This window comes from Lampetra planeri, chromosome 31 (assembly GCF_965212315.1).
Source record: "Lampetra planeri chromosome 31, kcLamPlan1.2.h2, whole genome shotgun sequence".
Lineage (NCBI taxonomy): Eukaryota > Metazoa > Chordata > Hyperoartia > Petromyzontiformes > Petromyzontidae > Lampetra > Lampetra planeri.
In genome coordinates, this window is record NC_136137.1 from 8386127 (window position 1) to 8506958 (window position 120832).

The 120832-nt window shown below is 52.2% G+C and overlaps 3 protein-coding genes across 8 annotated transcripts; all 3 read left to right on the plus strand.

The window, feature by feature from the left end:
* Positions 1 to 12171: 12171 nt before the first annotated feature.
* On the plus strand, positions 12172 to 59154 carry LOC144729172 (mitogen-activated protein kinase kinase kinase 3-like). Of its 5 annotated transcripts, none has more exons than XM_078609202.1 (19): positions 12172 to 12688; positions 15012 to 15087; positions 17431 to 17607; positions 24503 to 24582; positions 28724 to 28839; positions 30793 to 30833; positions 31677 to 31776; positions 32338 to 32454; positions 35994 to 36114; positions 37954 to 38090; positions 43983 to 44053; positions 45277 to 45344; positions 45990 to 46082; positions 46884 to 47090; positions 49532 to 49680; positions 50541 to 50672; positions 51420 to 51549; positions 52858 to 53035; positions 54992 to 59154. In XM_078609202.1, exons 4-19 carry the CDS (start codon positions 24579 to 24581, stop codon positions 55215 to 55217), a joined length of 1890 nt encoding a protein of 629 aa, XP_078465328.1. In that variant the 5' UTR covers positions 12172 to 12688; positions 15012 to 15087; positions 17431 to 17607; positions 24503 to 24578; the 3' UTR covers positions 55218 to 59154. The 5 variants fall into 5 exon arrangements, with proteins under 5 accessions (XP_078465328.1, XP_078465325.1, XP_078465329.1 ...); XM_078609201.1 differs by lacking the exon at positions 12172 to 12688 and adding an exon at positions 13345 to 13574 and having other exon boundaries at positions 13606 to 15087; XM_078609199.1 differs by lacking the exon at positions 15012 to 15087.
* A 16390-nt stretch (positions 59155 to 75544) lies between these two features.
* Positions 75545 to 93766, plus strand: CYP27C1 (cytochrome P450 family 27 subfamily C member 1). 2 transcript variants are annotated; one of them, XM_078609205.1, is made up of 10 exons: positions 75545 to 76677; positions 78576 to 78891; positions 84960 to 85150; positions 85724 to 85917; positions 86215 to 86424; positions 87382 to 87548; positions 88530 to 88699; positions 89686 to 89764; positions 90554 to 90862; positions 91881 to 93766. In XM_078609205.1, exons 2-10 carry the CDS (start codon positions 78580 to 78582, stop codon positions 91998 to 92000), a joined length of 1752 nt encoding a protein of 583 aa, XP_078465331.1. In that variant the 5' UTR covers positions 75545 to 76677; positions 78576 to 78579; the 3' UTR covers positions 92001 to 93766. The 2 variants fall into 2 exon arrangements, with proteins under 2 accessions (XP_078465331.1, XP_078465332.1); XM_078609206.1 differs by lacking the exon at positions 75545 to 76677 and having other exon boundaries at positions 76715 to 78891.
* A 12161-nt stretch (positions 93767 to 105927) lies between these two features.
* LOC144729174 (tubulin beta-4B chain-like) lies at positions 105928 to 116826 on the plus strand. The gene is made up of 6 exons (XM_078609207.1): positions 105928 to 106258; positions 107423 to 107534; positions 110084 to 110194; positions 111063 to 111307; positions 112584 to 113186; positions 115524 to 116826. Exons 1-6 carry the CDS (start codon positions 106202 to 106204, stop codon positions 115770 to 115772), a joined length of 1377 nt encoding a protein of 458 aa, XP_078465333.1. The 5' UTR covers positions 105928 to 106201; the 3' UTR covers positions 115773 to 116826.
* Positions 116827 to 120832: the final 4006 nt, after the last annotated feature.

The window sequence follows — 120832 nt, forward strand, 5'->3', positions numbered from 1 at the left end:
CCGGATTTCTCCCAATCTCAGATGATCGGGTTTAATATAAAAAGACAACTAAATCCGATTGTAAAAAACCCGACTGTGCCACCCTTGAAATTTAGACCGGTAGCGCCGGCACACAATGGCCCGCCCTCTTCGTATGGCGTCGGGGAATCTCTAACGTCCACTGTGAATGAGACGGCGCGTGATGTCTCGTTGTCACACACCCCAGCGTTAACCAGGGTGGCCTGCCGGATTCGACACGCGAACCCCTGCAAAAAGCAGCAAACATGTCACCACTCGGTCGCGTCTCTGCCCCACAGCCACCCTGACTTTGTCCCAAGTTTAAAATGTTTCGGCCTCATGCTCATATGCGCCACGGTGGCGAGACGTTTACTACCTCGACTGGTATGCAGGTTGTGGGTAAGATCCCACACCTGACGCCTGTATATTTGGAGTTCGCACGTCTCTTTTCCGTGGTTGTGTGGGATTTTTCTCCGGGCACTCCGGTTTTTCCCTCCACAATTCAGAAACACGCATTGAGAGTATTTGGCTGCTTTACATTTCCACACGATAAGCCACTTCGTTGAGTGATCATTTGTGGCCACGTTGATTCTGAAAAAGAGCTATATATCTCGATGGGCCTTACCTCACACCACAGTCAGATGTTTATCCAGTATCGGGCACTTGTTTGATGACGACGACAAACATGACGATGATGTGGACCGGTTTGTAGCCCTGACGAGGTCCTCCACGGTGCATGGCTCCTAGAGGAGTTGACAGACCAACAAACAGATGCTCCGTCGTCCACCACCACATGAGATGATCAACTTGTGAGACTTGCAAAGGGCGGGGCTACTTGAGTTAGTGGTCGGGGCTAATATGAGAGACAGCGAATCGGATTCCTCCGTGCGGGTTGGGATAGCGATGGAGTGGGCGTGGTTACAAAGTGGGTGGGGTTATAAAGCAGGCGGGGCTGACCGCAGGAACCTCCCGATAATATGGTAGCTTTACGCTAACCGCATTAAATTTTGATTTAAAGCTTCTGTGACTGCAGGGATTCATCTTCTTGGTTCTTTCGGTAAAGTCACGTAGAATGGATATAATAAAATTATAAAAATAAAACATAATAAAATAATTCTCACGACGTTTCGGCCACAACACAAGCAGCCGTCCTCAGGTGGAGAACAGGTCTGTCGAGAAGACAGGTATTTCCATTCTACGTGACTTTACGGAAAGAACCAAGAATGCTAACCGCATTGTTCGTGGAACACGGTGACGTGAGACCACTGCTGTGCTACTGTTCCTGGGCCATTCCTGGGCTGGTAGCGAACTGTTCTCCTGAAACCAAATCTGTAAATGACAGGGAAAAGCCCCGCATAGCGGAGACCGGCTCTCAGTGGTCGTGGAAATGAGTCACAGGGGGCTTTACCCACCCAAACGAGTTGGGCATGTGTGCCCAACCACGGCTGGATGACGAGGGCCTTCCTCACCACAGTACGCATCGTGGGGGTTGTTTGACCGCATCTCACGATGCTGCTCAGTGCGGGTTTTGTGAAGAGGGGAGGATATAACACATTCCTGCGGAGGGAGCTGGTAGGAACGTTGGGTTGCTCGGTCAATGGCCAGGGTCAACGGCGGCGTGGTGTATTCCGCAAATATGCCCGACTGTGAGGGTGGGCACAAGCCGGCGTGAGTAGGTTAAACGTTGAGTTTTATAAGGGCACCACGGGGTGACCAGCCCCTCCCCACCCAGCCCTACCCCTCCCATCCCCACCCAGCCCCACCCTCCCCACCCAGCCCCTCCCCACTCCCCACCCAGCCCTCCCCACCCAGCCCCTCCCTGCCCACCCAGCCCCTCCCTGCACGACGGACGGACACAATAATCCCCTGTGGGCTGGTGTAACCAGGAGGTTCCTACCAGTATAATGTATGTTACTGCACTGGGCCCTGCTGCCCACAGATATCGCCACGTGCTATACCGTGAGCAGGCAGCACGGGGCGCTGCCATGAAAGCAATAATACGAGGAAGTCTCCCATGGCCCCGTTAAGAGATCAAAAGTGAGGTTTGGGTCGGGGCTTAGGGTTACAAACGTGTTCATTGGGATGGACTATGCAACGTTTTTGCCTCATATCACCTGAATTCGTTTGTGTGAATTAATATGTATTACTCAATAATTTCCATCAAATAATAGCTTATGAATGGTCATCATTCCAAAAACGATGCCCCCCACCCCCACCCTCAGCAGAGAGATGTCGATATAGGAAAAGTCTAGGGTTCCCGAAATGAATACCCTCGCCAATAATTAGGTTCGGCAAGCAGCATCCGGACGCGGCTTCGATGTTTCCTCAAACTCGCAGAACACCCCAGTGGCCACAACAAATCAATTTGTCTTCAGATAATTTATGAAAGAAGTCGTGCAACACGGGAGGGCAGCGACTCGGTCATGGAGCTTGGCTCCGCGCCTCTGAGTTGCGGCCGTTACGTCCGCAAATGTGTGCGCGTTATAAATTGCATTATTATTATAAACCACAGGAGCACCGATTTTGATGAAAACAATAATTGTTCTGTGAGTGTTCAGAGGATCATTACCAGTCAAATATACCCCCAAGAAAATACTTAACACACTCGTCAGTATCACCGTGTGGGCCTTAAGATAAAAAAACACACATAATCGGCGACGTTTCAGGCAATGGCCCTTTTGCATTCGTAAATGACACAGCGGATGCAAGCAACAGAAATGGCACTTCAATAGAATCTACGATAATCCTGCAGTGACGTCAAACTAATCACGGCCACAAGATATATGTGTTCAATGATATATTAAATTGAAATAATGTACTCGTAATACCCTCGAATAATACGTACTAGTTCTCCTGCGTGGCAAGAGAGAACCGCTGCTCGCAGTATCTCTTTAGGGTGGAGTTAGGGCACCGAGGCTGCCACTTTTATGCCCCGGCTAAATTACTCAGGGAAGTGAGCAGAGCACGCCCTGTCCCCAGAGACTGGATGCTGATTGGCACTTAACAGAGTCCGAGTCTTTCACCCAACCTTACGCACGAATTTCAAAATACGTACGCAGTGCTTGAGTCCGCATGGGCGAGCGATGCTAATTCACGAGGCTTCACAATCCAGACCGACGTTAGATGTGTTACCCCCTTCCCTGTCGAGATATTTCTGCGATGTCCGTTTGTAGCGCAACAAGTGGCTGTGAGATGATAATTATAAATCCGTGGAAGCTCCACAAGTGTCTCTCCCTTTAATACTCATCAACCCACTGTTACAATTGTGTTACTTTTGAATATATCAGTGCCAGTGAGGAAGCCGTTGAGTTATCACATAACAGTGGTTGATTTTGATTTGCTTGATCAAGAGCTCAGAGGTGGTATAGCCCATTAGTTTCAATCCGGCTGCTGGTGTGGAGCTTTGGTTCATTGCTCTTTGCAAAACGATGCCCGGGTGCGGTCAAAGTGACGGCCCGGGGCACCAATTTCAGTCGAGTGAGCGCTGAGCGTTAACGTCGGTCTTAGGTATTTGCTGAGTGTACGCGAGCACAGTCTACTCATGACGTTATGAAGTAATAGCTGGGCAGGCGGGTGGGACAGACTCAGGTTGTAGATGATGACACCAGACAAAAGCAAAGACAAAGATCTCCCCTATAAATAGCCTTAACAGACTTTTGGGGCGAGTGCTGTGAGCGAGCACCTTTGAAGGCCGGGCACGGCGCACGATGGGATGGGTGGCCAACACAATCGTCTCCCCAGTGCTGATGTTTACACACCGCACTGGGTACTCATTTAAGGCTGAGTCTACCTAGGGGAGGCCCAGGACTGGTTCGGATAATCGTCACTGGCGTTGGTGGCCATGAGCGGGAATCGAACTGGGGTCGCCGGGTTTGTAGCGCAGTGTGCTAACTGTTGCGCCACCGCTCATAATGGAACGCACATGCACCAGCGGTCGTGATAAGCGCCATCATTACCATCGAGCGCTCGTGACACACAGGGCCCTGGAGGCAGCAGCTGTGAGTCGGTCAAGTCTGGCTACTCTCACAGATGCATTACTTTTAGATAAACCTGTTTTGCTCGTTGCATTATGAGAAAAGCAGGTTAATCTATAAGCGAATGCCAGCATTCCTCTCTGCAAGAGTTATGCATTCATACTTTTTATAAAGTGACGCCGTCAGACCAGCAAACACATGGCCCATAGGTTTTCACAGCCAATGTTATGATTCAGGACATATATATTTGGGTTGTACCATGTAAGGATTTGTCCAAATCCCTGCCATTAGGAATCCTCCAACACCCGACACAGCCTAATTATGTCATGAGTACAAGTACAAACGTTAAATGTGACAACAATCATCGCTACCAAATGTAGCAATTGTGTACCATATGTATGTATAGTATCAAATTGCTACATTTTGTTAAGAGGATTGTACATTTCTATATTGTCTCATTGATAAATCATCATTCTTAAACTTATTGCCAAAGCTAAAACAATAAATAAGTGGCGTGTTAAACGCTTGTACGCATGCTCATTAATTGATTTGGCCGTTTTGGGTGGTCGAGGGTTCCCCACAATAACATTTGGTCAGATCATTATGTAGCCTAAACCAAAACTCAAATATGAATCACCAGCATACACAATTTCAATACAATTGAAAAACTCAATTCAATATAAGGGAGAGTCTTTCATATATATACTGCATTTATTTGCTTTAAAAACATTGCCAAAACATTGAAAAGCATCATTATCAGCCATTAATTAATTATCCAGCGATGGGTGAAGGTCTCCCCGTGTTGTGGTCTCCCGATGCCAGGATCCACCTTACTCGTGTAAACCGATCTCATTGCCACCTCTGTCGTGGTCATCCTCTGAGCCACATTTTCAAACGGACATTTCTTTAGTTCATGCCCTGATGCCAAAAACAGTTGGAATAAAACTTGTGAAAGGTTCAATAAGGACGATGAGATCACAAAGAGTCTGCTCTATGTATTTCCCACCCACGTCCGGCAGGCCTCATTGTGCACGAGGGCCCGTCGGTACGTCGGGTGGTGCGCCGCTGGCTCGCCGTGAACCAGCACTGGCGTCTGCTCGACTACGACAAGGCACGTGCCGTGGAGGACGAGAACCCCATTACGGGACCCCCCGCCCGGCCTCCGGCCCTCCCGGGCCCGATCGGGGCGGTGCGAAGCCCCGAGGTCAGCGCGGTGGTCGGATCACCGTCCCGTGCGTCGCCGTGCGCTTGCGCTTGCGGTTGCCTCGGCGGACGCGTGTGCGGCCAGCACGGGCAGGAGGTGGAGGAGCGCGGTGCCACCACCACCACCTCGGATGTGTGATGGGACGGGCCCAGGGCCGCCGATTGTCGTCACTACTGTGACCGCAGCTGGAATGTATCTATGCAAATAATCATACACGTGGGACACGGAGCGGTGACAATCAAAAGAGAAAGCCAAGACAGAAACTGCTGGCTCACGCAGCAAATGGAACTTCACATGGTGAACAGGAGCACTGTAACACGACAGATGCGTTTTCGCAGAGGGGGCACGCGAACATTCTTTGTTTCGCCTGTGGCTTAAGGTATAAATGATGCATACATTCTTAATGATTGTCCAACACTTCCCCATTCCTCTGGACTCCCCATTGCGAAATGTACACTGCACCCATTGCATCTTCGTGGTGTTCACACGAGGAAGTGGCATTGGAATTTAGCAAGGTCAGACTTCTCATAAAACCCCAACAAATTCCTCGTGCTCGGGCTACACGCAGGAACGCGGGCCATTTTGGGTGATGGTGGAGACCAATTGCATCTGGCGAAACGCACTTGACAGACGGCCAGCGTTTCATTCGCCTGTAGACTGGTCCGTGTGCAGGGTGCTGTGAAGACCAACACTGACACACGAAACAACAAGTTGAAAAAGAACTGCATTGCTAATTGGTGAGTACAGCTCATAAGACAATCAAATGCTAATCCTCCCCTTAACCCTTACCAACTATCCAACCAAACATTAGAACCAGCCAGGGTTGGTTATTGACAGGCACTGCATCACCGATGCATAATAATCATTTGGTATTTTACCCTATATTCCTATAATTCTATACACAGGTTTATAAAAAAAATATATATATGAGGATAAAACAAGGCGAGATGGAGACAGCGCGCCAAAATAATTCCCGGAGCAGTTTTGCCGGCCTACTCCAGCTAAAATTGAGCACCCGTACCAGGACAACAGACGTGTACCCCACCCCAAAGCAACACGCAGCGAGTCTTCCTCTTGATTTCAATGACCTTACCCCACACATTTACCTCTGGCACTTCTCTAGGCTCGGGGGTTCCTCTTCAACTCTCTCGTTCGCTTTTCGGTTTCGTTGTTGACAGCGTCTTGGCCAGTAATGAGTTCGGCCCCTCGGAATGCCACTCACCCCTCCGACTCGACGCTTCTCACGAACGATTCATCTCGCCAGGAACCGGTGCTGTGACTTGTCAGGAGGGGTCTGATGCTGCTGCTGTGGTGAAATTCCAAAGTTTTGTTTAGGAGTCATCTTACATTTTTCAGCTTGAGCCAAATGATTTGTAATATTTTACCACCGATACAATGCTGCTGCTGCTACTCTTAAATGATAAATACAATAAAGCTGGGTTGCTATTTATTCCATGCATTTGTATTTTATTATGAGGTAGTAAAGATTCTGGTTTTTGCAGGTTGAGTTTTTTATCATCGACATAAATATATCTTTTTTTCATGGAGAAGGGAAAAATTAATCAGTAAGTTATTGAAGCAAATGTAAAGAGGCAGCCCTGCAATATCTTGCTCATGCCCCTGCTGGCAGAAGAGCCTCCACGAGATGGAAGCTTCTACATATCCTCTTAAAAGGCTAGTTGGCCTACTCTTCCACGCTAGGCAGACTTCTTTGGAAGAGGTGGGAGTACGGCCGAAGGTGACCTGCCTGTTGACTACGGTGTAACCATTATGCCACCGCAGAGGAATGCCGATTAAGTTAATGTTGAACGGGTCATTTACACAATTAGAATGTGGCTTTATAAGATGTGTAAATGCAAGATGTTTGCTCATAATATGATGTGTATCTTATGGGCTTGACATCATCAGTTCCCCCGTTCTCAATGTGTTGTTCAAAGTTTGTGTACCATTGACTGTCGTGCCGAACCATACACTCCAACGGGGTCACTGCGTTTATGTAAAATGTTAGCGGTGCGTCGTTCCATTTCAACCCGTGGGCGGCGTAAAGGGGGCCGCGTGGGGTCTGGTGGAGATCAGATGGAGTAAAGTGGCAGGCGGTTTGGGTAAAGTTAGGGTCAGGTCCGATCAAGCGGAGGTGAGTTGGGGTCAGGTTCGGGTAAGTTGGGGTCATGTGAAGTGAGGGTCATGTGGGGATCGGGTCGTGGCGGGGTGTTCTTGCCTTCGCCCCGGCCATCAGACGGATGGCGTGTACCTGGGGTGAGTGCACAGCACCCACACGACAAAGATCCCCCGTATAGCCTTAACAGACTGTAAGGGGCAATGCTGTTAGCGAGCACCTATGAAGGCTGGCACGGCACACGAGGGGGTGGGTGGCCAACACCACGCCCGGCCGCCTTTGTCTCCCCAGTGGTGATGTTTACACACCGCACCAGGTACTCATTTGAGGCTGAGTCGACCTAGGAGAGGCCCAGATAATCGTCACTAAATGTTGCCCGTGAGCGGGAATCGAATCCGGGTCGCCAAGTTCGTAGCGCAGCGCGTTAACTGCTACACTACCGCTCCCCACACACACAGACACACAACACACACACGACACTCACACACACACAGTGACACACACACAGACACAACAACCGCCATTCGCCACTAAGTGGCGGTGACGTCACCACGACGCTTGTGCCAGGCCTGGCACAGACACACACACACTCACACAGACACACACGACACACACATACAACACACGACACTCACACACACACAGACACACACACGCTGCCTGCCATCACAACCTCCCTGGCCTCCACAGATTCCTCGTTTGTTCCCCTCTTGCCGAACGGACGCGATCGGAGCCACGTGACTCGCATAAACAATGCTCGTGATTGGTCCAAATGCGGGTGCTTAGTAGGGGCGGGGCTGAGGGCTCGACCAATCAGTGTCAAAGACAATGTCAATATAATTATTCATTTTAATTTTATTTTTTCACCCACGTGACTTTACCGAAAGAACCAAAGGAGATTCCTCCTTGCAGTTACGAAACGTTCAAATCTAGAAAGAAATCAGTTTGCATGTTTATCACAAGCACTGTGTGTGGTTAGTGTAGTACTGGATTCCTTACAAAGGGTATCTCTTTGGTGTTGAACATCTTAACACCTCCTGTTTTATTGCCAGAAAGGGTTAAAAAAAACTTCTTATTTTTCATACAGCGAGTTTCCGGTCAAAGGGTCGGGGGCGAGGAGGGGGCGTTTCCGATTGATAGGGGGCGGAGTCGTTCACAGATCCCTCCCCTTGTGACCCCCCCCCCTGCCCCGTCGTGACCCCCACTCCCTGCGTGCAATCTGTTTTCTACGTTCATTCTATATGTGAAGCTTTCGTGACTGCAAGGATTCATACTCTTAGGTTTTTTCGGTAGGGGGAAATAAATAAATATATAAATACTTCTTGTAGAAATCAAATAATAAATCACGACGTTTCGGAGGCAACACAAGCTTCCTTCATCAGGTGTAAAAAGGCACAGCAAAATAACTACTAACTGATGTAGGAAGCTTGTGTTGCCTCCGAAACGTCGTTATTTATTATTTGATTTCTATTATTATTTATATTAGTAAAAATAATTTTTATTTATTTATTTTCCGCTACGTGACTTTACCGAAAAAAACCGAAGAGTATATTTCTACGTTCACTTTGTTGAACACGCGGTCGGCTTTCGCGACCAATATTATCCATAATAGAGGGGGGTTTGCGGTAGATCGCGTAAATATACGTGTGTCATAATTGTTTTTTTACCCTTCTATCTGGCAACAAAACTGACACCTTTTTACAAGGAGTCATGTTTGCATAGACCACAATACCTGCAGTCATAATGCAAACAAAAAACATAACTCTGATAATATATGCACTGTCCTTGAAGTTGATTGGTCCACACCCGAGACAGCTTTTTGGGTGTGGACCAATCAACTTCAAGGACAGTGCACATTATCAGAGTTATGTTTTTTGTTTACATTATGACTGCAGGTATTGTGGTCTATGCAAACATGACTCCTTGTAAAAAGGTGTCAGTTTTGTTGCCAGATAGAAGGGTAAAAAAACTATTATCATATTTTTACTGGCAAATGAGGTTCCCATAGTATATGTGTGTCGTTATACTCGCCCCACCAGTAAGGTTTGTCACGTTATACAAAACGTGCCAATTCGTTACTCGTTCTGCCGGCCGGTGTGTTGGAGAGCAAACTCACATTTACAATTTGAGTCCGACGTTTCATCGGTAATTACAACGAACCTCATTCGGCGACAACTCTGGCTGTCGCCTGATGAGGCTGGTTGTAATTGATAAACCTTACTAATTGGCTGTGTCGGGTGGTGGCGGGTTTAACGACACATTTATATGCGATCTAACCCAAAAAAAAAACCTCAGGATTAATTTTGTCCTTTCATAAATGAGATATGCCATTGTGAACATGCAACCCAAGCAATGGCTCGGATAGGACGGCCATAGAGACACATAGAGACGTTATAATAGATACGTAAGATCTTGATTTGAAGCTTTCGTGACTGCAGAAATCCATACTCTTTGGTTCTTTCGGTAAAGTCACGTAGGTAGAAAAATAATTATTTTTTATTACATTTTTCTACCTACGTGACTTTACAAATAATTTTAAAAAATTAAAAAAAAAATTCTACCTACGTGACTTTACCGAAAGAACTAAAGAGAAAATATACGTAAGATGCCTATAGATACATTCAAGATAAGCCACAGTGTAACCCAAACTATGGACCAGATAGTAAACCACTGAATCTGCACTCCTTTAGAGGAGGAACAGCATCACCAAACGAACTTTCTCCTGAAGCCTTCTCGTGACTTGCAGACCTCGACATTTGCCATACGCAAGAATGCAATAAATTGGCCATAACGTCTATCATAGTTTTTGCTTTAAAGGCAGTGTTGTAAACAATTGTGTAGGAACATTTTTAGGTTTTCTTTCGTTACAGTATCAAGTTTAGCTTTACAGAAGCACTATTTAATATTTTTTAGGGCCCAGTCCACCTTCAAAAATTGTCCTTGTAAGCATACCCACTGTACTCTGTTATGTGTTCCAGTTGTGTCCAGCCGATGCACAATGAATGACCACCATAACGATGTAGTAATGAATGAATAACGTAGCCGCACAAGTCGTAAAAATACAGCACCCGTGCCAATGTGTGGTGTTCCTTGTTTTCCTTGCCTGTCTCCCTCTATTAAATATGCCCACTGTGTCTGTGCGCGAGATGCGGTCGCATTTAGACGCCGTATAAACCGACGTTTAAGTAACCCATCTTCGCTCATTCTACGTGGTATCTAAAAAAAATGCTTCCCTGAAATGACTTGCTCAATCCACTGCGTATAAACCCACGTTTAAGTAACCATCTTCTCTCATTCTATGTGTGGTATCTAAAAAAAATTGCATCCCTGAAATGACTTGCTCAATCCACTGCTAATAGATGGGCTACCAACTGCAAGGGGAGCTCTGCAGAGCCCTCTCTGGTGGTTGTTTTTGTTGCAGATCCCTCCATGCGGCCAGACGCCCTGGACAAGCAGGCATGAGTGTCCCACACTTTACAACTCCACCACAGACGGAGACGGGAGACAGTCCACCCGGTCTGTCTCCACGAGTCCACCGTTTTGCCAGCGGTTCCCTCCTTTTATTGATTTATTTACACGCTTTTATTTAACTCACTGTTTGTTGTCGTATCCTCAAATCTTGTAACTCAATTTTAACCCACTTCCCAATGTGGTATCGACTGCAAACTTGGTATACATATGTCATACTGATGACAATACTATATTCTATCATAAAAAATAAAATATCTATCTTTAAACATTCTTTTTTATATGTTATGCTTTGGCTTGGGTCTAATTGTCCACGCTCAACTCACGTTGGCTGTAATTGGCCACGGCCCCGTACGTTATGGCAAGCCTCGGGGCCATTTCCTGGAGTCGTGGAGTTCTGCCATTACTCGTACGGTTCATTTCATTAAAGCGTGTTTAAAAAAAGTATTTTTAAATATTACTTATTTTTGTCTCCTTCATTCCCCGCCCCCACCCCACCTTCCGATCAACCGTGGGGTTATCATCCGTGTGTTTGTTACAGCACGTTACTGCTGCGTGGACAGGCAGGTGGGATTTGAGAACGTTGAATGTTGTTGTAACTACGGCGCCGCGAGATCGACGTAGCATCGAACGTCTCGCATTCTCTCTCCCCTGCCTCCTTGCGTCTCCTCTCCGTACAAAGTCTCCTGTCCCCTCGTCTGTCTCCACCTCCTTCTCAGTCACCTCCTGTCTCCTCCTCCATCTCCTCCCCTTCCTCCTCTCTCCCCTCCTCCTCCTGTTTCCACCCCCTCCTCTTCCCCAGTGTGTCTCCTCCTCCTCCTCCTGCTGCCCCCACCTCCTCTTCCCCCAGTGTGTCTCCTCCTCCTCCTGGCCCCCACCTCCTCCTGGCCCCCACCTCCTCCTGCCCCCACCTCCTCCTGCCCCCACCCCACCTCCTCCTGCCCCCACCTCCTCCTGGCCCCCACCTCCTCCTGCCCCCACCTCCTCTTGGCCCCCACCTCCTCCTCTTCCCCCAGTGTGTCTCCTCCTCCTCCTGCTGCCCCCACCTCCTCCTCCCCCAGTGTGTCTCCTCCTCCGCCTGGCCCCCACCTCCTGTCCCCACCTCCTCTTGGCCCCCACCTCCTCCTCTTCCCCCAGTGTGTCTCCTCCTCCTCCTGGCCCCACCTCCTCCTGCCCCCACCTCCTCCTGGCCCCCACCTCCACCTGCCCCCACCTCCTCTTGGCCCCCACCTCCTCCTCTTCCCCCAGTGTGTCTCCTCCTCCTCCTGGCCCCGTCGTCTACGTCACCGCCCCCTCCTGCCCCCCCGCCCCCCAGCCCGTTCCCAGCCCCGCCCCCACTTCTCGCGAGGCTCCTCCCCCCGGGTCCTGGGGGAGGAGCTCCGCGTGCCGCCCCCGGCTCCTCCCGTCTCCCCGAGCCCCTCCATTGGGGCACTTCGCCTCGCCCCGCACCCCCCACCCAGAGCCTCCTCCTGGCTCCCCTCGACCTCCGATGTCTCTACAAGGGTCCCCTCCCCGCTCGTCTTCACGAGCCCCCCTCTCTGCCTAGGACCTCCACGAGTTACCCCCCCGGTCCCCTCCTCCACCTCCTCTTCCTCCACCTACTCCCGACCCTGCAAGTCCTCATGTCTGCCCGCGCGGGCTCTCCTCTGCATCTCCATGCCTGTCTCGGCGTGTCTCCCTGTACCCACGCAGCCCCCGGTCTGTCCCCCGTCTCCGTGAGTCTCCCCGCCTGTCTCCACGAGAGCATCGTCTTCCAGCGGCCCCCCTATCTGTCTCCCTGATTGCTCCGCCGCACGCTGTCTGGGCCTCGTGGCCCTCCCTGGACCCCCCCTGACTTTCCTTGGATTGTACCCCCTGAGGTCCCCACGTATCCCGCGGGACCCCCCCCCCCCCACTGCCTGCCAAGAGAGAGAGGCCCTCTTCGTGGAGGTGAGTGTGGGGAGGAGGGCCCTGGTGCTCGGGGTTGTGTTCTCTTCTGTAGGATGGTGGCGGTGGTGATGGTGGTGTGTGCGTTGTATAAGAGGACGTGGAGCTGAGTGAACTTTGTCGATGACTGGTACCAGCGGTGTCAAGATCGGCCACTGTAGAGGAGGAGGCTCGTGAAGGACGCTACTGGAAAGTTGGAGGCAGTCGCCCTCCAGCAACAACGGAGGGCGGAGGAGCGACGCTCACAACAACGAGCGGAGTGCCGGGTGGCTAAAGCACAGCAAGTTGGTACAGTAGGGGGCACAGGTGGTGCATCAGCCACTCATCTCGGTCATCTCAGTCAGTCGACCCGTGGCACCAGCTGGGTCTGTCCCGTGACCTCCTGCCAGCGGGCGTTCGACACTTCACGTGGCCTCAAGGTGCACCTAGCCTGGCACAGGCGTCTTGGTGTCACGTCACCGCCACTTAGTGGCGAATGGCGGTGGTTGTTGTTGTGTGTGTTAGAGGACGATGGCCGGGTGGAAGCGTTTCTCCGTGTGGTGGTTTTGGTGGTGGTACTGTGTGTGTTTGTTCGGGGTGTGTTGTGTGTACCATAGAGGATGGCCCCGGTAAAGTGTTGTGTGTTGTGTCGAGGTGTGTTGTGTAGAGGTGTGGGTGTGGGGGTGTGTGTGTAGAGGTGCGTTGTGTAGAGGCGTGTTGTGTAGAGGTGTGTTGTGTAGAGGTGTGTGTATTGTGTAGAGGTGTGGGTGTGTGTGTGTAGAGGTGTGTCGTGTAGAGGTGTGTCGTGTAGAGGTGTGTCGTGTAGAGGTGTGTCGTGTAGAGGTGTGTCGTGTAGAGGTGTGTCGTGTAGAGGTGTGTCGTGTAGAGGTGTGTCGTGTAGAGGTGTGTCGTGTAGAGGTGTAGAGGTGTGTCGTGTAGAGGTGTAGAGGTGTGTCGTGTGTTGTGTAGAGGTGTGTCGTGTGTTGTGTAGAGGTGTGTTGTGTAGAGGTGTGTCGTGTGTTGTGTAGAGGTGTGTCGTGTGTTGTGTAGAGGTGTGTCGTGTGTTTATGGAGGATCGCCTTGCACAGTTGTGCTCGGTGTAGTGTTTTAGGTTGGGGTTTTGTTCTGGGTTCGAAATGATGGCCGGGTTGGTGTCGTGTTCCGCTGTGTATGGCTTCGGGTGTGCTGTGTATGGGTTTCGGTGCGCTGTGTATGGGGCGGGTGAGCTGTGTATGGGCTCGGGTGTGCTTTCTGAGTTAGGTAGCAGTGTTGGGGAGTGCTCTGTGTGTCGTATAGGATCTTTACTGTGCTATGTTTTAGTGGGTAGCTGGGCTATGGTGTTCTCAGTATTGTGGGGTTGGTAGTGTGGTGGTATCAGGGTGTGTTCTGTAAGATTCTGGTGCCGGTAATATTTTCGTGCGCTTTGTGGTGAGTCTTGGGTGGTCGTGTCAAGGTGTCCTCTCCCTCTCTGTTCTGCGCGATGGTGGGTTAGTGTGTGCAGTGCGTGTGTGTGTTTGTGCTCTCAGGATGGTGTGTTTTTGGAAGGGTTATCAGTAGAGGGGTGTCCTCTATTTTATGGAGTAGTCGGTTCATTGTGTTGTGCGCGGTAGTGGATTAGGTTGATCGCTGTGTTGTGTAGGGGAGGTAGTGTTTGTTTGTGGTACTGGTAATTCGGGTGTGCTCTGTGTTGTGATGGTATTTGTGCGCGCTGTGTGTAAGGTGGTGTGTTTTTGCGAAAGCTGGCCGAGGAGAGGTGTGGTCAGTGTGGCATGTAAGGTATATTGTTTTGTGTACTTTGTGTGTGGTGTGCCATCGGTTGCGCTTTGGTGTGTTGTGTAGGGACGGGTGTTTGTGGAGCCTGGCTGGGTGTCTGTCGAGTCTTCGTGATGAGTTTCTTGACAGCTTCAGGAGTTCCTTCATCCAGCCATGGAATTGGATCGTGGCTGATGACGATGATGACCTATTTAGGTGGAGGTTATGTTTGGAGAGGCTGACCAACGTGTCGGTCTGTTCAAGTGCAAGTGTGGTCAGGTGGAGGTGCATTGAGGTGAACGATGTGCAGGTGAGGGGTATGCAATTGTGGTGTTCCCAGATGGAGGTGTGTTTGGATGGACTTGCCACATGGGAGGTGTGTGCGGGTTGAAGTGTGCTCGGGTAGCTTTCGCTGACAATGGCTTTACAACGTACCTTTTGTGTTTCCATTGATAGTCTTGGTTCTTTCGGTAAAGTCACAGTGTTGATGACAACTGCGACAGTGTATTTTTCTCCTACCTTGTGATAGATTACGTTAAACCACAGTTTGCAATTACATGAGATTGCATCTCTCTGATGTGTTGTCGAGTTGTAGGAACCGAATTGTTTCGGAAGAGGCTCTCGGCACGTGGAGCAAAATCATCAGGCATCGTGTGGAACAACAAAACGCGGTACAATCCGAAAACGCATAGGATGGGGATATACAGCACAACCACAAAATACCTCCATGAGATTTTATTTGAGGCACCCAAACTGCCAGCTCAAGGGATTGCTGCCTGAGATTTGTGCCATGTGATGTTCCTTACCACCACAATTCTGCATCTTTCAAAGCACCGAAGGAAGAGCGATCGCAATTTCTAAATTGTATGAGAGTGTTTTTAACACAAATAATCAACTGGGGTTTATCAATAATGCCTGTGGCAAAGAGGCGTCAGCTTCCACTCCGTAGGTTTTCATGGTTGTGCTGCTGGATTAGCTCTCCGATATGTTTGGGTTTTTCGGCATAATGTCTGACGTTTCGCTTGATGTGCTGGGAGATTATTCAGCAACTGAAATCTGAAAAAAACTAGAAACTGTCGCCCTCCTTGAGCGACTCAGGAACCTTCCCCACAGCCCTCGCCCCCCCAGGTGAAGGAATCTCCCCAACCCCGTAGAACAGGTTCACTCTCAGAGTCTTCAGGTCCACTGAGTTGGCAACTCGGTTAGAGCTCTGCTGAGGAAATGAGTAACTCCCGTTGTGATTTTTGCTTGCGACCTTGAGGAGTTCTCACACTGGGGCATCACCACGTGGGGTCAGATCACCGTGCTTCGTCGCCGCTGAGAACCCCCCGCGGCTTCAGAGAAAAGAGACAACCCGAGTCGGCCGTTATGCGCCTCAAATAATAATAATGTCAGGAAAAGCGAGTTGGAGACTTAAGAGTGGAATATTCTACCACAGTTCGCCGCGGCACATGTTGCATGAATGAATATCTGTTTGTTTTAGTTGGGCTGTTTTGTTTTCGCCATTTTTTTCTGCTTCACCAGTCCGACGAAATATATATATTTTTTACAATATAATGTGGATTTATACAATGTCAGAACATAATATTTTGCAAGGAAGGCAGTCATATGGAGAGCAAACAATACATGTCTTGAGCCTGAACTTCAACAGCTGCTGGGAGTCGACAGCATGCATGGCTGGAGGAAGAGAACTCCAGATTATTGAGACAGCAGAGGAGAGCGACCTCCCACTGAGTGAAGGCTGACTGTTGGCTTCGACAGAAAGCCATGGTATCTGGACCAGAGAGTGCGTGGACGAGAGTGGATGGAGATGAGAGTGTAGAGGTTGCAGTGAGATGAGAGGGAAGAGTTAGGAGAGATGAGAGGGTAGAGGTAGGCAGAGGCAAGTCCATGACCTACAGGACGGTGAGTGCAAAACTGAAATCGATCCAGGATTTCATTGAGAGGAAGTTGAGGGATCGGAGGGTTCACTTGATGTGGTCTAATTTTCAGGTACGGCTGACAAGTCTGACAGCGGCACTGTGAGGCTTGTTCCAGGTTATAGTGCCCGATACATAAACATCGTTGATTATTATATAGGAAGGTTACTACTTTGGTCTGGGACTCTGGGTGAACCAGTGACCAACCCTTGAAGCCTGAAGGTGTCCATGTCTGCTTGTGAGCGAGGATCACAATGCTGTGTGTCGACACGTGTAGTTTACCCATCGTGTACATACACAAGAGTACACACGTGCTTACGTGCGAGAAGATCCGGTGGGCATGGAGCTGCGGGCACTACCTTGGCCTGCGGAAGAGATGTGGCTGGGCTTCAGGGCCTTGTGTTTTCTTTCACCCTCACTGTGATGGAGTGGGTGAAAGTCTAAAGTGGGAGGTAATTTGGTTGTCTAAACTGGGAATGAAGACACACACAGCATGTGCACTAGAAGTAGACACCACGCGTCCAGAGACGACATGCGCACAGCATGCACTACCTGCACTCTCATTTTGTCACCTGGGTAAACGTAGACACAGCATGCATTGTGAGTATAGTAAAGATACACACAGGGTAGACTACGAATTGACATGCACACGGCTTGCAATATCAATAAACACACAGCATGTGCATTGAGTGAGTATGCAACAAGCATGCACTATGGGCAAAAGATACACAGCGTACACTACAAAGACAAAGATCCCCCCTATACCCATAACAGACATGGGTCAAGTGCTGTTCACGTGCACCTGTGAAGGCCAGCACCATGCCCGGCCACCTTTGTCTCCTTAGTGGCGATATCTACACACCGCACGAGATCCTCATTTGAGGGTTGAGTCGACCAAGCGGAGGCCCAGGACCAGTTCAGATAATTGTCATGGGTGCTGGCCGTGAGCTGGAATCGAATTCGGGTAGTTGGGTTTGTGGCGCAGCGGCGATATAACCGCTGTACTCCTGCTCTCCTCCCGCTCCCCATTATGTAGTGTACATCTACACCACTGTCTCTCCTGGTGAGGACCCAGCATGCCCTGTGTGTTCACAGCAGTGGCCCCTAGTTCGCCGTGCAGTGGAGGAGGAGGACCCAGGCTCACGATTGAGGCTCCCGTTTGCGAATCGAGGCAGCAGCTGCTGGTTCCACCGGAGTCGCCTGCGCCACGTGACGCCGCGACGGTGCTCGCCCCCATGGGATAAACCGGCACGCGCCGGGGTCTGGACCCAGGTGAGGATCGTGGTGGGCAGCAACCCGTGCGGTTGCCACCTCCTGAAGTACCAAAAAAAGTGGCAAATATCGAAGGGAGAAGAATCTCAATATAGGGAGAGGGGAGAAGTACATATGAATACTTTGTTTTGATTTAGTGTATTATTTTGCAACTGACAAAATTCAGGACTTTGAATGTTCTGGGAACCCTTAGATATTTCCAAGGACAGCGACTTGTTTTTTGGGGGTTAGCTGTTGTCCTTCGTGTACTTTCTGTAGGTTGTTTTGTGGTGGTGACGACGGTTCAGGCGTGAGCTGTGTTGAGCGTATGTTGTTTGGGCTGTGCGATGTACTTATGTATGTTGAACTTCTTTTGGACCGCACTTAGCCAACCCGGCTAATCGGAGCGTACGTCCGATGCGTTTTGCGTGCTGTTAGTCAGTTCAGAATGTGCTGCGTGCCGTGTGAGTGAGCGTGTCACCGCGTTTTGCCCTGTGCGGTGGAAGGTGGCAGGGGCTCGCTACAGCGCCTGAGCTGGCGTCGTGGTGAAACGCGGCCGCGCTTGAGGAAGTGGCACGGAGTTAATGTTTGAGCGACTGCGGCGAGCGGGGCCTCGCGGAAGGAGTGACGTTCGCTGTGTTGATGTTGGGCAGGAGGGCGGCGGGAACAGTCGCTGCACCCCCCCTCCCCGTCCCTCCCCCCCACCATCTCGAGCTGCAAAGCACCAACTCTCTCTACCGCAGCCGCTCGCTGGCACAGGCTCACTGCTTTCAACGTGCGCCTACCCGCACGCTGGGTTGAAGCAAGTTGCAAAGCAAAAGACGAAGAGTTATTGAACATGCAATCTTTTTTTTTAGTTTTACACTGCAGAACTCAGGTTGACGCTTTAATGCATTAGGTCTGTCCTTCCTGTCTTCAGGTCACAGTAACTCGCGTGTAGATGTTCCAATTTAAATGACATTTTGTTTGTTTGTTTAAAGTTGCGTTGCTTTTAGGGACGTTCCCCTCTACAGAAAACCGACGTGTGAAAGGGTTACACAAAACGAGGCGATAAATGCGCAGCAAATAATAATACAATGCATCTTTACTGGGGAGACAAAGGTGGGCTGGGTTGGTGCCGTGGCCACACCACCACTTCCACGTGTCCTATCGGCCTATATAGGTGCTCGCTAACGGCACATGATTCTTCAAGTCTGTGAATGGCTTATTGGGGAGAAGATTCTTTCACTATGGGAGAAGTTGGGCATATGTGTACTTGTGTTAGTGTGTCGTTATGTTTGTATGTGGAGCGTGTGATGTTGTTGGTGCGTGTCTGGTTCTGTGGTTCTGTTTTTCTATGGCATGTTGGCGTGTTTATGTTGTTACGCATGTTTGCATATGTGTCTTTCTTGGGGGGAGCGGTAATGTAGAGGTTAGCGCGCTGCACTTATTAACCCGGCGACCTGAGTTTAATTCCCGCTCACGGCCAACACCAGTGACGATTATCTGAGCCGGTTCCGGGCCTCCTCAAGTTTGACTCAGCCCCAAATGAGTACTCTGTGCGGTGTGTAAACATCGCCACTAGGGAGACAAAGGTGGCCAGGCGTAACGCTGGCGACCTACCCCCTCGTGTGCTGTGCCGGCCTTGATAGGGGCTCGCTAATAGCACTTGCCCCAATAGTCTGTTAACACTATATGGGGATCTTTGTCTTTTGTACAGTTAACTGTAATGGTGTGTGTGTGTATAGGGTTGCGGTCTTGTGTGGTTAAGTGCGGTGGTGTGTGGACATGTGCGGTGGTGTGCGTGTGTGTGGTTATGTTTGTGTGTGACTATGCGTGTACGCATGTTGGTGTGCGCATGTGCGCTCGTGTTTCCTGTCTGCTTGTGGGGATCGTGCTGCTTGACTTCCTGCTGCTATTGTGTCTGTGGCACGGGGCCCAGCTCACAGGCAAGCCTCCCCCCACCAACCCACACCCCCCTACGCCCCCCCGCCAACCACCCAGGGCTCAACCACACTCCGCCATTACTCGAGGCCAGACCGTGTGAATGTGCTGCGCGCATTGAAATATCACGTGGTGATTGATAATTTTGCAGAAACGTCACACGCGTCAGTGCAGTCCTAGTTCCTGTACGGCACCCTGCAAGTAAATACTGTGGTATTGGATTTTACTTTCGAGAATTCACTTGTGATTTTTGGTCGTTACATTGGTGTGTTTTTTTGCACCTTTTAGTTTGATAAATTTCTACCTATATTCATAGACTACCAGATTATCAACGTGGGTGCTATGGCGTTTTGTTAGGTACGGTGAGTTACTTGTGGCCGATAATGACTGCAGGTGATGAACCAAGCAATTCTCTCGTGCGCTTACCGGATAAAGTTCCTCCGATTAAATTTTGACTTAAACTTTCGTGACTGCAGGAATTAATATTCTTTGGTTCTTTCGGTAAAGTCACGTAGATAGAAAAAAAATAAAGTGAATAAAAATACCACGACGTTTCGATCGCAACACAAGCGGTCATCATCAAGAAAAGGGGTTAGCCTCTAAAGGCACACTGTTTATAAAGGTTTGGAGATGGGCGTAGCCCAAGTGTATCAGCAGCACCAACAATGCCAATGCAGAAGCACCAGAATTGCTAATGCAGCAGCAATGCCAATGCAACAGCAATTCCAATTCAGCAGCAATGCCAATGCAGCAAAGGGACACCAGGAAATCATTGCACCCCGCTCCACACACCACACTGCTGACGGTGGAGGTTGATTGACAAGAAAACACAAGTCAAGTCTTTCCAATGATTGCTGAGTCTATAACCATCATCTCGGTTGAAATTGTGTCTGTGTCTTTATATATGGATGACTTCATGAACGAACCTCAATTGATAGCCAGTGGGCTTGCAAAGTACAATCGTCTTAGAGAAATATATTTTGTGTGAGCCATCCGCATTAAAATAATGATCAGCCACGGCAGAAGTATTGGTACTACCTTGTTTCAAATCTGGCTTATGCTCACGAACACGGTCCGAGACATGTCGCTTCGTTTCCTCAATGTAATTGCTGGCGCAGATACAGCTTAGTTTGTTGACGCCGGGATATTGCATGTCAGGAATTTTGTCCTTCACAGATGGGATCAGTATGGGAACCTCATTTGCCAGTAAAAATATGATAATTGGTTCTTTACCCTTCTATCTGGCAACAAAACTGACACCTCTTTACAAGGAGTCATGTTTGAATAGACCGCAATACCTGCAGTCATAATACAAACAAAAGAACATAACTCTGAAAGCTGTCTGAAAGCTGTCTCGGGTGTGGACAAATCAACTTCAAGGACAGTGCACATTATCAGAGTTATGTTCTTTTGTTTGTATTATGACTGCAGGTATTGCGGTCTATTCAAACATGACTCCTTGTAAAGAGGTGTCAGTTTTGTTGCCAGATAGAAGGGTAAAGAACCAATTATCAGATGGGATCAGATCACGAATTTTATGTATTGTGTTAAATCGGACCTGGTTCTTGTGTTTGTTCATGATTTTGGAAAAAAAATTGGTTACCCCTGCTATGTATGGCAGGGTGATGGTTTTGATTGGATCCTCAGATGGCTCCTTCCTCACGGTTGGGGTGATGGCTTTGCGGATTGTGTCGTCAGAATATCCATTCGCCTTGAGAGCCGGGTGTACGTGTTTGAGTTCACTGGTTCGGTGTTCATGGTCGGAGATACATTGAGCTCTATGGTGTAGCGTTTTGATGAGGGAATTCTTCTGGTGGTGGGAATCAGGTTTTAGGTAGGCATCGGTATGGGTTACTTTCCTGTCGACAGAATGGCTCATTGAACCATCTGGTCTCTTTTTGATTCGGACATCCAAGAAAGGTAGCATGCCATCCTTTTCTGCCTCCATGGTGAATCCTCCGGTTAGAAGCCGTTTTCAGCAATGTTGAGATCGGTGAGAAGGTCGATGGACCACGATTATGATTTGTTTCATTATCACCCAGGAAAATGGTCACTTATACTCATCACTTGTTTTCAAGAGGATCCTTCACAAGTTATCACAGTTGCGTCACGTTGATAGCCATTATAATAAAATGCAGTAATTTGCGGGTATTATTTTTTTAGGTGATAATGCCTACTATTGCGAATGATGTCTTAGGACCTTTAACATCCACTGTGAAGCAGACGGCGCCTACTTTTATGGTTAATATACACTCGGTATTAACCAGGGCGGCTGCTGGATTGAACTGTGAACCTCTGCAACAAGTGACGAACACGATACTGCCAGGCCGCCCCAATGTGAGTCAGGACCGTGCAGAGATGGGGCTCACGATCACAGAGGTGAACAGACTTGCTCGGGACAGACATACAAACTCACCAGAGTCAGATATAGAGCCTCACCAGATACGCACTCGCCAGAGATGCAGATTCGTAAGAGACGGACGGATAGACTCGCCAGAGATCAGACAGACTAACCAGAGATGGACAGACTCGCGATTGTCTTTCTGGTTGTGCTATGGCTGGTAGAGCTATGATTACCCAGGGTCTCACTATCCTGTAGCAAGTGCTGTTGTCTTACTGACAGTGCTAAGATGGGAAATCACCACGAGTCGCTTGCCCCCTGGCCGGAGCGTAGCGGTCCCCCCCCACAAGACGCCGCCAGGCGGGCCTCCTGCCCCGAGCGCGCCGTCACGCCGAGTGCAAGTCCAGGAGCCATGCGCCATTTGACGTCGGCCTCAACGGTAGCGAGGGTCCATGTCGACCGTGCTCTGCACCGACCACGATTGGCGTGGATGCTCAGATCTAGGATTCAAATTAAATGATGTCTTTGATATGATTGGGGTTTTGTGCAGTTATTGCCTGGTGACAGCTAAGCACGACGTGTACGCTTGATATCCCAGTTTAACCTGGTTTAATCACGGGCGACAGGAATCCAGATCTTAGAGGGGTGCCCACTCAGCGCTGTGACCCCTAGCCCGCCCCACCTCATGCATGCATCTCATTAAACAGGTACCTTTGAAAACATACCAAGTCAATAATGTAAACGTAATGTCAACGTAATTTAATAGGTGCAAGTTGCCGATTATCGTTTGCCGTAATTAAGTGTAAGGCGTTACATCGCCGCACACGTGTCCCCTGCGAGAGTTCTTGCCGTGCGTTTGGACCGCGAGGTTTGAAACACACTGTGGTCTCCACAGTGCAGCCGATTAGCCCATCAGGGGGCCGGGTTGTGGGTAGCCTCCGGGCTCATCCGTTGACCCTCGAGTGCTAGCGCTCGCTCGCGCTCCAACTGGCCGCGTGGCTCGGCGAGAGAACGAGCGGCTCGCCGTCGGGAGGTGTACGAGGTCAATTCCTGGTTGGGTGGTTAACTCGACCCATCATCTCTCCTCCCTCCGGGGTCGATAAAACACGTATCACTCTGTGGGGAAAGTCAACCTTGGTTGTTTTCTGGATAGACTCGCCCCCTCCATAGTTGTGTGAAGTTTCCACCGCTGGCTCATGGGCTGTCGTAAATAGGTGAGCTACTACCTTGTAGCTCATTCGAGCAGGAAATGGCCTCGACTTTAATGAGCCGCACTGACCAGCATGGTGAAGCAGAGGTCGCAAACGGGTTTTGATTCCTTACCCTACCCGGCCGCACCAGGGTCGCAAACGGGTACCCATACCCGTACCCGGCTGGGTACGGGTAGCCGGGTATTGGGTAGGGTACGGGTATCGGGTACCCGATTGCGACCTCTGTGGTGAAGGCGAATGGAGATGTCATTAGGTAAGCTATTTTTCACCATTAGAGGGTGGGTTGGTGAACATGCGATTGTGGATGCACTATGCTGCGGTCCATCTAAAGCACTTTCTCAAGCATATATAAGAATGGAGTGTTTTTTTCCCCGTTAAATGGAAGTACAGTCAAACATGGCCCACGATCACTGCGGGGGAACCCTTCAACCAGCAGTGGATTTACGAAGCCCTGCAGTGTTTAATATCATCATTCTTAGAAATTATTGAGATTATGTTTTCGAAGGGCCGCAGCACAATGCATTCGCAAGCACATGTTCATCAGCTCCCCCCCCCTCTCCAATGGTGCAAAACAGCTTACTTATTGACATCTCCATTTACTTCTGCACGTTTATGAATGACTAGTATACATGTCGTCATAAACGTAATTAAGAGCGCTCATTTGTTGATGTGATCTGTTGGTGTATTATGTCGGTGCTGTGTATTCTCTGTTAAATGCGGACAACCTGCGTGTGTTAATCCTACGGTGCTGTCCGGTGTTTATAAGTGCCATGGTTGAAGCGTGTGTGGCCCTCGGGGTCAGGCTGCGCCGTTGACAATTTCTGCTCCGAAACCTCCGCCACACTCGACCGCCGCCAGCACCTTCCAGAGGTCGATCGCACCCCGCATAGATGCCCGCCGCAGTAGTGTGTGTGGCAAAAGCTTGAGAGAAGAATCGCTCGGAACGCCGCCTAAACGGGACGACCGCACTCTGATTGCACGTGGTTGCGAAAGCCTGCGCGCACGCGCTAAAGTACCGTGGTTGGCACGAGTCGGGAGATTTTTATTTTTTAACTGATGTAAAATTATTACCTTGATGTAATTGTCTTTGCCCAGATCAGATATTTCACGCTTGTCAATGCCGCTTGAGGTGGCATCAATGCTGTGGTTGCAATTTCTTCTTCACGGCCAACAACAGCACATTATGTGATAACCATTTGAAATGAGTGGGGTTATTCAGGAAATTCTCTCTCACCAGCCGTATAAACTAGCGTTTTGATACCTTACGCAGTGCCGATTTCTGCCCTGCTACATGAACTACGAAGACCTGCCAACCCTGGCGAAACGCCTTAACTGCGAATAAAGGGTCGGGGTTCGGACGAAGAGTGACTTGTACAGTCGCTTCCTGCCGGTGAGCAAACGAGTGAAGGACGACGATGCGTCTGCGATTGTCTCCCCGCAGGGTCTGCTGCTGTTGGCGGCTTCCCCCGTGAGATTGGCTGAGTGATCTCAAGAGCAGCAAGGAGAAGACGGCCAAGATGGGTAAGTGAAGGGGCCGGGTGAGCGGGGGCGTGTATGTAGCACACTCAGTTGGCGTGCAGGTACACGCGTGTGTGTGTGTGTGGGAAGTGGTAGTGTAGTGGCCTGGCACAAGCGTCGTGGTGACGTCACCGCCACTTAGTGGCGAATGGCGGTTGTTGTTGTTGTGTAGTGGTTAGCGCGCTGCGCTAAGGACCCGGCGACCCGAGATCGATTCCCGTTCACGGCCACCAACAGCAGTGATGATTATCTGAATCGGTCTTGGGCCTCCCGTAGGTCGATTCAGCCTCAAATGAGTACTTGGTGCGGTGTGTGTAAACAACAGAATTAGGCAGACAAAGGCAGCTGAGCGTGGTGCCGGTCACCCACCCCCTCGTGCGCCACGCCGGCCTTCATCAGTGCTCACTAACAGCACTCTGCCCTGACGGTCTGTGAAGGCTACATGGGGGATCTTTGTGTGTGTGTGGAGGTGGTGTATCGGGTGTGCATCCAGCATTGCGTACGCGTGTGTATACCCACAGGTTTGTCATGATCTGAGACTCGGCTGCCCCGGCTGTCCCTGGGGCTCGTCGTCGTCGTCGTCGTCGTCGTTGTTGTTGTTTGTTGTTGTTTGTTTGTTGTTGATATTTGGTGTTGGTGTTGGGCCCCGGTTGCTTCATCTCGACTTGTGCCGCAGTGTTTCTCTCTCCCCTCTCCCACGTTTATCTTGCCCTGACCCCCTCTCCTCCCTCCTGCCCATGATTTTATTTTTGTAAAGCATCTTGAGGTTATTATCATTTATTATTTATACTGCAGCTCCCATGCAATTTATGTTGATGCGATTGCATGTAGACTCGATACAAATTGAAATGGTTTTGTGTGGAGTTGCTGTATCTAGTAAGCTTGTTCACTCGTGTGTGTAACCGTGTGTGTGTACTGTTGTTTGCATGAGTGTGTGTGTACCCATGTGTGTGCGAGTGTGCACTTGCGTATGCGAGTTTGTGTATCTGTGTGTGAGTGTGTACCCTTGTGTGTGAGTGTGCATCCTTGTGTGTGAGTGTGTACCCACCCATGTGAGTGTGTACCCGAGTGTGTGTACCCCAGTGTGTGTACCCGCGTGCGCGAGTGTGTGTACCCGCGTGCCTGAGTGTGTGTACCCACATGTGCGAATGCGGAGCTGCTGGGCTTGTTAGGTCTCCCCCATTGTCCATTGTTGAGTCAGCAGCCACAACATCTGGCAACAATTGGGTTGGGGGTACTGGGAAGAGGTGAGGGGGGGTAGAGAGGAGTAGCATACGGTAAGTAGAGGTGTGAGGGAGAGGTGTGTGAGGTCAAAGACATCTGGGAAAGGTGGTGGGGAGACAAACGTGGCCAGCCATGCTTCTGGCCACTTGCCACTCAAGCCACCGTGGCGGCCCTAATAGATGCTCATGAACAGCACTTGTAAAAGGCCATACAGGGAATATTTGTCTCTGTGGAAGTGAGTGAGCATACGGACGAGTTGGCAAGTGAGAGTGTGTGGGTGTATGTTCCTGAGTGATGGGGAGCAGTGGTGTAATGGTCAGCACGCCGCGCTACAAAGCCAGTGACCGGAGTTAGATTCCCGCTCGTGTGACGAATATCTTAACTGGTCCTGGGTTTCCCCTAGGACAACTCGGCCTCAAATGAGTACCTGGTGTGGTCTGTAAACATCGCCACTAGGGAGACAAAGGCGGCCGGGCGTGGGGCTGGCCACCCATCCACTCGTGTGCCGTGCCGGCCTTCATAGGTGCTCGCTAACAGCACTTGCCCCAACAGTCGCTTAAGTCTATACGGGGTGGTCTTTGTCCTTGTCCTCGGTGACATAATGAGTGAGAGAGAAGGTGAGTGAGTAAATCAGTTAGGGAATGAGTGAGTGAGTGAGGGATAGAACGAGTGTGTTGGGGGGGTGGGTGGGTAGGTGTGGGGGGGTGGGGTGGGTAGGTGTGCATGTGTGAGTGACGCGGTTCGCGGGCCTGCCTCCCCCGCCCTGCCGCCCTGTGCCGCCGTTGTGTTTCTTGTTTTAAGAGGCTATTTTCTCCGCTCCGTTATCTCCAAACGCAGGAAGCAGGTTTTCAGGGCAGCCGCTCCGCGATTGCATGCCGCCTTCAACCGGGCGAGCGTCTCTCGCTCTGCCCGGCTCCTCCTCGTCCGTCGCGCGTTGCCCCGCGAGCTCCTCCCCGCTGCCCACTCCTCCTTCCTCCACGCTCCTCCCTCACTCCGTCGCGGCTCCGCTCCTCCTCGCTCGCTCGCTCGCCATCCCTCCGGGCTCTGCCCGGGCTTGCTTCTCCTCGCTCCTCCCCTTGGCTCTGCGTCTCTCCCCACGGCCGTCCTCTCTGACACTTTCACTTGCACTGGCGGCGACGTTTGCGCGTGTGCGTGCATGCGTGTATGTGCGTTTGTTTGAGTGTTCGTCTGCATGTGTGCGCATGCGTGCGTGAACGCGTCTGCGTGTGCATGCCTACTAGTACATGTGTGTGCGTCTCTGCTTGTGCATGTGTGTATATGCGTGTGTCTGCAAGTGCGTTTGCCTGTGTACGTACGTGCGTGTGCGTGTTTGTGTGTGCTTCTGGATGTGCACGCGTGTGTGTGCGTGCACTTGTGCATCTGAGTGTGCGTGTAAGCACGTATGTGTCTGCATCTGCGTATGTGGCCAGTCTTTCGCGTTCATGTTTGTGCGTGTATGTGTGTGTGCGCATCTGTGTGTGTGTTCGTGTGTCTGCGTACATGTGTCGGTGTGCGTGGGCGCGCGCGCGTGTGTGTGTGCACGCGTGGGCGTGCGTATGTGTGGTGTCGGGCGGTTCCTGTGCACACGCGCAGCCATGCGAACTCCTTTCCTGTTCGGGGAGTCCGTCGTGAACAACCGCTGTGCCGAAGGACATGCGCCCACCCCCCCTGACCCCCCTCCTCTTTGCCCCTGCCCTGCCCCACCATCACTCACCGTTGGGGTGGAAGCGCTGCGGTGGTCTCCGTGATCACTGTGTGGAGGCTGAAGGAGGTGCTCACGCCCCTAGGTTCTACGTGTCCACGATGCGGGTGTAGCGGTGGGCACTGGTTAGCGCGCTGCGCTGTGAACCCGGCAACATGACTGCGATTCTAGGCCACGGTGAACGTCGTGCCCCCCCCCCCCACCCGTACCAAACTGCACTTACTAGCGTGGTGAAGTATGATCAAATAATGCCAATGACTGACTCGACAGATGCCATGACCGGCGAGCGGTGGTGGCGAATGCTAGCACCGTGGAACCGAGGTTTCGTGAATCACTGCACACTGCAAGACTGGACATCTTTGAAAAAAAGCTAGCTCATCGGAATCCTCCAGTCTAAATAAAGATTCTTATTCTCACAAATTTGGCAAAACTCTCTTCCCGTGGGTATCAGTGAGATGCTACACCCTGGCTTGCCAGGATAATGCAATACAGCAAAAATGTGGACTCCACCTGCTCCCTCCAAATGGGATAGAGTGTTTCCCCCTTGCATGTGTGGATTTACTCCACACATGCTCCGGTTTCCTCCCACAGGCAAATACTCAATAATTGACCGATAACACCCTGAGCATATGGAGAACTGCAAATCTTGGGCAATTGTTGGCGCCATCTCACCATGTCGTTGCTTTCTTCAAGAGTGAGAAAATACTGTGCACGTCACAAGTTGAACTATTCCATTATAAATATGATTATAATTGATGCCTGAGTGAAAACAGGAGATGGCTTCCGACTGATCACCCATGTGATTATGTGCACTGGTGATTGCTGTTCACTCTCTTCTGCTGAACATCAGCCTCACCATCAGCGCGACCAAAACAATGCACCTACCTGGGTAATTTATGTTTGTCAAACATTCCACCCTCTCATCTCTGCATGGCTCATTGGGGTGGTTGAGGAGAGAGAGGGGAGGGGATCCCGACACCTGGCCATTGTGCTCATGCTGCTGCACCAGAGCTGGTGTGAGTGTCGGCGCGAGTGTCAGTGTGGGTGTGTTTCGGTGCAGGTGTTGGTGAGTTTTCTGTGCAGGTGAATATCTGTGCGAATGAGTGTCAGTGCGAGCGTCGGTGTCGGTGAGTGGCGGTGCAGGTGCGTGTCGATGTTGGAGAGTGTTGTGTTAGCGAGTGTTAACTTTGTGCGGTGTGTGTTTTTGCCCATTTACAGACGAGCAACGGGCGCTCCACTCCATCATGAAGGACCTGGTGGCCCTCAAGATGTCCCAGCGGCAGAGGGCCCCAGGGGTCGACCCCAGTCGGCATAAGGGCCCCGCAGCACCCTCGGTACAAAGCACAGGCCCACCCCCACCCCTTCCTCCAGCCACCCTCAACCACCACAGCTGCCCTCACTACGACCCCTTCCTCCGCAGCATTTCATCTCGACAACCACTCTCACAACAGCCGCCCTCTCTAAAGCTACCCTCACTACAGTCACCCTTCCCTACAACCACCTCCCTACAGCTACGCTATATCTGCCTTATCCACAGCCACCACCTTTAGAAGCAGCCTCCTCCATACATTGGTCCCTTCACCATCGTCCACCAAGCAGCCTCGTCCATGGGCCTCGCACGGTAGTGTGGCCTGTGCCCCAAGCCAGTTCTTTGGAGGCGAGGGGCGGCCGATTGCGCAGAGAGAGATTTGTCAAACTCCCACACCCGCTGAGGCCATGAAGTGGCCAGGAGCTGGCAGCCACGGCGAGCCTGTTCTTGAACCCATCTGTGTTGGCCCTTAGATGCGTGGGGAGCAACACTATCCCATACAGATAGGACAGATGATATTAGTTGACACTGCTTTACCGTCTTCTCCCACACGAAAGGAGTTTCAAAATTATTGCCTCGCCTCCACAGTGCTGGATTACAGGCCACGAGCATGGTGACCAATGGTGACCACTTACCTGGGTTCAATTCCTGGAAATGGTTAACATCAACGACACATGGTATCAGAACCTGTCCTGGGCCTTTCCTAGGTCAGCTCAATGTCAAATGAATATACGTGGTGCGAAATTTAAACATCAGCACTGGGGAGACACAGACGGCGAGATTCAGTGCTGGCTACGCAACCCTGTGTGTGCTGTGTAGGCCCAAATAAGCGATCGCTAACATCACTTGCCCCAATAGTCTCTTAGAGGCTATGCAGGGGTTCTTTGTGTGTGTGGGTGTTGAGAGCGACTGGTTTAGCGTTGCACACACTGCATTATAATACCGGCGACCTGAGTTGAGTACCCATTTATGTCACAGCAGAATCTGTCCTTGGTCGATTAACTCGGCCTTACACGAATACTTGGGTAGACGAAGAGGATGGGACAAAGATAGCCGAAGTATGCATGTGTGGTCAACTTCTTTCGCACCGTACGTATCCAACCGTGCTAACCGGACGTGCGGGAAGATGGTGCTGGCCCATCTTGAACCCATCTGTGTTGGCCCTTAAGTGCGTGGGGAGCAACACTATCCCATACAGATAGGACAGATGATATTAGTTGACACTGTGCTTTACCGTCTTCTCCCACACGAAAGGAGTTTCAAAATTATTGTGTGATCCACCAACCCTCGCCTCCACAGTGCTGGATTACAGGCCACGAGCATGGTGACCAATGGTGACCACTTACCTGGGTTCAATTCCTGGAAATGGTTAACATCAACGACACATGGTATCAGAACCTGTCCTGGGCCTTTCCTAGGTCAGCTCAATGTCAAATGAATAAACGTGGTGCGAAATTTAAACATCAGCACTGGGGAGACACAGACGGCGAGATTCAGTGCTGGCTACGCAACCCTGTGTGTGCTGTGTAGGCCCAAATAAGCGATCGCTAACATCACTTGCCCCAATAGTCTCTTAGAGGCTATGCAGGGGTTCTTTGTGTGTGTGGGTGTTGAGAGCGACTGGTTTAGCGTTGCACACACTGCATTATAATACCGGCGACCTGAGTTGAGTACCCATTTATGTCACAGCAGAATCTGTCCTTGGTCGATTAACTCGGCCTTACACGAATACTTGGGTAGACGAAGAGGATGGGACAAAGATAGCCGAAGTATGCATGTGTGGTCAACTTCTTTCGCACCGTACGTATCCAACCGTGCTAACCGGACGTGCGGGAAGATGGTGCTGGCCACACCATCTCTCTGTGTGCAATGCTGGCCCTCATGGTTTGCTCATGGCACTTGCCTCAACAGGTCTGTAAGCTGGTGAGATATGACGCATGAGCACGTTTCATATGTGGTCTTTTATATGTTTTTACAGACCGACGTTCGGGTCAAGTTCGAGTACCGGGGAGAGAAACGGTGAGACCTGGACAAGTACAGATTCTTGAGACATGACGTTCAGGCACTCACTTCAGTATTCAGACAAACAGACAGACAGACAGACACTCACTCAGACACGTACTTAAACATAGAGACGTGTATGCATACAATGAGATGGACATACATTGAGACACACACAGGGGAATGGATATCGACATTGAGACTGACATACAAAACAGACACTCCTGCATACAGATGCACATTCAGACACTCATTCTCTCAAACACAGACATAGACATTCGGGCAGAATCCTGCTCATTTATACCAACTGACAGACACAATTAGACACGCACTGAGGTAGAAAGAGACTCGGACACAAATACTCGAGCAGATGCACATTTCACAACAGCTGCCATACAGCACTCAGCGGCGGTGACGTCACCACAGGGCTTGTGCCAGGCCAGGTACATTTGAGGCCATCCTGTGAAGTGCAGGAGGTCACAGGACGGGCCCAAGTGTTCTGGGATAACTGACTGAGATGACTGGCATTTGCGCCACCTGTGCTCACTACTGCGCCAACTTGCTGCGTTTTAGCCGCCCGGTGCTCTAATCCTTGTTGTGAGCTCCGCTGCTCTCCTTTGTTGTTGGAGGGCGACTGCCTCCAACTGTCCAGTAGCGTCCTTCAAGAACATCCTCCTCCTCAGAGGCCAGGAGCTGAGCAGACAGATCCTCCTGTACCAATTCAGCCCATCTCTACACACATACTCGGGCACAAATGTACTTGGATAACCGAAAAGATTTAGAGCTTAGAGCTCCGTACAATGCAATGCGCTATCATATTTATTTCAAAAGTTTATAAGAGTGACCGTGCCTCTGCTGCAGGATCATCCAGTTCCCACGGCCTGTCAAACTCGAGGCCATCCGGCTGAAGGCACAGGCCGGCTTCGGGCAGATGATGGAGCTGCACTACACCAATAACGAGGTGAGAGCCTCACTTTGTCATTCAGCTCAGACCCTTCACCATTCCCTCACTCGCTCACTTGCTGTCCCACTCACATGCTCGCTCATGCACTCGCCCGCCTGCTCGCTGACTTATTCACTCCCCTACTGATTAAGTGACTCGCTCATACGCTCACCCACCCTCTCCCTCACTCAACTTCTCACTTCCTTACTTACCTCCTCACCCCCCCTTCTCCCTCACTCACTCGCTCACTAACCCACCCACCCAGTCACTTGCTCACCTGCTTATTCATTCACTCACTCACTTGCTCTCTCGCTCACTCACTCACTGCTCACCCACTCGTCGACCTGCAGACTCACTCGCCTGCTTCGTTACTCGCTCACTGACCCACCCTCACTCGATCACCCCACTCGCCCAACCACCCATTCACTCGCACTCGCTCACCCACCCACCCGCTCACAGGTGACCCCCCCCACCCCTGGCCGTACGGTGGATGTCCCTCGTAACCCCGTGGCGTCGTTGTTGCTTTGTGAGATGACGACGATGGTGCCGACGACCCCCCCCCCTTCTCCCTGTGTGCAGCTGCTGATCCCGCTGATCTCGCAGGACGACCTGGACAAGGCCGTGGGGCTGCTGGACTGGAGCGCTCACATGAAGAGCCTCCGCATCCTCCTGGTGGCCGTGGACTGCGACACTCGCGTAAGTGCGGCGCACCCCCCTCTTCGCGCATCGTGTGCCACGCTCGCCGTTCGCGTCCCGCCTCGTAGCGTGAGGCTATCGCGACGGAAGGCGCTGCTGTGTTTCGCGGACAAGGTCTGCGGTGGTTTTGCAGCAGGGGCCAATTTTGTCTGATATCAATGTATAGCGTGCCTTACAGCGATTATAAAATTGTACGTAACATGAGAGTGGGTTGAGATAAATAGTGGGGTTGTCATTAAAAGTGGTGTAGTTATGGTGACAGGAGAACAGGTGGGAGTGGTTAAGGAGCGATTAGGGTAGTGATAGGGGTTGGGGTAGTGATAGGGGTTGGAGTAGTGATAGGGGTTGGAGTAGTGATAGGGGTTGGGGTAGTGATAGGGGTTGGGGTAGTGATAGGGGCTGAGTAGTGATAGGGGTTGGAGTAGTGATAGGGGTTGGTGTAGTGATAGGGGCTGGGGTAGTGATAGGGGTTGGGGTAGTGATAGGGGTTGGGGTAGTGATAGGGGTGGAGGCAGTTGCAGTAGCAGGATTGGCTCGGGGGTTGTTTTAAGTGAGGGACGGAAGCTGCAGGTCCGAGTGAAGACAATTTCTCTGTGAGCTGCAGTGCGAGTTGATTCCAGTGAAGGGGAGCGAGAAGGGAGAAGCAGCGAGAGAGCGAGACTGGGCCCAGGGCGAGGGAGCCACAACGAGGGACAGTATAGACGCTGAAGTTAGTGCGGTTGGAGTTTTGTTGAGAGTTTGATATCTAAAACATTTATTTCTGTAGCCTTTCCAAGTTCCTCTGAGTCCGGCTTAGTGAGGTTTTTACTGCGCTGACTTCAACATGACACACTCACCCTGCCTTGTCCACCTCTAGAGGTCACTGTTACGCTGAAGTTGAGCGTGCAGTGTTCCTGCATGGGCGCAGCTGTTCGTGTTGCTTGCCAGAGGAAAGTTGCAGGTGGCACTGCAACATAGAGCAACGTTGTTTTAAAAAATAATTTAAATGCATTTTATTGTACATTCTAGCATGAGCACATCCAGAGTGGGGGGTTGGTGGGGGCTGGGGCATGATGACGTAATCACTCAGATGTGCGTGGTGACATCACTGCGGTGCACTTGCCCGCCAATAGATCAGCTAGCCAGGAAGCCAGCCAGGCAGCAAAACTTTTTTATAATAGAATTTGACATGCTGGTCACATGGCCATCACGGCAACAGTGAATCCAGTATAGTTGAATTTATTTTCTTCACGTTTGTAACAGAGTGGAAACGTTTGATGAGAGAAACCGGATTTATATGAAGGTAACACATTCAAGTTGGTTATTTCCCTTCATGGTACTGTTTAAGTGATTAATTTACTGCCCCTTTGTCAAATCCCTGCTGGATGAAGGCCTCCCCCGCACCATGTCAGTCGCGGGGATTGTTTTACCGTACTTCACTGTGTGCGGGTCGGTGAAGGGCTCACACCCAGGACTGGTTCAGATATCACCGATATCAGCCCTGACCAGGAAACAAAACTCTGCCCGCTGGGGCTCATTGCACCGCTGCTCTACCGTGCGTGCGTTCCTTACATTCCATGTTATATAACCGGTTGTGTCTCTTTGATGCATAGGCTGAGCAGTTACTTTTCCTTCTCCGCAACCGCCATCGGTCTCGCTGGGTCAGGTCGCCCACGCAAGAGAGAGGATGTGGTAGTTGGACATTCCGGCCCCTATTTATGTAGAAGCAGATGCAGGGGGAGGGGGGCTAGTTTCGTTAAAGGCTCAGTAACATGCAGTTGCCTTGTTGAACATCGGATTTTTGTGCAGCATGTGAAGAGTACGGCGAAGTTACTTGCAGGAGAGCTGCACCATTTAAGCTCGGCTGTCGTAGAATCGGAGGGGCAAATAGGATGTTCAGATACCTTTGGTGGCCAAGCACACATTGAAGACATCCCATGTGTAGCTTTCAACAGACTTTTGGGGCAAGTGCTGTTAGTGAGTAGCACTCGTGAAGGCAAACGCGGCACACGAGGGGGTGGCTGGTAAACACCACGCTGAGCCACCTTTGTTTGCCAGGTACTCATTTAAGGTTGAGTGGACCTAGGGGAGGCCCAGGACCAGTTCAGATATTCGCCACTGTTATTATGGGCAAGAATACAACTGGAGGTCGTCAGGTTTGTAGCGCAGTGCGCCAACCGCTACATTGTCACTCCCCCAAGCCACACATAAACACGCGCGCACACACACACACTGGCCTCTTGTAAGAGACAGAAATTGAGTGAGCACACTACAAGTAATAAACACAGTGTTATTCTTGGTTCTTTCGGTAAAGTCACGTAGAAGGGAAATAATAAAATAATACAAATATAAAACAATTGTTTTTTATTGTTTAGAAGGGAAATAATAACATAATACATATATAAAACAATTGTTTTTTATTGTTTTATATTTGTATTATTTTATTATTTCCCTTCTATGTGACTTTACCGAAATGACCAAGAATATGAATCCCTGCAGTCACGAAAGCTTTAAATCACAATTTAAACACAGTGTTGTTGCTAGGTTACACGTGTTCCCCTCAAGCTCACGATTAGTGCCGCCCAGATGCTTGCAGTGGCAGATAAATATAAGATGCAAGGCAGCGTCAAGCTTGCATTAGCTATGCTTGCTCGTGGCAAAAAAATAAGAAAGCCAACGGAATATCAACGTATTGGCGGTGCACCGGTACGCGTTACGTAAAAATGTAATGTTTTCACAATGATTGTTTATTTTCCACAACTCCGATCAGAAAATCTTGTGGGGTACATCAAAATCAGTTCTCGTGATGTCGAATCAGTCGGAAGATGAATGTCAGTTCAAATTTAGATTTTATTCTTGTTTTATGAGGACCGGTGTGTTAAACTTCACCGCTGTTCTGCCAATACGTTCATGTAGCTTTGATAATGTATGCATTGTCCTTGAAACTGATTGGTCTGCCCCTTAATGGTGGTGTTTCACTGAGCACTTGACCAAGGCCGCCAAAAGGTGGGTAGAACATACATTTTAAATTCTCAAAACTCCCTTTCGGTGGGTGTCAAGGAAGTGCCACGTCCTGGCTCGCCAGGAGAAGGCGGTACAGCAGGAATGTGCACTCCACCTGTTCCGTCTGCATGGGTGCTCCGGTTTCCTTCCACATGTTAAACACTCGTTATTAATTGGCCGATAACATCTTCATATGTAGAGGACCGCAAAGCTTGGACAATTGTTTGGAGCCGGCTCACCGCGTGTGTGGTTCTCTCACGCCTCTGAAGCCGACCTCTCTCCCTGTCTTCGCGCGAGTGATTGAACACTGTGCGTGTTACGATCTGGAACTATAGGTGAATATCGTTTGCCAGCCGGTTCCAAGTGCTAGGCAACAGACCTCACATGGCTGCGGGACATTATGAAATGAAGTCGTGGGGCCGTATTTTTCCCCTCGGCTGTGGGCCCCCTACCCACTGATGCATGCGCGCACACACACACGCGCGCACACACACGCACGCACACACGTGCGTGCCGCTCACGGTGGGGGCCGCTCGTTGTGCCGTTGTGCCGAGCAGGACGACTCGGGGCTGGGGAAGCCGGCGATGACCGTCAGCGGGAAGATGAAGCCGTCCCACTCGCTGGGAGACATCGCGCGCTGCGGACCCCACGCACCGCGCAGCCGCCACCTCTCTGTCGGTACGCGCTTGCGTACACCGCTGCTGCGGCAGCGGCGCTGTGCTGCCCACGTGCACTGCCGCACGCTGTGGCTGCTGCTGCCCCTGCTGGTAGCTGTCGGTACGCGCTGGCAGACAACCAAACCAGTGCTGGTACTGTTTGTACGTGCTGACAACATACCACGTGCCCCCGGAGCCGATTGTGCACTTTTGGCACGCACTGGCACGTACCAACGCTTGTGCTGTACCATCGGTATGCATTGATAGCCACTGCTATTGGTGCTCAGTACAACCAGTCATGTTGTTATGCGCCAAATCACGCCAAATCCACAGTGTACTGCTCGCTAACAGTACTTGTCCCAACATTCTGTTGAAGGCTACATGGGGATTGTTTTGTCTTTGCACCTTCGTATGGGTGAGCGAGCAGTGGTGTGGTAATACGAGTGAGTGTTGGTGAGCTTTCGCGTGCGTTAGTGCGGGTATGTGTGTTTATTGCCTCGGTGACTTCCTGCGGTGCGTGCCTGCCTGCCGAGGCCTTCCCCTTCCTGCCCCTCGCATAGGCCGCCATCGCTACAATAGGTTGGGTTCTTTGCCCATCTGATAGCCCGAGGTGGGCGGGCCGCAGGGCCTGGGGCTGCGTGGCCCAGGGAGGCTGGGGAAACCTGGAGAGCGATCGGTTACCAACGTCTTGCGTATGTAACGTACTCGTTTTAAACCACGCGGGGAGAGCCCGTGGAGACTGAGGGTCTCATTTTCAAGGCAGACCCGGGTCACAAAGCCATGCAGTTTGCAGTGTTCACACTCTTGACTTCCTGGATTTTGTCCCGAGGATGTTTGACGCGGCTGCAAGCGAAAACCTTGTGTCTGATTGATTAATTCGGCTGTGGGAATTGTTCTTCAGCTGAACCGGTGTGAGTCGAAACAATAATAATCGGTGGGTTGAACCATTGTACACCATGTGACAATTAGTTTGTTTGGATATGTCTGGTGGTTGGGGGGGGTAGTTTAACATCAATATGGCGAGACCATTTTCGTGGCCTGACCCAAGCATCTATTGTGGATCAGTACGTATCTGTCAGCCCATTGCTGGATGAGGGTCTCCCCATGCAAAGCCGTTGGGGTTATTCGATCGTACTTCACCATCCTGGTCAATGTGGGGTGCTTAAGGCCGGGAGCATATAAGTAAAGTGCAACGATTGATTTGGCTGCATTGCCCTCTCCCACAGCCTATGGCACCGTGCTGTGCCACATTTGGGATGTCTGGCAGCATGTGTTGTGTGGCGTATGTGGCCGTATGCAATTTCCATGGCGTGTATGTATTTGCGTCTTATTTATACATGCGTTGCTGTACGACTGTGTGGTGTTGTGCATTGTGGGGTGTGCGTTTGTGCTTTGTGTGGTGTATGTTGGCATGTGACGCTGTCCTGTCGGTACGTATCGCTGTGTGGTGTGCGTCGTGTGTCATGCGGTTTGTTTTGTGGGGAGCAGTGGTTATCGCATTGCGTCATGAAGCCGGCGACCCGAGTTTGATTCCCACTCACGACCAATAGCAGTGGCGGACATTTGTACCGATCCTGGTGGGACCTCCCTTAGGTCGACTCAGCTTTAAACGAGTACCTGGTGCAGTGTGCAGACATCACCACCGCCGAGGAGACAAAGGCAGCCGGGCGTGGCGCCGGGCCACCTGCCCCCCTCGTCCACATTTTTGCTCCCAGTAATTGTCGCAAAAGTCTGTTAACGCTGTACGGGGGGGGGGGGGCGGGGGGGGGGGGCTGAATCTCTGTCCTCGTTGCGTGCCGGTAATCGTTCCGCGGTGTTTGCTGCGTGTCGACCCGTGTTGCGGCGGGGGCCGGTGCGCCAGGCTCGCCGTCGGGAGAGCGCAGCGCGTCCCCTCCGCCCGGACACGTCCCCGCCGGGCAGCAGCAGGTGGCGCGCCAGGGCTCCTACACCAGCATCAACAGCGAGGGGGAGTTCATCCCCGAAGCGCTGGATCCCTGCGTGAGTGTCTGCCCTCTTCCTCTCGCGCACGGCCGGATGAGTAGCCACTTGTTGTGTTGTGTCCACACCACCACTTGTTGTGTTGTGTCCACACCACCACTTGTTGTGTCCACACCACCACGTGTTGTGTTGTGTCCACACCACCACGTGTTGTGTTGTGTCCACACCACCACGTGTTGTGTTGTGTCCACACCACCACGTGTTGTGTTGTGTCCACACCACCACTTGTTGTGTCCACACCACCACGTGTTGTGTTGTGTCCACACCACTACTTGTTGTGTCCACACCACCACGTGTTGTGTCCACACCACCACTTGTTGTGTTGTGTCCACACCACCACTTGTTGTGTTGTGTCCACACCACTACTTGTTGTGTCCACACCACCACGTGTTGTGTCCACACCACCACGTGTTGTGTTGTGTTCACACCACTACTTGTTGTGTCCACACCACCACGTGTTGTGTCCACACCACCACTTGTTGTGTTGTGTCCACACCACCACTTGTTGTGTCCACACCACCACGTGTTGTGTTGTGTTCACACCACTACTTGTTGTGTCCACACCACCACGTGTTGTGTCCACACCACCACTTGTTGTGTTGTGTCCACACCACCACTTGTTGTGTTGTGTCCACACCACCACGTGTTGTGTCCACACCACCACTTGTTGTGTTGTGTCCACACCACCACTTGTTGTGTTGTGTCCACACCACCACTTGTTGTGTCCACACCACCACGTGTTGTGTTGTGTTCACACCACTACTTGTTGTGTCCACACCACCACGTGTTGTGTCCACACCACCACTTGTTGTGTTGTGTCCACACCACCACTTGTTGTGTTGTGTCCACACCACCACTTGTTGTGTCCACACCACCACTTGTTGTGTCCACACCACCACGTGTTGTGTTGTGTCCACACCACCACTTGTTGTGTCCACACCACCACTTGTTGTGTCCACACCACCACTTGTTGTGTTGTGTCCACACCACCACTTGTTGTGTCCACACCACCACTTGTTGTGTCCACACCACCACTTGTTGTGTTGTGTCCACACCACCACTTGTTGTGTTGTGTCCACACCACCACGTGTTGTGTCCACACCACCACTTGTTGTGTCCACACCACCACGTGTTGTGTTGTGTCCACACCACCACGTGTTGTGTTGTGTCCACACCACAACGTGTTGTGTCCACACCACCACGTGTTGTGTTGTGTCCACACCACAACGTGTTGTGTCCACACCACCACGTGTTGTGTCCACACCACCACGTGTTGTGTTGTGTCCACACCACCACGTGTTGTGTTGTGTCCACACCACCACGTGTTGTGTTGTGTCCACACCACCACTTGTTGTGTTGTGTCCACACCACCACTTGTTGTGTCCACACCACCACGTGTTGTGTCCACACCACCACGTGTTGTGTTGTGTTCACACCACTACTTGTTGTGTCCACACCACCACGTGTTGTGTCCACACCACCACTTGTTGTGTTGTGTCCACACCACTACTTGTTGTGTCCACACCACCACGTGTTGTGTCCACACCACCACGTGTTGTGTTGTGTTCACACCACTACTTGTTGTGTCCACACCACCACGTGTTGTGTCCACACCACCACTTGTTGTGTTGTGTCCACACCACCACTTGTTGTGTCTACACCACCACGTGTTGTGTTGTGTCCACACCACCACTTGTTGTGTCCACACCACCACGTGTTGTGTTGTGTTCACACCACTACTTGTTGTGTCCACACCACCACGTGTTGTGTCCACACCACCACTTGTTGTGTTGTGTCCACACCACCACTTGTTGTGTCCACACCACCACGTGTTGTGTTGTGTCCACACCACCACTTGTTGTGTCCACACCACCACGTGTTGTGTTGTGTTCACACCACTACTTGTTGTGTCCACACCACCACGTGTTGTGTCCACACCACCACTTGTTGTGTTGTGTCCACACCACCACTTGTTGTGTTGTGTCCACACCACCACTTGTTGTGTCCACACCACCACTTGTTGTGTTGTGTCCACACCACCACTTGTTGTGTTGTGTCCACACCACCACGTGTTGTGTCCACACCACCACTTGTTGTGTCCACACCACCACGTGTTGTGTTGTGTCCACACCACCACGTGTTGTGTTGTGTCCACACCACAACGTGTTGTGTCCACACCACCACTTGTTGTGTCCACACCACCACTTGTTGTGTTGTGTCCACACCACCACTTGTTGTGTTGTGTCCACACCACCACTTGTTGTGTTGAGTCCACACCACCACTTGTTGTGTTGTGTCCACACCACCACTTGTTGTGTTGTGTCAACACCACCACTTGTTGTGTGGTGTCCACACCACCACTTGTCGTGTTGTGTCCACACCACCACGTGTTGTGTCCACACCACCACTTGTTGTGTTGTGTCCACACCACCACTTGTTGTGTTGTGTCAACACCACCACTTGTTGTGTGGTGTCAACACCACCACTTGTTGTGTGGTGTCCACACCACCACTTGTTGTGTCCACACCACCACGTGTTGTGTGGTGTCCACACCACCACTTGTTGTGTCCACACCACCACGTGTTGTGTTGTGTCCACACCACCACTTGTTGTGTCCACACCACCACTTGTCGTGTTGTGTCCACACCACCACTTGTTGTGTTGTGTCCACACCACCACTTGTTGTGTCCACACCACCACTTGTTGTGTTGTGTCCACACCACCACTTGTTGTGTCCACACCACCACTTGTTGTGTTGTGCCCACACCACCACTTGTTGTGTCCACACCACCACTTGTTGTGTTGTGTCCACACCACAACGTGTTGTGTCCACACCACCACGTGTTGTGTTGTGTTCACACCACCACTTGTCGTGTTGTGTTCACACCACCACTTGTTGTGTCCACACCACCACTTGTTGTGTTGTGTCCACACCACAACGTGTTGTGTTCACACCACCACTTGTTGTGTTCACACCACCACTTGTTGTGTCCACACCACCACGTGTTGTGTCCACACCACAACGTGTTGTGTCCACACCACCACTTGTTGTGTCCACACCACCACTTGTTGTGTCCACACCACCACTTGTTGTGTCCACACCACCACGTGTTGTGTCCACACCACCACGTGTTGTGTTGTGTCCACACCACCACGTGTTGTGTTGTGTCCACACCACCACGTGTTGTGTCCACACCACCACGTGTTGTGTCAACACCACCACGTGTTGTGTTGTGTCCACACCACCACGTGTTGTGTTGTGTCCACACCACTACGTGTTGTGTTGTGTCCACACCACTACGTGTTGTGTTGTGTCCACACCACTACGTGTTGTGTTGTGTCCACACCACCACGTGTTGTGTTGTGTCCACACTACCACGTGTTGTGTTGTGTCCACACCACAACGTGTTGTGTCAACACCACAACGTGTTGTGTCAACACCACCACGTGTTGTGTTGTGTCCACACCACAACGTGTTGTGTCCACACCACCACGTGTTGTGTGGTGTCCACACTAAGTGGTATTGCATCAATGTGACCTTTGAGTTTTCAGATTTCACGGTGGGCTCGCTCCTGTGGTCAAGGGTCTAGTTGGTGCATCGTACAGGATAATTGTTCTTCTTTTGGATGTGAATTGAGTAGCAGCTCTGAATCGACGTCTAGTCCAGCAGCTGGCTTCCAGGCACAATCGGTGAATCCCACAGAAAGTCATCGACTCGCACGGAGAGCCATCGACCCGCAGAGAGACCCATGGACTGTCACAGAGAGACTCATAGGCTCGCAGTGGACATGAGTTCACGATGCGTTCCACTGTTTGTTGTGGTCCGCCGCAGTCACATTTGAGAGATTCTTTCATTTTCTATTTATGGAATTGGTGATTGCGCTTGCCATGGGCAGTGCGGATACGACGCAAGGCAGTGCGGGCGGGCGGGTGGGCAGTGACCCTCCGGATGGCTGGGTGGTGGCGGCGGTGGTGGAAGTGCCCGTCGTTGAACGATGCCCTCCCCCCCCAACTACCACACCCCTAACATCCCGACGTCTCCACCCCCTGGTGCCCACCAACGCGCGGGACAACCCCCATGCCCTTCCCTCCCGCGGCCACCTTGCGCACCCTTTGGCTTCCAGCCAATCAGAACGCTCGGAACAGACGGACCAACAGGCACGTTATATATATTTTTAAATTATGTTGCCGTTAATTATTTTGGCAAAAGCGTTTCTCTCGTTTCCGACTCCCCCTTGATATATCTCTTTTGTTGCTTTCTCCGTGCAGTCTCAATGCAGCCGTCCGATTCTCCTCGAGGGTTTTCACAATATTAGTATGTTTTATTTATTCGTATAGACCTTGGATTGTGATAACTCCAATTAGCACGGTTGGCTATGTACGGTGCAAAAGCTGTTCGACATACATATGCATACAACTTGGATGTAGACCTCGATTTGCGAGAACTTGGATGATCGTTTCCCCGGAGTCGATTGCCAGTGGCCAAGCTCAGCATACGATTTAATTACCGTACAAGATGTGTTTCTTCCACTCCAGGACAAAAGGGCTTAAAAAGTGTGACCCGTTCAGAAAATGGTAAGCATTGATTTGGCAAGAGTTTAGTGTTTGCCATTAATCCCGCATTTACTCTGAGACTACCTTTGTTACACGGCAGATTTAATTACCGCAGACGACGGGGGACAACGATGCTGCTGCTGGTACGGGTCATGAGACCCTTTCTCGGTGTAAGTGTTGAGCACATTGCCCGATGAACCTGGTGACCCAATCTCGACTCCCAGCCGCGGCTAACTCAAGTGGGGAATATCTAAACTGGTCCGGATTTGCGCCCCCTAGTTCAACCCCAGTCTCTCCCGTACCTCCGATTAGCACAGTTGGACTGCTGCGTACGGTGCGAAAGAAGTTCAACGTCCGTACGTAAAGGAGCACCTGGTGCGGCGTATAAACACCAGAGCTGGGGGAGACAAAGACGGCCAGGCCGGAGTGTTCGGCAAAACGCCCTCTTGCCAGCCTTTATAGATGCCTGCGTGACTACACTTGCCTTCGTCTTTGGCAATAACAATGTTATTGCCCTTCTCTTACCCACTGAGTGGTGTCAGGCCTCGCATACCAAACACTTTGTAATGGTGTCTGGTATGCGAGAACACACCGGATCGTCCAGAGGAGAAATCCACGCGTACAGGGGTAGAATAAGAACCCCGATCAGGAGGAGGGTGTGAGAACGTGTGTCGTGGTAACAGGTGAAGGATGTTAGCTGAGTGATTGAGGTGTGTTGACGTGCACATAGTTGTGTGGAGGTGTTTGAGTTGTACGTTTCAGGCGTGTGTTTGGGGCGCGTTGCTGCCTGCCGTTGTTGTGTAGAGACGGTGGAGTAGATATTGAGTGTGCAGGCGGTGCATTTGCACTGGGGTCCACGGGCCAGACGCTGGGCTACGAAGAGAGGGCGCCCATACGAACCACGCTTGCCTACCAAGGAGAGCCTCGCTCAGTTTCATGACTGTTTTCCAGGAGGGGTCCTACCAAGTTTTCATAGTTGGCAGTGATGATTGCGATGTAGATTCCAATTGAGGAATTTTGCGGGCATTTCTTTGGTTATTTGGACCATGACGCTGGCACACAATGGCCTTGCCTTGCGAATGACCTCACGCGGTGACCTTTAACATCCACCGTGAGTGAAGTGGATGGCGCGTAGTGGTATATTTACAATTAATGATCCCGCGGTATTAACCAGGATGGCCCTGCCGGATTTGAATCGCGAACCTCTGCAGCAGGTGGCGAACGTGGCAATCGCTGGGGCCGCGTCAGCGCCCACGCTACGGAGCTGCGCGAAGAGGTGCGTGTGATGAGGCAAGGAGGTGCGTGATCCGCTGGCTGTGTGTGCCTATCTGTGCGCAGATGCTGGACCCACTAAGCAGTGCGGACAACTCAATCGGCGGGAGCTGCCAGTCTCTGGACAGCTGCTTGAGGTATCAGCACCCCCGCCCACAAATAAAAAGATCTTCCGTATGGCCTTAACAGACTGTCGGGGCAAGTGCTGTTAGCGAGTAGCACCTATGAAGGCCAGCATGGCACACGAGGGGGTGGGTGGCCAAGAGCGCGCTCGGCCACATTTGTATCCGCAGTGCTGATGTTAACGCATCGCACGAGGTACTCATTTGAGGCTGAGTCGACTTAGAAGATGCCCCGGACCGATTCAGACAATCATCACTGGTATTGGTGGCCGTGAGCAGGGATCAAACTCGGGTCACTGGGTTCGTAGCGCGGCGCGCTAACTGCTGCACCATCGCTCCCCCTTTCTACACCCCCCTTATACCACCCAGTCTCAGCACAAAGGGGGGGAGGTGGGGGGCGGCGAGCGGGCCTGTAGTGGGGGGGGGGGGGTCTCCCCTTCTCCTAACTTGGCCGGGATGGAAAGGAATGTTCCCTTCCACAGAAACATTCTGCTTTTCTCTGTTCTCGCTGGTTTTAAACGTAATGCCCATTCTAACTTAATTTGCACAGAGTGTTCCGCAACATTCTATTTGTAATAATTATATAACTACTGCACAGAATAATAATAATAAGAAGAATCAATAGAACGTTGTCTTATTTATCCATGAGATTTTGCACTGAATCTCGTACTGCTTTGAGATATCTGACCTATTATTCTCTTTTCTGGGGTTATTTTGCAAAACCACAGAATATTCCCTGAACACGTGATTTTTACTCCTCATGAGATGAGATGATGAATAATTAAAATATCTCGCAGTTGCACTGCAGCACTCTGTGTTGATAACAGCCCACAGAAGCATATGCCACCGAGCTACTGCTAAGATCCCTTCAAGTGACCTCTGTTCCCACCGAGTATGGCGCAGCGCTTTCCCACTCGCCCTCTCACTGCAAGTAACGTTCTTCTCGTGACAGTCAAATAAACAAAAAGTAAATTCTAACAGTTGAAATTTAGCAAAATTAAGTGCTCTGCCAAATGTAATGTTACGGTTGTTGACTGGGCAGAGACCGTCAAATCCTTATGCTTGAGAACTCGGTTTAATCACAGCAAGTGGCTGAAACCTGGATTCGTACCCAAGACTCAGCCCGGTGGTAGCTCAGTGCTCTGATCTCTGGGCCAACCAGGCCACCCCTTTGAGTCTCTCCCCTGTGCTGCCCTTCCTCACCCTGCTGCCCTCTTCCCCTGCTGCCCTCTCAACAGTGACAGCTACCATCCAGGACGTATGTCCAGGGCTCAGAGCTTCCCAGACAACCATCACGAGTACTCGGGTAAGGGACCGCTGTTTGCAGAGGAACAAACCGCGTAGGTTTCTTTCGTGGGCCGCACTCTACTGATGAGGCCATAGAGAGTCGGAACAGGGTGCTCTATTTCCCTGCTGTTGAGAAAACCATTGGTTCAGATGAATTAACTCAATTCTTTTGGTGTGAAACAAACTCCTTTCGTATTCTTGGTTCTTTCGGTAAAGTCACGTAGAAGGGAAATAATAAAGTAATATTTTTTTTTTATATTAATATTATGTTATTATTTTCCTTCTACGTGACTTTACCGAAAGAACCAAGAATATTAATCCCTGCAGTCACGAAAACTTTAAATCAAGATTTGAACTCCTTTCGGTTTACTTTTAATCAGCATAAATGCAATAGATGGAACTGGGCTGTGTGTCTCAGGTTGCGCGACATGTTTAAAATTTGGCCATTCTCTCTTGATAGAAAGAGGATTTTGAAACGTTGTGGCACTACAGCACTCTAGGGACATCACTGCAATATTCGAGTCTCGCCATCGACGATGACCTGGAGTAGAGGGATCATTCTGTTGCCATGGTCGCGTTTGTGTGATTGGGTGAATGTGCGAGACTGCGCCGGTGTAACCTCTGCGTGTGTGCGGCGTCCGTGCGGCCGCCCTCCGCCTTGTAGAGTACGAGACGAGGCTGATGGAACGCGCTGGCAAGGGCGGCACCTATCCCCGGCGCCTCCAGGGCTTCTTCCAGCAGCATGACAACAGCGATGGTACCGCACCCTCCCGCACGGCGCCAGCCACTGACCCTCTGCGCTGCACACCTCGTGCATGCGATGCGTCATCGGTTATTGCTGCGTGTGTAATGACCGTGTGGTCAATAGTGCCCCTTCGTCTATCAGAGACACCGTGATGTCATTCGCAAGAGTCGGCGTCACGGTCAAAATTGGCAAAGTTCGACAATGTACACCACAAATCACTCGGTTGGGATCACACACACACAAAGAGCCGTAGCAATCATCGCCTCCTACTAGCAGACTAATGCCCCCCAGGTCACTCTTGCAAATGAGACTCATCCTGGTCTTGGTTGAGTTCTCATCTGGTTACACAGAATGAACGTCGATGAACTTGAACTGATGCTTGCGTTGTAGGGGTGACCGGTGGTGGTGGTGGTATTGATCGTGATTATGAACCAGATATTGTCATGGTTATTCCAACGATCATAATCTTTAAGCTGTTGTTGTAATAGCAGTGGTGATCATGATTCAGCTTTTGTGGACATGGTAACGATGATGATGATGCTGTTTCACCTGTTGTAGTAATCGGGGTACGCTGCGATAAGGCGAAAGATACTACGATGTATCATGCGGTATAATATCCACGATGAAACCACGGTAAAAAGTGAAAAACAGTTACTAAATTATGGGAAAGCGCGTTGGTTGTCAGATCATGAAACATTTCACGTTTACATTTCACGTTTGAAGTGTATTGGTGACGAGAGCAGCGCTGACCGCTGCGGTTGTGGTGACTGGTGGTGACTGGTGGCGTTGGTGGTGGGGTTGGGTGCGACACAGGTCGACGGACCTTCCCGCGGGTGCGGCGCCCCTTTCCCCTGGCGTTCGGGCTGGGCCAGGGCAACTGCGGCGGCGGCGGCGGCGGCAGCAGCAGCAGCAGCCTGTTCCCCGGGAACGGAGATGGCGGCGCCGTACCGCGGCCACGCCGGCCCAGCGACATGGAGGGCCTGGCTCCCTCCGCCAACGACGTGAACCACTCCAGCCGATGTGAGTGGCCGGTCGCACGCCGCGTGCGCAACCCGGCGACCAAAGTTCGCCGCCGACAAGCGGTGACGGATATCTGAACCCGTCCCGGGCCCATCCCCCGAGGTCGACTCGGCCTCAAATGAGTATGTGGGGGGACAAAGGTGGCCGCGCATGGTGCTGGCCACCCCACCCCTCACTCGCGTGCCGTGCCGGCCTTCATAGGTGCTCGCCAACAGCACTTGCCCCATACAGTCTGTAAGGTTATCTTATCTTTCTTTGGTGGTGCGAGGGCAGTGTAGTTATAGTAGTGAGAGTCTGAGTCTCATCATCAACGATGACCTGGAGAGTTTTAGTAGAGGCTCATGTCTGTGGATTTCATGAGGCCGTTCTCTTCGTCGAGGCAACAAAAGCAGTCGGACATGCAGTGAGACGCTCTTAGTTATTGGATGTTTATGTAAGGGGCAGATAATCCCCCCCGTCTTGCCCCAATATTATGAAGTCGGTCAATCGGTGAACTCAGTAATTCCCTTTAAATACACACTAGCTTAACTACCCGGCTTCGCCCTGGACTTGGATACACCACGCCTGTCCGCCTTTGTCTCCCCAATGGCGATGTTCACACACCACGCCAGTTACGCGTTTGAGGCTGAGGCTATGTCGACCTAGGGGAGGCCCAGGACCGGTTCAAATAATCGTCACCGGTGGTGGCCGTGAGCGAGAATCGAACTCGGGTCGCCGGGTTTGTAGCGCGGCGCGCTAACCGCTACACTACAATGCGTTACGCTTCCACGTGCGCGGATCACGTGACAGATTGGACGTCACAGCTCACTTGGTGTGCAAAAAATATATGCATTATTGTGCTCCCCCCCCCCCCCCCCCCAAAAAAAAAACAAGTATGTTTTAATAATTTTAGCATGGTGTACAGTCTGGAAAGTACCCACATGCCAAATGTACAGTTTGTTGCATGTCGGGAAGTATGCTAAACATTTTGAACAGACACACATATTCACAACTTTGCTTTTTACATTTATGGAGATATAGCCAGTTACCTCTATTTGTCTTTCTCTCTGCTAAGTTATCTCAGTTCCCGTCTTCATTTAACTTCGGTCGTGGCAAAGTCGGCCACGCTTTGATCCCTGGTGGGCCGGCAGTCCTGGTCGTCGTCGCGCGTGATGATTTTTTTCGTCGATAATTTAATTTCCAATTTGAACACCGGCGTGGGGGGAGGTGTGCCCTGGCGTGTGGGGGCCGATCAACGTCTGAACGACTGAGCCCTCTCCCCCGCCATCCCGACGAATTTCCGCGATTTTGGGGAGTCACGCTCTGATTGGAGAGGCGCGATCCTAATTTGTCTCTCTCTGTCTCGTTGCTAACGCCTGTCGTGTTTGCTCTGCCATGTCTCGTTTGCACCGTCTTTGTTGCACTGGTCTCCGCATGTACGTGTCTCCTCTCTTGTTGTTGTTTCTCGGTCTGTAACATCCCACTGCTGGGCAAAGGTCTCCCCATGTTGTTGTGGTTGCTGCTGCTGCGGTTAGATACTATACTTCAAACCTCCCCCCCCCCCCCCCCCCCGAACATCCTCATTGGTTATAAATATTTATAACCTGGTCAGACTCAGACTTCTCTTTTTAAAGGGACAGGAAGGTTAGCACCTCCCCTTCCCTCATCTCCCGTGTAGCCTCTCCCTGTAGGCACTCGCACCCACTGTCTCTGTGATATGTTCCTGTAAACACCCAACCGTGCCTAGGGCCCCCCCCCCTCCCCAATATCTGTGGTCAGACAATGCTGTGGTTGTGGGCACTTGGGCCGGCGTCGTTGCTTTTGGACAGACGCCGCTCGTACGCCGCGGTTGTTGTCAAGCACCGCTGGCGTTGTGGCCTATCGCCGCTGGCGTCGTGGTTGCGGCTGCTGTTGTGGTTCGCGTTGTGTGGTCGTGTCTGGTCGTGGCGAGCAGCGGCGTTTGGCTGGGGTCAACCTCTGGGCGGCAGCCACAGATTCGGCGGGCCACAGATGTTATCGTGCTCACGGGAGCTCGTTACATTTAGCTGCCAGCTGCAGCGGGCGCTTCCCCTCCCGCTCAATAAGCCATTGTTTTTCCCGTGATTGAGCACGAAAAAAGTCAAACTTTGTGATGCTGCCACTTGTATTTGTGGTCGTGCAATGTATAACCCCTTTTCCTTTCGTCGGGGGTGGGGGGGGGCGGGGGAGGTGGGGAGGTGTGTGGTGGCACAAGCCTGTGATCCGGAACTTTGGAGGCAGGGGTTGGTGGATCACGCAGAGATTTGTGAAACTCCCAAAACCCACTGCTGGGCTGCAGATGGCAGCAGCACAAGTGGTCGTGCCTTCCGTCGCACGCCCCCGTCGCCCACGCCCTCGCCACGTGCCCCTGTTGGTCGTGCCATGCCCTCTCCCTCAATCGTCCTCCGCCCCCCTCCACCCCTCGTGCCGTGCGCCACCCACAGCCCCACGGGCGCCCACGAACTGGCGGCTGGGGAAGCTGCTGGGCCAGGGCGCGTTTGGCCGCGTGTTCCTGTGCTACGACGCCGACACGGGGCGCGAGCTCGCCGTCAAGCAGGTGCAGTTCGACCCCGACAGCCTGGAGACGAGCAAGGTGAGGGGCGGGCACGCGGGCGCCCACGCTCACGTGCAGTGGCGGCGGCGGCATCGTCGTTGAGAAGAATTCAAAGAACAAAATAGATGAGCGGATGCCGCCGACGCCTGCATGTGTCGGTCTCGTCCACGTGAAGAACACAAGTGTTTTGCTTACACGACCCATTGGTCCAACAGGAGTGCATCTTTTCACCACCATTGATTCGGTACAGGCAAACTCGGGACTGGATTTGACATCCGGTTTCTCATCAGCTGAGTGAGATGCTGTAGGCAAGGACCCTCTCTGTACGAAATGGGTCCTAGGTGGCCGGGAAATGTAATAATTGGTAAAGTTGTACATTTTTTTAAAATCGTAGTGTTAATGTTTTGTCTTGTTGGTATGGTGTGAGAGCATGGTGTGGTGTCGTGGTGTGAGTTGGTGTTAAGGTATGACATTGTGTTATTGTATCACAAGGTGTTATGCTGTGGCATTATGCTATGATGTAATTCCACAGTAATACAAGGTGAGTTGCGGTGTGGTGGTGGTTTTGGTGTGACGGTGTGGTGTGATGGTTGTGTGTTGGTGAGGTGTTGTGGTTTGGTGCGATGGTGTTATGTTGTGGTGGTGGTTTGGTGTGATGGTGTGGTGTGATGGTTGTGTGTTGGTGAGATGTTGTGGTATGGTGCGATGGTGTGGTGGTAGTTTTGGTGTGACGGTGTGGTGTGATGGTTGTGTGTTGGTCAGGTGTTGTGGTTTGGTGCGATGGTGTTACGTTGTGGTGGTGTGGTGGTGGTTTGGTGTGACAGTGTGGTGTGATGGTAGTTTGGTGTTCTGATCTGACGATGGTGGTGGCGGTGTGCGTCCACCGCCGGCGTGTGCAGGAGGTGAAGGCACTCGAGTGTGAGATCCAGCTGCTGAAGAACCTGCACCACGAGCGCATCGTGCAGTACTTCGGCTGCCTGCAGGACGCCGTGGAGCGCACCCTCTCCATCTTCATGGAGTTCATGCCTGGGGTACGCCTCCCCCCCCCCCCCCGCTCAGCGAATCATTGCCGCGTCTTTCGCTTCGTCGGAAGATGAACAAAACGCGATGGGACACGTGGGACGGCGTCGCCTGGGCTGCGTCAAGAACAATTGGAGAGCTGTAAATAATCGGTGACGTTTTTGTGAAATGTCCCTTCTTCACAGCACAGGTGAGAGAGGTCGAGTGGCCTTTGTTAAGGCCACTCGCAGTGTTATTGACGAACGCGTTGGAGTTATTATTTTTGTTAATTGTGCTTTTGCGCCAACGCCAAGGCAGCAGCAGCAGTACCACCAAAACACCACCGTGAGTTTCAAGTGACGTACGCAAGAAACTCGTGTATAGAAATCAATCGGCTTCTGTGAGTTATGCAATGGCAGTTCTTTAGGGACTACTGATGGTTTTTGCACAGTGCCCAAATATTCCGAGTGCTTTTTTGTGCCGGGTGTTTGTGTTTTATTTGATGATGATGACGCTCACGTAACATATAGGCTGTCGGAGCAAGTTAAGCGAGATGATAAAAAAACGACACGAAAGGAAAGTGACGCTTGAATCCAATCGCGGCCCCCAACGACCGTGACAAATTCATCGAATCGCCCGCGGCAGGTGGACGAGGGATGAAGTCGTGACGCGGCTACGAGCGGCTCGCCGTGGTTACAACCCCGCGCCGGCGCGTTGGGGCGAGCGCCGGCAGCCGTCTGACCGCCCCGCGGTTGCGCGTGTGCGTGCGGTGCTCCCAGGGCTCCGTCAAGGACCAGCTGAAGGCCTACGGGGCGCTGACGGAGAACCTGACGCGGCGGTACGCGCGCCAGATCCTGGAGGGCGTGCACTACCTGCACTCTAACATGATCGTGCACCGTGACATCAAGGGTACGTAAGCACCACGCCGCGTCCAACACGCAATCGCGGCGAGCCCCGCCCCGTGCGGCCTTAGACAGGCTGTTGGGGCGAGTGCTGTTCAACGAGTGCCTGTTGAGGCAACGCGGAGCAGGAGGGGATGCATGGCCAACACTACGCCCGGCCACCTTGAACTTCCTAGTGCTCGTGTTTTTACTTACCGCACCAACACACACGAACGGACCACTGTCCTCACACGGCATCACCGCACACACACCACCTCACACGGCACCACCTCACATGCACACCACCTCGCACACACACCACCTCACACACCCCCTCACACACACGCACACCACCTCACACATGCACACCACCTCACACACCCCCTCACACACACGCACACCACCTCACACACGCACACCACCCCTCACACACACCACCTCACACACGCACACCACCTCACACACGCACACCACCTCGCACACACATTACCTCGCACACCCCCTCACACACACACCACCTCACACACCCCCTCACACATACCACCTCACACACGCACACCACCTCACACACCCCCTCACACACACCACCTCACACACGCACACCACCTCACACACACACTACACCTCGCACACCCCCTCACACACACACACCACCTCGCACACCCCCTCACACACGCACACCACCTCGCACACCACCTCACACACACCACCTCACACACACACACCACCTCACACACCCCCTCACACCCACAGACACCTATTTACACACATGAGCGCCTTCACTCAAGGTTCTTGATGTAGATGAAAAAAAGGTTGACACAAAACGGAATGATCTAGATGGCAGGGGCAGGCAAGCATTGAGGAATGAGTGACAGCGATAGAGGAGTACTTGGGGATCACGTGTTAGTAGTGGAGGGGCAGGAATGAGTGGAGGGGCGAGGGGAGGGAAGAGGAAGAGAATGGTCAATAGGTAAGAGGTGGAGCTTTAAGCGAAGGGCAGAAGGAGGTTAAGGAGGGGGCATTGCTCAATGCACAGGGCAAGTTGATTCCAGTGGAGGGATGCAGGGAGGGAGAAGGACCGAAAACGGGATTGGGCACAGGGAGAAGAAGGAAAAGAGAGAGACAGAGAGAAGATTGAGAACGAAGAGGACGAGACGAGGGGACGTGGAAGGAGATGAGAGAGGCGAGGTGATGAGGGTGGGCATGGCCATGAAGAGATTTAAAGACGAGCGTCAATTATTTGAAAAGGCGAACAGGAAGCCAGCGGCGTTGAAGGAGGAGGGGCGAAGTGAAGCATTGCGTCACCGGCGTGGACCTCTGGCACTTGTGCCCCCAGGAGCCAACATTCTGCGCGACTCTGCGGGCAACGTGAAGCTGGGAGACTTTGGCGCCAGCAAACGCCTGCAGACGATCTGCCTGACGGGCACCGGCATGAAGACGGTGAGCGGCACGCCCTACTGGATGAGCCCCGAGGTGATCAGCGGCGAGGGCTACGGCCGCAAGGCCGACATCTGGTGAGTGATGCTCGGCACACGGGGGCGGCACGTGGTGGGGGGGCACACGGTGGGGGGCACATGGGGGCGGCACACAAGGGGGCGGCACACGGGACATGCTGGCACACATGGGGGGCACTCTTGGGCACACACGTGGCACGAGGTGCGGGAGTGGTGAAGCGCATTGACCCTGGTGCAAGGAAAACAGTGGAGCCCCTTTTTTGTCCAATTTCTCCATAGCATGGCCCGTGGGGCGTGGTCCATGGTGGCGGTCCCTGCACATTCCATAGCTATGCCACATAAAGTCTTATCAGCCTCTTAGTCTGTGAGTCTTACATTGCAGTGTTATTTTAGTCTGCGAGTCTTGCATTGCAACTCGTACGGAAGGGCACCCCCAGTTGCAGCTGTTCCTGTGCGTCACAACGGTGACCCGGCACCTGGCCTGCGAGTGGCCACTTGTCTGCCGGCCGGGGGCAGCGATTGCTGCCATCTGAAATCCCAAGCGAGTAGCTTCAAATGATCATCTTATCCAACGAGACGAGAGAGCAGCTCTCTCGTCTCGTTGGACGGGGACCCGTGGGCGCCCGGTAAGGCGCGGGGGCACGGCGGGCGCGGGGCGTCTGCAGGCCTGCCGCCGGCGTCCCCGGGCCGAGCAGCGCTCGGCGCTCGTGAAAGGAGAAGGCGGCTTGCGGTGTTATTTTAGAAATAATGCACATCCTGTTTCCTGGTGCAGACAATCACGCGCGGAGGGGGCGAGGCGGGGCGGAGGGTGGCGTGGGGAAGACTGGGGTCACCCTCCAGAGCCCCGCCACCCCCCCCTCTTCCCCCGACGCCACTCCCTGCGCCGTTGCCCCGTTATTTCGGTCGTTGTGGGGGCTCGGGGCGGTAGTGCGTAGGGTGCGGCACAGGGGATGCCGATGTATTGATTCGATCGTTAAAGTTGGAGACTTGGTTTGGGCACAACGTGTCACGAGAAGAGAGGAGGAGGGCCGGCAGTCGAGAAGAACAGCGGAGGCCAAACGACGGGAAGCCCACCGGGCAGGCGGAGCGACGGTGACGTCGGCTCGTGTGTGCACGTGCCGAGTGAATCGCCGCATCGTGACCTCGAGAGCCTTTCAACCAGCGGTGGATTGTTCTTGGCTGACGATGACGATGATTACTAAAGTTGATTCTTCAGATTACGATGTGTGCACTCATACAGTGGCGTGTGTGAGAATCATTTTTACGGCGGTTTCATTTGTGCACATTCTAATGTTTCACTCGAAGGAAAATGTTCAGAATAAATCGGAACAAATGAGATGGAACAAATGAAAGAGTATGTAGAGCCCAGACGAGTCAAACACCCCACTGGGCAGCCAGTGGAGTACCAATAAGGTGAAAGGCACAAATGAAACGGACCCTTTCTTTGTTGAAGGCCGTCTTGTGAAGGGCTCTGTCTCCCTTATTAGTGGCCCTGGGAAGCCTGATCCAGTGCACAGCACTCTGCTGTTGTTGTTTGTCTCTCGCACTTGCTGGAACAATAAATCTGGCTGCCCTGCCGTGGCAGGGTGTGAAATTCCTGTGCGTGGGGGAACCGGGGTAGGTGAGCAGAGGTCACGGCCAACTTTCCACAGGAAGCAGCAACCCGAGCCAAAGTAATCAACACCTCGATCCTCCTCCCTCGGGGATCACCGTGTTGGTGACACACGCCGCGTGTCCCGTGCCTAGACCCCCGCAACCACCGTGACACACACGCGCACAAAGATCGGGTAAAGGAGATTTTTATGCTCGTAATGCAAGCGTCGAATCGTGCGAACGAGAATCTGTTATTTAAGATTTGTGAAAATGGTTTGTATGTAACAAGTTTCGCAACAGACTTAAAACAGTGTTATTCTGAAGAGCTTGCTCTGTGCGATCAGCGCGGTGCATTCTTGATGGGATGGACATGCCGTGTCCTCGTTGTGTTCCCACCACATGACGGTATGTTCGCACCGACAGGAGCGTCGGCTGCACCGTGGTGGAGATGCTGACGGAGCGGCCGCCCTGGGCCGAGTACGAGGCCATGGCGGCCATCTTCAAGATCGCCACACAACCCACCAACCCCCAGCTCCCCTCCAGCCTGTCGGAGCACGGCCGCGACTTCCTGCGACGCGTCTTCGTGGCGGCGCACCAGCGCCCCTCCGGCGAGCAGCTCCTGCGCCACCCTTTCGTCTGCTGGCACTGACGGCCCTGGCGGCTCCCGCGGGCTTCCCTGCGGGGCCTCCGCCTTGTCCGCCGTAGCCCCCAACGAGACGACGGGCCCCCCCCTCCCCGCCCCCTCAAACCCGCCCCCCACGGCCGTGCAACTCTCAAAGCCCCCTCCCCCTCCCCACCCATCCCGCCTCCGCCCCAACCTGTTCCACGCTTGCCGTGCGAGCCGCCGGTTGATGCCTCTGCGGTGGCGCGGTTGGGCCCAGCGGCGCCTGGCGGGGGCGGCGCGTCCTCCCCTGAGACGCCTCCCGACGGCTCGTTGCCGCCTCGGAACGGCGCTCGCCGTGCCACTGGCTGTTCCGCTCGTCGCAAGCCGCAGGCGGGGGTTGCGGCTGCGCTGGAGGGGGAGCGTTGGGCCTTTGCTGAGGGGTCGCCCCCCCCCCCCCCGTTCTCTCGCGTGTTCTGCAACCGCCTGAGTCGTCTCCCGATCATCGGCGTCTTTGGGGTGGTGTGGGGCTGTTTTCTCCAACCTCGAGCCAGGCACATCGGCTGAGGTGGCCCCGCCGGTTGGAGCCTGGGTTGAGTTTGGGCCTCTCGGTTGCGATGCGTGGCATTGAATTGTCTTCGCCGTGATCGTGGCTGTGGATCACTTGGGGCGCTGCTTTCCGATCGTCGAAGTGATGCTGACAATTGGAGAGACACTCCGCGAGAGTGGCTGTGGTGGTGATTGCGACAAAGATGGCGACGGCAGTGAAGATGAGGTGGGCGGTGATGGTGACGATGGAGCGTGTGAAGGGGATCACGGCGACGGGTGGAAGCGGAGCTGACTCCGGTGGTGGGACGCGCGTTGAAAAGATGTAAATAATCACCGTGACCGAGACACCGACGGCTCGTGAGAGTCACCGCGGCGATGACGGCCACGACAAGTGGTGATGAGGATGAACCGTGGGGCTCCACGGACGCCGTCTTCGAGACGTTGATGACGAGAGGAGAGACTCGACGAGGGGCCAGGAGAACGCTGGATTCACGATTCTTCACGCCAATAATTTAAATCCCTCACTTAGTGCCATCTTAGATTTGTATCGAAGTGTAATCAAAGATTTCTTATATAAAGAGTGTATTCTTTATTTTTTATAAATAATTGAGAAGCTGCCTTAACTTCCGAGATATTTGTATAGCCTTTACTAACGTGCACATATCTTTGTTTCCATGTAAATACGACACAAGTATTTATCGTTTATAAAAATCAAATGACAAGGGGGCCAAGAGCGGTGAGCTGCGGTGGCGAGCCGGAGTGACGAAGCGGAGAGGCGAAACCGCCCTTCTTTTACCCGACCTCTCGCACTCCCTCCCACTTCACCCGATTTGACCTTCCTCCCCCCACTCCCCCTCTCCCTGGCTGGTTCCATGTGACCACTAGCAGCACTGGCAGCACCATGTGGAGCGATTGGGGTTGCCCAAGGTGTGGCCAGGTGGCCTGGCGAACACGTGCTCGGAGGAATCCGTGTGCATACAGCCCCAGCGCCCGTCTTGTCTGGGAGGTCCGGAGCCAGCCATGGACATTGCACATTCCTCTTGTGGGGCCAAAGTCCTTTACGCAGGACGACCACTTGTGACTTCTCGCCCAGCATGGCGCGCCTGTGACCAAATAATCAGCAACGTGCCTGGATGTCCGAAGCTGAGCAGGGTTGAAGCCCTCGTTGCGCTTGCGTGGGCAACGGCCGTGCGCACCAGGTCTTGTTCTGTGCACGTGTGGAGCTGCTGTGTGCTCAGTTGTGGGCGGCAGGGGACAGTGCAGCAAGTTCCATTCTCTGTGCTGTACTTCTATGCTTCCCATGTCCTTACTTATTACTGCCTTGACCAGCAGGCATCGGCCAGCATGGCAAAGTATGAGAAAATAACCCTCCTCACGATTGACACGAGGACTGTGTGCGTGTGAGATGCAAGTGGTGGCGGTCTTCACAGGGTGGTGCTGTATTACGGTTATGAGAGTTTGGCGATAACGAGATCCCCGCTGGTAAAGGAACAGTGTGCCATTGTGTGGTGTGGCGGAGGGGGTGGGGGGGTGGCATCGTGCCACCCATGGCATCAATCACCTTGCAAGGGCCTCCCCAAGACCTCGAGTGTAAAATCCTAGAGGTCTTATTTTTGGCTGGCTTGGTACCAGGCTGGTCTCTGTTCGATCCAGGGGTTGCCGTGATACTACGATGGATCGTACGATAGAAAGATCCACGATAATCGTGTCGACCGTTTAAGCTAATTATCATCGTATCGCAATTATCATTTTCCGTAGAATTTTTCTGAAATATTGAATTTCCTTCTTAAAAAACAAAAGCATTTCTGGAAAAGCAATAATGAAAATGTATAAGAATAATCAAAGTTCGAAAGGTAATATCTGCAACCCGTTACATTCGTACATTTTAAACGTTTTCCGTGGGAAATAAGGGCCATGGTGGTTATGCGATGTCGTCGTTTTCTGGCGGCACGGACTGCGATCGTCACATGACGACGAGCACCAGACTTCTGGCAGGCTCATGTTGCGCACACTGCAGTTGTGAGCAACATTTTACAGCGATCTTCATTCAGTACTGTGCAAGTGCAGGAACAAGCACAAAGACGATCCAAATGTAAATCGCAACTACACAGCTAAGGGATACTGACGGCAAACGGTAAACGTCACATCGTGAAATTGAACGTATCGTCAAAGAATGATAGCGCGGCAACCCTCTCGCCTTATCCCAAACTTACGCACGAGGCCCCCTGCATCCCGACACCCCCAGCCCGGCAGCGGTCGCCGAGGTTTTTGACCGCGCGTCATTGCGGGAGCACGGTTCGAATGTTGGACGGACACCGTCGACCGGCTGGGACGCGTTAACCCGAGTGAGCGAAGCACTGCCAGGAGAAACCAATCACACGGCCGTGATGACTTAACTTTGCACTTTTCACGAAAAGAGAGTTACCGACTTAAAGGTAAACCAAATTTCTTTCTTTTTTTTGGAGCGTTTATTTTTGATACAGAGATACGCAAACAACGGAAGCAGCGGTGGAACTACTCGTTGGATGAGTGACATTGGGGGAGGCGGCATTCTTTCTGTTACACCCAGACCTTGTGAGCGACCTTCCACAGTGGGCTTTAGTCGCCTTACACCGCACGCGTGACCGGTGCGATCTGTGAAGCGATGGCTCGGTCACGCTGCTGAGAAACTAATTGGGATCGGGCCAAACGGGTCCAGGGCTACAAGGGCTGATGGGTGGAGGAGGCTGAGACTTAACGACGCAGCCAATGATCGGGTAGCGTCCCAGTGGACATCCACCGAGGAGATGGAGCAGTGAAATCCGCTCCTCGTGCGCAGCTGCCGGGTGGATTGTTACTGCGCAGCGGCGTGAGAGATGGCGGCCACTTGGGGCGAGCCTTCAATCAGCAATAGATTGACCATGGCTGATGATGATTATTACTAGCTCCCGGTAATAGATTTTGCCCCCCCCCCGTCTATTATCGGCTTTAGCCTGGCACTCCATAGGTCAGATGCTTGATTTGCTCATGACGGCGATTGTACATTTGTAAGTGTCCAGCACGGAACTGAAAGTAATGTAAATTGTTTTGGCTAACGCTGCCCATAAGTAAAGCCAGTCGATTTATGAGCTACAGTTTTTACGGAACCAAATTTTAAAATGTTTGCGTTTCTGATTGTCTGGTTTTGTAGACGTCCACTCGACTGTGTGCCAAGTTTCACCTTTCTAGGCCCTGTTGGAACGCCATTAGGACTTACACCGGTCACGACTATCAGTGTGTGTATTATCATATCTGAAGCTCCTGTTCAGGAGTGGGACAACGGGCCTTTGATATTCAAAAGAGGCAGCTGTGGATGGAGCGGAAGAGGTGTGTGTGTGTTTTTAATACACTATGTAGCAATTGCTAAAGGGTATATGGGAGAAAACCCGACTACAATGCAGGAGAGGTAGAATGAGATTGAGGAAGAAAGGAAATCGGTCGTAGATGGTGGTAACGTTTTGTTAGCCTCGACGAGAAGAACGGGGAGAGGGAGTGGGAAAAGGAGTTTGATACTGGGGTGGGCAGCAGCAGAGGGGGAAGCCAGTGGTTCTTAACCTTTCCTGCAGCCTTGCACCCCTTTGGTTTCTCAATGGTTACAACATTTTATGTTACTAAACACAAAGGTTTGATGAAACCAAGTATGTTGTACTTACATGCCCGTGCTTCATTTGTGTTATCGATGATTTACCTTCTTAACAAAAATGTCAATGACATGCCTCGCACCCCCAGAAAGGGCATCTCGCACCCACAGGTGGTGCGTGCACCCCCAGGTTTAAGAACCACTGCTCTGAGCGAAATGTGCCCAGGAGATTCCCACGCAAAGCGTTGCCGTTTGGGAGTGGAGTGGGCGCAGGGAGAGGACGGTGGGCTGAGAGAGGGGAGGCGAGAATGTAGGGTAAGTTTAAGTCGAACAGGGTCATGGCGAAGTTTGAGTCTGATTGAGACAGCGGATTACCCCCCTACCCCCTCCCATACATATAATTCCCAGAAATGATGTTGATCGGGAGCCAAAGATAATCCTTGAATCCAGCCTGCATTTTGCTCAATTAGTCAAGCTTTTTAGGGAAAAAAAAACAACCTTGAGGAATACAATGGTTGCCTTTTTTGCTTTGCGAGACCCCGTAAAGCATTCCTCTCCCCGCGTGCAGGCGATTCCCACACTGGCTGGCCCACGTCTCTTGAGGCAGGGCATGTGGAGTGGCTGGAGTTTGCGTGTCGGCCAGGGAGCCCTTCGTATGAAGCCTTGTAGCAAGCAGTGTCCCGTGATTGTCAGCCACTTTTGCTTCACTTCCATGATCACCTCCCGAGTCCTATGCATGGCTAGTTCTAAATACGGCAATAATCAAACTCCTATGTGCAGTAACGGGGAATGCTGCATGTGGTGGCGGAACTGGTTACTTTGTAGCCAGAGTTCCATGTGCGACAGCTGCTGGAGCGTTGAAAGGAACTCGCTGCAAAATGTCTTTCTCGCAAGCTGCTCGCAAGGACCCAAATGCACTTATGTCTCCTTGTCTGCGTGCGTGGGGGGTGGAATCCCCAACTGGTGTGGCATGCGGTTTCACAGCCACACTTGGCTCACACTGAGCTCTGCCCACATTGCCCATCGGCCACTCGGGGCACGACCCTTGCCCATTTATCTCTCTGCAAAGTGACACGGCCGCCCTCGTTCCTAAATGTGGCTTGCCAGAGGCATACTTGTGTTTGTTTGGGTCCGGGATCCTGCCATGGTGCAATGGTTAGCGCACTGGACTTGCAATCCAGAGGATCGTGGATTTTTTTTTAATCTCCTGGCACGAAATATTTCTTAAATCCCCCCCCCCACCACCGCCTTTGTCCGCCCGACAGTAGAAACGGGTTCACTGCGGTTCGTCTGACCACCGTGGAGAAGTAGGCCAAGTACCCTCGAGAGGCGGCCCTTGCACGCGGTGGCGTGAGCCAGCAGTATCATAGCTGCTCTTTCATTAAATGTGTCACGCCAGAGGAACGGCAGTGCGACGCAGGTTACTGCAAATCCCCCTCTGATTGCAAGCACTTGGGACAAAATGTAATTTCGACCGTGACCCACATTCATTGACCAGGGAACCACGTGCATCTGCGATGCCAACTTTGTGGGCCTCATTGTGAGAAAAACAAGCTGTGCACGTGGCACCAAGGGTTCGTTTTACAAACACAACCTGTGCCTGCCAATTTGCGGTTTTAATCCCCTCCCCACCCCCCCATCCACCCCCCATCTACCCCCACCGCACATACCCCAAATCCCCCACCCCCGCCCCTTCATTCACATGACATTCTCGTGTCACAGTGCCTTGTTTAATAAAATTTGCCTTGAAGCGGTGGGGTGGGGGGGAGTGTGGTGGCAGGGTTTGGGTGTGACATACAAGGTAAAGATGTTTACTCGTCTCGGTTTCAATTCTAAGTAAATAAATAAAAAAATACCAAATTAACAAGTCTTGTGGTGTGTTGCGCGCAGACTACATTTCGATGTGTGTTCCATCTTATCGGTGCGAGGGTTCAGCAGAAGATTGATGCCGTGCGGTTGATCGAGGACCGGCTCGCGACTATTGAGCATCTTTGCGCCACTAATTCCCTAAGTAAAAACATTACCAATGTGAGAGGTTGATTCTAAACGAGGGTGGTTCTGGTTGGCTCGTCGTCAGCACTTCTGCGCCGGTCCCGCTGAAAAGCCTGTTGTGCCACAACCTGCCTTGAGCCATCCGTGATCAAACTCGCCTCTAAAGGGCTAACGAGTTAACGACCTCGACCTGTTGCCAAATTACTCGCGCTCACAACACGAGAAATGAAACGACAGTAAATTTGCGCATTCACTTTGGTGACGTTCCAGCTCCGAGTTAATCGGGAGAGACGCGCCTGCCTGACTGTCATGCTCGCACGTTGGGACATCTGCTGCTGCATCGACACTGGGTACGAGATGAGACCGGTGACACGGTGGGATCTCGCTTCTGGGATGTCGCCTTCTGTGATGTCGCCTTCTGTGGGCTGCTCTAACAGAGGGGTGCATGGCATGACCCCAGCATAGACATGTGTAATGACACGGAATATATCATTGTATATCGCTTATGTATGTGTATAATTCCACGGGTAATCTTACAGAAAAAAAAGTTAACGGCGTGATATTTCATTTCAACTTAGTGAGGTCATAGTCGGCCATTCATTATCCACTGCTGGATGAAGGCTTCCCCCCATGTCATTCTCCCTCGTGGTCTTGCAATACCGTGCGATCCATGCGACTCCTGTACGTCGACCGATCCCGTTGCTCCATCGCTGCTGGTTGGGCTGTCGTGCGTTTTCCTTTGGCTGCCACATTCCATCGCTCGCGTGACCACGGTGACCGCACGGCCTATCCGAACCCACCTCTTCGAACTCGACGTGCCCCGATTTGCGTTCGTTCGCTGATCCACGTGCCCCTCGCTCACTCCCGAAAACTTGACCCCCCCCTCCCTGTATGCACGCAAACTTTTTACGCCCCCCTCCCCCACCTGCATACATACGCCTGACGCACCCCCTTCCCCCCCCCCCGACAGACCTGTTCTTCACCTGAGGACGGCTGCTTGCGTTGTGGCCGAAACGTCGTGAGAATTTTATTATGTTTTATTTTTATTATTTTGTTATTTCCCTTCTACGTGACTTTACCGAAAGAACCAAGAAGAATACTGACGTGTTAAAGCAAACAAATAGTCCACATCGCCGGACTAACTTATTTGAAGGCCAATGAAGACAAATTATTATCGAGGCTTCACCCCCCCCCCCCCTCCGTTGCCTATGCGTACGCACATTGTCAGTAGACGCCCCTATACGCCCTCCATGGATGGCCCCTTTCGTTAAGACGGCTGCTTCCAAGCTGTGGGTCTCCATCGGGTGGATGTGGTTCGAGTCGAGTCGGGGTTATTGTTGTTCACATACGCACACGGATGGCACATGTCTGGCACAAACTCTGTCACTCGAAGCGTTATCACTTTGATACGTAAACTCAACATAAAAAATATATATTCACATACTATCTTCACTTTATATGTGTAGTATTGTAAATTACGGCGGGAGACCACTTGACGGGTTGCACACTTTATTAACACTTGTCTTGCCACAATAACACGTGTGGTCACTACAGCTCACGCTACACGTTCCACCCGACACGTGTGGTTACTACAGCTCACGCTACACGTTCCACCCGGCTACACACACACAGGCATTCCAGCCCCGTAGCATCCGGGGGAACCTACAGACCCACCCCAGCTTGGGTATGGGTCACGACCACTGGGTCCCGCGGCCCGGCCCTCACACAGACGTCCGGCCCGGGTCCCAAGGTCCCGCCTCTGAGCCACACAGGGTCCCGGTCCTTACAAGGACAGCGGGACTAGGTGTCTCAGGGCCCTATCTCTTCCTCCTCCGTCTTCACTGGTCACCAACTCCTCGAGCGCCCGCGCGCACCGCCTTATATAGCCCTCCGCTCCCGAGGAGACGGAGCCTATGCGGACCGCGATGTGAGCACCCACCCTAGTCGACCAATCACCACGCGCTGCCACACGATCCCTTTTTCCAGCTTGTGTCAGCGCACACAACCAATCCCCACGCGCTGCCACACGATCCATCACTGTCAGCGCGCGTCACCACTACACAGCCAATCACCACGCGCTGCCCCACGATCCCTACTTCCAGCGCGTATCACCCCTACATATGCATAAAGTAAAGGTATGTCTTGGCGGTGAGTTGTTGTATGCTCGTGCAAAGCGATGTGTGTTTTGAGTTGGCGTGAATGACGCGATGATGGTGCGGCAAATGAGAAAGATCCAACCCCCATGGGCTGTGTGTCTGTTGGTTGTGTGGAGGTGGCGTTTGGGTTGAGGAGGGAAGTGATCGGTTGAAGCCCAGAACTAGCCAACCAGACACCCTCAACCACCTGGGCCCTCCAATTGCAACGTCCTTGTGACTGTCACACGAGCCTCATCCCAAGGGTGCAGCGTGCCCCTGGCCCACACGACCGCTGCGCTGCCAACGTTGGGAGTGAAGAGAGAGACAGAGAGAGAGAGAGATCAAGACCGCTGTGGGCACGAACAGCGCCGACGATTACATCCCGCCTTTACAGCACTAACATTCGTGCGCTTTCATAGGCACATACCATCCTGCCATTTCTGCTGTGGGAATTCATAGCGGTGAGCTCAGGGTTGCAGATCACGGATCTTGCCGCTGCTCGCCGCAAGTTTAAATGCCAAGGCGCTCGCCGCACGTGGATTAAAGCGTGGCTTCAAGTGGCGGTCGAGGGGATGATTTAGTTGTTGTGCCCAGGCCGGTCAACCCCGTGTCTCCTGGATATGTGGGGGAGGGTGGGGTGGGGAAGAGCTTCACAGCTCATCGGATGTCTTGCAGTACAAATAAATATTCCGATTCTGCGGATAACATAGGTCGCTCGGTGGGATCTCAAGCGGGCCTGCCATTCCACCTTTCTTTTGTGATATCCCCGAGTGGATAACCCAGGAGAGAAGGTGGGGGCAGAGTTACGTGGGTGGGTGGAGTGACTCAGTCTTGCGTGGGTGGAGTGATTCAGTCTTGAAAAACAAGAGGTGTTTACCCTCTTTGGAAATAAAACAGCTGTTAAGATGTTCACACACAACAAATAGATGACTTTTGCAAGGAATCAAGTCTGCATTAACCACACACGGTGCTGGTGATGAACAGGGCTCTGGTAATATAATTATATATGGCATTGTCTTTGAAAGTGATTGGCCTACACCAGATATAAACCCTCTTCATGGCTGAGTCTCACTACCAGTGTCGGACCAGAAAACGCCACGAGGCCGTAGCGGACTGCAGCAGCGCGTTCGTTCCGGTTGGTGGCTCCAGCAACACGTTTTTCCCTGACGCTCCTCGCGAATCGTATAAGGTGTTGGCGGCAGCTTACCGCAACAAACGGAGATCTTCAGCGTGACTTGCATCTCCCGAAATAAAATTGGGACCCCCTCCTATCTCGAAGATTGTTTTTGTGCCCTATTTTCTAATCTAATTTTGAAAGCAATGACAGGAATTTGTCCGTATGATGACATTCGCGGACGGCGTTTCTTCTGCGCGTCCTGCCACGCAGAGGGCGGCTCGGAGCGGAGCAGCGTGGTCACCGTGGTCACCCTGACCACCGTGGTCACCGTGGTCACCGTGGTCACCGTGGTCACCCTGACCGCCGTGGTCACCATGGTCACCCTGACCGCTGTGGTCGCCATGGTTACCCTGACCGCCGTGGTCGCCATGGTTACACTGACCGTCGTGGTCACCGTGGTCACCGTGGTCACCATGGTCACCCTGACCGCCGTGGTCACCGTGGTCACCGTGGTCACCCTGACCGCCGTGGTCACCGTGGTCACCGTGGTCACCATGGTCACCCTGACCGCCGTGGTCACCGTGGTCACCATGGTCACCCTGACCGCCGTGGTCACCGTGGTCACCGTGGTCACCCTGACCGCCGTGGTCACCGTGGTCACCGTGGTCACCCTGACCGCCGTGGTCACCGTGGTCACCGTGGTCACCATGGTCACCCTGACCGCCGTGGTCACCGTGGTCACCATGGTCACCCTGACCGCCGTGGTCACCATGGTCACCCTGACCGCCGTGGTCACCATGGTCACCCTGACCGCCGTGGTCACCGTGGTCACCATGACCGCCGTGGTCACCGTGGTCACCGTGGTCACCATGGTCACCCTGACCGCCGTGGTCACCATGGTCACCCTGACCGCCGTGGTCACCGTGGTCACCATGGTCACCCTGACTGCCGTGGTCACCATGGTCACCCTGACCGCCGTGGTCACCGTGGTCACTGTGGTCACCCTGACCGCCATGGTCACCGTGGTCAGCCTGACCGCCGTGGTCACCAAGACCGTCGTGATCACAGTGGTTACCGTGGTCATCCTGACCGCTATGGTCACCGTGGTCATCCTGACCGCTATGGTCACCGTGGTCACCGTGGTCACCCTGACCGCCGTGGTCACCGTGGTCACCGTGGTCACCATGGTCACCGTGGCCATTCCATTAATATGGCGATGTAACGCCTCAGCAATGCAAAGCGTTTTAGATCACACATTGAAGCATTCGAAGGGCAACCACAGGAGCAGCTGCGTCACACAAGGAGACTCGGCACCAGCCTGCCAGTGGGCATCAGACCGCCAGTAAGGGGAGATGATGACTAACTGTCATCTCAGTTGTGTGATTTGCAGCGTCATGTTTTTTCTTCAAATTTTAACCATGACCCCGGCTACATAATGGCCTACACGTTTAGAATGACCACAATCGACAAGTCCACTGTGATGTAGACTGAAGCGAGCAGTCCATGCAAGGCAGCCCTCGAATGTCACCGAGTTTAAGGAGTTCTGTGAGGAGGGATGGGCCAACATTCCTCAAATCCGATGTGAGAGACACTGACCAACGGTTACAAGTGTAGTGACATAGAATGGTCACTACTGTGTCGGCCTGTACGAAGGCTGGGGGCCCCAAGGGGGTGCCTGAGGGGTCACGTGGTGGAGGGATCCGGACCTTCCCAGAGGTGGGGGAAGTGAGGCGTGTCCTGGGAAGGGAGGCGTGGCCTGAAGAGAGCCAGCCACGCCGGGGCGGAGCCAGCCACGCCAAACCAGATATAAGCGTGGTGTGAACGCAGAGCGAGGCTGTTGTACTGTACTCCGAAGTGAAGACATCATCGGTCGTCAAGTCCCGAGTCGTCGTCCTGGGCCAGGCAGGCCGTTGCCTGCCTGGTCCAGTCTGTGTCGCGTTCCAGAGTGTTAGTGAGTTGAGGAAGGTGGTCACCACCTCATGTACAGCGTTATATTATTTCCGTTTAATAAATAGTGTTGCCTCCAAGCTGCGTGTGTGTGCACCTAATTCGGTCTTACTACATTTGGTGTAGAAGTGGTCATCGAACTTTCGCTGATTAATTTGAAGAAGCTGTACCCTTCGCTGCCATGGTGTAAAAGCTGGCAGCGAAGTGCAAGACCCAACCGGAGGTGCGGATGGACGGTGTGGGTTGCACCTGGCCTCTCCCTGCGACGACCCCGGAGTCCGGGGCCCCGGTGATGTGCCCCGGGGGATGGGCAACTGCAGCCTGCATGGGAGGAGGCTGCGGGCCCGGGCTGGTCGCCATCGACGGCGAGTTGGAGCGACGTCGCTCGTCAATTCGACCAGCTGCTGGTGGCAAGGGAGTGGCCGGGTGTTGGTGAGTGATGGCGAAATTGCAAGATGACGCAGCTGTGGCGTTCGCGCCGTTTCGGCGGTGCCGGCGTTCCTGCCATTTCACTGCGGTGGCGTTCCCGCCAGTTTCACAGCGCCGGCGTTCCCGCCATTTGCAACGTGCCGGCGTTCCCGCCATTTCAACGTGCCGCCGTTCCCGCCATTTTTTTACGTGCCAGCGTTCCCGCGGCGGCGGCGTTCCCGCCATTTCAACGTGTTGGCGTTCCCGCACTTCCCACAGCCGCGTTCCCGCCATTTTCACCGCGGCAGTGGTTTCGCGGTGGCGGCGTTCCCGCCTTTTGCGCTTTGGGTGCTGCGCCGGCCTGGCGGCGCGCCGCTGCAGCCCTGTGATTACGGGCCTCCCTCCCCACATTGAAGTAAAAAGAGCGGGGGAGGGCATCGGTGGTGAGAGCGAGAGGGGCCCGTGATTGAAGAGAGGGTTTCGACGTTGGAGACACTGCTGGGAGGGACTTTTTCAGTTTGACTCTCCGGTTTTGTGTTCTTCGCGGACGGTTTTTCCCTCTGTTCTTTTTGCATTTTGGCTTTGCGAGTGTTATTTGGTGTTATATTGTTGTTGTGATGTTGTGGCCAGGAAGAGGTTGGCTTAGGGCTTTTGGTTTGCTATTCATAGGGATGTTAGTTGGGTGCTTGGTGTTGTGGTGTGTTGCTGTGTGGCGTTTTTGATGCTTGGCGTAGGGGTTTAGGATTGGTTTGTTGTTGCGGTTGTCTAGGATTGTTGTTGTTTATATGTGGGGACTGGATGGAGCATTGCGCCAAATGATTGCCTGTAAGAACTTCGTATACTGCATATACTGTATTAATCAATTCGGCGATTTTGGACGTTTGTGTCTAGTTTTTTTTTGCTCTCAAAATTCGAATGCCCCGAGTCCCATGGTTAATGTTGAAGGGGATTTTGAAATGACAGGTTCGGTTTGTTTCAAACTCACTGGTTGGTTCCTGTCCGTTGTTGCACAGATGATGTATTTTGTGCGGGAATGCTCCTTGTGTTCTACGTGGATCGGGGGTGCGTTTCCGTTAATTGCCGTCAAATTGCGTTGCTCTCTCCACTCGGTTGGTACAGCTGCATGCTGCAATGCGAGTCTCGGAGATGATGTGTACGGATACGGGATGTGAGGTGTATTGTTGTGACCATTGAATATTCGGGATCGTCACAAATTGTGCGTACCTGTTCGGCATTGGATCAGTTATGTGGGGGATCATAATTCAAATTGTATGTGTTGTGATGGTGTTAAATTGCGATGGTGACATGCTGCCAGGGATTTGGAATTGTGCTGCTGGCTGTCACCTATCTTGGGGCGCAGGTCCTGACCAGGATGGCCCAGTGAGTGTTGCGTGTCTAACATGAACGTTGTGGTCCCGTCATGCTATGGCTGACGGCTTGACCTGACAGCCCGGAGATTGAATCACTCCGTGGTATGTCTAGCCTAGCGGGCTGTGCGCTCACAGGGCTCGGAGAGTGTGGTCCCGTCATGCAATGGCTGACGGCTTGACCTGACAGCCCGGAGATTGAAACACTCCATGGCATGTCTAGCCTAGTGGGCTGTGCGCTCACATGGCTCGGAGAGTGTGGTCCCGTCATGCTATGGCTGACGGCTTGACCTGACAGCCCGGAGATTGAAACACTCCGTGGTATGTCTAGCCTAGTGGGCTGTGCGCTCACAGGGCTCGGAGAGTGTGGTCCCGTCATGCAATGGCTGACGGCTTGACCTGACAGCCCGGAGATTGAAACACTCCGTGGCATGTCTAGCCTAGTGGGCTGTGCGCTCACATGGCTCGGAGAGTGTGGTCTCGTCATGCAATGGCTGACGGCTTGACCTGACAGCCCGGAGATCGAGACACTCCGTGGCTTGTCTAGCCTAGTGGGCTGTGCGCTCACATGGCTCGGGGAGTGTGGTCCCGTCATGCTGTGTCTGATGGCTTGACCTGACAGCCCGGAGATCGAGACACTCTGTGGCTTGTCTAGCCTTGTGGGCTGTGCGCTCACATGGCTCGGGGAGTGTGGTCCCGTCATGCTATGGCTGACAGCTTGACCTGACGGCTCGGAGGTTGAGACCCTCCGAGGCGCGTTGAAACAGTGGGCTGGAGATTCGTAAGGTTCAGGTGGAGTTGTCCTGTTACGTTGAGACTGTATCCCTCAGTTGTTAGGGTGCATGTTGTGCAGTGAGTGAGAGACTGGGTCGTCTCAGCTCGGTCGGTACAGCTATATGCTGCGATGCGAGTCTTGGAGAGAGACTGGGTTAAAATCCCACCGATATGGCCGACGCGTGCTGCTGGTTGTGACGCCGCGTCGGAAAGGCGGTGGGGTGGTAACATGGAAATTCCCCCCCCGATATGGCCGACGTGTGCTACTGGTTGTGACGCCGCGTCGGAAAGGCGGTGGGGTGGTAACATGGAAATTCCCCCCCCGATATGGCCGACGCGTGCTACTGGTTGTGACGCCGCGTCGGAAAGGCGGTGGGGTGGTAACATGGAAATTCCCCCCCCGATATGGCCGACGCGTGCTACTGGTTGTGACGCCACGTCGGAAAGGCGGGGGGGGTGCTAACGGGTGACTGTCATTGCATGCGTGATTCTAACGGGGGGGGGGGGGGGTTGTGCTGGAGCGTAAGTGGGTTAGCCAGTTTTCATGTATATTTGTTGTTTATTCCCCGTTTTCTATGCGGTTCCCTTTTACCCTCGTCGATTCTGTATATATTACGTGATTGTATTTCTTATCGGTCGCTGGTCATTTATTGATGTTGCTGGTTCGGAGGCACACCTTTTCGATTTTTCACAGTTGTGTTACAGCCGGGGACGGCTGTGTGTTTATACAGGGGGGGGTGATGTAGTGACATAGAATGGTCACTACTGTGTCGGCCTGTACGAAGGCTGGGGGCCCCAAAGGGGTGCCTGGGGGGTCACGTGGTGGAGGGATCCGGACCTTCCCAGAGGTGGGGGAAGTGAGGCGTGTCCTGGGAAGGGAGGCGTGGCCTGAAGAGAGCCAGCCACGCCGGGGCGGAGCCAGCCACGCCAAACCAGATATAAGCGTGGTGTGAACGCAGAGCGAGGCTGTTGTACTGTACTCCGAAGTGAAGACATCATCGGTCGTCAAGTCCCGAGTCGTCGTCCTGGGCCAGGCAGGCCGTTGCCTGCCTGGTCCAGTCTGTGTCGCGTTCCAGAGTGTTAGTGAGTTGAGGAAGGTGGTCACCACCTCATGTACAGCGTTATGTTATTTACCGTTTAATAAATAGTGTTGCCTCGAAGCTGCGTGTGTGTGCACCTAATTCGGTCTTACTACACAAGAAACGCTTCGTTGCAGCCATTGCTGCTCAATGGGGTGTCGAATCTAAAGGTTCACAAACTTGTTCACACGTGGTTATTGAATGTACAATCGTGTGAGGAAAAATAAATGTTGAAAAAGTATCATGTTTGCGTGTCATTTGTTTAATCAGATTATCTTTAACTATGAGGACTTAGATTAAGATCTCATAACATTTCAGGTTTGAAATATGTGAAATATGTGAACATTCTAAGGGGTTCACAAACGTTTTATTGGCACTGTATCATGGGGTAGTGGGTGTATAACAAAAGCGCTGGTCACCCCACCTTTGACCGAGTGGCTCTTGCCTGAGCACGATCTGTTATGAGTCTTCGGATGCTTTCGGCTCAGGTCATGCAAAGCCTATACCTCCACCACACTGCTCAAGTATGTCTGGGGTCAAGGGCCAGCAACCCTGGAACCCTACCCTCAATTGCTACAAGAAACAATGCCAAGCCTAGAAAGGACGGATCAACACGGAAACGACGCATGCCTGCCCACCGACTACGAGACAAGGAACTGCGAATCATTGAGGTCAACATCCGTGGCCTGAGATGCGACATCGGAGAACTGGCCAACTTGTTCAGTGAGAAGGAACCCACAGTTGTCGTGGTGGAAACATTCCTGGACCCATCTGTTCAAGACGGAGCGGACTGCATTGCAATACCCGCTTGCAACGTGTGCTGCCAAATAGATAGAGCTGCCTTATCCGGAGGGGGCTTTGCAGTGTACTGCCTACAAGGAATTGACTGTCAAAGGAGATCTCACAGATATGGAACTTATATGGTTCACAATCACCTTACATTCCTGGACTCTACTCATAGTAGCCGTGTACAGATCACCCAGTGCTAACAATGACATATTTGATTATCTGGACACTGAAACCCTGTCAAAAATGACAGTTCGATGCACATTCCATCATGCCGTTGGGAGACTTCAATGTCCATCATGAAGACTGGATAGGTAGCCGAATAACAGACTCAGCTGGCCGCCGAGCTCGACAGCTTGCAAGCTGCTTGGGCTTTCAATAGATTGTTGCATTTCCAACAAGAGGTGATCAAATCCTGGACCTTGTCATCACTGACCTTTCTGCCGTATCTAGAACGCTTGCCAACCTGTTACCTCAAACCACAACCCAATCCTGGTAAAGCTCGATGTCCGTGTGGACAGAGACATGCCCTGCAAGAGGAAAGTGTGGCAATACAACAACGCCAATTACTAGGCAATGAGAGGCTTTGTCGCGTCTACAGACTGGTCAAGAGCCCTCTCGGAAGAGAAGACGTGTGGAGAGGTCACTGACACCATATGTAATGGTATGGAGCTGCTATAAATCCACAGATATTTTTTTCAACAAAAAGTCCGGAGGTAAGGCATGGTTTGATGAGATGTGCAGGAGAGATAGATACAAGGAAGAAAGCGATGCCTCTTACCGCCAGCTCAACAAAAACAACACTGCCGTTGATGTATTAACGTCTGATATATGGCTGTTGTTTGCAATTGTATCAAATAAAAAAAAAGAGAGAAAGAACCGCCACAATAAATCTTGCGCAAATTACCCAAATTTTATTGGCAAAAATGGCGCGCAACAATTACGGTAATTCCAGTAAATAATCGTGGCTTAATAAGCCTCATGATGTGTTTAGCAACCAAGCCAATTAAATTAACATGAAAAGTAAATCCGAACCCACCTTTTAAGCATTCCCCTCAAGGGGGCAAAGGATTGAGTCACTTGGGATCCACACCCTGGGCCACTTGGGAACCCAACCCTTAGGCTCACCTGGACCACTTGGGACCCCCTAAAACTGAGACTCACCTGGGCCACACCTTGGAAGATGCACGTGGTGCATCTTCTCTGAGTGCACGGGAAGAAGATGCCCTGGCCATGCTATTATTGGCAGTGTTTTGCATCGTCCCGTTAGTAAGAAAGCCGACGGCGCGTAGTATTTTAATGGTTGCTACACACATCGCAGTATTAATTGGGTGGCCACTGGATTCCAACCGCGACTCTTGGCAACGAGCGGCAAACACGCTACCAGTGGGCTGCATCGCCGCCCAACTTTACCTGTTAAATCCCGAGTCTCCAGACTCACTTTCAGGCGGGCCCTGCAAATGGAACGTGTTTGGCCAATTCCATCAACGGATGAGTGGCATCTCAGCAGGGAGGGAGGTGCCAGGGGCCGGGATCAGAATGCGTGGTGGTCACAAGCTCGTCCAGAGGGCAACGCTAATCGCATTCGCACAAGGCGGGAATCATGAACCGCAGCTTTGCGTGTTAGCTACCGCTCATAAGCCGCTTATTTTTTCATAGCTTTGGCACATTTCTTGAACTCCCTCTCATAGAAAATGCCTTCATTGTGCGAGCCAAGGGAAGTGTTTTCGTGAATGACGCACGGACAAAAGCCCATAAAAACGCCGCAGACGGGGCCTCCACCAACACTCGACCATCCCGGATCCTCAGCTCGACCAGAACCAGGTCCCCTTCTCTACCAGGTACTTGCCTCTGCCGGGTCCTCTCATCTCGCAGCCCTTCGTCTCTCCCAACTCCACGCCTCGATTGCTCTGACCCGGCTGCACATATCAAGAGTTCAACCCATCCGAGTGCTCGGGTATACAGCCTCGATCCCAGCCTGTGTCTCCCCCTGTCCCATCCTGCCTCCCCGGGTCTCACCCTGTCTCTCTCTCTCTCTCTGTCCCACCCTGTCTCTCTCTGTCCCACCCTGTCTATCTGTCTCCCTCTGCATCTCGTAGCTACACGACCCAGACTCCGTGTGCCCTTGATTTATAGAGTTATCTCTAACCAAGGGCTATCTCTACCCAACGAGGCACGACTACTAAATGTCGCATTGCCTCGAATGCCAACCACAATAGTCGCCAACTGGCAGGGGCGGCCCGAGACGAGCTTGCCAGCCTTCGGGAAAATATTGCCCCAAATTTTGCGTTTTATGTTTTTAAGTGTTACTCTTTTAAACAGAGGGATAATTTGTCGGTTTACCCGTCCGTCCAACCAATACATCCTCAGACATTTTGAGACGTGAATAATGTTTAACACGTGGTAGGCTTTCGCGACCAATATCATCCATAATAGATTTTTTTTTGGGGTTAGATCGCGTAAATATATATACGTGTCGTTAGCACCCTCCACCACCCGACACAGCCAAGAGTTCAACCCATTGGCTGTGTCGGGTGGTGTCGGGTTTTAACGACACATATTTATACGATCTAACCCCCCAAAAAACTCTATTACAAATGAATTGTGATTCACATTCCCTCTACGCGCACGAGATTTGAAATAATGACATCTTGGGTTATTCTATCTGTATTCTTTTATTTGTATTTTCCTCGAATTTGCACCCCCCCCCCCCCTACTTAACTTAGCGCCCGAGAAGAACTCCGTAGTTCGCCTCTATGCCCCTGCTAGCAGCCCAGTGTTCAGGACAAACTTGCCAAGCCTGCCGATTTTAAGAGTGGGCGATCCTTTCAGCTCTTTCCAAAGCTACTTAATACAGCAGTCACAGGGGAAGCCGCTCGCTGTTTAACGCGTAATAAGCTTTACACGCCACCAATGTTATCCATAGCCAGAGGCATTTTGGGTTCGATCCCGTAAATGTCGTTAAACACGCTACCACCCGACACAGCCAATAAGTAAGGTTTGTCACGTAAACAAAACATGGCAATTAGATACTATCTTGATTTGAAGCTTTCGTGACTGCAGGGATCCATACTCTTTGGTTCTTTCGGTAAAGTCACGGAGGTATAAAATAAAATAAATCACGACGTTTCGGGCGCAACACAAGCATCCGTCATCAGGTGCTTTCCCACCACTTTACCAATTAGATACTAGTTCAGCACACCGGTGTGTTGCAGAGTAAACGCACGCCGTTTACAATTCGCGTAAGACGATAGGTCGGTTTGACATGCGTGCGCTGGTACTAATTAACTCTGCCACGCATCTTCAACCCGAATTGTACCGGGCGTGACCCCGTACACATCCCGTGAATCGGCATCTGCTGCGGCGTTCGGGTGCCAGCGGGAATTGTGATGTGTGACGAGATCTGGCCACGCCGTACCGCCGCTACCGAGTGGGTAGCTCCATTCCAGCGGGGAGAACGCACAGCTCCGAGAACGGGCCCCGTGATCAGCGAGGTACACGGCCGAGTTTGGTGGACGGTGGGAAAGGTGGCCACGTTGAACAGATTCCTCTCACGGACCCGAGCTCTCGCCCCCCGCCTTGCCCGTGTGACTGGCGGTGTCTAAGCGTGTGACTGGCGGTGAATGTTGTATATATACTGTAGGCATTTTTCCAAAAATGTATATTAAAAATAATTCTGCCAATATTTTTTTTATAATCGATCAAAAAAACACCCTCAAACCCGCTACCTTCCACAAGCACCAATGATCTGGAGGTCGTAAAAAGTCCATTAAATAATAAACTCCGGGGCAAAGGAAGGTTAATGACGATCTGCAAAATCTCCAGATTGTCAAAGGACCACATGCCATGACCTCCCCGGACGTTTTGAACAGTTCACAAACATATCTCCAGAGCCATAAAACACAGACATATAGCCTGGACAATCGTACATTATAACCAGCGGTTTTTTTTATTCCTCCCTTCTCTCCGGTAAAAAGTCTAAACTTAGCGACAAGAAAAGATCGACATTATAGACTACCAGATTAAGAGCCAGACTGCAGTCTACATTAGTGGCTTTATTATCAATTTCCTTATTTGACTCTTATTCATCGCACATATATATTTATTTATTTTATTGTATCGTTCTATCTACGTGACTTTACCAAGACAACTAAGGAATATGAATTCTGGCAGTCAATGAAGCTTAAATGGAACCTTAATTACATCTCCGACCGCAGGATATTAAAATATAACTCGAGAATAAAAAGCACGGATCCCTGGATACAGACAGGGGGCAAAAGTTAATAAAACCCTTCAATACCGGAGGGAACATCTAATGACATTACGAATCTTGGTTAAACATAAACCAGATAATAACCACGAGATATTAGACCGGGGGTAACTCATAAGAGATACAAGAAATAGGTCAAACACACAAGCCTAGATACTATGTATTCCATGAAATCAGAGCCTCCACCGGCCACCTTTGTCTTCTAACAATTTGACACAAACACATGGTAGCCATAAAATACGTATGAAGGGTGTCTGGCCTTGAGAAAACAAACACTATGAAGAGGTGGGGGGGGGGGAATGCAAACAAAAACATAGCCAGTCAAAGGTCAAAAAGGGGGGGGGGGCAGCCAGACCGCTGCGGCCACGGGAGAAGAACGAGACAGAGGGCATCTGTTTTTTTTTTTTCGCAAGAGACGCGCAAAGAGGGGAGAGAATTTCACATTTAAGCACGGACACCGATCATGCAATTCAGTCTTGTAAAGGGGCAGGCTCCAGGTCATGGCCTCGAGATCAACCATGGGTGTCGTGTCTCGCAGAAAGAAGGGACGATCTGTTGTTAAGAGCTGAGTTCGGCACGAACCGACAGAGTATCGCTGAAAGTTTTATTCTACATTTATCCTGATGTTTTGAGCCGCTTGCGGAATCGAGGATTGCGAAAAGTTGCATTGTGCGAAGCTATCAGAGTTGTGTAAGAGGTGTGCTCATACAATGTACAAATTTTGAGAGTGAGTGACCCAGCCAGCGACGAGCAGCTCACAGCAAGAGCCCTCTTGGAAGAAGGGCGGAGAGCACGGAAGTTGAGCAACGACACAAGGCGAAGCCCCGATGGAAGGATGGAAGAGGCAACACTGAACGCCAGTGAAAAACTGGCAGCTGCCCGCCAAAGGAGAGAACGGAGCAGTGGAAAGAGCCCGAGCCAGCGCAGCCCTGAAGTGAGGGCGGGAGAGGCACCAGCGGATGTCCGTGTGAAGCACGATCAAGAAGAGAGCATGGATAAAATGAGAGAGAAAGAGTGACGAGCGACGACAAGTAATCAACCTGGAGAAAGGGCGGAAAGCGCCAAGCATCGACCAAGCGAGCATCGCAGAGGACCAGCAGCAGCAGCAGCGGATGAGCGACGAGAGCCATCGTGCATCGCCAGAGAGAACGGCGCAGTGGAAAGAGCCTGAGCCAACGCAGCCCTGATGTAAGGGCGGGTGCCCGTGTGAAGCTGGCAGCTGCACGGTCAAGGAGAGAGCCCGGAGCAGGGGAAAGAGCCTGACCAGCCGCCCGTGAGCGCCGGCGAGAGCGCCGTGGGTTCGACCCACACACACACCGACAAGCACCAGCTGGGAACCACGACAAGAGTGAGGAACGGCGACCAGCGACAAGCTGCGAGCGCTCTCTGACGACGGAATCATCGCGCACCGACGACGGCGAGCATCGCGCCAACTCAACCAGCAGTGGAGAGAGCTGCAACGCCAAGAGGAAGAGTGTTGGCGCAGGCAAGAGCGCCGTGTGTTTAATATACACACACACACACGTACACACACGTACACACACACACACAGGTACACACACAGGTACACACACACACGTACACACAGGTACACACAAAGATGACAAACACACACAGGTACACACGTACACACACAGGCACACACACACACGTACACACACAGACACACACACAGGTACACACACAGACACACACACAGGTACACACACACGTACACACACAGGTACACACACACAGGTACACACACGTACACACAGGTACACACACAGGTACACACACACACAGACACACACACACACACGTATACACAGGTACACACACAACAACAACCGCCATTCGCCACTAAGTGGCGGTGACGTCACCACGACGCTTGTCCGGAGGGTCAATAACCATTGGCCTCTCCCCTCATGGCATCTGTGACCACCACAGTGGCGAAATTACCAAGAGACTACGATATAAACATACACAAACACACACAGGTACACACACACACGTACATACAGGTACACACACACGTACACACACGTACACACAGGTACACACACACACGTACACACAGGTACACACACACGTACACACAGGTACACACACACGCACACACAGGTACACACACACGTACACACAGGTACACACACACGTACACACAGGTGCACACACACACACACGTACACACAGGTACACACACACACGCACACAGAGGTACACACACACACACGTACACACAGGTACACACACACACGTACACACAGGTACACACACACACGTACACACGCCGTCCCAGCGGCCCTGCTGGGAACCCGAGGTGTTTTCAGCACAAGGAAGGCGTACCGCGTAAGCCGCCAAGTCAACAAGTGGCAAAGAAGACACACGCACACAACACGCATATCGGGACTAATAAGATTGTTCCAAAAAGTTGTCTTTGTGTTTCAAGAAGGGTTGCCATCCCAAGGTGGTGCGTTAAATATCAACTGATCGTGAAAAGCATTGCTGCCCGTCGAGTTACATGAATACGATTGTTAGAAGTATTTTAGGTATTCGTTTTCGTTAATTGCATAATCTTGCCAATAAATTAATTGATAACTACTTTTGCCTTCGGGACATGTTTATTTATTGCCGTTCGTATGAGTATCGTCACATTAATTTTTAAGAACTTTTTTCTATCGCCGTGGATGCTCGCTTTACGCGGAGGAATAGTAGATTGTTCTATTACCCAGTTTAACAAACGTAATCATCGAGGGTTAAATGTACGGATCAATGAGGAGAACATCTCCAGAAGTACTGTGTTGACAATTACAAGCATAAGAGTTCGCATATTAGAGTGTTATGGGTTTTTTTAGAGATTAAAGTTGCTTAACACATAAATGTCTGAGTGGTGCCTTCCTGAGTTCATGCATAATAATCTTAATTATGAGAACTGTATCCTGCGGTGAGATTTGAATTTGGAGACCTGACATAAACACACTAAGACATAATCAGTAAATGTTAAAGCGAGAATAATTGTATTATCCTGATTGATAATACAACCCTAGACAACGAAGCCGAGCTTAATTTACAATAATTACATCATACTTGTATAACTTCATACAAATTCATTGTATCATCCCGATTGATAATACGACCCGAGGCAACGAAGCTGAGCCTAATTATCATAATTGCATACAATAGCATAATTACATACACTCGCAGAACTTAACACAATCACACAGCCCTAATCAGCATAATTTACGCGCATAATTACATAAATTAACATAATTTCGTATAATTACGCATTGACCAATTTTCATTTAATTGCATTATTTCTATACATTTTTCAAGACCCAGCATATGCAACATGTCCCAGTGACTGGTGGTGTCCCCGTGTCTCCCGTGGGGCTGGGCTCGCAGCACCATGCGCTCCGCCAAGGCGCTGCACGGAGTGCTGAGCAAGTCCAGGGGGACCGCGGGACTCGAGTCCCACTCCGACTCCACGAGTCGCCTCGGCCACCCTCGGCCGCTCCACTCCACTCGGCTCGCGCTGCCTCAGGACGAGATGGGGAGACGACGAGGAGGGGGGGGAACCACCGCGGGGGACCATCCGGAGGGAGACGGAGTCACCGCCCGGAAGCCGAGGGGCGTGCGGGATCTCCCCGGGCCCGGCTTCGCCTCGAACCTGGTGGAGTTCTTCTGGAAAGATGGCTTCAGCCGCATCCACGACATACAGGTGAGTGATGTGACCCGAGTTCGATTCCTGTGCACGGTCGACGTTCTCAGGAACGAATTAACTGAGCCGCTGCTGGGCCCTCCTCGAGGTAGACTCAGCCTTAAAAGAGTATCGTCTGCTGCTGCGCGCTGTGTGCGGACATCAGTAGTGGGGAGACAAAGGCGGCTAGGCGTTGTGTGATTGAGACACCGCAATGTTGAACGTGTTGCGGTGGAAATTGCGGTGCGACCTCTGTGTGTGTATCCTGCTTGCCCCTTCCCTGACGCGGCGACGTTACGCCCCTTGTACACGGGCACAGGGCTCCCTCGCTCCGTGTGTGTGTAGTCGGAGTAGTAGATGCGTTTTAAAAACAAAAAAGAGATCGACCGCATAGCCGCACGTAGAGTTAATGAATCTTCATTTGTTCTGCAAGTATGGAAACTCACAACACCAACGATGCAATAACAGACATGCGAAATACAATAACAAAGTTATGGGAAACTGATATTGCAATAAATGTGATATCTTGGCGACACTAACACAGATGTATTAAACACATTGGGTGCTGCTGCTGCTGCAGTGGCGTACAAGCACAGTTTGTGGCCTTAAGTAACATATATTAATAACAGATATTAAACAGATGAAACGTTTTAGCCATTGCACACCACAGGAAGGGGAGTGAAGAGAGATAGTGAGGACACGGCTGGATATGAGCTGCGGGCAGCGTGAAGGAGCGCCAGGTAGGCAGGGGAGGAGGAGGAGGGGGAGCAGGAATGACCGGGTCAAGATGTCTGGGATGAGAGGGAGGCGGTGGTGATGATGATGATGAGAGGATGGTGATGATGAGATGGTGGTGATGATGATAGTGTTGTTGTATATGTTGTATTATGAAATTTTGATAAAAATAATAAAAATGAATAATTTCAAAAAAATGCGCAAATCGCATAAATTATGTTAATGTGTGTAATTATATGCATAAATTATGATAATCACGGAGATAATCGTAGTAATTTATGCGGATGCTGGCGATTATGTTAATGTGTGTAGTTATGATAATTAAGCTTAGTTTCGTTTATCCAGAGTTTTATCAATCAGGATAACACGATTATCATTGATTAAACATTTACTGATTATCTTAGTGTGTGTTATGTTATATTAGGTCTCCAGTTTCATATCTCATCGCAGGTAACAGCTCTTATGAATAACACAGTTTTGCATGGACTTGGAAAGAAGCACTCGAACAGTTGGTGTTAAGCAATTTTAATTCTAAACAAACACATGACACTCTAGTATGCAAAGGCGAAAGGCAAGATTATGCAATTAACGAAAATGAATGACTAAAACATTTCTTATTCATGTAACTCGACGGCAGCAACTGCTTTGCACGATCAGTTGATATTGAACGCACCACCTTGAAATGGCAACCCTTTTTGAAACGCAAAGATAACTTTTTGAAAGTCTTATTCGTGTGCGTGTTGTGTGTGCGTTGTCCCTTGTAAAAGTAACTAAATTTTCCTTAGAGCCGGGAGTTGTGTCGTTAGCTTGTGGGGTGTGGGAGGGAATATACAAACAGCGGCCAGGTTCTCTCTGGGTTGGGCGTGGCCGCAGCGAGCCCCTGCTGCTCCCTCGCTCGGACGTGTCTCTGCTTGTGCGCTCTCTCTCTCTCCACTGCTGGACGACGAGTTGGCACGACGCTCGGTGACGCCCGGGTCGTGCTGCTGCTGTCGCTCTCTCCTTGATCGCTGCCAACTTCACACGGACACTCGCCCTTGCTTCAGGCTGTGTTGGCTTGTGGCTCTGGACGACGCGGCTGTGCGCGCTCACCGGCTTGGAGCGCTCTGGCGATGAACGATGGCTCTTGTTGCTCATCCGCTGCTGCTCGTCCTTTTCGATGCTCGCTTGGTCGACGCTTGGCGATTTCCGCCTTTTTTACAGGTTAATTGCTTGTCGTCACTCGTCACTCTCTCTTCTCCGTGCTTTCCTTTGTTCGTGCAGCTGCCAGCTTCACTCGCACTTAACTTCGTTCTGCGAGAAGCGACACCTGCTTTCGGCATCGGTGTTTGCTCCCTCACGACGCTCCGCCAGCCGGAGCACGGCTGAAACCCAGCCTCGACCCAGGTTGAACTCAGACTTCTGCGACTCGAACGACCCCTCCTCGTTCCATCACTTCTCGAGGCACGACGCGCCCCAGCTCCCTTGCGAGTCCCGTCGCAACGCTGCGTCGCAAGCCGAGTCGCGAGACTGAGCACGACTCGAACCAGACTGCTCATTCGTGATGTGCGCTTGTGCTTAAACTCAAAACGTGACTCCCCTCTCTGCGCATCTCTTGCGAGAGAAAACAACCAGAAAAAAACAGATCTCCTCGGAATGTCAGCACAGACCCCCCCCCCCCTGTGACCTTTTGGCTCCCTCCTTGCTTGCCCTGCGTGGTTCATCCCAAGGCCAGACCCCGCTGGAAGACAAAGGTGGTCGAGGAGATTTATGCAATACCTTATGTGGTCCTGTATGTTACATTTATTCTTGATATTTCTTATGAGTTCCTTCGGTCTTAGTATCGTGGTTATCACTCGTCTATGTTTAATGAATATTCGTAATGATCCTCGTTACATCATTATTTTGAGGGCTTCGCCGAGTTTAGTTCTCCAGGGATTGGTGTTTTATTCTGAGTTATATTTTAATGTCCTGAGGTTAAGTGTAACAAAGTTTCCACTTAAGCTTTCTGGAATTCGTATTCTTTAGTTTTTAGGAAGGTCATGTAGATAGAAAACATATAATTCTAAGTAATATATATACGGTGAATACGAGTAATACAAGGGAATTACTAATAAAAAGCCCCTATTGTTTGCTGGTTAATTCTTTTTGTTAAGTTTCTACTTTTCGGTACGGAAAACGTTAAGGAAAATGCGAGTTGCAAAAGTTGTTTTTCTCTGCTCTGCACCCCATCCGTGCACCTCCAGATGTCTTGGGAGGTTAGTCCATCGATCTTTTGTCCATCTGGATGTCTCTGACCTCTCTGTGACCGAATTCTTATCGTTTTAATGGCCCTCCATGTTGCATAGATTCCTGGTGTGCTTGTGAGGTGTAGTGGTTTGTTTTCATTATTTAATTAAATAAATAAAAATATATATAAAAACATGTTTTTTCTTAATTATTCTTAAAATTAATAACGGAAAACAGGGCATAGATACAACAGTGTGGTGGTGATGAGAGGGTGGTGGTGATGATGAGGGTGGTGGTGATGATGAAGAAGGTGATGATGGATGAGAGGGTGGTGATTACAGGGTGGTGATGATGAGAGGGTAGTGGTGATGATGAGAGGGTGGTGATGATGAGATGGTGGTGGTGATGATGAGGGTGGTGGTGGTGGTGGTGATGATGAGAGGGTGGTGATGATGAGAGGGTGGTGGTGATGGAGAGGGTGGTGGTGATGATGAGAGGGTGGTGATGATAAAGAGGGTGGTGATGATGAGAGGGTGGTGGTTATGAAGAGGGTGGTGGTGATGAAGAGGGTGGTGATGATGAGAGGGTGGTGGTGATTACAGGGCGGTGATGATGAGAGGGTGGTGGTTATGAAGAGGGTGGTGGTGATGACAGGGTGGTGATGATGAGAGGGTGGTGGTGATGGGAGGGTGGTTATGAAGAGGGTGGTGGTGATGAAGAGGGTTTTGGGATTGAAGAGGGTGGTGATGATAACAGGGTGGTGATGATGAGAGGGTGGTGGTGATGGAAGGGTGGTTATGAAGAGGGTGGTGGTGATGAAGAGGGTGGTGATGATGAGAGGGTGGTGGTGATGACAGGGTGGTGATGATGAGAGGGTGGTGATGATAAGGTGGTGATGATGAGAGGGTGGTGGTGATGGGAGGGTGGTGATGAAGAGGGTGGTGGTGATGAAGAGGGTGGTGATGATAACAGGGTGGTGATGATGAGAGGGTGGTGGTGATGATGAGGGTGGTGGTGATGATGAAGAAGGTGATGATTGATGAGAGGGTGGTGATTACAGGGTGGTGATGATGAGAGGGTAGTGGTGATGATGAGAGGGTGGTGATGATGATGAGAGGGTGGTGATGATGAGAGGGTGGTGGTGATGATGAGGGTGGTGGTGGTGATGATGAGAGGGTGGTGATGATGAGAGGGTGGTGGTGATGATGAGGGTGGTGGTGATGATGAGAGGGTGGTGATGATAAAGAGGGTGGTGATGATGAGAGGGTGGTGGTTATGAAGAGGGTGGTGGTGATGAAGAGGGTGGTGATGATGAGAGGGTGGTGGTGATTACAGGGTGGTGATGATGAGAGGGTGGTGGTTATGAAGAGGGTGGTGGTGATGACAGGGTGGTGATGATGAGAGGGTGGTGGTGATGGGAGGGTGGTTATGAAGAGGGTGGTGGTGATGAAGAGGGTGGTGGTGATGAAGAGGGTGGTGGTGATGACAGGGTGGTGATGATGAGATGGTGGTGATGATAGGGTGGTGATGATGAGAGGGTGGTGGTGATGGGAGGGTGGTGATGAAGAGGGTGGTGGTGATGAAGAGGGTGGTGATGATAACAGGGTGGTGATGATGAGAGGGTGGTGGTGATGGGAGGGTGGTTATGAAGAGGGTGGTGGTGATGAAGAGAGTGGTGATGATGAGAGGGTGGTGGTGATGACAGGGTGGTGATGATGAGAGGGTGGTGGTGATGGGAGGGTGGTTATAAAGAGGGTGGTGGTGATGAAGAGGGTGGTGGTGATGAAGAGGGTGGTGATGAAGAGGGTGGTGATGATGAGAGAGTGGTGGTGATGAAGAGGGTGGTGGTGATGAAGGTGGTGATGATAGGGTGGTGATGATGAGAGGGTGGTGATGATGAGAGGGTGGTGATGATGAGAGGGTGGTGGTGATGACAGGGTGGTGATGATGAGAGGGTGGTGGTGATGATGAAGAGGGTGGTGATGATAGGGTGGTGATGATGAGAGGGTGGTGGTGATGAGAGGGTGGTGATGAAGAGAGTGGTGGTGATGATGAGAGGGTGGTGATGATGAGAGGGTGGTGATGGTGATGACAGGATGGTGATGATGAGAGGGTGGTGGTGATGATGATGAGGGTGGTGATGATGATGAGGGTGGTGGTGATGATGAGAGGGTGGTGGTGATGATGAGAGGGTGGTGATGATGATGAGAGGGTGACGATGGTGAGAGGGTGGTGGTGATGACAGGGTGGTGATGATGAGAGGGTGGTGGTGATGATGAAGAGGGTGGTGATGATAGGGTGGTGATGATGAGAGGGTGGTGGTGATGAGAGGGTGGTGATGAAGAGAGTGGTGGTGATGATGAGAGGGTGGTGATGATGAGAGGGTGGTGGTGATGATGATGAGGGTGGTGATGATGATGAGGGTGGTGGTGATGATGAGAGGGTGGTGGTGATGATGAGAGGGTGGTGGTGATGATGAGAGGGTGGTGATGATGATGAGAGGGTGACGATGGTGAGAGGGTGCTGGTGATGATGAGAGAGAGGAGAGAGAAGGAGCGAGCAGCAGAAGGGAGCTGCACCGAGCGGAGTCTGTTCTCACAGGGGGTGGGGGGAGAGGAGAGGGGAGGGGTTCTGAGTGGGGGTCGCCACACAGAAGTCACGTGATTTACAGGAGGCTGGAGCTGATTAAGATATATAGGTGTAGGCAGGCTACAATGTCCAGTCAGTGAAAATGTTGTGAAGAACATTTCAATGTAAACAGCATGTATTTATGGGACGTGCACTCCAGCACTGTTACCCTGACGACCTGAGTTTGATTTCTGGCCCGGGCTAAAATCAGCTCTTCAGGTCACCAATGACTGCACTCGAGAAAACCCATCATGTTCAATTCAGTTCTGCACTTGGCGTCGATACATTTAAACTCGGAGAATACATTTTTTTAATTGTTACGCAAAGAATATCACTGTTAATACAGACTGAGGCCACATCATATGCTGCGTGGCTGCAGTTGTTTGCGCGCGTGCGACTGCACTCGTCACTGTGTGACCCTCTGCGTGTTTCCTGTCACATTTGCCTCGTGCCTCCCACGTCTCACGTGTCTCCCCGTGCGTCTCCCCCGTGTCTCCCCGCGCTGTTTGGACGGCCCCCAGCTGCAGCAGGCTCGTCGCTTTGGCGCCATGTGGGGCACGAGCTTCGGGCCGCAGTTCGTGGTGTCGCTGGCGTCCCCGGGGCTGGTGGCCCACGTGCTGCGCTCAGAGGGCCCCGCGCCGCAGAGGGCCAACATGGCCTCGTGGAACGAGTATCGCGCCCTGCGGGGACGCGCCAACGGCCTCATCTCGGCGTGAGTCGCTCCCCCCGCGCCCGCGGAATGCCCGCGGCGGCGGCGGACCGGAGAACCCCAAGAGCCGCGAGACCTAGCGACGAAATCGACGAGTTGGCGACGGCCGAATGCTCGTTGACGGCATCCGAGCGCTTTCGGATGCGCTTCTGTGGCCGTCTGGAACGCTCTGCTCCCTTCCGATGTTAGGAAGCCACTGGAGCTATGCGCTTGTAAATCTAAATTGAAAACGAATTTCAAAAACTCGCTGTTCGCCGATTGGCGTCCTCTGGTCTAACGCCGTTTGAGACTAGGCCCAAAAGAAAGCTGTCTCTGGTTGTGGACAAATCAGTTTCAAAGACAATGCAAATACTATCAGAGCATTTTTTTGGTTTGCATGTTCACCACAAGTGTCTGTGGTGAATGCAGACACGATTCTTTGTTTGGTGTTTTAACATCCCAACACCTGTTGTATTGCCAGGGAGGGCAGAACTGACTCTGATATAGTTTCTTTAGCTTTTTTGGTGTTTAGATTGTTGCCCTTCCCCCGCACCGCCGATTTGTCGAAAGTTCAAAATACGTGCGCACGTTGCGCAGGGAGGGCGAGGAGTGGCTGCGCATGCGGGCGGTGCTACGCCAGCCCCTGATGCGAGCCCGCTCCGTGTGGAGGCACTCGGAGCAGATCAACGCCATCGTGGAGGACGTCGTGTCGCGCGTGCGATGCGACCGGGACGAGCGCGACGGCACCGTCCGGAACGTCAACGGGCTCCTCTTCAAGTTCGCCATGGAAGGTGCCGCACACTCGCCACGGGCACCGCCTGCGTGGGCGCCGCTGCTGCCGACACCGCCAACACCCACGACTGACGACGCTGCACGAACATTGACGCCACCACCGCCAACAACAACAACACGAATTGGCTGATGGACTAAAACCACAAGTGTTGTTATTCCTACGTGGAGTGTCGTGCTCACCTTGGGCCGGCGGCGACGACGATGACAGTGGTGGCGGTGTGTGTGTGCACGTGTGTGTGCGTGTGCGCGTCTGTGTGTGTGTGTGCACGTGTGTGTGCACGTGTGTGTGTGTGCAGGCATGGCGAGCGTGCTATTCGAGAGGCGGCTGGGCTGCCTGGCCCCCGAGGTGCCCGCCGACACGCGCGACTACATCGCCGCGCTGCAGCTCATGTTCAGCATGTTCAAGACCACCATGTACGCCGGCGCCATCCCTCGCTGGCTCCGGCCCGTGCTGCCGGGGCCCTGGGAAGACTTCTGCCGCTCATGGGACGGGCTGTTCCGCTTCAGTGAGTCGCCCAGGGGGGGATTGGGGGGCCGTGGGGGCCGTGGATGGCGCAGGGACTGGGAGGGCGGCGGCGTTGTGACCACTGTAGGGGGAGTTGAGAGGGTGGATACCCCCCCCCCCCCCCCGAAGTGGTGGTAGGTTTCACACAAAGCTTAGGCACCCCCAAGTCTCCTGTCTTGTCTGCATGGGTCGTCTCTCGCTTCACCAAGTCTCTATCTCGTGTCTAAGTCTCATCTGTCATCTCACCAGGATTTGATTAATTGAACGGGCGGGGGGCAGCCCACCAAAGATAATTTCTGGTTTGGGCCCCCCAATCAGCCAACACCACCACCGAAGAGGCTTCAGAGACCGTTGTCGAAGTTGGAAAGCGCGGAGAGATGAGAGAGGCACAGGTCGAGGGATCCGGAGATGGAGTGGGCTCCTCCGGCCCTCATAATATCTGCCATGTTGTGTCCATAATATTGAATTGTGCTTACAACCTCAACACCTTAGGATGTCCCCAAACAAGTCTTCCATCACACTGAGATGCTTTATCATTTGTCCACACACATCTTGAGATGGTTTCTCATCATCCCATTAATATGGCTTCATACCTTGAGATGCCTTTGCATGTCAATAAACGTATTGAGATGGTCCTTAAAAAGTCCATCAGTAAACTTCAGATGAATCCCAACGCCCCCGCTCGTGACCCCCCCCCCCCTCACGTGCCCAACGCCCCCACTCGTGACCCCCCCCCCCCCTCACGTGCCCAACGCCCCCGCTCGTGCTGCCCCCCCCCCCCGCTCCCTCACGGGCCCAATGCCCCCACTCGTGACCCCCCCCCCCTCCCTCACGTGCCCAACGCCCCCGCTCGTGACCCCCCGCCCCCCTCACGTGCCCAACGCCCCCGCTCGTGACCCCCCGCCCCCCTCACGTGCCCAACGCCCCACTCGTGCTGCCCCCCCCCCCCCCCCATCAGGCGAGATGCACGTGGACGCGCGAGCGCGGGAGCTCGAGGAGGAGCGGTCGACGGGCGGCGCTGTGCGTGAAGCGGGGTTCCTGACCGAGCAGCTTACGTCTGGGGCGCTCTCGCGACAGGAGCTCTACGCCAACGTGACCGAGATGCTCCTGGCGGGCGTGGACACGGTACGGAGCCCACGGCCGCGTGCCACGCCGCGCCGCCTCCGGCCATGCGCCACCAAACCCCGGCGCCGAACGAGTGTCCACGACAGTGAGCGACACGAATATTCGTCGACCGTGGGGTTTTTAAATTCAGTCGACGACGCCCGCGACGGGTGTGAGCCGCGTAGCGCGACGAGACGAAAGTGACCATCCTGATGGAGGACGCAGGCCGAGATGACTTTGGTCGCGTCGCTCGGGACTGGGGTGCGCTCACGAACACCAAGCATGGTCAACGGCTACACGGGTAAACAATACGATTGACCGAGTTCACCTATTGGCTGACCAGATAATATTACTCTTTGGTTCTTTCGGTAAAGTCACGTAGAAAAAAAAAATAATAGAATGCGACGTTTCGATTGCAACACCTGGTTGATTACGTTCTTCAAAAGATTGCCAAATTTGAATTTAAGTGTCAGTTGTGTGGTAATCCTCCCCGTAGAGGTGGTTCAAACTTGATTTGAAGCTTTCGTGAATGCAGGAATTACTCTTTGGTTCTTTCGGTAGTAAAGTTCTTTCAGATAATATTGTTGGGGGCGGGGGGGGGGAGGGGATTGGGTGCAACAATCACACCAACATCGAATCATTGTATGAACCCAAATTCATCTTCTTGGTTCTTTCGGTAAAGTCACGTAGAATTGAAATAATAAAATAATAAAAATAAAACATAATAAAATCATTCTCACGACGGTTCGGCCACAACGCAAGTAGCCGTCCTCAGGTGGAGAACAGGTCTGTCGAGGAGACAGAGTCTGAATGACAAGCCCCAGGCTTGGAGCGACTATTTAAGCTGAGATGGAGAGACTCAATTAGCTGAGCCTTCTTATCCCTTCAGTCACGAAAGCTTTAAATCGAAATTGAACCCAAATTGTGTTGCATTGCGAGTGCCAACATTCCTCGTCCCACGTGCCTCCCGTGCCTCACGGTGCCCGTGTCTCCACGCCACAGACCTCCTTCACGCTGTCGTGGTGCCTCGATCTGCTGGCGCGCCACCCGCTCACCCAGGAGGCCGTGCTGCGCGAGGTTCGCGAGCGGGGGCCGTCGGGGGGGCGGGCCCTGTCCGCCGAGCACGTGGCGGAGATGCCCCTGCTGCGAGGGGTCCTCAAGGAGACGCTCAGGTACGGGGTGAGGGGGGGGGGGAGGCCCTGGGGCCTTCAGCCATGAGGCCCCTTTCCGGACGAGCAGTCCGAGCCGCCTCGAGCTCGCCATGTGGAGCTGTTACTCAACTTGTGGTCTTCGGCCAGCTGAGTCACGACGCCCCACGGCAGTGCCATAATCAGATCATGACGCATCAACGTGTTCCTGCAATCCGGTGTTGGTCTTCTTCTTGCCCGTGCTCTCGTCTCCACGTTCCGGGTTCACCATCCGCCTCGCCCTGTGGCCCTCGCCACGTTAATGGTCTCCTCCTGGTGACCAGGACCATCCCGGTCGTCTCGTGACCTCCTCGCTGGTGACCCTGACCTGGGACGTGGGGCCGATTCATTGACTATAAATTGTCATCGGCTACTTTGTTTGCGGCCAATCCCTCCGAGGAGGCAGCTGTCCTCTCCAGGCCACGCTCGACCTGACGAGTCTACCGATGTCGCCAAGCTCCACCCATCACCTCCAGCGGGAAGAGGCGAGGGAGTTTTTTTCCCCCAAAAACTGTTTTGGTATCATCGATGAGTCCAGTAATCGGATCGAGAATCAGTAAAGTAATCCAGTCATTTTCAGATATCCGAGTCCAGGAATTGACTCATCCTGATAAAGGAAATAAAAGCGTTTCTTACACGACCCATCAGCCGTAGAGCTTTCGGGGAGTATACAATTATCAGCGGCATGGTTTGCAAGACAAGCAAAACTCTGGAATCTTGTTTTGCGGCAGTGAAACAACACTGCCGATATAACGCATTCCCAGAAGGCCGTGCGGCTGATGGGTTCTATAAGCAACTCTGTTGTTGTTGATGTGGAGTCACAGATTTGTGAGGGAGACACATTGGCTGCTTAATCATTTCATTTATATTTTCCACGACGATCACGATCACTTTTGAGTTGCACATTATCCTGACGGTCAGCATGGCGATGACGATGGTTGTGATGGTGGCATTGGTGTTGTGTCGCACAGGTTGTACCCGGTGTTGCCAGGCAACGGCAGAGTGACTCAGATGGACATGGTACTGGGAGGTCACCACATCCCCAAAGGGGTGAGGATCTCACACCACCACCACTGCCTCTTCCGTGATGCCTCGTGGGTGGGTCCGTGTGTTTAAAGTGGCCGGGCGTGGTGCTGGCCACACCACCCACTCGTGGTCCGTGACATCCTTCATGGGTACTCACAAACTGCACTCGTCTATCAAAAGGCTTTACGAGTTGGGGGAATGACATTGATGTTCGTATGGAGAGTTGCGGTACAGTAGTTAGCGCACGGCGCTACGAACCCGGCAACCCAAGTTCAATTCCCAGCCACCACTAGAACCAGTGGTGATGTCTGAACCTGGCCTGGATCCTCCCCAAGGTCAAATTAGCTTTGAATGAGGACCTGGTCCGGTGTGCAAACATTAGCACCGGGGAGACAAAGGTGGCTAAGGATCTTGCTGCCCACACCACGACCCTTTATCATCGCTCTGCAGTCCACTGGCAGCATTGACGAAACATTGTACGAAAAATTCCCTAGCCTGGATATTGCCTTTTCTACTATTCAATCAGTCCAATGTCGGGATTTCCCCCAACCACAAACACTGAAGGGTGCGTGCAGAAAAAAGGCAGCCGGGCATGGTGCTGGCTACCGCCCCCCCCCCACCCCCTCGTACCGGCCTTCATAAGTGCTCGCGAAAAGCATTTGCCCCAGTGGCCTGTGTAGGGGGGGGGGGAGAACACGGCCTTGTGTGTGGCCAAGGGAGCGACACCGGCCACAAGCACCGCCGGTGTTCATGCGCTGCCCTCCGATGCCCGAATGTCCCTCTGTGCCAACACGTCTACTGTTGCACCCGCAGACCCAACTGGCCATGTGCCACTACAGCACCTCGCACGACCTGGCCACGTTCCCGCAGCCCGAGAGCTTCTGCCCCGAGCGCTGGCTCCGCGACGGCGCCTCCAGGGGTGGGCCAGCGGTGCCCCACGGTGACGGCAGCGGTGACGGGGAAGAGGAGGGGGAGGAGGAGGAGGGAGCGCACCGGTGCCCCGAGTCGGCTCACGGGTCGCGGGACTCGCAGGGGTTCGCGTCGATCCCGTTTGGGTACGGGGTCCGCAGCTGCGTCGGGCGGCGCGTGGCCGAGTTGGAGATTCACCTGGCGCTGGCTCGGGTGGGCACGAGCGCACACACGCACACACCCCACGTACGGACATGCATTGAGAATTGCAATACAATTCGGATTCGTATGGCATTTCAAAGGAACACCGCAAGTGTAGGGTTTGATTTTTAGGATTTTCTTTTTGGCGACAACTTTTTTTTCCCAGTTGCGCTATCGGTGTCGCGAGACGAACTATCCATTCTGAAGTCTAGCAGAGCACCGTGACCCTTCGTGGTAGAGAACGGCCCACGGGAACATCACAGAGCTACCTGGGAACACCATTCAAGTGGCCTGGTCACAACAGCAGAGGGCAGCACGTTCACACTCGCTCTGTGCAAGAGGGCACGGTTCATCAAATTACGATCGAATGGATGTTTTTGAATACCAGAGTTGGAACGTGGACAAATTAAGGGCAGACCCAAATTTAGTGTGATCGGTTTTATTGTGCAGTCATTGGTGATCAAGCCTCGACAATCAACTCACTGCACTCGAGAAATCTGATCTTGACCGCGGCCAGAATGCAACCTTCTACTGGTGGGAACCTCCTGGTTACACCAACCCACAGTGGATTATTGTGTCCGTCCGTCGTGTAGGGAGGGGCTGGGTGGGGAGGGAGGGGCTGGGCGGGGAGGGTGGGGCTGGGTGGGGAGGGGCTGGTCACCCCGTGGTGCCCTTATAAAACTCAACGTTTAACCTACTCACGCCGGCTTGTGCCCGCCCTCACAGTCGGGCATATTTGCGGAATACACCACGCCGCCGTTAACCCTGGCCATTGACTGAGCAACCCAACGTTCCTACCAGCTCCCTCCGCAGGAATGTGTTACACCCACGGTAATAGCCACAGCGGCCTGCCAGATTCGAACTGCAAACCCCTGCAACAAGCGGCGAACACGCTTACCGCAAAGCCACGATCATAATCCCACTCGCGCCCGCGCGAGACTCGTACACACGCACGTCCGTGCCTGGCCGTTGCCCTGAGCCTGCGCCTCGACGCGATGTCGCCCCTTCTCCTCCCCCGCCTTCCTCACAGCTGCTGCTCGAGTTCCGCGTGGAGGCCCTGCCCGGAGCCCCGCGTGTCCCGGCCAAGACGCACGGCCTCCTGGGGCCCGGGGGCTGCCTTGACCTGCGCTTTGTGGACCGTCACTCATGACTCACCTGTACTCACCACGTGACTCACGCTCACCTGTACTCATCACCTGTCCAACGCTCACCTCTGCCTCTCACCTCTACTGACCACCCAGATATTTCACCCGACCCATAGCAAACTCGCACACGCACAACACTGCGGGCCACCGCACAGCCGTGTGGAGCAGGAGACAAAGCAACGGTGTAATTAAGTTGTTGTGTAGATCAGTAAGTAGGTTCATAGTTGGGTTTTTTTCGGGTTCGATCGTGTAGGTATGACGTCAATTAGAGCTATGCTCCACCACTAAACAGATATGTGACGTCGTGGACAAATGTGCCAACTTATTTAGTTTTGGCAGCAAAAAAAAACCCGGTTACGTTGAAAATCGGGCAAAATGTTGACAATTTTGCACCGCGTCTCGCTGGAGATTAACACCAGGCCGTCATTCGGCGTGAGCAAGGACCTCGAGTGGATGGGCCAGCGGATCCCGAGTCCTTGAGCAGGTGGTGGTGTCATTGATCAGGTGGTGATGTCATTGATCAGGTGGTGGTGGTGTCATTGATCAGGTGGTGGTGTCATTGATCAGGTGGTGGTGGTGTCATTGATCAGGTGGTGGTAGTGTCATTGATCAGGTGGTGGTGGTATCATTGATCAGGTGGTGGTGTCATTGATCAGGTGGTGGTGGTGTCATTGATCAGGTGGTGGTGGTGTCATTGATCAGGTGGTGGTGTCATTGATCAGGTGGTGGTGTCATTGATCAGGTGGTGGTGGTATCATTGATCAGGTGGTGGTGGTGTCATTGATCAGGTGGTGGTGGTGTCATTGATCAGGTGGTGGTGGTGTCATTGATCAGGTGGTGGTGGTGTCATTGATCAGGTGGTGGTGTCATTGATCAGGTGGTGGTGGTGTCATTGATCAGGTGGTGGTGTCATTGGGCAGGTGGTGGTGTCATTGATCAGGTGGTGGTGGTGTCATTGATCAGGTGGTGGTGTCATTGATCAGGTGGTGATGGTGTCATTGATCAGGTGGTGGTGTCATTGGGCAGGTGGTGGTGTCATTGATCAGGTGGTGGTGGTGTCATTGATCAGGTGGTGGTGGAGTCATTGGGCAGGTGGTGGTGTCATTGATCAGGTGGTGGTGTCATTGATCAGGTGGTGATGTCATTGATCAGGTGGTGGTGTAATTGTGCAGGTGGTGGTGTCATTGATCAGGTGGTGGTGCCATTGATCAGGTGGTGGTGGTGTCATTGATCAGGTGGTGGTGTCATTGATCAGGTGGTGGTGTTATTGATCAGGTGGTGGTGTTATTGATCAGGTGGTGGAGTCATTGATTAGGTGGTTCAACGCACACACAAGTTCAACACATTCCTCCAAGGGGAGGAACTTGGAGTGGAAGTTAATGCTTAAGTGCATAGAGGCCGTACACAGTACAACTGTAAAAAAGCATGTTTTAAACAAAATAAACAACACATGAATGATGTCAGACTCCTCCTGTAATGTGTTCTCGGTAAACCAGGGCCTGGTTGAGGTTCTTGTAGGTCCGAGGGCGCTTCTGTTTCGTAGGCCTTCAGTGATAACTTTACAAAGTTGTTGCCAACATGTTGCTGCTACCGCTGCTAATCACTCGCTAAAGCTGATTTAAAAAAAGAAACTGTCTCGTATCAACCATCGGACATCAACGCCGCCTTGTCCTTCCCTTGCACGACTCTCGATTAAGAATGAGATCGTGCGAAAGACACAATTTGAAGACGTTATTGATAATTTTGCAATAAATAAAAAACATCTCAAAAAGCTCATCTCCGATGTTCATTTCTCTCACCTTATGAAACAAAAAAGATTGACATTGACATTACTCTGCCTCTGTGTATATAATACTGGCTATCCTTGCTATATAAATATACATTATTCAAGAATATATCTTGGTGATATATTCTTGAATAATATATTCTTTAGTTGCCGTATGCCCGAGGCACTGCGCCTATTTGATAATACGGCCCTGCAGTAAACAGTCACCCACACAGACAAAGCTCCCCCGTAAAGCCTTAAGAGACTGTTGGGGCAAGTGCTGTGGAGCGAGCCCTGTGTTACAGCTGGCACAGCGCACGTGGAGGTGGTTGAGGCCGCCACCACAGCCAGCCCACCTTTGTCTCCCCACTGGTGACGTTGACACACCACACCAGGTACTCATTTAAGGTCGATTTGACCATAGGGCAGGGCTCAGGACCGCTTACAAATATTCCTCGTCGTTACTGGTCGTGAGTGGGAATCCAACTCGGGTTTTGTAAGCGCAGTGCGCTCACAAGCTCACCACTTCCCACGCACGCACAAAAATAGAGACATTTGGACACGCACTTGCACACAATATCACTCTTACAACCATCCGAGCAAGGGCGCCGTCTACTCGAATGGCTTTCCAGAAGGCGGTAACAGCAACCACGTGCACTTCACCTGTTCCGCCTGTGAGGGATATAGTGTTTGGGGCCGTCCATCCATAAATGACGTCACGCACCTGGGGTGGGGGGGGTCAGACATTTGTGACGATGTGTGACGAGGGGGGGTGAGAAATGAGACGTCACATCAAAATACGCAACTTTAAATAAATATAGAATTGTTATAACAACATTAATTGTTATAACAACACTCCTACATCAGAGTGCAGCGCCACTTTAAATACGCACTACAATGACAATAGTTTAAAGCGATTTGAAGCATGTTTTATTTTAAAAATGTAAATGTTTTTTTTTTGGGGGGGGGGGCAGAGTTTTGTGACGTCATATTTGAGGGGGGGGGTCTGACTTTTGTGACGCCGTGTGACGAGGGGTGGGGGGTCAAAAATCGTCCCAAATCGCGTGACGTCATTTATGGACGGCCCCTTTCCCCCTCGCATGCGTGGGGTCGTATTCTCTGGGTGCTCCCATTTACAAAATAAATACGCGATCCAAAGCCTAAATAATAATAACACGTAAACGTTCACGACATCAACAGCAACGTTTCTACAAAACGCAAACGAATCATTTGGCGACGCTGCTGCGTCATTCCTCTCCCTTCGTGTTCGGCTTCAATCGAAGCCTCGGCGGCTCCGGCTGAAGAGGCCACGCGGTGGCCGCCTGGGGCGTTGCGCGCGACCGCCGACGTCTCTGGGTTGAAGCGGCGACTCGGCAGAACCCGAAGCAAACCTCGAAACAACGAAACTAATAAAATATTTTAAAAAAAAAATTTCAAACACGCTTTAATGAAATGCACCATACGAGTAGTGGCAGAACTCCACGACTCCAGCAAGTGGGCCCGCAGCTTGCCATGACGTACGGGGCCGTGGTGATTTACAGGCAACGCGAGTTGAGCGTGGACAATTAGACCCGTAAAAAAGAATGTTTAACAATATATTTTTTTCATTATAGAATATAGTATTGTCATCAGTATGACATACCCATACCAAGTTTGCAGTCGATACGACATTGGGGAAGACGGTTGAAATTGAGTTACAAGATTTGAGGATACGATAACAGAGTGAGTTAAATAAAAGCGTGTAAAATGTTAAAAAAAATATATTTTAAAATTTTAATGATAGAATATAGTCTTGTCATCAGTATGACATAAGTATACCAAGTTTGCAGTCGATAGCACATTGGGAAGTGGGTAAAAATTGAGTTACAATATTTTTTGAGGATACGACAACAGACGGAGTGAGTTAAATAAAATCGTTTAATAAAAACGATCTGTTTCGTGAGTTCATTCTACCAGGTGTAAGGTCCAACTCATCTATATATAGCTCTAGTTTCCTTTTAGAAGCGAGCTGGCTGTCAAAAATTAGAGCTTCGACGAAGTGGCTTATCGTGTGGAATTTTATAGCGGCCAAATGCTCTGAACGCGTGGATGTTGATTCTAAATGTGTGTGCCGGGGACGGGAGGGAACCGGAGGAACCCGGAGACAAATCCACGCGACCACGGGGGGGGGGGAGGGGGAGGGAAGAGACGCGCAAACTCCGAACATGCAGCAGGCATCAGGGTCGGGATCGAACCCACGAGCTCCTTGCATGGCGAGGTCGTTGACATCTCGCGCCACGCCCGCCTCGGTCTCGACAGCGTGGAGACACCGAGACCGATTCGAAAATGCGCCATCGCAGTTGCTTGTATAAGTGGGAGGTCAACTCGGGTTTGCCAGGGTCACGGGGCAGCGTGCGCTATGAGCACGTCACCCACCGCTCCCCACCAAGTCATCGCGCACTCACGACGCAGCAACACCCATCCACAAATGTCCTGGCCTTTTATGCTTTTATGGCTTTATTTTGGTGATTTCGAAAAGTTTTTTGGTTTGGTCATGTTTGTTTGTTGTAGTACGGAGTTAAACTGATGGCTTTAATCGAAGTTGTCTTGTGGTTGTTGTTGTTGTTTGACTTGCATCCCACTGGGATTTTTGCACACAGCATTGGTGTACGGTGCTTTTTCTGGAAGATTTTGCAGTTTTCTCCTGGATTTTTCTGTTTGCGCATAGCCACTTTAAATGTTTTCTTGTTCATGTTTTTGTTTTTTTGTGTGTTGCGGTTGCACCCGATTCAAGAGCCGAATGGCTCACAGGGCTATACCAAAAAAATGAAACTGAAACGGCATTCGGCTGCCTGACCAGCCGATTACGTAAGGTGGGTGACTTTGTGCCAGAGGGTGACGTCGCGTAACACTTGCACGTGCATTACACACGTGTGTCACGTACGGAGGTGTGTTCTCCGGTGAGTGTCTCTGGTGAGTAGGCCTCGGCAAGGTAAGGTAAATTACCTTTATTACCGGGTAAAAGGGTAAAGGTAAAGGGTAAAGGTTTCGACATGCCAAGGGGTAAGGTAAAGAGTAGGGTAAAGGTAGCACAGAAGAATTACCCGGTAGGGTCAGGGTCGCGCGAATAATGACCCGTTAAATACAGTACCTTGTTTACTGCTAAAAGTTCCGTGGCGCAGTGACGCAGTCCGTGGCCTCCATTTTAAAGTGATGGCGGAGCACATGGAGACGGTCCACGTTCTTGAGGTCGAGGTACTTGAGGACGAGGATGCCAGCAACGGCTTTTTTGGGGTTGCTGCGAACAGCAATCGAAAGAGGCAGCGGTATGCGTTCCCGTGGGAGCACACACACGATTGGATGGAGGGTGATCCGCATGCACAGCAAGGGAAGCGGCAGTGCGTGCACTGCCGCAAGTGGTTTTCCACCCACACGAACGCGTCGGGGTGGAAAGCCCACCTCAAGAAACACAACGTGCTCGCCCCAGGCAGCGAGGTCGGGACGTCGGCGTCGGCGAGTCGCCTAATACAGCAAACGCTGAGCCGGCCAGCAATCCCGGATCGCCTCCTGGTAAAGTTTGAGAACGCGGTGGTGGATTTTGTTATCCAAAGTGCAATCTCTTTGCGAGCCGCCGGCAGCGACAAGTTCAAGACCTTGGTCAACACATTGACGCAGGGATACGAGGGCCCATCGACCCGCACCATCACACGCAGGATTGTCGAGCATCACGCCATCATGCTGCCCACCGTCGGGGCGTTCTTCTCCAACCTGGACGTCGCCATCTCACTCACCATCGACGGGTGGTCGAACCGCAACCTGAAGGGATTTTGGATGGTCACGGTGCACTGGATCGACAGCAAATCTGGTGCGTCAAAATCCATGCTGCTGACAATCCTCGATGTGCAGTCCGGAAGGGGTGTCAGCAAGCGCATTGGGGCCGCTCTGTTTGAGCACCTCCAAAGCCTCGGGCACAATATCTCGACCAAGCTGCTCGCTGTCACCAGCGACAATGGCTCCGATGCGAACAGTGCTGTCAAGACGTTGTTCACCCTGGTCAACGTGGACGCCGGATATGAGCAGTTGCGGGCTTGCCACCATATTCGATGTGCGGATCATTCCGTCCAGATCGGTGTCGTCCAAGTTCTAAAACTGATCAAGTCAACAAATGCCGAACTGCGCAAGGAAGGCGCTCGTCAATATCAGGTGCAGCAAGGTCGTCCGGCAGTCGTACCGCCGCGAGACTGAGATCGCCAAGCTCGCCAGCAAGGAGCCGACGCACCAGGACTTGCCGACCAGGTGGCATTCGACGTTTGACATGGGCGACGACGCCATCAAGAAGCGTGTCCCATTGGACATTATCATGGCGCGCTTCCAGGATGTGATCGGTGTCGGTGCTTTATCTGAACTGCAGTGGGCAAACATCGAGGGCGTGACAGCATTCCTGCGAATGCCACGCCAGGTCATGGCCTCGTTGTCAGCGGACCACAATTCGACATTGGATCTCGTGCCGGTGACGATGGAGCACCTCGTCCGTCATTGCGATCACGGTGAAGCCGCCCTTAGAGCGATCGATGAGCCCTTGACTGCGACGGGGATGAAGGCCGAACTGGTGCGGTACCGCCACCTACTGGTTCAGGAACCCGCCATTGTGGCATCCTACTTGAATCCACAGCTGCCGAAAACGACAGACCAAGACGAGCCGGCTACACTGAAGGCCACAATCCGCTCTGTCCTGCAGCATCGCTACTCGGACGTGCTCACGATCTCGCCGACGGCAGTTGCTGCCCATATGGAGGAGCGGTCGCTGTTCAGCACCCTGTTCAGCAACGTCGGCAACTCCATAGACGACGGCGATGAAGTCGTTTTCTGAGCATGGGCGTCACGACCGCCAGCGCCTTCATTGACGTAATGCAGTGGTGGTTTCTCCGCAAAGAACTGCTCCCCGCCCACTACAAGATGGCCTGCGACTACTTGGGAGTGCCGGCGACGTTAACTCCCTGTGAACGTGCGAATAGCGGAGCCGGGAGGGAGTTCACATGCGTTCGCCAGTCGCTGTCAACGACGCTCTTCATAAAGTCCATGTGCTTGCGCTCATGGATCACGGCCGGCTGCCTGAAGGTTCCGTCTAACTGGGCAGGAGCGGCGCAGGATCTTATTGCCTGTCGTCCGTCCAAGGATGATGGCAATCACGAACTTGATCAGGTTGTTGATGAGATCGCCATCGACCAAGACGATTGGGACGAGGAGGTTATGGAGGACGGTGTCGTCGACAGCCTAAACGCCCGATTTGAGAGTATTCTATATGAATAAAGCGTCTTCTTGGTTCTTTCGGTAAAGTCACGTAGAATGGAAATAATAAAATTATAAAAATAAAACGTAATAAAATAATTCTCACGACGTTTCGGCCACAAAGCAAGCAGCCGTACTCAGGTGGAGAACAGGTCTGTCGAGAAGACAGAGTCTGAATGACACACCCCAGGCTTGGAGAGTCTATTTAAGCTGGGTTGGAGGGGCGAAGAGCGCCTTGACAAAATAATTTGCATATCAAGAGGAATTTAGCATATTTATGAGAAATGCAGGTATGTGATTAGTACAACTTATGCCCGTGATTTATGCAGGATTACCAGCATCAAAGGGAGGGGATAGGGGAAATGCAGGTATGTGATTAGTACTACTTATGCCCGTGCATTATGCAGGATTAGCAGCATCAAAAGGAGGGGATAGGGGTAGCATTAATAAAGGGAAGGAGTATTGATAGTATGTAACTGCAGGAACTAAAATCACCACGTAAACAACTAAAGTATAAACTACATAGTATCATCAGTATACTAAATATACTCTACAATAAGCTGAGTTACTAACAGTAAGTAATACATTACAATTCTACGTCGTAAAAAATATAATATGCTTCCATCTAAACTTTATTCTCTTATATCACACGAGTCTACACTGTACTATATACTGCCATAGACAAACCCAACATTAAATTATATACTGTATTGCTATAAACCCCCATATACATTGTAATATTACACTATGTATTATTCTACCCACCCTAATGTATATCACACTGTTGTATATGGTACAGTGTATAATAACAAATAGTATAAAATTGATATGCTTAATACAATGTACAAAGTAATATATAGTATCGTAATTGTATAGTGAAGGATGTAAAGTGGAGTTTGTTTGGTGCCAGGATGTTGAGTGGAGTTTGTCTGGTGCCAGACAAACTCCACTCTACATCCTAGCACCAGACAATCTCCACTTTACATCCTGGCACTAGACAAACTCCACTCTACATCCTGGCACCAGACAAACTCCACTCTACATCCTGGCACCAGACAAACTCCACTCAACATCCTGGCACCAGACAAACTCCACACTACATCCTGGCACCAGACAAACTCCACTCTACATCCTGGCACCAGACAAACTCCACTCTACATCCTGGCACCAGACAAACTCCACACTACATCCTGGCACCAGACAAATTCCACACTACATCCTGGCACCAGACAAACTCCACTCTACATCCTGGCACTAGACAAACTCCACTCAACATCCTGGCACCAGACAAACTCCACTCAACATCCTGGCACCAGACAAACTCCACTCAACATCCTGGCACCAGACAAACTCCACGCTACATCCTGGCACCAGACAAACTCCACTCAACATCCTGGCACCAGACAAATTCCACACTACATCCTGGCACCAGACAAACTCCACTCAACATCCTGGCACCAGACAAACTCCACTCAACATCCTGGCACCAGACAAACTACACGCTACATCCTGGCACCAGACAAACTCCACACTACATCCTGGCACCAGACAAACTCCACACTACATCCTGGCACCAGACAAACTCCACTCTACATCCTGGCACTAGACAAACTCCACTCTACATCCTGGCACCAGACAACCTCCACTCAACATCCTGGCACCAGACAACCTCCACTCTACATCCTGGCACCAGAAAAACTCCACTCAACATCCTTCCACTAGACAAACTCCACTCTACATCCTGGCACCAGACAGACTCCACTCTACATCCTGGCACTAGACAAACTCCACTCTAAATCCTGGCACCAGACAAACTCCACACTACATCCTGGAACCAGACAAACTCCACTCAACATCCTGGCACCAGACAAACTCCACTCAACATCCTGGCACCAGACAAACTCCACTCAACATCCTGGCACCAGACAAACTCCACTCTACATCCTGGCACCAGACAACCTCCACTCAACATCCTGGCACCAGACAACCTCCACTCTACATCCTGGCACCAGAAAAACTCCACTCAACATCCTTCCACTAGACAAACTCCACTCTACATCCTGGCACCAGACAAACTCCACTCTACATCCTGGCAACAGACAAACTCCACTCTACATCCTGGCACCAGACAAACTCCACTCTACATCCTGGCAACAGACAAACTCCACACTACATCCTGGCACCAGACAAACTCCACTCTACATCCTGGCACAAGACAAACTCCACACTACATCCTGGCACCAGACAAACTCCACACTACATCCTGGCACCAGACAAACTCCACTCTACATCATGGCACCAGACAAACTCCATTCTACATCCTGGCACCAGACAAACTCCACTCTACATCCTGGCACAGACAAACTCCACACTACATCCTGGCACCAGACAAACTCCACTCTACATCCTGGCATCAGACAAACTCCACTCTACATCCTGGCACCAGACAAACTCCACTCTACATCCTGGCACCAGACAAACTCCACTCTACATCCTGGCACCAGACAAACTCCACTCTACATCCTGGCACCAGACAAACTCCACTCTACATCCTGGCACCAGACAAACTCCACTCTACATCCTGGCACCAGACAAACTCCACTCTACATCCTGGCACCAGACAAACTCCACTCAACATCCTGGCACCAGACAAACTCCACTCAACATCCTGGCACCAGACAAACTCCACTCTACATCCTGGCACCAGACAAACTCCACTCTACATCTTGGCACCAGACAAACTCCACTCTACATCCTGGTACCAGACAAACTCCACTCAACATCCTGGCACCAGACAAACTCCACTCAACATCCTGGCACCAGACAAACTCCACTCTACATCCTGGCACCAGACAAACTCCACTCTACATCCTGGCACCAGACAAACTCCACTCTACATCCTGGCACCAGACAAACTCCACACTACATCCTGGCACCAGACAAACTCCACTCAACATCCTGGCACCAGACAAACTCCACTCTACATCCTGGCACCAGACAAACTCCACTCTACATCCTGGCACCAGACAAACTCCACTCTACATCCTGGCACCAGACAAACTCCACTCTACATCCTGGCACCAGACAAACTCCACTCTACATCCTGGCACCAGACAAACTCCACACTACATCCTGGCACCAGACAAACTCCACTCTACATCCTGGCACCAGACAAACTCCACTCAACATCCTGGCACCAGACAAACTCCACTCTACATCCTGGCACCAGACAAACTCCACTCTACATCCTGGCACCAAACAAACTCCACACTACATCCTGGCACCAGAAAAACTCCACTCAACATCCTGGCACCAGAAAAACTCCACTCAACATCCTTCCACCAGACAAACTCCCCTCTACATCCTGGCACCAAACAAACTCCACACTACATCCTGGCACCAGACAAAGTCCACTATACATCCTGGCACCAGACAAACTCCACTCTACATCCTGGCACCAGACAAATTCCACACTACATCCTGGCACCAGACAAACTCCACGCTACATCCTGGCACCAGACAAACTCCACTCTACATCCTGGCACCAGACAAACTCCACTCTACATCTTGGCACCAGACAAACTCCACTCTACATCCTGGCACCAGACAAACTCCACTCTACATCCTGGCACCAGACAAACTCCACTCAACATCCTGGCACCAGACAAACTCCACTCTACATCCTGGCACCAGAAAATCTCCACTCAACATCCTTCCACCAGACAAACTCCCCTCTACATCCTGGCACCAGACAACTCCACTCTACATCCTGGCACCAGACAAACTCCACTCAACATCCTGGCACCAGACAAACTCCACTCTACATCCTGGCACCAGACAAACTCCACACTACATCCTGGCACCAGACAAACTCCACACTACATCCTGGCACCAGACAAACTCCACTCTACATCCTGGCACCAGACAAATTCCACTCTACATCCTGGCACCAGACAAATTCCACTCTACATCCTGTCACCAGACAAACTCCACTCTACATCCTGGCACCAGACAAACTCCACTCTACATCCTGGCACCAGACAAACTCCACACTACATCCTGGCACCAGACAAACTCCACACTACATCCTGGCACCAGACAAACTCCACACTACATCCTGGCACCAGACAAATTCCACTCTACATCCTGTCACCAGACAAACGCCACTCTACATCCTGGCACCAGACAAACTCCACTCTACATCCTGGCACCAGACAAACTCCACACTACATCCTGGCACCAGACAAACTCCACTCTACATCCTGGCACCAGACAAACTCCACACTACATCCTGGCACCAGACAAACTCCACACTACATCCTGGCACCAGACAAACTCCACACTACATCCTGGCACCAGACAAATTCCACTCTACATCCTGTCACCAGACAAACTCCACTCTACATCCTGGCACCAGACAAACTCCACTCTACATCCTGGCACTAGACAAACTCCACACTACATCCTGGCACCAGACAAACTCCACTCTACATCCTGGCACCAGACAAACTCCACTCTACATCCTGGCACCAGACAAACTCCACTCTACATCCTGGCACCAGACAAATTCCACTCTACATCCTGGCACCAGACAAACTCCACTCTACATTCTGGCACCAGACAAACTCTACTCAACATCCTGACACCAGACAAACTCTACTCTACATCCTGACACCAGACAAACTCCACTCAACATCCTGGCACCAGACAACCTTTACTCTACATCCTGGCACCAGACAAACTCCACTCAACATCCTGGCACCAGACAACCTCCACTTTACATCCTTCACTATACAATTACGATACTACATATTACTTTGTACATTGTATTAAGCATATCAATTTTATACTATTTGTTATTATACACTGTACCATATACAACAGTGTGATATACATTAGGGTGGGTAGAATAATACATAGTGTAATATTACAATGTATATGGGGGTTTATAGCAATAAAGTATATAATTTAATGTTGGGTTTGTCTATGGCAGTATATAGTACGGTGTAGACTCGTGTGATATAAGAGAATAAAGTTTAGATGGAAGCATATTATATTTTTTACGACGTAGAATTGTAATGTATTACTTACTGTTAGTAACTCAGCTTATTGTAGAGTATATTTAGTATACTGATGATACTATGTAGTTTATACTTTAGTTGTTTACGTGGTGGTTTTAGTTACTGCAGTTACATACTATTAATACTCCTTCCCTTTATTAATGCTACCCCTATCCCCTCGTTTTGATGCTGCTAATCCTGCATCATGCACGGGCATAAGTAGTACTAATCACATACCTGCATTTCCCATATCCCCTCCTTTTGATGCTGCTAATCTTGCATAATGCACGGGCATAAGTAGTACTAATCACATACCTGCATTTCCCATAAATATGCTAATTTCCTCTTGATATGCAAATTATTTTGTCAAGGCGCCCTTTCACCCCCTTCCAACCCAGATTAAATATACGCTCCAAGCATGGTGCTGTTTCATTCAGACGCTGTCTCCCCGACAGACCTGGTCTTCACCTGAGGACGGCTGCTTGCGTTGTGGCCGAAACGTCGTGAGAATTATTTTATTATGTTTAATTTTTATTATTTTATTATTTCCATTCTACGTGCCTTTACCGAAAGAACCAAGAAGATGAATCCCTGCAGTCACGAAAGCTTTAAATCGAAAAATGAATAAAGTGCTCTAACTAGCATTTATCGTTAAAAAAAATTCCATGTTTTTTACCCCAGTAATTACCCTGTAATCGCGAAATTTGTATGGGATAAGGGTAAAAGGTAAGGTAAAGGTAGGCTCGTTCTTTTTTAACCTTACCTGCTAAAGGGTAAAAGGTAGGGTAGCGCGATTGTATTGTGATAAGGTAAAAGGTAGGGTAAAGTTTCTCTTGTTTTTTTACCGTTTAACTTTTACCTTACCTTGCCGAGGCCTACTGGTGAGTCTGTGTGCATGTCACTGGTCTGAATCCGTCCCTGGGGAGTCTATCTGATGAGACAAAGGCGGCCGGGCGTGGTTATGGCCGTGCTGGCTTTCACAGTGACTCGCAAACAACACTTGCATCGACTGCCCCCGTTCAAGGCTACACGGGGCGATCTTTGTCCTTGTGTGAGCGTGTGGGACAGAGTGTGTCTATTGTGGGTCTACTGCGGGGAGCGGCGGTGTAGCGGTTAGCGCGCTGCGCTGTGAACCCGGCGACCCGGGTTCGATTCCCGCTCACGGCCAACACCCTGTGACGTTGATCTTAACCGGTCCTGGGCCTCCCCTAGGTCGACTCAGCCTCAAATGAGTACCTGGTGCGGTGTGTAAACATCGCCACTGGGGAGACAAAGGCGGTCGGCCGTGGTGCTGGCCACCCACCCCCTCGTCTGCCTTGCCGGCCTTCATAGGTGCTCGCTAACAGCACTTTCCCCTACAGTCTGTTAAGGCTACACGGGGATCTTTGTCTTTGTATGCGAGTGTCGCGCATGCAAACTGCGGACGCAATGTCCCTGACAGCTTTGCATCAAACATCGCCATCGTCATCACCCCCAACATCAAACATCATCAACGTTCATCCCTAACAACGACCGTCAGCATCATAATCAGCCCCCGACATCAAAACATCGCCGTCATCGCGCATTGCACATTCGCCATCACCGCCGCATTGCAGCACGACACATTACCATCACCACCATCGCCCCGCGCATTGCACATCTCATCACCACCATCACCACCACCTCTGCATGACTGATCACCGTCGTCATCCCGGATTGCACCACATCAACACCATCACCAGCATCATCATCACCAGCATCATCACCCCCCCCCCATCACCGCTCTCTGCAATGGGCATGACCCACCGCAACACCCCCATCACTGCTGGTAGCGCCTCCTCCCTCCCTCCCTACTCCTCCGCGCTGCAGTGAACAGCCGCGCACTTCACATTGCCGCAGATTCTCTTGCTCGACGACCACGGCAGGAGGGCTGGGGTGGTGGAGACGGCGCACATCACCACCATCACCGAGCCGACACGCAGATCCGCGCACGACAGCCACCAGTGCACAACCGTAACAGGGCACGCGACCGAACCGTCGTCTCAACTGACGCAGGCCGGGCCCTCATCTGTCTCTGTCTCTCTCGTCACCTGCGCCCCCTCGACTCCATCACCCGCCCCGTGACGGCGGCACAATGCGCGAGATCGTCCACGTGCAAGCCGGCCAGTGCGGCAACCAGGTCGGGTCCAAGGTGAGAGTGCGCAGCTCGGAGTGTGCAGTCCTGTGCAGTCCTGTGCAGAGCCCGACTCGCAGTGCTCAGTGCAGAGCTCCAATCATCGAGTGCACAATCCGACCGGCACTCCCGTGTAGTATATATCGCGACTCAGTATGCAGTGCACATCTTGACTCGTGTAGACCGGCATAACCCGGCCGTGCTGGATGTGTTGTGATGCGTGCTGCAGTGTTCGCAACATGATCTATCAGTGGTGTATCACGATGGTGATGTATTACAGTGATGGCGTATCACAGTGATGATGTATCACCATGGTGATGTATCACCATGGTGATGTATCAGTGATGGTGATCTATTACAGTGATGTATCAGTGATGGTGTATCATCATGGTGATACATCACGATGGTGATACATCACCATGGTCATGTACCACAGTGGTGATGTATCACCATGGTGATGTATCACGATGGTGACGTATCACGATGGTGACGTATCACCATGGTGACGCAGCACCATTGTGATGTATCACAGTGATGTATCACCATGGTAACGTATCACCATGGTGATCTATCACAGTGGTGATGTATCACCATGGTGATGTATCACGGTGGGTGTGAGAACGCCCCGATGTATCACGGCTGGTGAATGCGGCGCGGCGAGCGTGTAACCCCCCCCCCCTCTGTCATGCAGCGAATGTCTCTGCCTTTTGTTATCTGCGTAGTGTCGCCTCCCTCTCTCTCTCTGTTCCGCATGCCTCTCCGTTGGCACAGCATTCGCATTGGATCGGTGGCGCAATGGTTAGCGCACTTCGCTTCGAACGGCCTTTAAAGGGTACCCGGTGCGGCGTTTAAACATCAGCGATGGGGAGACAAAGGCGGCCAGGCGTGGGTGTTGGCCACAACACACTCTTAACTGCTCCTTCATAAGTGCTTGCAAACAGCGCTTGCCCCAAAAAGTCTGCGAAGGCTATACGGGAAATCCTTGTCATTGTCTTATTATACGCACAGCCATTTCTGTTCAATCCAGTGATGGATGAGGAGGGGGGGAGGGAGCCTTCGTCATCGCTTGCGCAGGAGCGTGGTGGGCGAGTAGGGGGCTGCTTGACCTCGCCACGTGCGGTCAAATCGGGGGGCGGGCGACAGACGCCTGCGGCTTTGCGACCGCGTGCTCTGTCTTTGCAGTTCTGGGAGGTGATCAGCGAGGAACATGGCATCGACAGGACGGGCTCCTACCGCGGATACAACGCGCGGCTGCAGATGGAGAGGATCAACGTCTACTACAGCGAGGCGACGAGTGCGCTCCCTCGACCCCCCCGGGACCCCACCGTGCCCCCCACTGCTCCCCAACCCACCACACATGTGGCCAGGGTCGCTGCCCTCTCCCCACTGGAGACTAAACCCAGGGACACGTCTCTCGGGCGGGCCTGGGTCTCTATCAAAACTGTGCAGCGTCCTAAAAAACCAGGGCATTATCGGGGCAATCAGGGCTTGACAGTTCCTGCCATTCGATACACAGCTGCTTGGGATGGTCCGGGTCAAACTCATATCTGGTGGCAACCTGAACGCCAACTGCAACCGGGCAGTTCGACATCCTGGGTTCCGGCTAACGAGATGACGACCGAGACACCGGGTGCACGATGACTTACGCCGGGGACGGGAACCTTTTCCCTCCAGAGGGCTGGAGAGGGCTTTCAAGATAGCTATGGCGGGCAACCACACAAGACGCACACTCACACACACCTCAGCCATTATCTGATGATGATGGGCAAAATACTGAGGGCCCGTCGTGTTTCTAAAGTGCACAGTGAAAAATATTCTCTAAAGTAGCCGATTAGTGCTGCCGAGATGCTTGCGGTGACAGATACATTATTGTTTGCGCGCTGTTTCACAATGGTAGGCCTCGTGTGGCCGGTCAGGCCATAGGTTCCTGCCTCCTGCCCAAGGGCCTCAACAGTGAGGCCACGGTTCTGCATGGAGACCGTGAGGGTTGCAGGGTACGGATCTGCCTGAGCTACAATCCCACGGGGCTTGAAGAATTTCCCCACACAACCTCGACGGTTCTATGCTTAGCATCACTATTATTATCATGGCTAGTACCACAATAGCAACAGTACCGCCACCGCTAGCATGAGCACCACTAGCGTCATCATCAGTATCACATCACCAGCACAAGAATAATGCGTACCACCATCATCAGAACCACCGTTTTGCACCATCACCAGCAAGAGCATCACTTAAATTATGAATAACACCCCCATCACTCACAGAACCATCATGATCACCACTACCACCACGAGCACAGCTAACATCACCTGCAGCAGTGTCACCAGCAGCAGCAGTAGCAGCAGTGTGTTGAGGCAGATGCGGTGTGCAGTGCTTGTCAGATGCTTGTGACCCAGGAGGGAAAATGGCTCCGCAAACTCCAGAACTGAAAATCGGCCAAAATCTGAAAGGGCAAAATTCATTGCCATGGGAAGGAGGGGTGGGACAGGGAGCAGTTTGCGGGCAGAGCACGATCGCCAAATAGACTCCAGCCCGAACCAAATAGCCCACTGCCATTAGGACTACCACTGACAATGCCGACTAGCCGACCATTCACGAGGTCTCCCATAGTCCCTAACCCTGCGCCATATTAGCAAACCAGACACTGGTACTTGCCCTCCCACTGATCTTAATCCTAACCCCACCTCTGGACTCCTCCTTGTCAAACGCCACCTACGGCACTTTGCCCGGGACCCTTTTTCACCGTTTGTTCACTTAAAAAAAATTACATAAACAACGATCAGTAAAGTTTAACACGTAGGCTTTCGTGACCAATATTATCCATGAGAGGTTTTCTTTTTAACCCCAAAAAAACCCCTCTATTATGAACGATCAGTAAGACAAAATGATAAGACTAAAGAGAAACAAAACAACTCAAACGTTCCGTCGAATGCCTGGGCCCGATTTCTCAGTACGTGGTGACCCCACCAACGCTCCGTCGCCGACCGGGAACGGTGCCTGTTGCTTCTAGATTTGAAGCTTTCGTGACTGCAAGGATTCATACTCTTAGGTTTTTTCGGTAAAGTCACGTAGGAAATAAATAAATAAATAACAATAATAGAAATTAAATAATAAATCACGACGTTTCGGAGGCAACACAAGCTTCCTTCATCAGGTGGAATCGTCACAGCACAATTGCTGTATCAAGTAAAGAGAAATCCCAAGAGACCCGACCTTGTATATATACTGGTTGAGGGGGGAGGAGCCAGGGTAGACCCCTGGAGAGGGGTAGTTATGATAAGGTCGGTACGGCTGCTGCTGCTGAACCTGAGCCTTTGTTAAGTAGACTGGTTGAGGGGGGAGGAGCCAGGTGCCTGTTGCGTCAGTGTCGGCGCTCACAGCAGTGGGCCTGGTTGTTTACGGGGCTGACCGCCGGGGGCCGTGTCCCTCCCAGAGGTCGCAATCCGGTACCCGATACCTGCACCCTACCCGATACCCGGCTACCCATACCCGGCCCGGCCAGGTACGGGTACCCGTTTGCGACTCTGGTGCGGCCGGGTACGGGTTCGGGTAGGCCGTGATTCACTGGTGAGTCACCGTTTGTCACTCATTTCCCAATGTCTTGTCTCTTCTCACAATTCAAGTTCCTAGAATCAACCCATCCGCGCCTGCAACATGGCTTCATCCCAGAGGTCGCAATCAGGTACCCGTACCCTACCCGATACCCGGCCGGGTACGGGTAGGGTACGGGTAGCCGGGTATCGGGTAGGGTACGGGTACCCATTTGCGACCTTGGTGCGTACGGATACGGGTAAGGAATCAAAACCCGTTTGCGACCTCTGGTCCCTCCCGTTCGCGCAGGTGGCAAGTTCGTGCCGAGGGCGATCATGGTGGACCTAGAGCCGGGCACCATGGACGCAGTCCGCTCGGGGCCTCTGGGCCACATGTTCCGCCCGGACAACTTCGTGTTCGGTAAGCTGGGTGATGGTGAAGGGAGCGGGCCAAAGGAACCGTTTTGGCCACCAACAAAAAGTTACTTGAAAATGTTGACATCAAGTCGGCAAACGTAACCACTTCATTCATACAACTGCTGTGCTGCATGGGTGCTACCGTATTCGTGGAGGGCTCATGCCCGTAACGTCGGGCAACCTGTAGACATTTGTAAGAGATCAAACTGCTTATGAGACTCACAAAAATGCCGAGATATCAATGTCTGGTCTACGGGCGCACTTGCCTGTAAGACAAGGCGCTGCCCCGCTTGTGTAACAACAACAATGATAATAATTTGACTCAGGAAAGCCTCACCAAGTCTCAAGACGCCTTTTCAAGAGGATCCTGTTTTGGCCATTTCCATCATTGAGTATTTTGTTGGCTGAAAACGGTATACGGACCAAGGTAAAACTCACCTCACACATAAGGGGTAACGCTTCAAGATCCTCACAGATAGATTCAAGAATCCATTGCTGTGTACTACCTTCTCTCACCCACCGCACAGCCCAAGTCAGTGGCGCTGCTGTCGAGTGTGCAGGCGGTGCGACTGCGCCGACGCCCAAAGGCCGGACGGATCCAGGGGCCGGGCCATAAAGAGGGAGGACATTGGATTGGGGGAGCCATTCCATTCATTCCTTGCACAGGGTCCCATGCCCATCAGGCGACGTCACTGGATCAGGCCTGCGACACCTGGCATTCACCTGGCATTCACCTGGCATTCACCTGGCATTCACCTGGCATTCACCTGGCATTCACCTGGCAGCCATCCCACAGTGGAGTTGGCGAGTGTCGGAAACTCGGCTCCCCGGGCCGATACCGCTCATCGGCGCGATGGCCTTGTGCCCCGCAGGCCAGAGCGGTGCGGGTAACAACTGGGCCAAGGGCCACTACACGGAGGGCGCGGAGCTGGTGGACTCGGTGCTGGACGTGGTGCGCAAGGAGGCGGAGAACTGCGACTGCCTTCAGGGCTTCCAGCTAACGCACTCGCTGGGCGGGGGCACCGGCTCGGGCATGGGCACCCTGCTCATCAGCAAGATCCGCGAGGAGTACCCCGACCGCATCATGAACACCTTCAGCGTGGTGCCCTCCCCCAAGGTGAGAGGAGAGAGCTACGAGGTGGAGGACGATAGTACCGGTACTATAACCCCGACCGCATCATGAACACCTTCAGCGTGGTGCCCTTCCCCAAGGTGAGAGGAGAGAGCTACGAGGTGGAGGACGATAGTACCGGTACTATAACCCCGACCGCATCATGAACACCTTCAGCGTGGTGCCCTCCCCCAAGGTGAGAGGAGAGAGCTACGAGGTGGAGGACGATAGTACCGGTACTATAACCCCGACCGCATCATGAACACCTTCAGCGTGGTGCCCTTCCCCAAGGTGAGAGGAGAGAGCTACGAGGTGGAGGGCTATAGTACCGGTACTATAACCCCGACCGCATCATGAACACCTTCAGCGTGGTGCCCTTCCCCAAGGTGAGAGGAGAGAGCTACGAGGTGGAGGACGATAGTACCGGTACTATAACCCCGACCGCATCATGAACACCTTCAGCATGGTGCCCTCCCCCAAGGTGAGAGGAGAGAGCTACGAGGTGGAGGGCTATAGTACCGGTACTATAACCCCGACCGCATCATGAACACCTTCAGCGTGGTGCCCTTCCCCAAGGTGAGAGGAGAGAGCTACGAGGTGGAGGACGATAGTACCGGTACTATAACCCCGACCGCATCATGAACACCTTCAGCGTGGTGCCCTCCCCCAAGGTGAGAGGAGAGAGCTACGAGATGGAGGACGATAGTACCGGTACTATAACCCCGACCGCATCATGAACACCTTCAGCGTGGTGCCCTTCCTCAAGGTGAGAGGAGAGAATGACGAGGTGGAGGACGATAGTACTGGTACTATAACCCCGACCGCATCATGAACACCTTCAGCGTGGTGCCCTCCCCTAAGGTGAGGGGGCTCTAGATGTAATACTATTGGACTGTGGCGCTAGCGGGCTGTGGTACTAGAGTACTGGGCACGATCTGACGCGTGTAACGAGCACCGGTCTTGAGCCATCCCTGACGCTGCTGCTGGCGTCTTCTCTAATCGGGCAAGGTGAGGAGACACCGGGGGACTGCGGTCAGTGACGCGAGCATTAGCCGTACCCCCCCAAGTACTGGACCTGACACTCGCACTGACACAGACTACTCCGTGACCACGTGCGTTGCCGAAGGCGAGAGGCTCTGGGGTCGTGCCCTAACAACAACGACAACATTGGCTCGAACTCGAATGATAACCTAGGCCCGCCCAACTCTAGCCCCGACCCCCTGACCTCCACGACGAACCCCCCCCCCCCCCCACACTCGATGGAAGCCGTGCCGCCCCGCAGGTGTCGGACACGGTGGTGGAGCCGTACAACGCGACGCTGTCGGTGCACCAGCTGGTGGAGAACACGGACGAGACGTACTGCATCGACAACGAGGCCCTCTACGACATCTGCTTCCGCACCCTCAAGCTGGCCAACCCGGCGTACGCCGACCTCAACCACCTGGTGTCGGCCACCATGAGCGGCGTCACCACCTGCCTGCGCTTCCCGGGCCAGCTCAACGCCGACCTGCGCAAGCTCGCCGTCAACATGGTGCCCTTCCCGCGCCTGCACTTCTTCATGCCGGGCTTCGCTCCGCTCACCAGCCGCGGCTCGCAGCAGTACCGCGCGCTCACCGTGCCCGAGCTCACCCAGCAGATGTTTGACGCCAAGAACATGATGGCGGCGTGCGACCCACGTCACGGCCGCTACCTCACGGTGGCCGCCATCTTCCGCGGCCGCATGTCCATGAAGGAGATCGACGAGCAGATGCTGAGCGCGCAGACCAAGAACAGCAGCTACTTCACCGACTGGATCCCCAACAACGTGAAGACGGCCGTGTGCGACATCCCGCCGCGCGGCCTCAGCATGTCCGTCACGTTCATCGGGAACAGCACGGCCATCCAGGTAGCGACGGTGACTTCGCGACGCGTTGTCCGGCCCTCCAACCCCTCCTCCTCGTCATCGGCCACAGATCACTGTGGTCCACAGCTCCGTACACACTCATCGCTGTAGTCTCTCTCCCCATCGCTGTTAAGACCGCAACTGTCGATAATGCCAAAGGTACTTCTCGAGTGATAAGGGACGCGCGACTTTACACAAACTATGACATGCTTAAATCTTGATCTAAAGCTTTCGTGACTGCAGGGATTCATATTCTTGGTTCTTTTGGTAAAGTCACGTAGAAGGGAAAAAATAAAATAATATTAATATTTATATAAATATTATTTTATTATTTCCCTTCTACGTGACTACCGAAAGAACCAAGAATATGACATGCTTCTTAGCTGTATGTACGGTAGCGGCGGTCACTGTGTGTCACGTGTGTATTTGTCCGTTCAATGCAGAAACAAGCAGAGTCGATTGCGACGCGGTGGCGTCGTGGGCCGTCGTCGTTGTTGTTGCAGCACGCGCGGGATCTGAATCTGCGTCAAATCGATGCATCCCTGCAAAGGGCGCGGTAGCGACCGCTGTGAGGAACAATATCATACTCTGTGGGTCTTTCGGTAAAGTCACGCAGATAGAAAAATAATAGATCACGACGTTTCGATCGCAACACAGGCAATTGTCTCTCTTCAGGTGAGTCTCTCACCTGAAGACGATCGCCTGTGTTGCGATCGAAACGTCGTGATCTATTATGTTTCTATCCGCGTGACTTTACCAAAAGACCCAAAGGGTATGAATTCCTGAAGTCACGAAAGCTTCAAATCAAGAAAGCCGTCCCTTGGTGTGGACCAATAAGTTTCAAGGACAATGCATATATTATCATAGTGTGTTTTTGTTTGCATTTCGACTACAAGTATTGTGGTTAATGCAGACATGAATCTTTGTAAAAAGGTTTCAGTTTTGTTGCCAGAAAAAAGGGGGAAAACCCCATCATTATTATAATTATAATATCTTGCTTGTCCCCCTCTCTCTTACGTTTCCTTTGCGTGCTGCTACCGACGTGTTATTCTTACCCTGATCAAGCCTCTCTCGCGATGCCTTTGCGCTTTTTAATTTAGCCTGCATCCTCCGCTGCTTGTCAGTGGCCATGCCAAGCATGAATAATCCCTTTCCCCTCATTATTCACCGTCAGAACGAGCATCTGCGCCGCCGTCTTGGGCACCGGCTATATTGTGTCCTTGCCCGAGCGTTCTTCATTGTTGTGATTTCACCTTGTGGTTGTGAGGCACTTCCGTAAGCTTCACAAGAGCTACAACCCAATGCGTATGTCCTCCCCCCCCCCCCCACACACTTTAGTGATCTTGCAAATCCAACGCGCAGGGTGCCATCTGAGTTTAGTTCAGGAGGCGAGAACAGACCCGTCTGGACGAGAAGATTCCTAGACCCGGCCAAAAAACAAGTTTGAGAAAGCTTGCGACGAGAAGCATGACGAGATGATAAAACAATGTACGTTGAACTTCTTTAGCACCATACGTAGCCAACCGTGCTAATCGCGGATGTGAGAATCGTGGTGATGATGGACCGGAGATTCTTATATTGATCGTGGAATATTTCTGTTAAAAGTTGCAAGGCTCCTGAAATAGTTGAAATACCAGCTGACCTGCTTTAAATGTCTCTCTCCGTGTTGCTCTGTCCCTTTGTGCCCCACTCTGTCCCTGTGTCTCTCATTCTACGTCTCTGTCTCGCCGGTATGCTTGCATCTGTCTCTGTGTCTTATGTCCCTCTGCATGCCCCCCTGCTCCTCAGTCCCCCCCCCCCTCTCCGTCATTGGCAGGAGCCATTCAAGGGCATCTTGGGGCACTTACATTTCTCTCTGCCTCTTTTGTCCGTTTCCTCCGCGTCTAGCTCTTCGTATTATCTTTGTCCTGTCGTCTCTTTCCTTTCTTCGTGTGTGTCTGCCTGTGTACGTGACTCTCACTGCTTGCCTCTTCCTCCATAGCGCTCTCCGTGTCTCTATCTCTCTCTCTACTTCTCCCTGTGCTTATCAAGCGACCCCCACGGTTGCCAAGCGACCTCCGCGGTTGCCAAGCGACTCCCGCGGTTGCCAAGCGACCCCCGCGGTTGCCAAGCGACCCCCGCGGTTGCCAAGCGACCCCCACGGGTTGCCAAGCGACCCCCACGGTTGCCAAGCGACCCCCACGGGTTGCCAAGCGACCCCCACGGGTTGCCAAGCGACCCCCGCGGTTGCCAAGCGACCTCCGCGGTTGCCAAGTGACCCCCACGGGTTGCCAAGCGACCCCCACAGTTGTCAGTTGACCCCATCTGGCTCTCATCTGGCCTCGTCCCTCCCCTCCCCAGGAGCTGTTCAAGCGAATCTCCGAGCAGTTCACGGCCATGTTCCGCCGCAAGGCCTTCCTGCACTGGTACACGGGCGAGGGCATGGACGAGATGGAGTTCACCGAGGCGGAGAGCAACATGAACGACCTCGTGTCCGAGTACCAGCAGTACCAGGACGCCACGGCGGAGGAGGAGGAGGGCGAGTTCGAGGAGGACTACGAGGAGGATGAGGCGGAGGAGGAGGACGCGGCTCCGCACGAGAGTTACTGAACATGGGCGCCGCCGTGACGGATCGAACGCGACACCACCACCCACGGCGATCGCATAGCTCCACACGTAGCCCACACCATTCGCTCGAGCCCTAACCCATAGTCAATAGTCAACCCGTAGCCTGGCCCAAGCCATATGGCCTTTATCAGAACCGTAGCCCGAACACAAACCCTCTCGCTAGCCCGAGCCATGAACCCAAGCCAGACACTAGCCCTGACCCATACAACAAACAGCTCTATCCTGATCCACAGGCTTCATAGAACCATAGCTAGCCCCCACTCAAAACATAGCACTGCCCATGACACTAATCATAGCCGACTGTAGTTTTTCTCACAACTAACATCAATAACACTAACCTTAGCTGTAGCGCTACCATACTCCACGTCCCCACTGCTAATACGGAGGCACGGAGACAATACCTGAATAAAGAACGAGACCCCTAGGCTTAGGCATAGGCCTCGATTGAATTGTCGCCCTCGGATAACTCTAGCTGACGTTGGACCGCTAGGCCTAGCGCTCTCCCTAACCTTGGTACAAGTCTGTATCCAAAACCCTCGGCCCAGGGTTCTACAGGGGAGCCTGTGGATCAAGCGCAATGTTAAGGCCAGTGGCTTGGTGCAGTAACCATGCTTCAACATCTCGCAGCTGCTGTGCTCTGGACCAGAGCCCGAACCCCGTCTCTAATCCCGACCTGCCCCTTCTTCTTGTCTCCCATGCATGGTCGCAGTGCCCATTTGCACCATATCACTTTGGTCTCCCGGGATCTACAACCATTTCCCATTGGTGGTGGCAGCAGTATTATTATTCAGAGTAGCAGCAGCAGTGTGTTTTCACCGTGACTCCGTTGTGTGTTCCTTTGCCGATCTCAGATAATGAATGAAGACCTTGCTCCCTCTCACTGTGCGTTAAAGCCCCCAACTCCCTCCTATCCCCCCCCCCCACCCCATTCAGCTTATAAATAAAGCCTACGGTGTATGTTCGGAGCACCACCATTCTCTCGTAAAATGTCAAATGGCACCGTGAATAAACGTGCGACTTGTGCACACGGCCACCACGCGGTGCGTCCTCATCACTCGCTGTGCCAACCGCAGCCGCACGGGTCTCGCTGCTGTCCATGGTACAGCGCGCACTCGGGGTGCCCCGCCTACGCTGGGTAATCGATAACGGGCGGCTGTGGTTTCGGCCCCGCTTCACGTGGCTGCCTAGGCCTCGGCAAGGTAAGGTAATTTTCCCTTTTTACCGGGTTAAAGGGTAAAGGTGTCGACATGCCAAGGAGTAAGGTAAAGGGTAGGGTAAAGGTAGCTCGGAAGAATAACCCGGTAGGGTAAAGGTAGCGCGAAGTATTACCCGGTAAATACGGCGCCTTGTTTACCACTAAAAGCTCAGTGGCGCAGTCCGTGGCCTCCATTTAATAAGTAATATTGAAAAAAAAACTCTTTTAAAAACACGCTTTTATGAAATGTACTAGTAATGGCAGAACTCCACGACTCCAATTACAGCCAACGTCAGTTGAGCGTGGACAATTTGACCCAAGCCGAAACATAACATTTAAAAAAAATGTTTAAAAACAGATATTTTTATGAGAGAATATAGTGTTGTCATCAGTATGACATAAGTATACCAAGTTTGCAGTCTATACCATATTGGGAAGTGGGTTAAAATTGAGTTACAAGATTTGATGATACAACAACAGTGAGTTCAAAGAAAGCGTGTAAAATTGGAATCATCGAGAGTATTCTATAGGAATAAAACGCTCTACCTAGCATTTGCCGTTATAAACCTTTTTCATGTTTCGTAGTACCCCAGTAATTACCCTGTAATCGGGTAATTTGTATGGGGTAAGGGTAAAAGGTAGGGTAAAGTTAGGCTCGTTGCTTTTTACCTTACCTGCTACAGGGTAAAAGGTAGGGTAGAGTGATTGTATTGTGGCAAGGTAAAATGTAAGGTAAAGGTAGGCTTGCTTTTTTACATTTTAACTTTTACCTTACCTTGCCGAGGCCTATGGCTGCCCGAAGTCCAGCACCGAGGAGGCGGCGAGGGTTGACGGGTCGCCGCACGGCCGCTGTGAAACTCCCTTCGCCGTGGGCGGCGAAGAGCGGCCGTACCCTGGCACGCCAGTCGAAAGTGGTGCCGCAGAATGTATTGGACTTCACCCGTTCCGGCCGCGTGAGATATAGTGTTTCCCCCTCGCACGCGTGGGTTTTCTCCAGGTGCTCCGGTTTCTTCCAACGTGTCAACACTCATTAATTGGTCAATAACGCCTTAATACATAGAGGACTGTGGAGCTTGGGCAATTGTTGGCTACAGCTCACGATTTGGCTGCTGTCTTCCCGCTTGCCTGCAGTTCATCCTTGTGCCCGGTTCGTCCTCCGTCTTCGTGCGCGAGCAAATTCTGCACGGAGGTGGCGCGCGACAAGTGGAAAGCGCGTCGGAGCGTTCGCTCTGCCCATGCGTAGAGCAGGGATGCACACTCAACAGAGCCACTGTACGCAAGGACAACGCGTCACTGCTGTGGTTTTTTTAAAACTGTATTAACGCACGCACACACACACGCGCGCACGCGTTAAGTGGTTGGTTCGGTGTAAATACAGAGCACCGCACGCATCCGCAACACAGTTCACCACCAACACCCTCCTCCGCCTCACGCGAGGCCTGGGTTCGAGTCCCCCGGGCGGTGCATGGCACCAAACCTCCGTCCGAGCCGCCCCCCCCCCCTCCAAGCCGTCGTCGACCCGAGCGTGGCACCGTGGCACGCACGGCGGTGCCGACATGGGCGTGGATCTAACGTTTCGCATCACGACCTAACGGCGGTTTTTAACACGTAGGCTTTCGCGACCAATATCATCCGATTCCTCCTGCCTGAGCATTACATCGCGTCGATGCGGACCGATAAAAATTCGACGCCATCGTACCTGAACGACGCAACGACATTCTTCGTGTTTTTAATCCAAAACTCAACCCCACAGCACGTGGTGGTTGAGGGGCGCATCACGGCAGAACGTCGCGAGTTTGGGTTCCCTGCCTCGTGGCAGCAGTTGCCGAGAGACGCACGCAGTGGACACACGAGGGGGGGGGGCAGATCACTCGCAAAGGAAACGCACAAGAACCCTTTCTGACGAGTGTCACAGCGGGCGGTAACGCAGCAGATTGAAAACGTTCTTCTTTAGGCGCAATTGGTTCGTTGCTTTTCATTGTCGAGTTCATGTTTCCTAATCAAGGCACTCCTCCCCTCCAATCTGCTTGCAAAGAAACGAGAACGCAGAAGCCGACTTGCTACCTCCCCATCTGTGGCGTTACCTCGGCAGTAACCCTGAATAAGAGAATTGGTCCCCCACTTCTTGAAATGGGGGGGGGGGGGGGGGGGGTAGCACCCACGACCCTAGAGCGAGCGGCTCGCGACGGGAAGGTCCTGAGGTCAAATCCTCCGGGGTCCATATCACCACCCTTTGTGCGGAAGTCAACGAGCGAGTGCCCTATGGATGGACTTACCCCGGCCACATGAATGTGGAATCACACCGATTACACCGCTCATCTTAACAGGCAATCACTTCTGGGCCACGTTCCTCACGGAACAGGGACGAGTCCGGGGCGGAGGGGCGGTGTCAATGTTGGCACGGGTATCGAGACGGTGCCACCACGACGCCTTCCGTGGTGGCTCGCGGGGCAGAGGAGGATCGGAGCGGCGACGAACGCCGGCTCCGGAAACACCGCAAGCGCTGCTGGCCACCACCACCACCACCGCCTGCACTGACCACCACCGCCGCCTGCAGGCAGCTCGGGTGGGGCCGGCACGTGGCGCCGTTCTCCTCCAGACTCCCGAGTCCGACCTAAGGCACGAGCGGGCTAAGTTGCACACCACACGCACACTGCAGACACGACGCACACTGCAAACACGACGCACACGACAGACACAACACACACTGCAGACACTACACACACTGGAGACACGACGCACACTACACACACTGCAGACACTACACACACTGGAGACACGACGCACACTACACACACTGCAGACACTACACACACTGGAGACACGACGCACACTGCAGACACGACGCACACGACAGACACAACACACACTGCAGACACTACACACACTGGAGACACGACGCACACTGCACACACTGCAAATACGACACAACGCACACGACGCACACTGCAGACACGACGCACACGACGCACACTGCAGACACGACGCACACGAGTTTATAAAAGGCGAGGGCTGCATGAAGCCCAGGAATGTACAATGCATTTCTTAAGTGAAGGCACTTTGGCAGGGCCCACCGTGATTTCCAGGGACTGGGGGATTCGGGGACCCTGAGGACGCCCCTCTTCTGTCACTCGCTTTGGACGCACTCTGAACCCCGGGGTCACGCCATCCAGCCTCTCAAAACCAAAGTCGGGTGCTCGAAAGAGGTCGGGCGGTGCAGGCTGCAGGGTTCTGACCTTTGCGTGGAGTTACGGGGCAGCCTTACTCGACATCTGTGAACAAGAGCTTCACATTTCGATGTAAAGCTTTCGTGACTGCAGGGATTCATCTTCTTGGTTCTTTCGGTAAAGTCACGTAGAATGGAAATAATAAAATAATAAAAATTAAATCCTGCATAATGCACGGGCATAATATGACTTTAAACCCCCCGCCAAACCTCCTACGCATTTCACAAGTAGTACTAATCGCATATCTGCATTTGCCATAAATATGCTAAATTCCTATTGATATGCAAATTATTTTGTCAAGGCGCTCTTCGCCCCTCCAACCCAGCTTAAATAGACGCTCCAAGCCTGGGGTGTGTCATTCAGACTCTGTCTTCTCGACATACCTGTTCTCCACCTGAGGACGGCTGCTTGCGTTGTGGCCGAAACGTCGTGAGAATTATTTATTATGTTTTATTTTTATTATTTTATTATTTCCATTCTACGTGACTTTACCGAAATAAAAATCATCATTTTGAGTTGGAGTATCTTCTTCCGCGTGGGGGGAGGGGGGTTTCTCTTGCTGGCCACCCTGGGTTTCTCCCCGCATGCAAACAAATACCCAGGGGAAGAAGTTGGGGGGA

What these genes read in the sequence shown, in the direction of transcription:
- LOC144729172 (XM_078609202.1), top strand. An exon ending in CCGTGGACTGCGACACTCGC is followed by an intron (nt 32,455 to 35,993) that starts GTAAGTGCGGCG and finishes TGTGCCGAGCAG; the next exon opens with GACGACTCGGGGCTGGGGAA. An exon ending in CGTGCACCGTGACATCAAGG is followed by an intron (nt 51,550 to 52,857) that starts GTACGTAAGCAC and finishes TTGTGCCCCCAG; the next exon opens with GAGCCAACATTCTGCGCGAC.
- CYP27C1 (XM_078609205.1), top strand. Translation starts at nt 78,580, where the DNA reads ATGCGCTCCGCCAAGGCGCTGCACGGAGTGCTGAGCAAGTCCAGGGGG. An exon ending in TCCTGGCGGGCGTGGACACG is followed by an intron (nt 87,549 to 88,529) that starts GTACGGAGCCCA and finishes TCCACGCCACAG; the next exon opens with ACCTCCTTCACGCTGTCGTG. An exon ending in GTCCTCAAGGAGACGCTCAG is followed by an intron (nt 88,700 to 89,685) that starts GTACGGGGTGAG and finishes TGTGTCGCACAG; the next exon opens with GTTGTACCCGGTGTTGCCAG.
- LOC144729174 (XM_078609207.1), top strand. Translation starts at nt 106,202, where the DNA reads ATGCGCGAGATCGTCCACGTGCAAGCCGGCCAGTGCGGCAACCAGGTC. An exon ending in GCGTGGTGCCCTCCCCCAAG is followed by an intron (nt 111,308 to 112,583) that starts GTGAGAGGAGAG and finishes GCCGCCCCGCAG; the next exon opens with GTGTCGGACACGGTGGTGGA. An exon ending in GGAACAGCACGGCCATCCAG is followed by an intron (nt 113,187 to 115,523) that starts GTAGCGACGGTG and finishes TCCCCTCCCCAG; the next exon opens with GAGCTGTTCAAGCGAATCTC.